Source organism: Oryzias latipes, chromosome 13, assembly GCF_002234675.1.
Source record: "Oryzias latipes chromosome 13, ASM223467v1".
NCBI classification, from domain to species: Eukaryota; Metazoa; Chordata; class Actinopteri; order Beloniformes; family Adrianichthyidae; genus Oryzias; species Oryzias latipes.
This window is the reverse complement of record NC_019871.2, coordinates 1,294,342-1,438,520: the sequence shown is the minus strand read 5'-3', so window position 1 is coordinate 1,438,520 and position 144,179 is coordinate 1,294,342. Positions and strand designations below refer to the sequence as shown.

Here is a 144,179-nt window from a genome sequence, read left to right as displayed (position 1 = left end):
TTGCACCGGACCCTTTTGAGGTCTCTTACGGGTGGTGGGCCCATGGGAGAGTGGTCCCACGTCGCTCCTTCGGACTGTGCCCGACCGGGGCCCGTGGGAAGAGCCCCGGCCACCAGGCGCTCGCCTGCGAGCCCCGACACTGGGCCTGGCTCCAGAGCGGGGCCCCGGTGACGCCAATCCGGGCGACGTAATCGGGTCCTTGTTATTTCTCATCATAAGGGGGTTATGAACCGCTCTTTGTCTGGCTCGTCACCCGGGACCTGTCTGCCATGGGAGACCCTACCAGGGGCTTAAGCTCCAGACAGCTTAGCTCCTGGGATCACCCGAGCTCTCAAACTCCCCCACCACGTTAAGGTGGCGGTTCACGGGGGAACCGGTTCTGAGGCCATGGTCCTTGACCGGAGAAAGGTAGTTTGCCATCTCTTGGTCGGTGTAGTGTCCCTGCCCCAGGTGGAGGAGTTTAAATACCTTGGGGTCTTGTTCACGAGTCAGGGAAGATCGGAGCGTGAGATTGACAGGCGGATCGGTGCGGCATCCGTAGTTATGCGGTCGCTCTATCGGTCCGTCGTGGTGAAGAGAGAGCTGAGCCGAAAAGCAAAGCTCTCAATTTACCGGTCGATCTTCGTTCCAATACTCACCTATGGTCATGAGCTATGGGTCATGACCGAAAGAACGAGGTCCCGAATACAAGCGGCTGAAATGAGCTTCCTCCGTAGGGTGGCTGGGCGCTCCCTTAGAGATAGGGTGAGAAGCTTGGTCACCCGTGGGGAGCTCGGAGTAGAACCGCTTCTCCTCCACATCGAAAGGAGGTAGACCGGGGAATACCCAGGACACGCTGGGGAGACTACGTCTCTCGGCTGGCCTGGGAACGCCTCGGGGTCTCCCCAGAGGAGCTGGAGGAAGTGGCTGGGGTGAGGGAAGTCTGGGCATCTCTGCTCAGTCTGCTGCCCCCGCAACCCGGTCCCGGATAAGCGGAGGAAGATGGATGGATGGATGGTTTTCATGTTGCTTTCTGTTCACATCCAAGCAGCTGGAAAAAGCTGTTAGGAGGTTCCTTTGTGTTGAAACCAGAGGAACATCTGCAGTTTCAGGGGGAGGCTGAAGCCCCCCCAGAGGCTCAGACGGCGTGTCCTTTACAGGAATCCTGGCTCCATGAAGATCTCTGCTGATGAGGAACTCATGAGCAAGGAAATGTCTTTCAGAAAGGCACAGATTCCACACAATTCTGAGAGAGTCCATCCAAAACTTTATTGACTTTAGAAATATACAGAAATACCCATCTACGCCTGGGGCTGGGATCGGCCCTTCCCTGGCTCTGGGGCGGGACGGGACAACCCTCTTGGGGCCCCCGGTCTCTCTGGGTGTCCTCCGCTTCGGCTGCGGGGTCTGGGGGGGGTGGGGTGGGGGGTCTTGTCGGCCCTGACCTGTGGGGGGGCATTCTGGGGGGGGGGGGGGGGGGGTCCACTATTGGTACGGGGCAGGGGGGGTTGACGGGTCGGGGTCTCCGCTGAGGCCATCGGCGGTTTCCCCGGCCGGTTGGCTGCCCCGGTCCCGTCGAGGCCTGACCAGAGCTCTTCTAGGGCCGGCGTTTGGGGGTGGGGGCCTGGGCTTGCTCCGGGGGGGGCCGGCGCTTTCTGGCTCCTCTCTCTCTGTGTGGGGGGGTGGTGCTGGGCCTGGGGTGTCGGCGCCTCCGGGGGTGGGGCCCCTGGGCTGGGTGGGCCTGGCCCCCTTGCTGGGGGGGGGCGGGGGACAGCTGTTTGACCACCGGGGGACAGTCTATCAGCTGTCCCCAACTTACCCCCTTCCTCATATAACCTCATAATAGGGTGAGGGGGTGGGGGGCTTAGCCTGCGATGAGCCTTGGGGGGGGGGGGGGTTTCTAGGCAGTGGCCCCCCTCTTATGGTTGCCGTATGGAGTGGGCCCCCCCTCTTTCGGTTTTATTTGCACCTTAGACATGTAGGGCCCTTGGTAGGGGGGGTGCTTGGACATCACTGCCAGCAAGCAGCGGATGTCCTCCTAGCACCCTACCCGCCAATTTTAACCGCACCTTAGACATTTAGGGCCCCTTGGTGGGGAGGGTGAGGGGACGTCACTGTGAGTAATCAGGAGATGTCCCCTTAGTGCCCTACCCGCCAATTTTAACTGCACCCCCCTTAGTACACACACCCCTCCCCCCTCAATATATACATCCCAACATAAACACACACACATGCACACACACACCATCTCAAACACACATACACGCACACACATTTTGCAAGGAAGGTGGGACCTGGGTCCATCTGTCCCCTGCCTCTTCCCTGGTGGGGGGTGCGGGCCCCTTTGCAACGGCGGCCGTGTCCCCGGGGTGCCGGCTTCCTGGGCCCGGCGGTGCTCTCTCCGCGCGGTGGGGGAGTTCACATTACATCTGAGCCGGGGGTGTCTGGTCCCTGGGGGGTGGGTTCTGGTCCTTGCTCCTGAGTGCTGGGCCCCGCCAAATTTCCAACTGTGGCCGAGCCTGGTCGGGCCATATTTATAACACCCCTTGTGGGCCCTCTTTTTTTCCCCGGGGTTCCCCCCTCCTGGACGGGGGCGGCGGGCCCCCTGCCTCGCTCCTCCCTGGACCAACCGTGGGCCGGGCCGATGGCTGACTGGAGTGCGGAGCGGGTCTCCCTTGGGGGGTCCTGGCTCGTACCTAGGGTTGGGGCGGGGGGATGCCCGGAACTCCTGGGTGGTGGTGGGGTGCTCGTTTGGGGCTGTGGGCGTCCTTCTCCGGTGGGGCTCTGCGTTGGGTTCTCCCGGCGCGGGGGGGGGGGCTGCTCTCCTGGTTGGGCTGGGGCGGCGCTCTCTTTCCCTCCGTGCTTCCCTGGCCTCTGGCTCTGGGGGCCTTGCGGCGGCCCTGCTGGCCCTGGCCTGGGTGGCGGGCTTGGTCGCCCGGGCGGCGGTTGTTCCCTGCCGGTTCCCGTGTGGCGTTGGGGGGATTCCGGCTGCCGCTGCTGCTTCGGTGGGGGTCTTGGGGTGGGGATGGCTGGGCACTCTCCCTCCTTCTTTTCACGTTCCACCATCCATTTTAGAAGAACATAAAACCTCACCTGAGCACTGGTGTTAGCTCACCTTTGCACTAATAGCTTGCATGACTGAATGACTGAAATATTTCACACTAGTTGGTTTTAAGGCATAAGTATGCGTGTGAACACTATCTGTTTTGTGTACATGTTGACAGGTGGACATTTTTGCAGCTAGCAGGTGTGTTTATAACATTTGAGTGTGTGTGTGGACGGGCCCCGCCCTTTTTGTACTGCATTTGAACCTTACCATAATGATTAACAACCAGTAAACTTGCTGCTGTATGCTGCTTCATGGTCTTATCCCCCTTCCCCTCCTATTATCACCCCCTACCCCCCCCTCTCTCTAGCGTCCCTCTCTCTTCTTCCCCTCTTTCCTTTTCCGTCCGGTCCAACACCAAAGATTTTCAGACATGATTGAAATTAATAAAGTTTGGCCTCAATTACAAAAGGGGTTTATTCAGTCACACCTTTGGTTTGTCAGAAGATTAATAACCCCTCTTGTTAAAGCAAAATATGTCCAACACAAGAGGCCCTCAGCTCTCGTCTGTCTGCCCAGCTGTTGGACAGGACAAGTTAAAAAAAAAAAAAAAAAAAAAAAAAAAAGAAATATACAGAAACACAGAAATGTGTTATCACTTGAACTGAAATGCAAGAAAATGAAAAGAAAAACAAAGGATCACGCAGGAACTGTAAATAAACTTTAATTTTTACATAAAAAAAAGAATTTAATCTACAGCTTCCTCCTCTGCAAAATGATTTATAACCTGATGAACCAGATTAAATTAATCTGTTCAGAAGGGATATACACATTTATTTTCTAGCTGTTAGATTTTATGAAAACAAAAAAACAAAAGTAAAGAAATGTGTCAACATAAGGTGAAAATACAAACACTTTTCTTCCCGGTAGGATTGTCATAAATACTGTTTTCAGATTAAGACTGTAAATAAATTCATGAATGTTTCAGGATTGAATGTTTGACATTGGAGCCTGAGAAGCAGACTGAATTTTCTGAATAACAAGCTTGTAATTATCTGATGAACTGATCGAATCGCCTCCAGCAGAAGTGAAGGAGTCAACGTTTAAAACCCCAACAGACAGGAAGGACTGTCAACGTCTGTGATCAGGTGTTTGCTTTGAATCTCAGATCAATAATCTTTGTTTTAATGCTGCTCAGCTTTGAGCCTGAACTGACATTTAAGGTGTCAGCGCACTGATGACATCATCAACACGTCATGGGCCAAAGCTGAGCTCCTGATTGTTTGATGTGGTGCCAAACTTTGCCAGAGTTTAGACGTTAGGCCTTGTCAAGGTTATTTCTGAAAACTAAAGACCGGATCAAAAAACAGACACCAAGAGCTCAGAACGATTTCCCACCAGGAGATCTGGAAACAGACAACCAACAGCTCTAAGGACGTCTGTCCGACCTCACATCTTTATTCAGAATTGGGTTTCCCTGTGACCACGCAAACTCCTAATGTTGGTAATAACATGTGAAAAACATGTCAGGAGGAAGAAAACATATAAACACAGTCCGACACAGCTACAGGTTAGTAACGTTGGCGCATTCACAATAAGACTAAACCAAACGGTGTCCCTCTCAAAATCACTTCAACATCATAGAACAACCAGAAATAATCCATATTTAAGGCACTTTTTAAAAGAAAACTGAAGGCCTTAATGTGAGTGTTGTCCAGAGGACAACCCTCACTTGGAAACAGGACGCCCCTGACGCGTGAATCGAGTTCGGTGTCTTACTGTTTCGACTGTTCCTGTCCTCTTCATCATCCTCACCACCAGAGTCAACCCCACAGCAACATTCTGTGCCGTCTGGCTACGTTCTCTCCATCCACGGCTGTGCTGTCACTCATCTTTTTCCTCCTCCAAGTCCTTCACTCCTGCCTTTCCTTCTGTCTACTAACAATTCTTCCTCCTCTCCTTCTTCCACCATCAGTCGTCCAATTTCTACCCTGCAGGTCAACGGCACGGTGGTGGTTGTTGTTGAACCAGACCAGGACACATCTGGTGTGATTGGCATGATTGATTGGTCCTAATGTTTGCCAGATCTGTATTTCAGTTTGCTGAGTCCTGCATTTCCTTGGTAACGTCTGCAAACATTCAGTGGAAGTAAATCCTAAATATTCCATAAAAGCTAGTTGATTAAGTGATGGCGGGGTCAATAAAGGTCATCTTAGGCCGGATTGTGTCTCTACTCTCTACCACTAAAAACTATATAGTGCAGGAAAAACCAGTGGGCTGGATTGTAACACAACATGGACCCACAACTCACTACTTCTATTCTATTCAATAGCAAAAATATGAACTTCTACAAAGACTATTAATAAATCCACTGTTATGATGATGAAAACTTAGATGAAATAAAGTTTCTTTTTTTAATGACAAATAGTTAAAACGCAGTGCATTGTGGTCTATATTAGCCAATCCAGTGAGCATCTGTTCACACTGGTTCTTTTAGGACATTGTATTTGGAATCAAGGATTCAGACACCCCAAAACAATGATGAACGCCCATTGACTGTACAGGAAAAACTGGACTGAGTCAGTGTGATGTCACCCACAGAAAGCAGCTTACTACCGCCTCCAATGAAATGAAGCCGCCATTTTCACCAATTCAGACGCTGCCATCAGTAAACAGTTATTGGTCCAAGTCAACGTTTCTATGGCAACCACTCTCACCAAGCTTGTTGGAAGTCTACACCTCTGCCTCTGAAAACGGACTCAAGAGAATCTGTCAAAGGTTTCAAACAGACTGTTTTGAAGCGGGCACCACATGATTTTTTGAGGCATCAAAAAAAAAGTCAATGCAAACATCTGATATGGTGCACCAAGTAGTGGTTAGTGAAAGAATTCAGACGTGATGCTAGTTTCCAACCAGTTGACCTTTAACTTGCATTTTAGCTTAATTATAACTTAAATACCTTCTAGTGCGTATAAAACATCAAATGTATTCATCTTACACCTTTGTGTTTGACTTTCTATTTCTCCTTTTTCTTTCTAGGATTTATGAACGTGACCCATTAAACCTGGAGTGAGTTCATCAACAATAAAGCAGGTATCATTCCAAAATAATTTGCTCCAACTTTTAAAGCATGAATCTGGTGGATGAAAGCGCTTTTTACTTCACAGATTTTGTACTTTTAGAAAGCCTTTAGTACCTCAAAGTAATTTTCTGTTTTATTTTGGTAAAACTACTCTCATGGTTACTGATACCTATAAATATCTTGGTTTTGTTTTTCATAAAAATATGATGTTCTCAGAAGGGAAGCAGCTATTATCAGATTCTGCTGGGAGGGCGCTTGGTGCAGTGATAAATCAGATGAAGGTCTGTCCTGAGTTGAGTTTTGACACGTTTAGTAAATTGTACGATGCCATGGTGGGATCTGTGTTATTTTATTCTGCAGGAGTCTGGGGTTATAAAGACGCTCCTGAGTGTGATAAGGTTCAATACAGGGCAATGAGATATTTTCTGGGGGTACACAGGGTTCACCACTAAAGCCGCCATTGAAGGGGACATGGAGGGGGGGGGTGTGTGATCAAACAAAGAGCAGAAGTTCTCAGATTATGGAACCGGCTGGTGACTTTACCTGCAGAGAGACTTGCACGTAAAGTATTTGATTGGGATAGAGCTCATATTTATCCCTGGTATAATGATGTATTTAACATTCTGTCCTCTGTGAACCTACAATCATTATTTTTTAATTGTTTGAAATGTAAGATAGATAATGTTAAGGAAACTTTAGTTGGTTATTATGAAAAAGACTGGAAAATGAAACTGCTTCAAAAACCAAAATTACGAACTTATTTGCAAATTAAGGACACATTTTCTGCTGAGCCATATGTTATATATAACTTAAAAAGAGGACAGAGATCCTTATGTGCTCCACTTAGAGCAGGAATGCTCCCCCTACAGGTGGAAGTTGGGCGCTTTAAAGGCATTCCTGAGGAGGAAAGACTCTGTGAGGTCTGTGAGCTGCGAGTGGTGGAAGATGAATTTCATTTTTTGTTTTATTGTCCTTTGTATGAAAAACAGAGACTTTGTATGTATGAGGTAATAGAAAAGAAATGTCCTGATTTGTTTTGGTTATCTGAATACAAAATTTTACGTTGGCTTTTTGAAAATGAAATCTTTTGTTTGGCAAATTTTGTGTCAAAGACATGGACAGTAAGAATGGACACTTTGTATTCTGTTAGACTCTGATTATGGGGATTATTGTATTTTTGTGATGGGGATGTATCTTTATGTATTGTGTATTTTGTCTTTCAGTGTCATATAAGCCCGTGTGGGCTGGGCACATTAGTGCATGACACTTAAATAAATCAAATCAATCAATGTACAACATCTGCATCCAACGCTCACCTCATTCTCTTTGTGGAAAATTAGGATTACATGAGCAAGAATGACAATGACATTTTCTATAAATGAGCTACTTTACTCATTAGTTTCATCTTTAATATTGTTTGGGGTAGGGCTGCACGATATGAGGAAAACTTGCGATATGCGATATTAGTGATCAATATTGCGATAACGATAAATTTGCGGTAAATAAACAAATAGAAAAATAAACAAAAACATCATTCCCATTTCATTGCAACAGTTTAAAAATTATACTCCAAATGACCCTCATCGACATGGGGGACAAACGTCAGGGTGGCTAACCATGGTCCTCAAGAGCCTCAACCCTGTATGTTTTCCAATTCTCCCTAGACTGCTCCATAATGATAACCAAAATCAGGTGTGTTCAGTCAATCAGGATGTGAAATCACTTGAGTCAGCCAATCAACAGCAAGCTGGTTAAGGAGAGCTGGAAAACAGGCAGGGTTGAGGCTCTTCAGGACCAGGGTTAACATAATAGGCCTCCATCTGATTGGTCAACAATGGGAAGGCATCCATCTGATTGGTCAAAGCATAATGGGATTTATTTGATTCGTTAAATGCTGCAAGCTGCTAGAAGATTGTTTTAACACATTTTGGGTTTGCGATTTATTGCGATATTCGCCGTCTTTTGCGATATGCATATTGCAGAGCTGGATATTGCGATAACGATAAATTTGCGGTATATTGTGCAGGCCTAGTTTGGGGTCAAATGTTAATATTGCTGCTTATTGAAACTATTGGTAATGTAATGCAGAGTTCTACAGCTGCAGCCTGGACTGTTCATTCTTTCCTTCACACTGCAGTCCTCTCCTCTGTACAGCCTCCAGAACCAGAACCATCAGGAACGTCTCGGTTCCTCTCGTGTTCTCCGTCTGGTTTTCTAAAAGACAACAATTCACCATCACTATAAAATACTTCAGGTCCTGTATTTGCCGTGCAGGTTGTGTGTTCAGTACCGTGGCGTAGAAGCAGGTGACGAGGATCATCAAGGTCAAACCCACCGAGACGACAACCCAACGGATCATCAAACCGACCACAGAGACTGAAACAGAGGATTTCTGCTGAGTCATATTGGACATTTGATTCTTCAGGAATTGGAACTTTTTCTTGGAAAAATAATCCTAATGTTTTTATTAATCTCCCAATGGCCTGTGTGCATCTATGGGGACCAAACGTTTCTTATATCAAACAAAACCTGGGTGTCTGCAGTGATCATAGTGTTTGTTAAACGTAATGAAAAAAGGAGAATTTGTTGGTACCTGAACCCACAACTTCCTGTTCATTATCAAAATAATGTTCTTAGGCCCAGTCAATCTATTTTCTGAAGGTCTACCTGGCTGGTTTTCATCTTTCCTGACACACTTGGTGCTGATCTGGATCAGTAAATTCTAGAATTACAGAGTGTTGCAGCAAAATGGGACATGATCAGTAAAATAATGACGTTGGTGTTTGGTTTTACCTGAACAGATTATTTCAAGAGTAGATTGGCTTTGATCATCCCAACGCATAATATTACAGTCTTCCAGGTATGGGCCACACGGAGGCTGGATCCACCACACTGATCTGTTCAGGAAGTTGTCTTTGCTTCTAGTAGACAGAGCAGAACCACAACCCAGCTGAGCGCACACTGCAGAGGCGGAGTCCCGGCTCCAGTTAGAAGCAGCTACTGGTCCCCATTCTCCACCGTAAAACATCTCCAGTGTTCCAGCACAGTGACTGACGTCTCCCTCCAGGCGGATGATTCCTTCATGAAGACACAAACAGATACGTTATTGATAAATGATTACACCTGATACCAGTTTAAAGCTGTGGCTCCTCCTCCACCTGAACAGGTGAGGTCAACAACTTTGTCCGATGAGGAGCTTCTCTCTAGTCTGGCGTGGTTGCAGTCCAGGAGAGAAGACTCATGACCTTTACAGAGAAACTCTTTGTTCCACTTTGGAGCCTCTGATTCTCCATAGAGCGCCCCCTGGAGGACTGAAGGAGCCCCACAGCCCAGCTCCCTACAGACCACCTCTGCATCCAGCAGGTCAAAGTCATCTTCACACACGGAGGACCACGAGTTGTTGGACTTCACCTCCAGCCTGCCTGAACACCGACTGGATCCGTCCTCCAGCCTGACAGAGTCTGTGGATCCAGAAGAGAAGACCAAGTTTAGAACGGTTCACAATGAGGAAGATTTCAATTCTCTGGACTCAAACATCTCAGGTTATTAAAAAAACGACTTAAGATCGACTCAATGACGCATCACAAACTGACTGTGAGACGTACATACAGTCGGCATCAGAAGGTTTGTTACCTAAGCAGGTGATTTCCAACGTTTTGCTGCTCATTGTTTCGTAATACAAACATTCCTCAATATTTAGTGGAAATTTATCAAAGCAGGGAGACATAAGAATGAAAACTGGCTTTTCTCTCTGAAGTTGTTTAAATGTCGATGAAACGTGGGATCCACACTTCAGGTTCTTGCACACAAATGCTAATGATGTCTCTGTTCTTAGATATTCCTGGGCATCAACAGCTCTCAATTCTCTTCCGATTTTCAGCTGGAGTTCACCAGAACAACGACTCGATCCCATCAGTCTGACAGTATCAGGATCTGAAAGAAGCCAAGAAATCAAAGATTGTTTGAGAAACATGGAAACAAAACCAGGTCAAGATCTGACCTTCAATCTGTAGCAAATGATGTCTTGCTAGCACACAAGGAAGTGCAAAAACTGCTGCTTTGTCAAAGTGGGAGGAGCTTCCCTCCACCCGTCCACTTCCCTAAAGCTCCGTTCACATCGGCCTCAGTAACGCGTTTAAGCAGCCACTTCCAATGAAAAGTCAATGTAAACGTGCATTTAGGGCTTCTGGTTCAAAACTCTCACATTCATGCTTAGCTATGCAAGTTTCTGTGACCGTTTTTAGGCTCCAAGAACAAAACACACGACCTTTGAACTCATGTAGAAACCAGCTGAAACTTTGACCAATCAGAGACTTGGATTTGGTAATGACCAGTGAGTGAATATGGGTCACATGCCCGGTGCAAACAGAGCTTGAGATGACTGTCAATCAAACTTTTACTGATTGATGTACCTGCACAGGTGTTCTAGACATTTCTATAGTGGCGTAAATGTCACAAAAAGTTCCGTCTGTGCTTATTGATCCATCAGCTCCCAGTGAGATTGAACATGTTACAGAAACACGCCTACATTCACTAACTGGCAGCTGTACCTGAGCAGGTGAGTCCAACAGCTTTGTCAGGTGGACAGGCTTTTGTTTTCCTCCATGAGCTTCCACAGTCCAGAAGAACAGACTCATGACCTTCACAGAGAAACTCTCTGCTCAATATGGGAGCTTCTGCTTCTCCATAGAGCGCCCCCTGGAGGACTGAAGGAGCCCCACAGCCCAGCTCCCTACAGACCACCTCTGCATCCAGCAGGTCAAAGTCATCTTCACACACGGAGGACCACGAGTTGTTGGACTTCACCTCCAGCCTGCCTGAACACCGACTGGATCCGTTCTCCAGCCTGACAGAGTCTGTGGATCCAGAAGAGAAGACCAAGTTTAGAACGGTTCACAATGAGGAATATTTCAATTCTCTGGACTCAAACATCTCAGATTACTAAAAAAACGACTTAAAATCGACTCAATGATGCATCACAAACTGACAGTGAGACGTACATACAGTCGGCATCAGAAGGTTTGTTACCTAAGCAGGTGATTTCCACCGTCTGGCTGCTCATTGTATCATAGTACAAACATTCCTCAGTATTTAGCGGAAATTTATTAAAGCAGGTAGAAACAATCTGGAAAACTGGCTTTTCTCTTGGAAGTTGTTTAGTTGTAGATGAAACGTAAGATCCACACTTCAGGTTCTTGCACACAAATGCTAATGTTGTCTCTGTTCTTAGAAATCCCCAGTGATCAACAGCTCTCCATTCTTTTCCACTTTTCAGCTGGAGTTCACCAGAACAACGACTCGATCCCATCAGTCTCACATTATCAGGATCTGAAAGAACCCAAGAAAATCAAAGATTGTTTAAGAAACATGGAAACAAAACCAGGTCAAGATCTGACCTTCAATCTGTAGCAAATGCTGTCTTGCTAGCACACAAGGAAGTGCAAAAACTGCTGCTTTGTCAAAGTGGGAGGAGCTTCCCTCCACCCGTCCACTTCCCTAAAGCTCCGTTCACATCGGCCTCAGTAACGCGTTTAAGCAGCCACTTCCAATGAAAAGTCAATGTTAACGTGCATTCAGGGCTTCTGGTTCAAAACTCTCACATTCACGCTTAGCTATGCAAGTTTCTGTGACCGTTTTTAGGCTCCATGAACAAAACACGTGACCATTGAACTCACTTTGAAACCAGCTCGAACTTTGTCCAATCAGAGACTTGGATTTGGTAATGACCAGTGAGTGAATATGGGTCACATGCCCGGTGCAAACAGAGCTTGAGATGAATTTCAATCAAACTTTTACTGATTGATGTACCTGCACAGGTGTTGTAGACATTTCTACAGTGGCATAAATGTCACTAAAAGTTCCGTCTGTGCTTATTGATCCATCAGCTCCCAGTGAGATTGAACATGTTACAGAAACACGCCTACATTCACTAACTGGCAGCTGTACCTGAGCAGGTGAGTCCAACAGCTTTGTCAGGTGGACAGGCTTTTGTTTTCCTCCATGAGCTTCCACAGTCCAGAAGAACAGACTCATGACCTTCACAGAGAAACTCTCTGCTCAATATGGGAGCTTCTGCTTCTCCATAGAGCGCCCCCTGGAGGACTGAAGGAGCCCCACAGCCCAGCTCCCTACAGACCACCTCTGCATCCAGCAGGTCAAAGTCATCTTCACACACGGAGGACCACGAGTTGTTGGACTTCACCTCCAGCCTGCCTGAACACCGACTGGATCCGTTCTCCAGCCTGACAGAGTCTGTGGATCCAGAAGAGAAGACCAAGTTTAGAACGGTTCACAATGAGGAATATTTCAATTCTCTGGACTCAAACATCTCAGGTTACAAAAAAACGACTTAAGATCGACTCAATGACGCATCACAAACTGACAGTGAGACGTACATACAGTCAGCATCAGAAGGTTTGTTACCTGAGCAGGTGATTTCCACCGTCTGGCTGCTCATTGTATCGTAGTACAAACATTCCTCAATATTAAGTGGAAATTTATGAAAGCAGGTAGAAACAATCTGGAAAACTGGCTTTTCTCTTGGAAGTTGTTTAGTTGTCGATGAAATGTAGGATCCACACTTCAGGTTGTTGCACACAAATGCTGATGTCTCTGTTCTTAGAAACATCCAGGCATCAACAGCTCTCCATTCTCTTCCGATTTTCACCTGAAATTCACCAGAACAACGACTCGATCCCATCAGTCTCATAGTATCAGGATCTGAAAGAACCCAAAAAATCAAAGATTGTTTGAGAAACATGGAAACAAAACCAGGTCAAGATCTGACCTTCAATCTGTAGCAAATGCTGTCTTGCTCGCACACAAGGAAGTGCAAAAACTGCTGCTTTGTCAAAGTGGGAGGAGCTTCCCTCCACCCGTCCACTTCCCTGAAGCTCCGTTCACATCGGCCTCAGTAACGCGTTTAAGCAGCCACAGTGTGTGTGTGTGTGTAGGTGTGCGTGCATGTGTGTGTGCGTGTGTGCGTGCATGCGTGCGTCTGTGCCACAGGGACACGGACACCCCCCGGCTCACATGGGATGTGGTCCCCAGCTCTTGGTCAAAATGCTCAGGGATCCCCCTCCTGCGTGGAGAGAAGACTGCCGGGCCCAGGAAACCTTCACCCAGGCGACACGACCGTTCCCAAGGACCTGGTACGCCCAACCAGGGATGGGGTAGGGGACAGATGGTCCTAGGTCCCACCTTCCTTGTGAAATGCATGTGTGTGTGTTTGTGTGTGTGTTTATGATGGAATGTAGCTTTGAAGAATAAAGGGTGTGTGTGCAGTTAAAATTTGGCGGGTAGGGTGCTAGGAGGACATCTGCTGCTTGCTGGCAGTGATGTCCAAGCACCCCCCCTACCAAGGGCACTACATGTCTAAGATGCAAATAAAACCGAGAGAGGGGGGGCCTATTCCATATGGCAACCATGGGAGGGGGACCACTGCATAGTAGCTCCTTCCCCCAAGGTGCATCATAGGCTGAACCCCCCCACCCCCTCACCCTAATATAAGATTAACTGATGAAGGGGGTAAATCAGGGACAGCTGGTAGACTGTCCCCTGGTGGTCCAACAGCCGTCCCTCAGCATAGGGCCCTGGGGCCTCATTTCTAAAACTTTGCGTAGGATTTGCATCAGAAGTGGCGTACGGATGAAACATAGGACGTGCGTACGCCAGGAATCCTAGTGTTGTTAGGACTTGAAGTGGGACTGGCACGGCGTGGTTCCTCCGAGTGCTCCTCTGTAACGCCGGGGCCAAAAGCCGCAGAGGTCCAACAGGACGGCTGGAGGAAGTCGGAACCGGCTCATGAGCCACTCGTCCTCGTTTGCCAGCAAGTCTTCTTGCTGTCTAAAGATGTGTTCACTCCGAATTCTCCCATTTGCCACATCTTCTAAGAGCTCAAGATCAGCCATTGTGCGTCATTACGCATTGTGATGGGGCATTTTATTTCCATCCATTTAATTACATCTGACAAGCTACAGATGTCGGTAATAATCCACGTGGAAATGGGAAATTGTTCAGCGCAAATGTAATTTCTTCTTGCTTTCTGAATGGTTGAGACATACGCCCAGTGGCGGTTTTTGATATGGGCGATGTGGGCGGTCGCCCAGGGCGGCAATACATAGGGGGCGGCATTTGCCGTGCCTGAGGCGTTACACATAATGTGCTACATACTATATTCAAAGAGGAAGCTTAGAGCTTTTAATTTGAAAATGCTTCAGCAACCGACGCTTAATGCTGTTAGTTTGACACATCAGACTCTTAAGAATGTCTTCCTCCTATTTGCTCTTCACACTTATGGTTCAAAAAAAAAAAAAAATAAAAAAAAAAAAGAATACCTCAGAGTGAAACAACGTAAAACAGGCACGTGAAAAGGAATTAGGCAGAACAAACACCCGTGCTCAACCCAATTTCGAAGAAAGCAGGCAATGGAGATTATTTCCCACAATTCTTTGCTCCGACACAGCAGACCCGATGCGCACGTGACCACCGCCCTCTGCTGCAAGACGCTTGCGGCCACACCTCTTTGCGGTAGTCTTTGGAACATAAGTCAAAAAACTCGAGAGGGGAGCGCAACTCGCCGGTGGCTGGCTGAATCACACTAACAGGTGATTGTCAGATAGAAAAGGACTCCCAATCAACTCTGAGCCGCAGCTGCGCCTCCCGTCATAGAGACGGAGCCGCGTGTGTCAGAGGGAAGGGGAGGGGGAGGGGGATGAGCGCAGACCATTTTTTTAGGATTCAGTTTTTTTGGAGGATTTCTACTGTTGGTGTTGCACAAATTTAGGGAAATGCCAAATATTTTTGGAGTAATCCCACTGATGAGTTCTAAGATTTAGTCTTTAATGTTTTATAAGACCTAAACATATTAATCACAATAAGGTTTATTTTTTAGATCTAATCCCTCTGATATGTTTCACAAAGACACACACAGGACGTCACACATTAAGAAATTATTGCTAAAAATGAAGCAGGAGTCCAGCTCTAAAAAAAAATGCTCAAAAAATGATGAAAGAGCAACAAAAATGGAATTATTTGATATGTAATTTCTTATTAATATTTCCAGGCTTTCTTTGTTTTGTCGTGCAGCATGTTCATATTCGTATAATTTTGACAGAATATATTTCTATGGAGAACAAAATATTACAAGTTATTTAAGGTTTAACTTCAGTTATTATGGATTAATGTTCCTGTTCTTATTCATATTTATGTTCAAAAAGTTCAGTTTAAAAGGTTTAAAAGTTTAGCTTTAGTGTGTTCAGTAAATGTTTATCTTCTTCGGCCCAAAACCTTAAGCGTGTTTTTAACTTAGGCCCCCTGTGTGACTGAGTTTGACCCCCCTGTAATACGAGTCTAGAAAATTCATGCATTTTTTGAGTAAAATGGCTAAATAGAAGATAGGGAACACAACAGGATGTTGTCAAATTTTGTATGTGTGCGGGGGGGGGGGGGGGGGGGGCTGGTGGGGTTACTCGCCCAGGGAGTAAGTTAGTGTAGAACCGCCACTGCATACGCCATACATTGTTTTATCAAAAATAAAAGAAACTAAAGGCATATGCATGAATACCATAATTCCATAGCTTATGAAGAAATGTTTTACTGTGAAAACAACTTTCCCCAGTGGACAATTAGTACATCCATCTATCTATTCATCCGTCCGCACGCCCGCACCTATTTCTGCTCCGCCAGACGGACACATTGAGGAGAATATCAGTTTTGTACATTATTTCGTTCTGTTAACTATATTATTTATGAGGATGAATTGCACAACATGCCAATATTGCAGAACATATTTCACTTTTCTTTTTGCAAATATGTGTTCATTTGAATTTCTGTTGTGATTTTCGTTTGATCTTTTTTGTTTGTTTCACTGCTGATCGGTCCAACGGGTGTTGGTGTAGCTGTTAATTGTTAGACTTGCTTTGTGAAGTCTTCATGTTATTTCTGAGAGGCAGTATTGTCATTTTCACTTTGACGTGTTTCTTCCATCTGCCGACGGTGTCGCCGTTTCTCATTTCACCCGTTTTTGTGCGTACGCCTGCGTCAGAGCTTGCGTGAAGGACCGCACATTTTTCCGTCAAGTTTGCTTTTTATAAATATCAATTATTGCGTAGAGAGTGGCGTACGCCTTCTTTTGTGCGTACGCAACGTTTATAAATGAGGCCCCTGGTCCCCTCAGTCCAGGGGCAAACCCCCCAGGCCCCACACCACCCACCCCACACACAGAGAGAGGAGCCAGAAAGCGCCGCCCCCCCAAGAGCAAGTCCAGGCCTCCGCCCCCAGGCGCCACCCCTGGGAGAGATCTGGTCTGGTCTGGTCTGGCCTGAACGGGACTGAGGCAGCCAACCTGCTGGGGCGACCGCTGATTGCCTCAGCGGAGACCCCAACCCGTCAAACCTCCAAGGTCCCGTACCGATGGTGGGCCCTCCCCCAGACAGCCCCCCCAAAGGACAGGGCCAATAAGCCACCTCCCACCCCCCAGACCCCGCAGCCCTGGTGGATGTCACGCAGAGCGACCCAGGGCCCCAAGACGGTTGCCCCGCCCCGTCCCAGGTGCAGATGGGCAGCCCATTCAGCGCAGCTGTAGCAACCCCCCACCCCCCCGAGCAGGGCCTTCCACCAACCCCCCACCCACGGTCTGTAACATCAGTATTCATATCCCCAACAACATATATACTAGTAGTGGGACTGTCTTGTATAAATGAATCAATTAAATCAAGCTTACTTAAAAACTCATCCTCATTCTGAGCATATTCATATGGTGTGTAAATATTCATAAGGATGAATTCTTTGTTGATGTGAGTGAAGTGTATTGCAATGCACCAGTCTTCACAAAGTCTGATCACTTCAATCAGTGGATCAAGCTGTTTTCTCCACAGAATAGCCACACCCCCTGGTATCCTCCCCCTAACTATTGATGTGCTGAGGTCAGTGGTAGACTCCCCAGCGCCATAGAAGTCAGAGTTCAGGGTGTTCAATTTTTCCAGGTCCTGTTTCCAGGTCCTGTTTAATATTTACGGAGACGACCATTTGGTGTTTTGTTATAAATTTGAAATGTGCAAAAACTGGGACTTTTATACACCAAAAAGGAGCTTCCCTCCACCCGTCCACTTCCCTAAAGCTCCGTTCACATCGGCCTCAGTAACGCGTTTAAGCAGCCAGTTCCAATGAAAAGTCAATGTAAACGTGCATTTAGGGCTTCAGGTTCAAAATTCTCACATTCACGCTTAGCTATGCAAGTTTCTATGACTGTTTTAGACTCAATGAACAAAACACACGACCTTTGAACTCATGTTGAAACCAGCTGAAACTTTGACCCATCAGAGACTTGGATTTGGTAATGACCAGTGAGTGAATATGGGTCACATGCCCGGTGCAAACAGAGCTTGAGATGAATTTCAATCAAACTTTTACTGATTGATGTACCTGCACAGGTGTTCTAGACCAGTGTTTTTCAACCAGTGTGCCGTGGGAGATGGTCAAGTGTGCCGTGAGAAATTGCCCTCATTAACTGATCTAAAAGCAATTACCATCTCCAGGAAATCAGCTCTTTGTTCATCCAAACAGGCCCTGATAAAACACTGAGAAGTTAAGAATATGAAATATCATAAAATTATTTTTTCTTTGTGTTTATAAGATTCTATTAAAGACATTTTGATAAGAATAACGGGATACCGCGATTTAGTTGCAGCTATAACTGTGTAAGGAAAAGTCCCGCCCCTTTAACTGTCTCCACCAATCATTCTTGAAGGCTTAATCACATGTCATCAGTCTGACCAATCACTTCCTTGTTTCGATTTAGCGCAAAAAAGTCTCTCTGTTCTAACAAAAATACCAGCTAAAGCTCGTCTTTAGCGGTGTAGCTTTCCACAGAATCTGGTATCAGACTGGAACAAAACCATGAAGCTCAAAGACGCTGGTCTTTCTGCGGTCGGCGGATTACGGGCACTACATCTCCCATGATGCAGTAAAGTGACTGTCTTAGCGCACAATGAGTCTCTCCTCTTAACTTTTTAAAACAACTAACACACATCAAACAGTTTTTGAATCTTTTGACTTAATTTTTAATACATCTTTTAGAAAAAACAGCTGCAGCTTCCAGCTTTTTCTGCAACAATTATCACAAAAATGCATGTGAGATTGCAGAGCGGCTGTAGATCAATACAGACTGAGGTTTTTCTTTTTTTTTTTATTTATCTATTTTTTTGGATGCTGGTGTGCCGCGGGATTTTTGTCAAGGTTAAAGTGTGCCGTGGCTCAAAAAAGGAAAACATCTGACAAAAACACTGTTCTAGACATTTCTATAGTGGCATAAATGTCACTAAAAGTTCCGTCTGTGCTTATTGATCCATCAGCTCCCAGTGAGATTGAACATGTCACAGAAACACGCCTACATTCACTAACTGGCAGCTGTACCTGAGCAGGTGAGTCCAACAGCTTTGTCAGGTGGACAGGCTTTTGTTTTCCTCCATGAGCTTCCACAGTCCAGAAGAACAGACTCATGACCTTCACAGAGAAACTCTCTGCTCAATATGGGAGCTTCTGCTTCTCCATAGAGCGCCCCCTGGAGGACTGAAGGAGCCCCACAGCCCAGCTCCCTACAGACCACCTCTGCATCCAGCAGGTCAAAGTCATCTTCACACACGGAGGACCACCAGTTGTTGGACTTCACCTCCAGCCCGCCTGAACACCGACTGGAGCTGTTCTCCAGCCTGACAGAGTCTGGAAAGAGATGAAGAGAAGATCAGACATTGATCAGATGATGGTATCTCTCATGTGGGGTCTGTGGGAACTTTCATTCCATTGACTGAAGTTTTTCAGTGCTTTATTGTTTTCTTTACATTTTCTTATCTTTCTTAAAGTCACAGAGAGACGCACTAATAAACTCACCTGAACAAGTTATTTTCATATTGTCTGTTGTTTCTCGGACTGACACCAAAGAACCACAATCCAGTCTTCTGCAAACATCGGCTAGATTCTTCATGTTTATAATCCATACTTTACTCCACTCAGATCCCTGGATCCTCCTCTGCAGTCCACCAGCACAGCGACTGTCTGTTCCTACCAACCTGAATTCTTCTGGACCTACTGAGCACAGACACAGTAATGCCATGAAGCAGTGGGACTTCAGCACAACCTACAGCAGATTGTGTTGTTGTGGGTTTGTCTCATTGACCTGGGGCCTGTTTCAGAAAGGAGGTTAAGTGTAAACTCTGAGTGCGTTAACCCTGAAATCAGGGAAACCCTGGGTTTTCCGTTTCAGAATGGGAGGTTTGTTAAACCAGAGTAAACAGAGTAAGTCAAACCCGTTTTTGAAAGAGAGGTAACTTCTACTCGGAGTCAGTGTCCATGGTTACTTACGCTGTGAACCTAACCTGGTCGGGAGCAGGTTTTATTCTCTAAACTCAAGGTTTCTGCCGGTCCCCTCCCCTTTTTAAAGACAAAGCGGTATTTTTTGCTTTAACCTTCATTGCCCACATTTCCGTCACACAGAGACAAGTGACAAGAATGGCTTGTCCTTTTCTGGAGGACCCAATAGACGAGGAGGCTGCATTAATTCATAGAGAATTACATTTACGTCGTGCGAGGATTTTGAGACCTAGACTCGATTTTTTTGTCATTTCCCCATACGTTTTTGTTTGAGCGTTACAGTTTTTCGTTGCAGTCAATTACATATATACAATGAAAACAACATTAGATATGTATTGCTATGTAGATGTTTCATATGTCAAATATTGTCAACATAGCCTACATCCATGACATGCTCACATTTGACCTGATTGAATTATGTTTTTATACTTCATTTTTAGCTGCTGCCATGTTCTTTTAATTCCTGCAGGATTGCATCTACATGAAAATGAAATCAGGGACATTGAATTAGATTAATGTAACAATTACGCTTTGGAAACACAATTTGCTAGTACTGCTTACTTTCTTAATCCCATATAAACCTATACCACTTGATCAATACAAGGATAGACAAGAGTTCACTTTTACAAACACAATTGCATGTATCAATATTAAACTGACCAACGTTTGCAAGAGGGGAAGGTTAACAAAAAAGTCCTCTAAACATTACTGACGTTAAATGCATTTTCCCCCAGATTGGTTCTGTACACTATGCAGCATTTCATGCAATTACACCAGGAATAACACTTCAAAAGTACACCTAAATATCACCATTTTTATTTCACACCTTACGCTATTTAAAAAGTTATTACAGTCAATATTTTATAACAAAGATTTAAATACAAACTTGCGCATTAACTTGAGCAGCTATGTTTTTCTCACGCTAACTGTCTCTGTTTTGCAGATGCAGCGGTGTTGCTTTTCTTCTGGAATATGTGCTCATATTCACTGTAACTCTGCAGCAGCACGTCAAGTTCAGCTGGCGAAAAATACACAGACCTCTTTTTTTCACGGTTGCCATGGTGACTCGTGATATCTGCGCTCCATTGATAATGGCTTCTTATAGTTGCGGTGCGGACGCTTTCCTCCGAATCAGTACACTCAGAGTTGATTGACCTAACTCGGATCAGCTTCTCTGAAACAGAAAACTCAGAGTTGTTAATCTCTCGATAGACCAACTCAGAGTTCAAGTTTAACCTCAGAGTTGGTTGAACCTCCTTTCTGAAACAGGCCCCTCTTGTGTGTTCAGCCCACAGTCCTGTGGAGAAACCAGAGAGGGAGCGTGAAGAAGATTAGTCAACTTTCTACAACATGTCACGTGTCCACACTGAAATCTACAGCTATCACTGGATGAAGGTGAGAATCTCATGAAGCCTTAGTCACAGATGCTCTAAAGCTGTGTTCACATCACCCTCAGAAACACGTGTTTCAGTGTCCACTTCTAATAAATAGTCTATGTCAGGGGTCCCCATATCCAGGCCTGGAGGGCCGGTGTCCCACATGTTTTCCAACCAACCTGCCATTGAAGCTGCTTATTGGCTAAACACACCTGATCCACGTAACCAGCAGCAAATAAGGCAGGATTTCTGGAAAAGAAGGAGGACACTGGCCCTCCAGACCTGGATTTGGAGACCCCTGGTCTATGTCAATGCAGGTTTCAGGCATCTGAACTCAAAACTCCTTGTCAGAAGTCAGAACTCTGTCTCCCCCTCTGGTCACCGGCTGGAACAGTCTTCAGAGAACTGCAAGCACTTCATCTCCCAGCACCTCCAGCGTGAACTTCCTGGATGCCACACACCTGACTCTCATTCACTCAATCAACCAAAGTCCACTTCAGCAAGTGCAAAACACGACACGATACAGGAATAATAAATGTTTGTGTTTATTTGTGTGTATGCATGGACATATGCATGTGTACAAGAGTGTATTGTGTACGTGTTGACATGTATGTGTGCTTACGTGTTTGTAATACTTGAATATGTGTGGATAAGTGACAGGCCCCCCCTTTAGGAAAACATTGAATTGTTATAGTTATAGGGGGTTTGTATAAATATACTCCTCATGGATCTGAGGCTCCTGATTGTAACAGTAGCATCTGTCCAACACACACACTCACTCTCACACACACACACACCCACTCTCACACACACACACACACACACACACTCATGTTCACACTCAGAGTCATGAACTGAGGATGTCAGAGTTCCTGCAGAAACGCATGTGAACCACCAGAGGGCAGAAAAGTCTGAGTGTCGACTCCTGCTGAGTGGATCTTAGAGATCCTGCCGTCACTTTTACTGGAAACTTAAAGTTATCATTTACAGCTTTTGAGTCACTTTAATTCAATCCTCAATTAAAGTGTCTATTGATTTACATGGGGGTTGCATTGTGGTGTAGTGGGAAGCACTCTAACCTCCCAAACGGTTCAAATCCCAGGGGGGGGGTTTGCATGTTCTACTTGTGCATGTGTGGGTTTTCTCCCGTTTCCTCCCCCAGTCCAAAAACACACTTCATGGGTTCATTGATCATAGCTTGTCCATTGGGTGTGAATGTGTGGTTGTGTGGCGCTGTAACAGACTGGTGACCTGACCCTGCACTCAGCAGCTGGAATAGGCTCCAGGATAGGCTCCAGCAACCCCGGTAACCCAAATAAGATTCAGCAGCTTTAGAGGACGGATGGTTTCACTTGTAAATATTTTCATCCCACTTTTCTACCTCACTCTAAGGCCCAGTGCTCTTTCCAGTCACATTCACTCACTGATGGCGGCTCAGCGGACAAACACTGGCGCCAATCTGTGACCACAAGACGACGCTGAAGAGGGGGGGGGGGGTTGAGGTGCAACGCAAGACACGTTTACCGCCGACCGGTGCCAAGTGTCCGGTGGTTGGGTACCACTGATCTAAGATAGCACAGCGGTTATAGGAACATTCTGCTGCATTTTTCATACTAAGATGACCTAAAACTGGGTCCTGTTAAGAAACTACAGGACCTCAACTGCTCAAACCTGGATTAAACCTGGATTATGATTTAGATATTAAAGAACACATTAACACAGTTTCTGATTTGTGAAAATGTAAAATAGAAGGATTTTTATCACATTTTACGCACTGAGTCCACCTTAGACCAGGGGCCTCATTTATAAACGTTGCGTACGCACAAAAGAAGACATACGCCACTCTCTACGCAATAATGGATTTTTATAAAAAGCAAACTTGACGAAAAAATGTGCGGTCCTTCACGCAAGCTCTGACCCAGGCGTACGCACAAAAACGGGTGAAATGAGAAACGGCGACACCGTCGGCAGATGGAAGAAACACGTGAAAGTGAAAATGACAATACTGCCTCTCAGAAATAACATGAAGACTTCACAAAGCAAGTCTAACAATTAACAGCTACACCAACACCCGTTTGATCGATCAGCAGTGAAACAAAGAAATCAAACGAAAATTACAACAGAAATTCAAATGAACACTTATTTGCAGAAAGAAAAGTGAAAAATGTGCTGCAATATTGGCATGTTGTTAATATAGTTAACAGAACGAAATAATGTACAAAACTGATATTCCCGTCAATGTGTCCGTCTGGCGGAGCAGATATAGGTGCAGTTAGACAAACAGATGGATAGATAGAGAGAGATGCATTAATTGTCCACTGGGGAAAGTTGTTTTCATATTAAAACATTTCTTCATAAGCCACGGAATTATGGTATTCATGCATATGCCTTTAGTTTGTTTTATTTTTGATAAAACAATGTATGGCGTATGTCTCAACCATTCAGAAAGCAACAAGAAATTACATTTGCGCTGAACAATTTCCCATTTCCACGTGGATTATTACCGACATCTGTAGCTTGTCAGATGTAAATAAATGGAGGGAAATAAAATGCCCCATCACAATGCGTAATGACGCACAATGGCTGATCTTGCGCTCTTAGAAGAAGTGGCAAATGGAAGAATTCGGAGTGAACGCATCTTTAGACAGCAAGGAGACGTGCTGGCAAACGAGGACGAGTGGCTTATGAGCCGGTTCTGACTTCCTCCAGCCGTCCTGTTGGAGCTTTTGGGGGGGGTGTCACCCGGTGCATCTGGCGCGTCGGCGTCCCCCAGCGCCTCAGTCACCACTCCACTAAGGGATTCCCCAATAATTGTCGCCAGTCTCTCATCAAGAGGGGTCAGCTCCGGTGCCAGTCCACCCCCCCTCATGGAGCGCTAGACGTTTTTTTGCCTCGACTTTGATGTCCGACCATTTCTTTTTTATTTCGGCCACGGTCTGAGGTTGTGAGGCTACAGCATTTACGGCGTCTGCCACCGTTTGCCGCTCACGTGCCTTTTTGGCATTAGTAATGCCCACACTGTGCCCTCCAAACAACACTTTTCTCCTCTTTTCCACCTCGCCAACGATAACTTCTACTTCACATTGAGTGAAGTTACGTTTTTTTCATTTCCTCTCTGTGTGTGCCATGGTTTCGCAATCAATGAATATTCATTTGTGGGCGTTTCACGGACTATTTATGGGCAACTATGGGCGTGTCATGAAGCCGCAAAAGCTGCGCTGCATTTAGAATTGGTTGTGATTTATTAAGGGAAAGATGCGTAGGATGTGCGTGCGCACGGTTTTATAAATCCCAATATTTCTGTGCGTACGCACATCCTATGTTTCATCCGTACGCCACTTCTGACGCAAATCCTACGCAAAGTTTCAGAAATGAGGCCCCTGGTCCTGTTCCTGAAATTTTGGGGAAATTTATTTTTTAATTCCTTCACATTTTTCTATCTTTATTTTTTATACTGGATTGTACTATTGTATTTGTTTCCACAGGTACGAGCCGGTGGCCATAACATCACCTGGGTGCACAAAATAACTTTGTTGCATTCCACAGACTGGGCACAGACTAAAGCTGGCACTTTTACGATGGACTACAGGAATCCAAGAAGGCTGGACGAGGCCACATCACAATCTCAGACATCAACATCCAAAAGAAACTGGGAAACAGATGTCAGATTGGACACATAGTTATGGTCAGGTTAGCATGAGCCCCTGACTTAAGTTTGAGTGTTTTGTTCCATTTTTTCTTGGTTTGTTTCCTGATTTACTTTAAAGTTCCCGTTTTGGTGTTTTGCTTTAAGTTGTCCTTCCTTTGTCCCTATTATCCTTAAATTACATCAAATGTGATAAAATTATTCTATTTCACACAGCAGTTTTTGATCAGGACCTGGTCTGAGGTGGACTCAGTGCGTAAAATACGATAAAAATCCTTCTATTTCACATTTTCACAAATCAGAAACTGTGTTTAATGTGTTCTTTAGTATATAAATCATAATTTAATCCAGGTTAGAGCAGTCCAGGTCCAGTGGTTTTTGATCAGGACCTGGTTTTAGGTGATCTAGTGTGAAAAATGCAGCAGAATGTTCCTTTAGTGCCTCACGAATCAGAAGCTGTGAATCAGAAGCCAACTTCAGCGTCATAACCACAAGCAGTGTCCAAACTCCAAAGACACTTCCACACATGTCTGGACAAGGCGAGAACTGAACCTGCAGTTCTCCAGTCGGAGGTCTACCGCTCTTCCACTGCACCACAGCCGTCCCATATGATTTATGGAAGACAACTTTTTTTAAATATTCATCTCTATTCAAACTTTGGTGCCATCAAGCAGAATTTACCTGCAGCCGTTTTCAATTGATGCTCCTCTTAATTTTCTCAGGGTCCCTACCTACTGAAACAAGAATTGTCTCCATGGAAACAACCCCATCCTCAACATGAGGCCCCTCATGAGGAGAACAGCGCGTCATGTGTGACATTCTCCAAATCCAATGCACGGATTCTTCTGCAGTCAGCAGGAATGCAAACAGCCGCCACTGCTTTCTCCCAGATCTAAAAGTCAAAGCCAGTCAGGATGGAAGCAGAGTTTTACCTGAGCTGCAGAGACCCACAAACAGCAGCAGAGCTGGACGCTCCATGTCCTCTCCGTCTGTCCTCCCCTCCCGTGCTCCTCTACTTATCACGCCAGTGCTCTGGCCCCGCCCTCCCAGCCTTTCTGCTCTCACTGTTTTTTCAAACTCTGACAGCCTGTTCTTCACAACATCCCTCAAAGACACTAGTTTGATGATTTTCTGGGTGTTTGTTGCTGCTGAGCATCTATAAGGGTTTGAAGTTCCTGACACTTGGGGCTCAGAACTTTACAATCAAGATCTATCTTTTAGCAGAAGAAACTTCAGGAGTAGAACCAAGATGTGATCAAACATCAAAACAAGAGTTTCCTCTGAGGAAGACTCTGGTCACCTTAGAAAGGTGGAGGAAGCTCAGGAGTCTGGAAGGAGCTTGGAGTTGAAAAACGGCCTTCATCTGCTCTGGATTTGTTCATTATGGGATGGCAAGCAGATAAAATAATAAGAATCATTGAAGTTTTAAAGAATATTGTAACCCTTGTGCTGTCCTAGGCACTTTAACATTGGGAGTTGGGTCATCTAGACCCACTAGACAGTGCTCTGAACCTTTTTTCTTCAATGATTTGTGATCTTCACTGGTGTCCATGGATTACATGAAATCTTTCCACCTTTATCCACCTTTGTCATGGTAGGAAGAACACCTCAATGGAAGGGGGGGTCATAGAATAGCACAAGGGTTAAAAAGGTGGAAAAACTTCCTCATTCTGACTCTTTTCCATGAGGTTCAGAATTTAAACTAAAAGAAAAGTCAAGCTGCAGAGCAGCTCAGCTGCTGCAGCACAAATGTCAGACGATCATATCTAGTCAGAAGAGTTTCCTGTTGAACCGTTTTGCAGATCTGTTATCAAGGATCCTGTTTCCTGATGAAGATTCAGAGAAGATTACACGATTATGAAGCTCAGTTTAAACTGCAGCCATCAGCTACGTGGAGGAACACGTGAATCCAGCAGCTGCAGTTCGGTCCCTTGGCAGCTGTCTCGCTGCATGTCTGCATGTCTGTATGTCTGCGTGTCTGCATGTCTGCATGTCTGCGTATCTGCGTGTCTGCATGTCTGTATGTCTGCATTCACAGCTTGAAGAGAACAATTCTGATTAAAAGGCAAAAAACTATCTTGTTTCTATAGAAATGCATTTGTGGTTCACTATCTGTGCAGCTAAAAAAATGACTGAGATACTTGCTGACTCATTTGAACGTTTATCAGAAGTTATTGAGGCCGGAAGTCTGAATCTGTGAAGATCTTTCTAACTTAACTGAACCTCAGCTGTCAGAGAATTTAAAATAATGAATCCATGGTTCACAAGTGAGGAAGCTGGAAACAAACTCCAACAAGACGAGAAGACGCAGCAGCAGCAGAGTTTCTGCAGAAACAAGGTGAGGTTGCCTGTTGGAAGATCAACTCGAGGCTGAGAGCAGCAACTTCCAGCAGATGACAGTGAACAGCTGTCCATCCTCCCCCCTTTTACTGGGAGGCAGCGCCGGGCGAGTTAGGCCTGACTTTATGACTGTAGGACTAAAGCTGGGACTGAGGCGTCTGCCTGCACTGATCTTTGGAGCCGCACGGCAACCAGACGGACTCTGAGGATGAGGAAAGGGAAGCTGTTTGATAGAAATGTAGCCCAGCTGTTCATTTCAGATGCAGAAGATGAAGACTTTGATGGATGTTTGGATGCTGATGGATGACTGAAAAATAAACAATAAATCAATAAACTGAAAATGCACCGTTTAATCCAGAGCTGCTGTATTGTAAGGAGAGGAGTGTGTTATGGGAAATAATATGACTTTAATTGTATGTGTGTGCCTGTGTGTGTGTGTCTCTTTGACTCTCTCAGTTAAAAATTTCTTCTCTTTGTGTCAAACTTGTTCCCCCCCCAGTTTGTGTTAGAGGCTTTAATAGAAAAACGTTGGATGTAACGTGGATTCAAACGTTAACCAACGACCCAAAACTAAGGTCAGAAAGAGCAGCAGGTTTTTCTGTATGTAAGTTTTTCTCTTGTGAAAATCACTACATTTGTTACCGTTTTCATCCACGTTACAGCCGCCGTTTCTTTCTATTAAAGCCCCAAAAAGAAAGTCCCGCCCCGCTGCTTCTCTGGATAAGACATGCAGGTTGCAGCCAATCAGATCAACCAGAAAGGTTTCCATCCCCAAGTGACAAACACACCTCTGAACACTGAACACAAACCCAGGTCAGAGCGCAAAAAGGAAATGACGGAGCCAGATCATCGCTCAGTTAGGATTGCTCCTGTGCGGTCTTAAGGTTCCTCACTCAGTTGGCACACTTTATGGCAGCCATGAAACGCCATAGTGGTGAACCCCACCTAGTTCTGAAGATGGATGTAAAAATGTTGTATTTCTGTTTTCCTGAAAGTTGGTTAGAGGCAGACAAAGGTTCACTGCAGCAGAGGAGAAGGCGACGTGTCCGAGTTTCCCGGCTAAGGATGAAGGAGACGGGGATAAGGACTCTATGAGAGGGGACCTGGAGCGGTCTCAGGACACACACTGGCAAAGATGGTTGGATTTCTCTGCTTTTTCACAATCAGACACAGACAGACACGTCCTTCACATGACCTGACCTCAGGGTCAAATCTGTCCCTTGCTCTGGAGTTGTGACCAGCTTACGGGTGTCGACCAAAGAAATGACTGATGTGAACGTCCACTTTTTCTTAGTTCCTTTCATTTCTGCAGCTGGTTTGTTTGTTGGGCTTTAGTTCTTTCCAATCTTATCTTTTGGTTGCTTCTTTGATCAGATCTAAACTGAAGCTTCCAGCTGCGTTTGACACGACCTCCACTTCCACTGTTTGAATGCTCCTTCATCTCATGTTGCCTCTTTGCCACAAAAACTCTGCTGTCTTTGCTTCCAAATTCCACTTATTACAGCTGGCCCTGACCATTTAGGCGCTAGTTTGACTGAGAAGTGTTCAGATGCTTTGGAGAGTGGATGAGTCCGTACCCAGACCAAGTCTCCCGGCTGGAACTGCGCACTTCTCCCCTGGGTATTGTAGTACTTGGCTTGCCTGGTCTGACACTGCTCCACTCTGTTTTTAACTTGTTCTATCAGTCTTTGCTGTCTTTCCATGAGTGTATACAGTGGTTGATGCGGTGATAGTGTTGCTGCAATTAGCCACTCCAAAGGACCTTTCAAGGCTCTTCCCAGGAAGAGCTCTGCTGGAGACTTTCCCGTGGTTTCATGGTATGCAGCATTTATTGCAAAGCGAAACTCTCTGATCCATTGATCCCAGTTTTGATGTTGGGTTCCTACATAGGATGCGATCATGGTTTTGATGGTGCGGTTGGATCGCTCTGTGAGGTTTGATTGTGGGTGGAAACTTGTGGTGAATGTCTGGGTCACCCCCCAGGTCTTGCAGAGGTGAGCCATTTCATATCTTGTGAATTGGGCTCCTCGGTCAGAGACAATTACTCGAGGAACACCAAATCGCGTGAAGATCTCATCCCTGAAGACTGCAGTGATGCGATGGGCTTTGCTATCTTTTAAGGGAAACATCTCCACCCATTTAGAAAAATAGTCTATAATGACCAGCAGAAACAGGTTTCCTTTTTTACTTCTAGGAAACGGGCCCATCAGGTCAACACCAAGTTTCTCCCAGAGATCTTCCACCGGAGTTGTCTGGAGAAGACCAGCTGGTTTTTTATTTTCAGGTTTGTAGGCCTGACATGTTTGACAACTTTTCACATGGTCCCATACATCCTTGCGGACGGTCGGCCACCAGGCCACTTCCAGGATTCTCAACATAGTCTTTAGGCGACCTAGGTGTCCACTCAGAGGATAGTTGTGGAAATAACCCAGAAACACCTGGACAAGATCTTTTGGGACCACCAACTGGTATTTGTTGCCACCATCCCTAACTGGTGACCGCCGGTACAGGATACCATGTAAGATGCAAAAACCTATCCTGTCTGGTCTACCATCAGTCTCCGTCTCTTTGATAAGACAACTCAACTCTGGGTCTTTTTCCTGAGCGTCTTTGATTTCATCAAGAGATGATGGTAAGTCAGCAGAACAACTGGAGGTAAGGACAGCTGCATGTGCAGGTGGTGAGGCTGTACGTGGTACCGCCCTAGACAGTGCATCAGGCACGATTTTGTGCATTGCTTTTCTATACTGGACCTTAAAGTCAAACTGTTGAAGCCTTAGAATCCACCGGTTAAGTCTGGATGAAGTTTTGGGACAATTAAATGCCCATGACAAAGCAGCGTGGTCAGTAAAAACAGTGAACTGCACTCCTTCGAGGTAGTGTCTCCATCTTTCAACAGCCCAAACCACTGACAGACATTCCTTTTCATAGGTAGAGTAATGACACTCAGCTCCTTTTAGGCCTCGGGAGGCATATGCAATCACTTGTTCACCCTTGCTGGTGGGTTGAACTAACACTGCTCCCAGACCGACTTCACTCGCATCTGTGGGGACTTCAAAAGGTAGAGCATAGTCAGGCTGCACAAGAACTGGAGCATTGATCAGAGCTGTTTTTAATTGTTGGAAGGACTGTTGGCACTCTTCAGTCCAGTCCCACTTCACGTCTTTTCTCTTAAGTCTGTTCAGGGGAGCTGCCAAGTCTTCAAAATGTTGAATAAACTTATGGTACCATCCAACCAGACCCAGGAACCGTTGCAGAGACTTGACATTGGTGGGTGTTGGATATGAAGTCACTACATCTGTCTTCTCGGGATCGACGTGCACCCCTTCACCCGACACCACATGTTCCAGGAATTTGAGTTCCTTTTGAAAGAAGATGCACTTCTTTAGGTTGAGGGTGAGGTGAGCCTGATGAAGCTTCTCAAAGACAGTGTTGAGGTCTCTTAAATGCTGCTCTGGTGTTGGGGAGAATACAATGACATCATCAATGTAGACACAGCAGATCTTGCCTCTTAGGTTCCCCAACACCTTCTCCATCAAGCGCTGGAATGTTGCACCTGCGTTTTTGAGTCCAAAAGGCATTACCTTGAATTGATAAAGTCCGTCTGGTGTGATGACGGCAGTTTTGGGCTTACTATCTTCAGCCATGGACACTTGCCAATATCCTGACTTCAAGTCAAGGGTGCTAAAGATGGCGGCTCCATGAAGGGATTCGAGCAGCTCGTGTACCAAAGGCATGGGATATGCATCTTGATGTGTTTTTGCATTGAGCCTTCGATAGTCCACACAGAACCTCATAGATCCATCCGGTTTCCCCACAAGCACCACAGGGGCGCCCCAGGAGGACTGTGATGGCTCTATGATCCCCTCTTTCAGCATTTGGTCCACATGGTCTGCTATGATCTTCCGTTTGTGAGGGGAGACCCGATATGACTTACAACGAATGGGAAGGTCATCAGCGGTGAAAATGTGATGTTTTTCCACTGTGGCTTTTCCTAGTCGGCTTGAACACAGTCGTGTCCAGGATCTGAGCAGGCTATTGACCTCAGGTGGGACCTCAGAACAGGAGGGTTGTTCTAAGTCTGACGTTAAAGAGGGAACCAGAGTGTGTGTTATTGGAAGAGCCACATACAGGTTGGTTTTGGGACCAACACCATCAGAAGGGTATTTTTCTTCAGGCAACAAAAACGGATGGAAAGTGCTGCTTTTAGACCCACGAGTTCCATATGTGTGGTTGCTAAGGTCAATGATGGTAGAGGTTTTACGGAGGAAATCAAGACCTAATATAAGCAAGAAAGCAAGGTTGTCATCTGCCATGATGTAAGTGTCTAAGGGGTAGGTGACATCATGCCAGCAGTACATCAGACAAATTTTACCCAGGGCATAGTGTGTTTTGCCATCAGCCAAAACAAAGCTTTGATCATTGCATGGGTTCAGGGTTTCATCACTCCGAGCTATCTCCAACCACAGCCTGTGATTCATAAGGGTAAATGTACAACCAGTGTCGAACACAGCCCTGCATTGTTTTCCCCTAATAGTCACTGGGACGTGTAGCAAAGATAACCTAGGCATCTTTCCCTGTTTAACCATGGTTACTACGTCTGCTGTCTTCTTAGACGAACTTTTGTCAAGAGTTTTTTTATAAGGTTTTTCTTTAGCTTTCTGCTGATCAACTTTCCCCCAGTAGTCTTTTGATGAACTACAGTCCCTTTCCACTAGTGTGCCTATCCTCACCATCTGGTCTACGGTGGTTACAGTCCCTCTTAAACATCCAGCAATTCGCGGGTTACAATTATTTAAAATCTTTCTCACCAGCTCTGTTTCACTGATGTCTGGTTTCCATTTTAAACATAGAGCCCGGTAATCATAGGCAAAGTCCCTAAGACATTGCCCTGGTAACTGCACCATGTCTCGTAGTTTTTCCTCCACTTCAGCCAGGTAGTCAGGCGGAAGAAAGGCAATTTGAAATGCCTCTCTAAACTCATGCCAGTTGTGTACTTGAGCTTTAGCCACACTCCACCAACTATGTGCGGGCCCTTTAAGAACACCAGACAATGTGCCTATTAGCTCAGCATCAGTTAGTGGCCTTACAGCCAAGAAGGTTTCACATAGCTCAATGAAGTTTAATATTTCTGCGACTTCTCTGGACCCACTGAAAGATGGGAAATCCATACGGATTGCTGGTTTCGCATACATCATTGGAGCATTTGCCACATGGCTAGCAGTGGTATTCAGTGACATGTTTACTGGTAGTGGTACTGGAGAGCTTTTGCTGGTGCTTGGCAAAGCTAGTGTTGGAGACAACATGTGCATTGACTGAGGACCTGAGGTAGAAGAAAGGTGTACTTCACCTAGCGCAGATGCAGAACCGGAAGGAAAACTGGGTGTCTGAGACACTGAATCAAAAATAGTTTGGGTTTGTGAAGTTCTCATTCGTAATGGCTCCGCCGCAGGAGGAAAGGAGTGTTGGTGACGGAGCCGCGCTCAATCAGTGAAGAGAGACGTGGAGATAGTAGCTGGACTGGCGCGCTTCAGTCTTTGGATTTCAGCCTTCCACTTCCTTCCACTTCTTCTTCCACTTCAACCAATTTCTGCTCAAACTGTTGCATCATTGACGCCATGAGTTGTTCAAGGACTTCTAAAGAGTTGTCTACATGACATCGGACACTAATCTCCCTGTTAAAAGCACTTTCCACAGAGTCTCTAAAATCATTTTCTAATGATGTTACTCTTTGCCCCAGAACATCTAAGATATTATATAGAGAAATTAAAGGAGGTGCATCCATATAAGAAGTGTTATTGTCTACAAGTGTGACATTTTCTTCCTGATCATCATCTGACAGGTAAAGAGAACTGATGAGTGAGGCGACTTCCTCCACAGGGTTCCTCCTGGTGACCCAAGCATCTCCTCCTCGCTGCTCATGTTCACTGATGTTATGGTCAAATGAGTCACCCTGCATCGTTTGACCATATTCTTCGCCATCCACTTCACTCGTGGGGTGATCACATAGCATGGACTGATCTGGATTTGTACCCACATTGTCAGGCCTATCATCAGCCATATTGCTCTGGATACAATTACAGTATATTTATACTTGACATAAATGAGAATATAAAATTTTACAGGTCTTTTCCTTTTTGGCTTTTTTTTTGTAACAATTTAAATGAAAGATTTAACAGACAAATTTAGTCCCCATACTGGCCACCACTGTAACAAACACTACTTAATTTTAAATAATGTCTGCTATCAAAAGTTCTTTTGGGTTCTTCAAACACTGTTTCAACAGAATCACATTATCATATCAAAACCAAAATACACCTGTAAGATTTTCCAAACATAAATTTAATTTTCTTTTCTACCAAGTTTCTTTTTCCTCTCTCTTTTTTCCACAGGTGCACGCTTATACAATCCATCCATCCATCCATCCATCTTCCTCCGCTTATCCGGGACCAGGTCGCGGGGGCAGCAGACTGAGCAGAGATGCCCAGACTTCCCTCACCCTAGCCACTTCCTCCAGCTCCTCTGGGGGGACCCCGAGGCGTTCCCAGGCCAGCCGAGAGACGTAGTCTCTCCAGCGTGTCCTGGGTCTTCCCCGGGGCCTCCGCCCAGTGGGACATGCCCGGAACACCTCTCCAGGGAGGCGTCCAGGGGGCATCCGGACTAGATGCCCGAGCCACCCCAGCTGGCTCCTTTCGATGTGGAGGAGAAGCGGTTCTACTCCGAGCTCCCCGCGAGTGGCCGAGCTTCTCACCCTATCTCTAAGGGAGCGCCCAGCCACCCTGCGGAGGAAGCTCATTTCAGCCGCTTGTATTCGGGACCTCGTTCTTTCGGTCATGACCCATAGCTCATGACCATAGGTGAGTACTGGAACGTAGATCGACCGGTAAATTGAGAGCTTTGCTTTTCGGCTCAGCTCTCTCTTCACCACGACGGACCGATAGAGCGACCGCATAACTACGGACGCCACTCCGATCCGCCCGTCAATCTCACGCTCCGATCTTCCCTCACTCGTGAACAAGACCCCGAGGTATTTAAACTCCTCCACCTGGGGCAAGGACACTCCACCCACCGAGAGATGGCAAGCTACCTTTCTCCGGTCAAGGACCATGGCCTCAGATTTAGCGGTACTGACCCTCATCCCAGCCGCTTCACACTCGGCCGCAAACCGCCCCAATGCACGCTGGAGGTCCCGGCTCGATGAAGCCAACAGGACAACATCATCTGCAAAAAGCAGAGAGGAAATCCTGTGGTCCCCAAACCAGATCCCTTCCGGCCCCTGGCTGCGCCTAGAAATTCTGTCCATAAAAACTATGAACAGAACCGGTGATAAAGGGCAGCCTTGCCGGAGTCCAACGTGGACCGGGAACAGGTCTGACTTACTGCCGGCTATGCGAACCAAGCTCCTACTCCGGTCGTACAGAGACCGGACAGCCCTCAGTAAGGCTCCCCGGACCCCATACTCCCAGAGCACCCCCCACAGGATGCCACGGGGGACGCGGTCGAACGCCTTCTCCAAATCCACAAAACACATATGGACTGGATGAGCGAACTCCCACAATCCCTCCAGCACTCTAGATAGGGTGTAGAGCTGGTCCACTGTTCCACGACCAGGACGGAAACCGCACTGTTGTTCCTGAATCCGAGGTTCGACTATCGGACGGCGCCCATACAAGAGTCAATGAAATGTCCACGCGAACGCGCATCGCGGCCTCTGTCAGTCCAATAAATCCAACCAAAAGAACCCCCCCCCCAAAAAATAAACTGGTATACCAGTAAAAAGTAAAAACTGTTCTTTTCCTGCGTACCCAAGAAGGAAAAAATGTGTCGATCTCACCAGCTGGTCTCTTTGATCAGTTTATCTGGAAATGCACCCACTCACGGGATCGCGCATGGCACTTTCTTCGGCCTTTCGAATAAATCTCCAGTTTCGGCTCCCCCGTCACTCATCTGGACTCCACAGAATGTTGGTGGGGTAAATCCAGCAGGCAAGGAACAGCGAATAACTCGGAAGTCTTTTGTCACGGGAGAAGAGCACGGCGGCAGCTGTCAGCGCGTCTTTCACCTTCCTTCTTCCATCCCCTTGCGCACCTGTTCCGACCCCATTTAATAACCTTGGGGCGGGGCCGCTGTGCGTCAGGTGAACCGTCCATAACATAAATAAACCCTGAACATATAACACAAAGACCACATCCAGAAATGACAGTGGATAATATGTTTTTCACAGAAAAGCATGTTAATCCCCTCATACACAAGCACAGGTAGAACTAATGTTTCTCTTTTTTCTTCTTCCTCTATAGTCACACATTTCTAAAGAATTTCTTTGACTTTCTTTCACCCTTTTACTTTTATTGGGCTTTGATAAGAAAACAATAAAAAGTGCATCTTTGTGTCGAGCTGCAATTCTTTTTAAAGAAGCGCTACAGCGTGGAGAACAAGGAACGAGTGGAGCAGGACTGTTTGTTTCCTGCAGCTGAACTCAGCAGCTCACGTTTACCAGAAGACCTGACTTCCTGTGCAACTTCCTGTTCTGACTAATGAAAGACTCACCGTCAGAGCAGCTTTTTGAAAATTTGTGTCTTAGAGTCTCAGTCACAGCACCTGTACGGGGTTAACCTGGGTCCATGGAGGGTCGTAGAGGAACGGCTGCATCTAAAGGGGAGCACATGTGTGTCTTGAGGCTCGTACAGCCGCCACAAGGAACGTCACTTAAATGGAACGTAGCGTTGTCGTGCATCTGGTTTACACGCACTTATGATGTACAGGTCATGATGTCGTACGGCGTCCTTATGCTGCACTCTAGTCGTTAATAGGTGTGAGTACTGGCCCTCTTACTGACCACACCCAGGAGGTACACGTGATACGCTAATGCCCCCAGGACGCCCACTATGATCGTCTAAAGGCTTATTTCCACTGGTCTGTAACGCTGGAGAGTAGCTTTACCCTACCCTCCAGCGTAACGCAGGAGTTCTATTTCCAGTCCGTTTATGCATAAATTCTTCCGGCAAAAAGTCGGGGAACCAGAAACGGGTCCGGATTTCAAAATAAAAACTCCCGTTGTACTTTCAAAATAAAACTTTAAAAGACTAAATTTCATATTTAAGGTGACGTGTTCACATGATAATGCACGTTAAAACCAAAAATAAGACCACCATGGCCGACGAATATTAGAGATTCAAAAACATAACATCATTTATGAAACAAATCCTATTTTACAAGGACTCAGTTAGGAAGCAAAAGGCATGGGGTCCTGCATCCAGCAGGACCAACTACTTGAGGGTGTGACAGGACAGACCACTCCTCCGGGATCCGGGGGGGGGGGGGGGGGTGTCTATGTAAATTAACTGATGATCATGAGACGGACGATCGCACTGGAGAGACACCGTGGACAGACTAGTGGAAATTCAGGTTAACGGTTAGGCAGCACGCAAGGAGCCGTCAAACTTTCTCCATACGGGTTCAATGAGGGTCCACGACCTCGACATTTCATGTTGGCCATCTGTGCGCCCTGTACAAGTTTGATCTTTTTCACCCACAGACAGCCGAATCCACCCAACGAAACGGAGGTGGAGCGTGCACGCTGCACAGCGCCAGTTTTGAGTTCAGATCAGTTCACATGACAGTGAAGAAAACTTAAAGAAATCTGTGCTAAAACCAGAAGAAAGGATGATGATCTGACAGCAGAAAGGAGAACCGAGCTTGGAGCCAACATGGACAATCTACAGAATATCAACTTTTCTTTAACTCCATATTTATCACGTCAAAAAGAATTATTCTAAGTCTGATCTATCTCTGTATCGATAGTTACTTCTGTGGTTTGTCTTCTCTAGTTCTTTTTTTTCTTTGATGGCCGGAAATAAACCATTTCCTCCAGCGTAGTCTTCTTCACCTCCTCTGCTTCATCTCTTTGCTCCTCCTGAACAGACGAGCTGCAACTTTGGTTGTCAGAACACACGACCCGATCAGTGCCAGTACTTCCATCTGCAATGAGAAGATGTCAACCAAAAGTGGCTTCAGGTGTGCTGGACGCTCTGCTGCTGTGATTGGCCGACTGCCTGCCTTTACCTGAGACGCTGCAGCTTTGCAGGAGCCTCAGAATCTGACCTTAAGGTGCGCAGGTTGCAGTCCGGAGTCTTCATCAGGTCCTGGAGCGGCCGAACATTTGAGTCCTGCAGGCTGTTCCCTCTCAGATCCAGTTCTGTCAGGTGGTTCCCAGCAGACCTCAGAGCTGAGACCAGAGCGTCGCAGCCGGCTTTAGACAAGCCGCAGTCGTCCAGCCTGCATCCAGAGGAGCAGCTCATCAGCAGATCAGGAAGCAACATGAAGGACGGTGCACGGTGGAGGACGGCTCCTGTTTTTTAAGCTAATTTTGAATCAAATCTGCCTCTCAGTGCAAGACCAGTCAAGGACACAGCCAGCAGAGCAAACAACCTGCTGGCGCCGGAAAATCTAATCTAATCGGACCCCCCCCCCCGAGCTGAGACTCCTTGGCTCCAACCAAAACATCATTCGCTCTCAGAGTGTGAAAACCGCTGCTGTGCTGAAGGCCGATGCTGCTGCTTCCCCCCCCTTGACCTCGACATTCCTCGGAACTCACCCCCCGCCCCCGAGTGAGCACTCCTGGAGACGCGAGCGCCCGTGAGGAGCAGCTGCGACCGGAGTGTAACACAGGGGGGGGGCCCGGGGGGGCCCACCCCCCTATCCAACCCTCCCAGTGATCCTTGTGTACTGCGTGGCTGTGAGAATATGTGCTTCTGTGTTCAGACGGTGTTTTTTTTCTTGTACCTACACATTGTATCACAGTGTTGAGATACCACTTTTTTTGTCACCAATCATCACCCTACCCACCTATTGTAACCATCTTTACCCATCCTAAGAAAAAGGTGCGCAGTCGCTGCAGCTGCCTCAGTAAAACTCGAACTGTATGTGTATTTGTTGTATGTCTGATCTTGTTTGGGTTGCACTGGAAGTAATTTCGTATGTCGGTGTAAAAGCTGTGCGTATGACAATAAAAGGATTCTGATTCTGATTCTGATCTGATTTCATCATTTTTAGAGGCTCCAGGTGAGAAGCAAGAACGCGAAATTTCACTTAGTATAAAAAAAAGAGGAAAAGTCCCACTCTGATCAACTTTTGATCAATTGTCAAATCGGTCCCAGTGGTCGTTTGATTATGATGATGCCGTATTTAACCAAAACCTTAAAACCTGTGTCGTCTTCTAGGACATAGTTTCTGCAGAGCGGCAGGAGTTCATTAGAAATTCACATCTGAGTTGTGGGCGGGACGGTTGGTGCAGACGAGGAAAAGAAAGACATTCATGGATCTGTTTGACTGACAGGGATGATCAGAATGAGGCAGAGTAGGGAGCTTGTGGCCCCGCCCAGAGTATTTTCTACGTCACAAATACCCTCGTTTTCAAGTATAAAGAAATATTCAGAGATGCAATGTTGAGCTTAATTTTCTCCATAAATGTCCTCCATCATCACAAAAATGAACAACATGTTAAAAACCCCTTTTTGATAAGAATGACTCTTTAAAATAAAAAAAATGAGCGTTGAAGGTTTTAACACGGCGTTCCAAAAACTAGCTTTCCTTTACATAGAGACTGACCTCAGAGACTTCAGTCTGCATTCTGGACTCTCCAGAAGACCACAGAAGTGTTTCACTCAGGAATCATACAGGTCTTTCTTCCCACTCAGGTCCAGTTCTGTCAGGTGGGACGGGTTGGATTTCAGAGCAGAGACCAGAGCATCACAGCTGATCTCTGACAAATTGCAGCTCTCCAACCTGGATGTAGAAGAAAAATGGATGCGATGACCTGTGTGCATGAATCAGACATGAACCACAGGTCCGGTGCACGGGGTCCTGTGGTTCTGCTCGGCCTCTTCTGAACACCACTGCACTCAAAGTCTATAGCGCAGCTCGGTTGGTAAGGTGGGAAGCTACCATGCAGAAAACCAGGGTTTAATTCCCGGAGGGGAATGAGCATTGGTACTGGGGGCAATAACCATGTCAATGGCGAGTAATTAACATCACCCAGTGAGGGTCCTTAGACAAGTCCCTTAACGCTACTGCCTCCCGATTCGGCTGCAGCTCACCGGTCCCCAAGGGGAATTTAGCCCATCTAGCGGCGTTTAGCAAAAGCCAAACTACTGATGGACGTTTGGACTAAATTTTTTCAGCTGCAAATGTGAATTCAAAACAACATCAGCAAAAGTGTTCTGACCTCAGAATCTGCAGTCTGGAGTTTGGACTTTCCAGTCCAGCACACAGAACCTTGACTGTTAAAACTGTCAGCTGGTTGTTACTCAGGTCCAGTTCGGTCAGATGAGACGGGTTGGAGTTCAGAGCTGAAACCACCACTTCACAACGTGTCGCCCCCGTCTCTCTTACTGGCACCGTGTCGCCCCCGTCTGTCTTTCTGGCGCCGTGTCGCCCCCGTCTGTCTTTCTGGTCCCGTGCCACCCCCATTTTTCCTTCTGGTGCCGTGTCACCCCCGTCCGTCCTTCTGGACGCCGTGTCGCCCCCGTCCGTACTTCTGGACGCCGTGTCGCCCCCGTCTGTACTTCTGGACGCCGTGTCGCCCCCGTCTGTACTTCTGGACGCCGTGTCGCCCCCATCTGTACTTCTGGATGCCGTAGCACCCCCGTCTGACCTCCTGGCGCCGTGTCACCCCGTCTGTCTTTCTGGCGCCGTGTCGCCCCCGTCTGTCTTTCTGGCGCCGTGTCGCCCCCATCTATCCTTCTGGCGCCGTGTCGCCCCCGTCTGTCCTTCTGGCGCCGTGTCGCCCCCATCTGTCCTTCTGGTGCCGTGTCACCCCCGTCCGTCCTTCTGGACGCCGTGTCGCCCCCGTCCGTACTTCTGGACGCCGTGTCGCCCCCGTCTGTACTTCTGGACGCCGTGTCACCCCCGTCCGTCCTTCTGGACGCCGTGTCGCCCCCGTCCGTACTTCTGGACGCCGTGTCGCCCCCGTCTGTACTTCTGGACGCCGTGTCGCCCCCGTCTGTACTTCTGGACGCCGTGTCGCCCCCATCTGTACTTCTGGATGCCGTAGCACCCCCGTCTGACCTCCTGGCGCCGTGTCACCCCGTCTGTCTTTCTGGCGCCGTGTCGCCCCCGTCTGTCTTTCTGGCGCCGTGTCGCCCCCATCTATCCTTCTGTCGCCGTGTCGCCCCCGTCTGTCCTTCTGGCGCCGTGTCGCCCCCATCTGTCCTTCTGGACCCCGTGTCGCCTCCGTCTGTCCTTCTGGACGCATTGTCGCCCCCGTCTGACTTTCTGGCGCAGTGTCGCCCCCGTCTGTCTAACTGGCGCTGTGTCGCCCCCGTCTGTCCTTCTGGCGCCGTGTCGCCCCCATCTGTCCTTCTGGACGCCATGTCACCCCCGTCTGACCTCCTGGCGCCGTGTGGCCCCCGTCTGTCTAACTGGCGCCGTGTCGCCCCCGTCAAACCTCCTGGTGCCGTGTCGCCCCCGTCTGTCTTTCTGGCGTCGTGTCGCCTCCGTCTGACCTTCTGGCACCGTCTCGCCCCTGTCTGTCCTTCTGGCCCAGTGTCGCCCCCGTCTGACCTCCTGGCGCCGTGTCGCCCCCGTCTGACCTCCTGGCGCCGTGTCGCCCCCGTCTGTCCTTCTGGACGCCGTGTCACCCCCGTCTGTCCTTCTGGACGCCGTGTCGCCCCCGTCTGACCTCCTGGCACCGTGTCGCCCCCGTCTTTCCTTCTGGACGCCGTGTCGCCCCCGTGTGTCCTTCTGGACGCCGTGTCGCCCCCGTCTGTACTTCTGGACGCTGTGCCGCGTCGCCCCCGTCTGTCCTTCCGGCCGCCGTGTCGCCCCCATCTGTCCTTCTGGCGCCGTGTCGCCCCCATCTGTCCTTCTGGACGCCGTGTCACCCCCGTCTGTCCTTCTGGATGCCGTGTCGCCCCCGTCTGACCTCCTGGCACCGTGTCGCCCCCGTCTTTCCTTCTGGACGCCGTGTCGCCCCCGTGTGTCCTTCTGGACGCCGTGTCGCCCCCGTCTTTACTTCTGGACGCCGTGCAATAAAAGGATTCTGATTCTGATCTGATTTCATCATTTTTAGAGGCTCCAGGTGAGAAGCAAGAACGCGAAATTTCACTTAGTATAAAAAAAAAGAGGAAAAGTCCCACTCTGATCAACTTTTGATCAATTGTCAGATCGGTCCCAGTGGTCGTTTGATTATGATGATGCCGTATTTAACCAAAACCTTAAAACCTGTGTCGTCTTCTAGGACATAGTTTCTGCAGAGCGGCAGGAGTTCATTAGAAATTCACATCTGAGTTGTGGGCGGGACGGTTGGTGCAGACGAGGAAAAGAAAGACATTCATGGATCTGTTTGACTGACAGGGATGATCAGAATGAGGCAGAGTAGGGAGCTTGTGGCCCCGCCCAGCGTATTTTCTACGTCACAAATACCCTCGTTTTCAAGTATAAAGAAATATTCAGAGATGCAATGTTGAGCTTAATTTTCTCCATAAATGTCCTCCATCATCACAAAAATGAACAACATGTTAAAAACCCCTTTTTGATAAGAATGACTCTTTAAAATAAAAAAAATGAGCGTTGAAGGTTTTAACACGGCGTTCCAAAAACTAGCTTTCCTTTACATAGAGACTGACCTCAGAGACTTCAGTCTGCATTCTGGACTCTCCAGAAGACCACAGAAGTGTTTCACTCAGGAATCATACAGGTCTTTCTTCCCACTCAGGTCCAGTTCTGTCAGGTGGGACGGGTTGGATTTCAGAGCAGAGACCAGAGCATCACAGCTGATCTCTGACAAATTGCAGCTCTCCAACCTGGATGTAGAAGAAAAATGGATGCGATGACCTGTGTGCATGAATCAGACATGAACCACAGGTCCGGTGCACGGGGTCCGGTGGTTCTGCACGGCTTCTTCTGAACACCACTGCACTCAAAGTCTATAGCGCAGCTCGGTTGGTAAGGTGGGAAGCTACCATGCAGAAAACCAGGGTTTAATTCCCGGAGGGGAATGAGCATTGGTACTGGGGGCAATAACCATGTCAATGGCGAGTAATTAACATCACCCAGTGAGGGTCCTTAGACAAGTCCCTTAACGCTACTGCCTCCCGATTCGGCTGCAGCTCACCGGTCCCCAAGGGGAATTTAGCCCATCTAGCGGCGTTTAGCAAAAGCCAAACTACTGATGGACGTTTGGACTAAATTTTTTCAGCTGCAAATGTGAATTCAAAACAACATCAGCAAAAGTGTTCTGACCTCAGAATCTGCAGTCTGGAGTTTGGACTTTCCAGTCCAGCACACAGAACCTTGACTGTTGAAACTGTCAGCTGGTTGTTACTCAGGTCCAGTTCGGTCAGATGAGACGGGTTGGAGTTCAGAGCTGAAACCACCACTTCACAACGTGTCGCCCCCGTCTCTCTTACTGGCACCGTGTCGCCCCCGTCTGTCTTTCTGGCGCCGTGTCGCCCCCGTCTGTCTTTCTGGTCCCGTGCCACCCCCATTTTTCCTTCTGGTGCCGTGTCACCCCCGTCCGTCCTTCTGGACGCCGTGTCGCCCCCGTCCGTACTTCTGGACGCCGTGTCGCCCCCGTCTGTCTTTCTGGTCCCGTGCCACCCCCATTTTTCCTTCTGGTGCCGTGTCACCACCGTCCGTCCTTCTGGACGCCGTGTCGCCCCCGTCCGTACTTCTGGACGCCGTGTCGCCCCCGTCTGTACTTCTGGACGCCGTGTCGCCCCCGTCTGTACTTCTGGACGCCGTGTCGCCCCCATCTGTACTTCTGGATGCCGTAGCACCCCCGTCTGACCTCGTGGCGCCGTGTCACCCCGTCTGTCTTTCTGGCGCCGTGTCGCCCCCGTCTGTCTTTCTGGCGCCGTGTCGCCCCCGTCTGTCCTTCTGGCGCCGTGTCGCCCCCATCTGTCCTTCTGGACCCCGTGTCGCCTCCGTCTGTCCATCTGGACGCCATATCGCCCCCGTCTGACTTTCTGGCGCAGTGTCGCCCCCGTCTGTCTAACTGGCGCTGTGTCGCCCCCGTCTGTCCTTCTGGCGCCGTGTCGCCCCCATCTGTCCTTCTGGACGCCATGTCGCCCCCGTCTGACCTCCTGGCGCCGTGTGGCCCCCGTCTGTCTAACTGGCGCCGTGTCGCCCCCGTCAAACCTCCTGGTGCCGTGTCGCCCCCGTCTGTCTTTCTGGCGCCGTGTCGCCCCCGTCTGTCTTTCTGGCGCCGTGTCGCCCCCGTCTGTCTTTCTGGCGCCGTGTCGCCCCCGTCTGTCTTTCTGGCGCCGTGTCGCCCCCATCTATCCTTCTGGCGCAGTGTCGCCCCCGTCTGGCCTTCTGACACCGTCTGACCTGCTGACACCGTGTCGCCCCCGTCTGACCACCCAGCGCCGTGTCGCCCCCGTCTGTCTTACTGGAGGCGTGTCGCCCCCTTCTGTCTCTCTGGCGCCGTGTCGCCCCCGTCTGTCCTTCTTGTGCCGTGTCGCCCCCGTCTGTCTTTCTGGCGTCGTGTCGCCTCCGTCTGACCTTCTGGCGCCGTGTCGCCCCTGTCTGTCCTTCTGGCCCAGTGTCAACCCCGTCTGACCTCCTGGCGCCGTGTCGCCCCCGTCTGACCTCCTGGCGCCGTGTCGCCCCCGTCTGTCCTTCTGGACGCCGTGTCACCCCCGTCTGTCCTTCTGGACGCCGTGTCGCCCCCGTCTGACCTCCTGGCACCGTGTCGCCCCCGTCTTTCCTTCTGGACGCCGTGTCGCCCCCGTGTGTCCTTCTGGACGCCGTGTCGCCCCCGTCTGTACTTCTGGACGCCGTGCCGCGTCGCCCCCGTCTGTCCTTCCGGCCGCCGTGTCGCCCCCATCTGTCCTTCTGGCGCCGTGTCGCCCCCATCTGTCCTTCTGGACGCCGTGTCACCCCCGTCTGTCCTTCTGGATGCCGTGTCGCCCCCGTCTGACCTCCTGGCACCGTGTCGCCCCCGTCTTTCCTTCTGGCTGCGTGTCGCCCCCGTGTGTCCTTCTGGACGCCGTGTCGCCCCCGTCTGTACTTCTGGACGCCATGCCGCGTCGCCCCCGTCTGTCCTTCCGGCCGCCGTGTCGCCCACATCTGTCCTTCTGGCGCCGTGTCGCCCCTGTCTGTCCTTCTGGCGCCGTGTCGCCCCCATCTGTCCTTCTGGACGCCGTGTCCCCCCCGTCCGTCTTTCTGGACGCCATGTCGCCCCCGTCTGACTTTCTGGCGCAGTGTCGCCCCCGTCTGACCTCCTGGCGCCGTGTCGCCCCCGTCAAACCTCCTGGCGCCGTGTCACCCCGTCTGTCTTTCTGCCGCCGTGTGGCCCCGTCTGTACTTCTGGACGCCATGTCGCCCCCGTCTGTACTTCTGGACGCCGTGTCGCCCCCGTCTGTACTTCTGGACGCCGTGTCGCCCCCGTCTGTACTTCTGGATGCCGTGTCGCCCCCATCTGTACTTCTGGATGCCGTAGCACCCCCGTCTGACCTCCTGGCGCCGTGTCACCCCGTCTGTCTTTCTGGCGCCGTGTCGCCCCCGTCTGTCTTTCTGGCGCCGTGTCGCCCCCATCTATCCTTCTGGCGCCGTGTCGCCCCCGTCTGTCCTTCTGGCGCCGTGTCGCCCCCATCTGTCCTTCTGGACCCCGTGTCGCCTCCGTCTGTCCTTCTGGACGCCATGTCGCCCCCTTCTGACTTTCTGGCGCAGTGTCGCCCCCGTCTGTCTAACTGGCGCTGTGTCGCCCCCGTCTGTCCTTCTGGCGCCGTGTCGCCCCCATCTGTCCTTCTGGACGCCATGTCGCCCCCGTCTGACCTCCTGGCGCCGTTTGGCCCCCGTCTGTCTAACTGGCGCCGTGTCGCCCCCGTCAAACCTCCTGGTGCCGTGTCGCCCCCGTCTGTCTTTCTGGCGCCGTGTCGCCCCCGTCTGTCTTTCTGGCGCCGTGTCGCCCCCATCTATCCTTCTGGCGCAGTGTGGTCCCCGTCTGTCTAACTGGCGCCGTGTCGCCCCCGTCTGTCCTTCTGGCGCCGTGTCGCCCCCATCTGTCCTTCTGGACGCCATGTCGCCCCCGTCTGACCTCCTGGCGCCGTGTGGCCCCCGTCTGTCTAACTGGCGCCGTGTCGCCCCCGTCAAACCTCCTGGTGCCATGTCGCCCCCGTCTGTCCTTCCGGCCGCCGTGTCGCCCCCGTCTGTCTTTCTGGCGTCGTGTCGCCTCCGTCTGACCTTCTGGCGCCGTGTCGCCCCCATCTATCCTTCTGGCGCAGTGTGGCCCCCGTCTGTCTAACTGGCGCCGTGTCGCCCCCGTCTGTCCTTCTGGCGCCGTGTCGCCCCCATCTGTCCTTCTGGACGCCATGTCGCCCCCGTCTGACCTCCTGGCGCCGTGTGGCCCTCGTCTGTCTAACTGGCGCCGTGTCGCCCCCGTCAAACCTCCTGGTGCCGTGTCGCCCCCGTCTGTCCTTCCGGCCGCCGTGTCGCCCCCGTCTGTCTTTCTGGCGTCGTGTCGCCTCCGTCTGACCTTCTGGCGCCGTGTCGCCCCTGTCTGTCCTTCTGGCCCAGTGTCGCCCCCGTCTGACCTCCTGGCGCCGTGTCGCCTCCGTCTGACCTTCTGGCGCCATGTCGCCCCCGTCTGACCTCCTGGCGCCGTGTCGCCCCCGTCTGACCTCCTGGCGCCGTGTCGCCCCCGTCTGTTCTTCTGGACGCCGTGTCACCCCCGTCTGTCCTTCTGGATGCCGTGTCGCCCCCGTCTGACCTCCTGGCACCGTGTCGCCCCAGTCTTTCCTTCTGGACGCCGTGTCGCCCCCGTGTGTCCTTCTGGACGCCGTGTCGCCCCCGTCTGTACTTCTGGACGCCGTGCCGCGTCGCCCCCGTCTGTCCTTCCGGCCGCCGTGTCGCCCCCATCTGTCCTTCTGGCGCCGTGTCGCCCCTGTCTGTCCTTCTGGCGCCGTGTCGCCCCCATCTGTCCTTCTGGACGCCGTGTCCCCCCCGTCCGTCCTTCTGGACGCCATGGCGCCGCCGTCTGACTTTCTGGCGCAGTGTCGCCCCCGTCTGACCTCCTGGCGCCGTGTCGCCCCCGTCAAACCTCCTGGCGCAGTGTCGCCCCCGTCTGACCTCCTGGCGCCGTGTCGCCTCCGTCTGACCTTCTGGCGCCGTGTCGCCCCCGTCTGACCTCCTGGCGCCGTGTCGCCCCCGTCTGACCTCCTGGCGCCGTGTCGCCCCCGTCTGTTCTTCTGGACGCCGTGTCACCCCCGTCTGTCCTTCTGGATGCCGTGTCGCCCCCGTCTGACCTCCTGGCACCGTGTCGCCCCAGTCTTTCCTTCTGGACGCCGTGTCGCCCCCGTGTGTCCTTCTGGACGCCGTGTCGCCCCCGTCTGTACTTCTGGACGCCGTGCCGCGTCGCCCCCGTCTGTCCTTCCGGCCGCCGTGTCGCCCCCATCTGTCCTTCTGGCGCCGTGTCGCCCCTGTCTGTCCTTCTGGCGCCGTGTCGCCCCCATCTGTCCTTCTGGACGCCGTGTCCCCCCCGTCCGTCCTTCTGGACGCCATGGCGCCGCCGTCTGACTTTCTGGCGCAGTGTCGCCCCCGTCTGACCTCCTGGCGCCGTGTCGCCCCCGTCAAACCTCCTGGCGCCGTGTCACCCCGTCTGTCTTTCTGCCGCCGTGTCGCCCCGTCTGTACTTCTGGACGCCGTGTCGCCCCCGTCTGTACTTATGGACGCCTTGTCGCCCCCGTCTGTACTTCTGGACGCCGTGTCGCCCCCGTCTGTACTTCTGGACGCCGTGTCGCCCCCGTCTGTACTTCTGGACGCCGTGTCGCCCCCATCTGTACTTCTGGATGCCGTAGCACCCCCGTCTGACCTCCTGGCGCCGTGTCACCCCGTCTGTCTTTCTGGCGCCGTGTCGCCCCCGTCTGTCTTTCTGGCGCCGTGTCGCCCCCATCTATCCTTCTGGCGCCGTGTCGCCCCCGTCTGTCCTTCTGGCGCCGTGTCGCCCCCATCTGTCCTTCTGGACCCCGTGTCGCCTCCGTCTGTCCTTCTGGACGCCATGTCGCCCCCGTCTGACTTTCTGGCGCAGTGTCGCCCCCGTCTGTCTAACTGGCGCTGTGTCGCCCCCGTCTTTCCTTCTGGCGCCGTGTCGCCCCCATCTGTCCTTCTGGACGCCATGTCGCCCCCGTCTGACCTCCTGGCGCCGTGTGGCCCCCGTCTGTCTAACTGGCGCCGTGTCGCCCCCGTCAAACCTCCTGGTGCCGTGTCGCCCCCGTCTGTCTTTCTGGCGCCGTGTCGCCCCCGTCTGTCTTTCTGGCGCCGTGTCGCCCCCGTCTGTCTTTCTGGCGCCGTGTCGCCCCCGTCTGTCTTTCTGGCGCCGTGTCGCCCCCATCTATCCTTCTGGCGCAGTGTCGCCCCCGTCTGGCCTTCTGACACCGTCTGTCCTTCTTGTGCCGTGTCGCCCCCGTCTGTCTTTCTGGCGTCGTGTCGCCTCCGTCTGACCTTCTGGCGCCGTGTCGCCCCTGTCTGTCCTTCTGGCCCAGTGTCGCCCCCGTCTGACCTCCTGGCGCCGTGTCGCCCCCGTCTGACCTCCTGGCGCCGTGTCGCCCCCATCTTTCCTTCTGGACGCCGTGTCACCCCCGTCTGTCCTTCTGGATGCCGTGTCGCCCCCGTCTGACCTCCTGGCACCGTGTCGCCCCCGTCTTTCCTTCTGGACGCCGTGTCGCCCCCGTGTGTCCTTCTGGACGCCGTGTCGCCCCCGTGTGTCCTTCTGGACGCCGTGTCGCCCCCGTCTGTACTTCTGGACGCCGTGCCGCGTCGCCCCCGTCTGTCCTTCCGGCCGCCGTGTCGCCCCCATCTGTCCTTCTGGCGCCGTGTCGCCCCTGTCTGTCCTTCTGGCGCCGTGTCGCCCCCATCTGTCCTTCTGGACGCCGTGTCCCCCCCGTCCGTCCTTCTGGACGCCATGTCGCCCCCGTCTGACTTTCTGGCGCAGTGTCGCCCCCGTCTGACCTCCTGGCGCCGTGTCGCCCCCGTCAAACCTCCTGGCGCCGTGTCACCCCCTCTGTCTTTCTGCCGCCGTGTCGCCCCGTCTATACTTCTGGACGCCGTGTCGCCCCCGTCTGTACTTCTGGATGCCGTGTCGCCCCCGTTTGTACTTCTGGACGCCGTGTCGCCCCCGTCTGTACTTCTGGACGCCATGCCGCCCCCGTGTGTCCTTCTGCCGCCGTTTCGCCCCGTGTGACCTTCTGGCACAGTGTTGCCCCCGTCTGTCCTTCCGGCCGCTGGTCGCCCCCATCTGACCACCTGGCGCCGTGTCGCCCCCGTCTGTCTTACTGGAGGCGTGCCGCCCCCTTCTGTCTTTCTGGCGCCGTGTCGCCCCCATCTGTCCTTCTGGACGCCATGTCGCCCCCGTCTGACCTCCTGGCGCCGTGTGGCCCCCGTCTGTCTAACTGGCGCCGTGTCGCCCCCGTCAAACCTCCTGGTGCCATGTCGCCCCCGTCTGTCCTTCCGGCCGCCGTGTCGCCCCCGTCTGTCTTTCTGGCGTCGTGTCGCCTCCGTCTGACCTTCTGGCGCCGTGTCGCCCCCATCTATCCTTCTGGCGCAGTGTGGCCCCCGTCTGTCTAACTGGCGCCGTGTCGCCCCCGTCTGTCCTTCTGGCGCCGTGTCGCCCCCATCTGTCCTTCTGGACGCCATGTCGCCCCCGTCTGACCTCCTGGCGCCGTGTGGCCCTCGTCTGTCTAACTGGCGCCGTGTCGCCCCCGTCAAACCTCCTGGTGCCGTGTCGCCCCCGTCTGTCCTTCCGGCCGCCGTGTCGCCCCCGTCTGTCTTTCTGGCGTCGTGTCGCCTCCGTCTGACCTTCTGGCGCCGTGTCGCCCCTGTCTGTCCTTCTGGCCCAGTGTCGCCCCCGTCTGACCTCCTGGCGCCGTGTCGCCTCCGTCTGACCTTCTGGCGCCGTGTCGCCCCCGTCTGACCTCCTGGCGCCGTGTCGCCCCCGTCTGACCTCCTGGCGCCGTGTCGCCCCCGTCTGTTCTTCTGGACGCCGTGTCACCCCCGTCTGTCCTTCTGGATGCCGTGTCGCCCCCGTCTGACCTCCTGGCACCGTGTCGCCCCAGTCTTTCCTTCTGGACGCCGTGTCGCCCCCGTGTGTCCTTCTGGACGCCGTGTCGCCCCCGTCTGTACCTCTGGACGCCGTGCCGCGTCGCCCCCGTCTGTCCTTCCGGCCGCCGTGTCGCCCCCATCTGTCCTTCTGGCGCCGTGTCGCCCCTGTCTGTCCTTCTGGCGCCGTGTCGCCCCCATCTGTCCTTCTGGACGCCGTGTCCCCCCCGTCCGTCCTTCTGGACGCCATGGCGCCGCCGTCTGACTTTCTGGCGCAGTGTCGCCCCCGTCTGACCTCCTGGCGCCGTGTCGCCCCCGTCAAACCTCCTGGCGCAGTGTCGCCCCCGTCTGACCTCCTGGCGCCGTGTCGCCTCCGTCTGACCTTCTGGCGCCGTGTCGCCCCCGTCTGACCTCCTGGCGCCGTGTCGCCCCCGTCTGACCTCCTGGCGCCGTGTCGCCCCCGTCTGTTCTTCTGGACGCCGTGTCACCCCCGTCTGTCCTTCTGGATGCCGTGTCGCCCCCGTCTGACCTCCTGGCACCGTGTCGCCCCAGTCTTTCCTTCTGGACGCCGTGTCGCCCCCGTGTGTCCTTCTGGACGCCGTGTCGCCCCCGTCTGTACTTCTGGACGCCGTGCCGCGTCGCCCCCGTCTGTCCTTCCGGCCGCCGTGTCGCCCCCATCTGTCCTTCTGGCGCCGTGTCGCCCCTGTCTGTCCTTCTGGCGCCGTGTCGCCCCCATCTGTCCTTCTGGACGCCGTGTCCCCCCCGTCCGTCCTTCTGGACGCCATGGCGCCGCCGTCTGACTTTCTGGCGCAGTGTCGCCCCCGTCTGACCTCCTGGCGCCGTGTCGCCCCCGTCAAACCTCCTGGCGCCGTGTCACCCCGTCTGTCTTTCTGCCGCCGTGTCGCCCCGTCTGTACTTCTGGACGCCGTGTCGCCCCCGTCTGTACTTATGGACGCCTTGTCGCCCCCGTCTGTACTTCTGGACGCCGTGTCGCCCCCGTCTGTACTTCTGGACGCCGTGTCGCCCCCGTCTGTACTTCTGGACGCCGTGTCGCCCCCATCTGTACTTCTGGATGCCGTAGCACCCCCGTCTGACCTCCTGGCGCCGTGTCACCCCGTCTGTCTTTCTGGCGCCGTGTCGCCCCCGTCTGTCTTTCTGGCGCCGTGTCGCCCCCATCTATCCTTCTGGCGCCGTGTCGCCCCCGTCTGTCCTTCTGGCGCCGTGTCGCCCCCATCTGTCCTTCTGGACCCCGTGTCGCCTCCGTCTGTCCTTCTGGACGCCATGTCGCCCCCGTCTGACTTTCTGGCGCAGTGTCGCCCCCGTCTGTCTAACTGGCGCTGTGTCGCCCCCGTCTTTCCTTCTGGCGCCGTGTCGCCCCCATCTGTCCTTCTGGACGCCATGTCGCCCCCGTCTGACCTCCTGGCGCCGTGTGGCCCCCGTCTGTCTAACTGGCGCCGTGTCGCCCCCGTCAAACCTCCTGGTGCCGTGTCGCCCCCGTCTGTCTTTCTGGCGCCGTGTCGCCCCCGTCTGTCTTTCTGGCGCCGTGTCGCCCCCGTCTGTCTTTCTGGCGCCGTGTCGCCCCCGTCTGTCTTTCTGGCGCCGTGTCGCCCCCATCTATCCTTCTGGCGCAGTGTCGCCCCCGTCTGGCCTTCTGACACCGTCTGTCCTTCTTGTGCCGTGTCGCCCCCGTCTGTCTTTCTGGCGTCGTGTCGCCTCCGTCTGACCTTCTGGCGCCGTGTCGCCCCTGTCTGTCCTTCTGGCCCAGTGTCGCCCCCGTCTGACCTCCTGGCGCCGTGTCGCCCCCGTCTGACCTCCTGGCGCCGTGTCGCCCCCATCTTTCCTTCTGGACGCCGTGTCACCCCCGTCTGTCCTTCTGGATGCCGTGTCGCCCCCGTCTGACCTCCTGGCACCGTGTCGCCCCCGTCTTTCCTTCTGGACGCCGTGTCGCCCCCGTGTGTCCTTCTGGACGCCGTGTCGCCCCCGTCTGTACTTCTGGACGCCGTGCCGCGTCGCCCCCGTCTGTCCTTCCGGCCGCCGTGTCGCCCCCATCTGTCCTTCTGGCGCCGTGTCGCCCCTGTCTGTCCTTCTGGCGCCGTGTCGCCCCCATCTGTCCTTCTGGACGCCGTGTCCCCCCCGTCCGTCCTTCTGGACGCCATGTCGCCCCCGTCTGACTTTCTGGCGCAGTGTCGCCCCCGTCTGACCTCCTGGCGCCGTGTCGCCCCCGTCAAACCTCCTGGCGCCGTGTCACCCCGTCTGTCTTTCTGCCGCCGTGTCGCCCCGTCTATACTTCTGGACGCCGTGTCGCCCCCGTCTGTACTTCTGGATGCCGTGTCGCCCCCGTTTGTACTTCTGGACGCCGTGTCGCCCCCGTCTGTACTTCTGGACGCCATGCCGCCCCCGTGTGTCCTTCTGCCGCCGTTTCGCCCCGTGTGACCTTCTGGCACAGTGTTGCCCCCGTCTGTCCTTCCGGCCGCTGGTCGCCCCCATCTGACCACCTGGCGCCGTGTCGCCCCCGTCTGTCTTACTGGAGGCGTGCCGCCCCCTTCTGTCTTTCTGGCGCCGTGTCGCCCCCGTCTGTATTTCTGGCGCCGTGTCGCCCCCGTCTGTCTTTCTTGCGCCGTGTCGCCCCCGTCTGTCTTTCTGGCGCTGTGTCGCCCCCGTCTGTCTTTCTGGCGCCGTGTCGCCCCCGTCTGTCTTTCTGGCGCCGTGTCGCCCCCGTCCGTCTCTCTGGCGCCGTGTCGCCCCGTCTGTCCTTCTGTTTCTGATGTTTGCTAAAATCAGCAGACCTCGTTTTAAAGTCAAGAATTTTCCAGAATGTTTATTCATCTTAATCCTAATCTGCAAAACAGAAGACAGAGAACAAAACAAAAAAACTAACAGCACAGAAAAAAAATGAAGAACCAAAATCCTTCAAGAAGTTAGAAAAAATATGAAAAAAATGTACATTTACATTCAAACAAAGGTGTTGTAGGGGTGTTTAGATAGCTTTAGGAGGGGTGGATGGGATGTTTTATTGTGTGCATAAATGTCTGTGTGTGTGTTTGTTGGGGAAATGTGGGACGCAGGTAGGGCCTCCAAGCCTGCTGGTGTTCGTCGCTGCTTCACCGGGCTTTTACAGAAGAATGTGTCACGCTGTGGGGTGGCTCGAAAGCCGGTAGGACCCAGATGCAGAGGGGGAGGCACACGGTTCAGGGACTAGAGGGTTTTAATAAACAAAAGGCGCTGCAGAGCAGGATTACAAAACAAACAAAAACTTACTTTGGCGTGGCGAGGGACATGGAAACATGAGCGTGGCAAAAAACATGGACCGAGGCATGAAGACAAGAAGACGAAAACACCATGACAAGGCTAATGGACCAGCACAGGAGGAAGGCAGAGACAAGACTTAAATACAGACAGGGCAGACAAGACACAGGTGAACACAATCAGGGCAGATGGGGACCAAAGGAAGTAAAACTTAAGAGACAAGACAGGAAACCTTTCAAAATAAAACAGGAAACAGAACCAAACAAGACAGAACAAGAACTAAGACGAAAAACAAGACACAACAAACTCAAACCATGACAAAATGGTCCGGTTCTAGAGGAGCTCTCAGTTCTGGAGGATTTCCCAGAGATCCAGTTCCTGAAACCTGACAGTTGGAATCTGCTCCTGGAATGTACTGATGGGTTTTCTGGAAGCTTTCAGGATGTTCTGCTGGACATTTGGTGGCGCCGCTCTCCTCTTTCCCCACTATAGTCATATGCCAAAGGGTCACAGTATTATGACAGCATTATTTCAATGACAGGGCGCACAGACATCCCTAATCAAAGCCTGTTTTTACTCTTAGCACTTCAAGAGAAGTTGGGCCTTCTACTGAGAAGAAAAACAACATAAACAGCTCACTGTCAGAGTCTTGTCTCAGAGCATCAGTAATAAAAGAGAAACTGTCAAACAGTGAACTCCTGCGGCACTTTAGTCATGAGTTTGTTCTCATTTCATCTCTCTTCATTTTCTCCAACAAATAATATATACTCCAGTATCTTGATGGAACCCTTCACTAGCGTGTTTTCATGTTGCTTTCTGTTCACATCCAAGCAGCTGGAAAAAGCTGTTTGGAGTTTCTTTTGCGTTGGAACCAGAGGAACATCTGCAGTTTCAGGGGGAGGCTGAAGCCCCCCCAGGGGCTCAGACGGCGTCTCCTGGATCCATGAAGATCTCTGCTGACGAGGAACTCATGAGCAAGGAAATGTCTTTCACAAAGGCACAGATTCCACACAATTCTGAGAGAGTCCATCCAAAACTTTATTGACTTTAGAAATATACAGAAATACAGAAATGTGTTATCACTTGAACTGAAATGCAAGAAAAGGAAAAGAAAAACAAAGGATCACCCAGGAACTGTAAATAAACTTTATTTTTACATAAAAATATTAGATGTATCATTTAATCTACAGCTTCCTCCTCTGCAAAATGATTTATAACCTGATGAACCAGATTAAATTAATCAGTTCAGGAAGGGATATACAAATGACTTTCTTTTTCTCCTTTTTCTTTCTAGGATTTATGAACGTGACCCATTAAACCTGGAGTGAGTTCATCAACAATAAAGCAGGTATCATTCCACAATAATTTGCTCCAACCTTTAAAGCATGAATCTGGTGGATGAAAGCGCTTTTTACTTCACAGCTTTTGTACAACATCTGCATCCAACGCTCACCTCATTCTCTTTGTAGAAAATTAGGATTACATGAGCAAGAATGACAATGACATTTTCTATAAATGAGCTACTTTACTCATTAGTTTCATCTTTAATATTGTTTGGGGTCAAATGTTAATATTGCTGCTTATTGAAACTATTGGTAATGTAATGCAGAGTTCTACAGCTGCAGCCTGGACTGTTCATTCTTTCCTTCACACTGCAGTCCTCTCCTCTGTACAGCCTCCAGAACCAGAACCATCAGGAACGTCTCGGTTCCTCTCGTGTTCTCCGTCTGCTTTTCTAAAAGACAACAATTCACCATCACTATAAAATACTTCAGGTCCTGTATTTGCCGTGCAGGTTGTGTGTTCAGTACCGTGGCGTAGAAGCAGGTGACGAGGATCATCGCCATCAAACCCACCGAGACGACAACCCAACGGATCATCAAACCCACCACAGAGACTGAAACAGAGGATTTCTGCTGAGTCATGTTGGACATTTGATTCTTCAGGAATTGGAACTTTTTCCTGACACACTTGGTGCTGATCTGGATCAGTAAATTCTAGAATTACAGAGTGTTGCAGCAAAATGGGACATGATCAGTAAAATAATGACGTTGGTGTTTGGTTTTACCTGAACAGATTATTTCAAGAGTAGATTGGCTTTGATCATCCCAACGCATAATATCACAGTCTTCCAGTGATGGGCCACACGGAGGCTGGATCCACCACACTGATCTGTTCAGGAAGTTGTCTTTGCTTCTAGTAGACAGAGCAGAACCACAACCCAGCTGAGCGCACACTGCAGAGGCGGAGTCCCGGCTCCAGTTAGAAGCAGCTACTGGTCCCCAGTCTCCACCGTAAAACATCTCCAGTGTTCCAGCACAGTGACTGACGTCTCCCTCCAGGCGGATGATTCCTTCATGTAGACACAAACAGATATGTTATTGATAAATGATTACACCTGATACCAGTTTAAAGCTGTGGCTCCTCCTCCACCTGAACAGGTGAGGTCAACAACTTTGTCTGATGAGGAGCTTCTCTCTAGTCTGGCGTGGTTGCAGTCCAGGAGAGAAGACTCATGACCTTTACAGAGAAACTCTTTGTTCCACTTTGGAGCTTCTGCTTCTCCATAGAGCGCCCCCTGGAGGACTGAAGGAGCCCCACAGCCCAGCTCCCTACAGACCACCTCTGCATCCAGCAGGTCAAAGTCATCTTCACACACGGAGGACCACCAGTTGTTGGACTTCACCTCCAGCCTGCCTGAACACCGACTGGATCCGTTCTCCAGCCTGACAGAGTCTGTGGATCCAGAAGAGAAGACCAAGTTTAGAACGGTTCACAATGAGGAATATTTCAATTCTCTGGACTCAAACATCTCAGGTTACTAAAAAAACGACTAAAGATCGACTCAATGACGCATCACAAACTGACAGTGAGACGTACATACAGTCGGCATCAGAAGGTTTGTTACCTGAGCAGGTGATTTCCACCGTGTAGCTGCTCATTCGAATGTGATACGAACATAGCTCCATATTTAGTGGAAATTCATAAAAGCAGTTAGACCAAATCCAGAAAACTGGCTTTTTTCTTGGAAGTTGTTTAGTTGTCGATGAAACGTAGGATCCACACTTCAGGTTCTTGCACACAGAAGCTAATGTTCTCTCTGTTCTTTTAAATCCCCATCCATCAACAGCCCTCCATTCTCTTCCGATTTTCACCTGGAGTTCACCAGAACAACGACTCGATCCCATCAATCTCACAGGATCAGGATCTGAAAGAAGCCAAGAAATCAAAGATTATTTGAGAAACATGGAAACAAAACCAGGTCAAGATCTGACCTTCAATCTGTAGCAAATGCTGTCTTGCTAGCACACAAGGAAGTGCAAAAACTGCTGCTTTGTCAAAGTGGGAGGAGCTTCCCTCCACCCGTCCACTTCCCTAAAGCTCCGTTCACATTGGCCTCAGTAACGCGTTTAAGCAGCCACTTCCAATGAAAAGTCAATGTAAACGTGCATTTAGGGCTTCTGGTTCAAAACTCTCACATTCACGCTTAGCTATGCAAGTTTCTATGACCGTTTTTAGGCTCCAAGAACAAAACACGCGACCTTTGAACTCACGTTGAAACCAGCTGAAACTTTGACCAATCAGAGACTTGGATTTGGTAATGACCAGTGAGTGAATATGGGTCACATGCCCGGTGCAAACAGAGCTTGAGATGACTTTCAATCAAACTTTTACTGATTGATGTACCTGCACAGGTGTTCTAGACATTTCTATAGTGGCGTAAATGTCACTAAAAGTTCCATCTGTGCTTATTGATCCATCAGCTCCCACTGAGATTGAACATGTTACAGAAACACGCCTACATTCACTAACTGGCAGCTGTACCTGAGCAGGTGAGTCCAACAGCTTTGTCAGGTGGACAGGCTTTTGTTTTCCTCCATGAGCTTCCACAGTCCAGAAGAACAGACTCATGACCTTCACAGAGAAACTCTCTGCTCAATATGGGAGCTTCTGCTTCTCCATAGAGCGCCCCCTGGAGGACTGAAGGAGCCCCACAGCCCAGCTCCCTACAGACCACCTCTGCATCCAGCAGGTCAAAGTCATCTTCACACACGGAGGACCACCAGTTGTTGGACTTCACCTCCAGCCTGCCTGAACACCGACTGGATCCGTTCTCCAGCCTGACAGAGTCTGTGGATCCAGAAGAGAAGACTAAGTTTAGAACGGTTCACAATGAGGAATATTTCAATTCTCTGGACTCAAACATCTCAGGTTACTAAAAAAACGACTTAAGATCGACTCAATGACGCATCACAAACTGACAGTGAGACGTACATACAGTCGGCATCAGAAGGTTTGTTACCTAAGCAGGTGATTTCCATCGTTTTGCTGGTCATTGCATCATAATAGAAACATTCCTCAATATTTAGTGGAATTATATGAAAGCAGGGAAAATTAATCCAGAAAACTGTCTTTTCTCTTGGAAGTTGTTTAATGGTCGATGAAACGTGGGATCCACACTTCATCTTCTTGCACATAGATGCTAATATTGTCTCTTTTCTTTCATATATCCAAGCATCAACAGCTCTCCATTCTCTTCCGATTTTCACCTGGAGTTCACCAGAACAACGACTCGATCCCATCAGTCTCATAGTAACAGGATCTGAAAGAAGCCAAGAAATCAAAGATTTTTTGAGAAACATGGGAACCAAACCAGGTCAAGATCTGACCTCCAATCTTTAGCAAATGCTGTCTTGCTAGCACACAAGGAAGTGCAAAAACTGCACTTTGTCAAAGTGGGAGGAGCTTCCCTCCACCCGTCCACTTCCCTAAAGCTCCGTTCACATCGGCCTCAGTAACGCGTTTAAGCAGCCACTTCCAATGAAAAGTCAATGTAAACGTGGATTTAGGGCTTCTGGTTCAAAACTCTCACATTCACACTTAGCTATGCAAGTTTCTATGACCGTTTTTAGGCTCCATGAACAAAACACGCGACCTTTGAACTCATGTAGAAACCAGCTGAAACTTTGACAAATCAGAGACTTGGATTTGGTAATGACCAGTGAGTGAATATGGGTCACATGCCCGGTGTAAACAGAGCTTGAGATGACTTTCAATCAAACTTTTACTGATTGATGTACCTGCACAGGTGTTCTAGACATTTCTATAGTGGCGTAAATGTCACAAAAAGTTCTGTCTGTGCTTATTGATCCATCAGCTCCAAGTGAGATTGAACATGTTACAGAAACACGCCTACATTCACTAACTGGCAGCTGTACCTGAGCAGGTGAGTCCAACAGCTTTGTCAGGTGGACAGACTTTTGTTTTCCTCCATGAGCTTCCACAGTCCAGAAGAACAGACTCATGACCTTCACAGAGAAACTCTCTGCTCAATATGGGAGCTTCTGCTTCTCCATAGAGCGCCCCCTGGAGGACTGAAGGAGCCCCACAGCCCAGCTCCCTACAGACCACCTCTGCATCCAGCAGGTCAAAGTCATCTTCACACACGGAGGACCACCAGTTGTTGGACTTCACCTCCAGCCTGCCTGAACACCGACTGGATCCGTCCTCCAGCCTGACAGAGTCTGTGGATCCAGAAGAGAAGACCAAGTTTAGAACGGTTCACAATGAGGAATATTTCAATTCTCTGGACTCAAACATCTCAGGTTACTAAAAAAACGACTTAAGATCGACTCAATGACGCATCACAAACTGACAGTGAGACGTACATACAGTCGGCATAAGAAGGTTTGTTACCTAAGCAGGTGATTTCCAATGTGCGGTTGCCCATTGTGTTTTCATACAAACATTCCTCCATATTTAGTGGAAATATATGAAAGCAGGAAGACCTAATCCTGAAAACTGTTTTTTCTCTTGGAAGTTGTTTAGTTGTCGATGAAACGTGGGATCCACATTTCAGGTTCTTGCACACAGATGCTGATGTTGTCTCTGTTCTTAGAAATCTTTCAGCATCAACAGCTCTCCATTCTCCTCCGATTTTCACCTGGAGTTCACCAGAACAACGACTCGATCCCATCAGTCTCATAGTAACAGGATCTGAAAGAAGCCAAGAAATCAAAGATTTTTTGAGAAACATGGAAACAAAACCAGGTCAAGATCTGACCTTCAATCTGTAGCAAATGCTGTCTTGCTAGCACACGAGGAAATGCAAAAACTGCTGCTTTGTCAAAGTGGGAGGAGCTTCCCTCCATGTTACGGCTGTGGTTATATATATTTGGGGTTTTTTTTCTGTTTAGTCTGTGTTTCTGTGAAATTTTTTCAATCAGAGTGAGACATTATTGTTTTTTGTGGATCTTTGTTTCTGTGTCTGATTATATTCAGGTGTTGTACTGAAATGGGTGTTGCTTCCATTTGGACCCAAGCTGATGGAGTTATCCTTTAAAAGCACCACTTGGACCTCCAGCCTGGGAGAAGGGAGCTCGGCTGTAATCAGTCTCCACTGCAGCTTGACCCTCTTCTCCATTTGTTTAGTTTTTCTGTTTTGCACTTTGTAATTCTTTGTGGTTTTGTGTTTAGGCCCACTCTGTAGTTTTGTCTGGTCTAGTTTTGTTTAAGTGAAGCTGTAGGGGTGAACTGACATTTTCTTTAGTACTCCTTTTCTCCTGGGGGGTATTCCAGAAAGCAGGTTATGCTAGCTCCCACGGTAAGTTTGGGGCTAAGGAAGTTGATAACCTCAGCTTTCAGTTCCATAAATGAAGGTATGTTTCAGGATATGTCAAGTTGCCATAGCAACTCATGCTCTGAACATAACCTGGTCGGGAGCAGGTTTACTTGAAGGTTAGTTTGTTTACAGAGGTGAAGCAGCATGGCGTGTCCATTTGAAGATGATTCAGTGGATGAAGAAGCTCAGATAATACTTTTTCCGCCGTGAGAGGGTGATAAGATCACATATGGATGTTGAGAATATAAACTTTACACTTTGAGTTCTAACTTAATTATTTGCTTCAGTTAAGAAAAAACATTTTTTAGTGAAGTCAGTAGTTATCAGACAGTTATTTTACTTTTATTTAAATTAATTCAATTAAGTAGGTGTAACTTTGGTGCTGCTGTAAGATCAGCACCGCAAGGAATTGTGGGATACAATTCCCTTTGCCTGTCTGGATGGATTTGGATTTATTTTGGGTTTTTTGAAAAAATGTGTTCACTTGTTTAGCTGTTTTACTGTATTTTCCCCAGGTATTTGTTCTGTTATCTTTAATTCTTTCTGCACCATGAGTGAGAGGAAGGAAGAAGATGATGAGGTTATTTAGCATCAATAGTTCTATGGTATCGCATAAGAATAGGAGTTACAGGTGGAGTCTTGGTAATTAAATGAATGGTATATATTATAAATCCACAACATATTATTTATTTGAATTTTATGAAAATAAGAAATTCTGCAGCCTCTAACTTAGACATATGAGAGTTCAAGAAGTACGATAAATTCAGATGGACAGCTCTCCATCCTCATTCTCCTGGACCTCACTGCAGCATTTGAGACCATCAGTCACTCCATCCTGCTCTCCCGTCTCAAGAACGGTCTCAACATCACCGGCTCTGCTCTATCCTGGCTTCAGTCCTACCTCACAAACCTTCAACAGTTTATCAAGGGAAACAATTGCTCATCCTCCACAGCTCCTCTGTTGCAAGGTGTTCCCCAAGGTTCGGTGCTTGCCCCACTCCTGTTCATCCTTTACCTCATTCCCCTTGGTGACATCATCTGACAACATGGTTTAAATTTTCACTGTTATGCTGATGACATACAACTATACATCTCCACCAAATCCATCAGCTCCACCACTTATTTCACACTCACCCGCTGTCTAACAGACATCAAAACATGGCTTGAGCAAAATTTTCTCAAACTCAACTGTGATAAGACCGACATAATCATAATTGGCCCCAAAGCCATCACAAAATCCATACAAAATTTTCAGTTAAATTTCAATAACACCACGCTTTCTTCATCACCAGTCATCGGCAACCTTGGGTTTCTCTTTGACACTAATCTATCACTTGAGCAACATGTTAATCAAATCACTCGGCCTGCCTGTTTCCACCTGAAAAACATTGCCCGCCTCTGTTCATCCCTCTCCTTTGCTGCTGCTAAAACCCTCATTCATGCTTTTATTACCTCCCGGTTAGATTATTGCAATAGCATACTCCTTGGTACACCCTCCAGAATAATAAATAAGATGCAATACATTCAGAACTCTGCTGCCCGTCTGCTCACACACACCCGCTCCCGTGAACACATCACCCCCGTCCTTCAAGACCTTCACTGGCTCCCCATCCATCAGCGTATCAAATTCAAAGTTCTCCTCATCACTTTCAAAGCCCTTTATAACCCGGCCCCACCATACCTCACCGATCTCCTCGAGCGTCACACCCCTTCCCGCTCCCTGCGCTCGTCCGATGCTAACCTTCTGTCTCTCCCCTGTCGGACCAAGCGCCGAAACTGTGGAGACAGAGCCCTTTCCATTGCTGCTCCAACCCTATGGAACACTCTGCCCCAACATCTCAGAGACTGCACTGACCTCCCAGTTTTTAAAAAATCACTTAAAACTCATCTTTTTAAAATAGCTTTTAATCGTTAATGTCTTCTATGTTTTTATTAATATTTTTATTGTATTAGCTCTGTTCTTATGAACTGTTTTTGCTCATGTGTTGTAAAGCATCTTTGTGTGCCATTTAAAGCGCTATACAAATAAAAAAAATTATTATTATTATTATTATTAAAAACATTTAATTGAATTGGAGTAATATGACATTTAGTTAGATATGTATGCAAATTTGAGTTGTAAAAACAATTATTCAGTTGGATATTAAGAAATTATGTTGAATACATTTAACTTAATTAGTTGTTACCAATAAAAATAATTCCTTTACGTTTTATAAGTTGTGTATATATACATCACAGAGTAATTGAGTAATCGTTCTTTTTCTCCAAGCAGAAACTCTTTCTTTTGCTGATGATGCAGCAATGTTACTTTTTTGATAGACGTATAATCTTCATACGGCGTCAATAAAAGCTCAGACTCACTAAATTATAGCACCCTCTTTTGTTCTCCATGCGTATCCATGGTAACTCTGGAAATTGGCGATCTATTGAGAATGTCTTTATGTACCTGCTGTGCACGTGCATTAACCCAGGGTTACCATGTAATTAAGCTAACTCATATCTAGGGATGGGTATCATTTAGGTTTTAACGGTACCACTACTCTTATTGATACTGCTTATCGATCTAGTATTTCAACAATACAAAACATTTTACTTTATGCCCCTTTTCCGGTGTAGGGGTACCTAGAGGGGCATAACATAAAAGTGACAGTTTTTGCCCATTTTAAATTAATTAATAAACACCAAAGATTGTCTCTGTACAAACATTCATCTTCAGTTTTGTCCCTTTTGGGGTCACAGGGCTGCTGGAGCCTAACCCGACCACTTACGGGTTAAGGCAGGGGAATGCCTGGACAGGTCACCAGTCTGGTTGCCGTACAAATATAACAAATTTAATTACAAATGAATAACAACCAACAAGAACTTCAAGTAAAGCAAAAAGACTTCAGGGTGAACCAAAACCAAAATGACAAATAAAACCCCACCCAACTGAAATCTGTTTTCTTGCCTGTACTAAAAGAAAAGGGGAAAACAAAGACAAACACCAACCTCTCTGGACTAACACGAACAGGGGGGTATTCAAAAAAACATGTTTAAACTACCCTGACTTTAACCCTGAACTCTGGCTGAAATCTGCCTGAACTTGCTTACTCTGGGTATGTTGGTTACAAAAGACCGGATATAACTAGGGATGGGTACCGAGCCCCGGGGCAACATTCTCAAAGACCGCACCCACCTCCACGGGGCGCGGGGCTGTTGTTCACACAGTACTCGGCACGTGCGTAAAACTAATTAAATCAGTGCCAGAGCGCCCCGACTATCTTGTCAATCTGCTGCTATGATGACCGTTATTTGCGCTCTCTGTATAGAAAACACTGGAGGAGCGCGGGAAAAAACAACTCTCTCATGGGCTGTGATGCTGTAGTATCGCGAGACCCGATGAGAGGAGGGTGGTGAGTTAACTTGGCGGCGCGCCACAAAGTTAACAAAATTTGAAAGTTTGTCAAGCATTTGTCAGCCAGGAGGACTTGGAAGACCTGGAGAATTACATCGACGATGATTGGAAGACCCGGAGACCACTGTGAAGTCCTTCATGGAGGCCCACCTGAAGCTCCCCAAGGAAGAGGTCCAGAAGATCAGTTTCCACACGGTTCACCGGCTCGGAGGAAAGAGGCCAGACAACAAGCACCCGCGTCCAATTGTTGCCAAATTTGAGCATTATAAACAAAAGGAGCTGCTGAAGGGCCGAGGCTGGGAGCTGAAGGGAACACACCTCAGTGTTAACTACCAGTTTCCAGTCGAGATCCTTCGCCGTTGGAAAATCCTCTTCCTGCTGAGGAGGAAGCATCTCACTGCTGGATCACGAGCGGTGGTGGCCGTTGACAAATTGAACGTGGACGGCCGGCTGTTCCGGGACCCAGAGCTAACACCCTGCCCGTGCTGAAGGCTTTCAGAGGTGCACTGACATCTGCGCTGCCCAGAAGAAACCCGCAAACGTATTTTAGTCAGACAACTCTTGCAGTAAGAAATATTTATTTGACATACTTAATTTTCCACATTCTTTAAGTTGGCATTCACATCTTTTCGTTTGGCATAAGGCTCCGTTCAATTCCATGAGAAATTTCCAAAAAAACTTTCGGGTAACAAAACCCCCCTTTACGGAGCCAACAGGTGGAAGCCAGGGAGAAGGGGGGGGGGGGGGCGAAGAATGAGCGCTGAAGGTAAGAAGGAAAATGAACAACTGCGCACCTGGGCTTAAATAGGATGCTGAGCAGGTGAGTTAATTGACTGAACCGCCATAGGGTAGTTACCTGTAAAACACTGCAGCGAGTATCTGCCTGAAATACGACAAGACGTCATTTCAGTCAGACAACTCTTGCAGTAAGAAATATTTATTTGACATACTTAATTTTCCACATTCTTTAAGTTGGCATTCACATCTTTTTGTTTGGCATAAGGCTCCGTTCAATTCCATGAGAAATTTCCATAAAACTTTCGGGTAACAAAACCCCCAACACCAAAATCATCCAGAAGAAGAAAAATGTGAATGTATAATCAGTGTGTAATAAAATGGGCTGTGTTTTCGGCGGCATTCCATTTTTATTTCATTTCCCAGTATGACTGCTATGTGTGACCCGGCACCATTGACCGTTGGGCCGCCCCCGTTCGAGTACAGCGCCACGAAGGGAACATGCTAACTAGTGGATCTGCTATGTGTGACCCGGCACCATTGACCGTTGGGCCGCCCCCGTTCGAGTACAGCGCCACGAAGGGAACATGCTATCTAGTGGATCTGCTATGTGTGACCCAGCACCATTGACCGTTGGGCCGCCCCCGTTCGTGGAAACCACTAGAGGAACATACTATCTGAAAGAGAGAGGGAAAGAAATAAAAGGGGAGCCATCATAAGAATTACTCATACCTGATCTTAGAACGTAAGCTCACGTCCGCAAAACGCTGTGCGGAACTTTAATTTAAACTGCCAAACAACCCGTATGAGACATTAACTTAACATCCAATCCAAGCTTCCAATGGCGTATTATGACATGCTTAAGTAACAGCCATTATTCAAACTTCCATTAAACTAAGAACAAGCTTGATGGCCATAAACTTCTTCCATTTTGGCAACTATATATACATGGGCTTAAGTAACATCCATTATTTCGAAGCTCCCAACGACAGTATAACGAACGAGCTTAATAGCCATAATTTTCTCCATTTGGCATTCCAATTATGAGCGCTCAAGGAACATCCATTTAATTGAGGTTCCATCCATATATTAAGAACGAGTTCAACGCCCATAATTACTATGCTTCATTGGCATACTACAAACAAATGAGCTTAAGAACCAAATTCGAGCTCCAGCGCATACTATGATAAAACTTTGAATATCCTAAATTTTGAGGCTTCCACCTGGCAATAATTTTCATTTAACATCTATAATCGAAGAATTTACATTCATTCTGCGGTTGACATTGATTTATTAATTCAGTCAGAAGTGTCATTGGAATGCAGAGGAGGTCCAACGCCCCGTCACTTTCAGTGCAGCAATAGGTACGTCGAGCAGTCATCGTTGCAGCACCAGATCAAGGAATGCATGGGTGACATCATTTCCTGGAAACGGAGAAGCTGATCGGGGCGTAGGGGTTCGCAGGTTCAGGATGTGATGCATAGATAAAAACAAAGCAGTATTAGTCTTGACAAGAATATATAAATAACCCAGAAACTGATCAGTTTCAAAATGCTTGAGATAAATGAAATAACAGTGCTTTTAAAGAACAAATCTGAGAAAGTGAAATTTAGTAAATAGTCAAGGTAAAGACCCATTGTGGATTTATCACACCCTAGAAACCACCATAATTACAAATTCCAACAGTGAAATGATAGTGAAATATATAACCTGTGCGAAATCTTAACACCAATTTCTTATATACTCCAATGATAAGAAAAGTAACCTTTGACAGTTTCAGAGGGACGCACCTTTAGGAGGCCATCGAGGAGTAGGTGATGGGAAGAGTAGCCAAGGAGATTTGTAGATGAGGAAGGTCAACATCCCACGTAGCAAAGGATTACATCTCGGCTGGATTTGATGCTTTGTATTTGATATTAGTGGTTCTCAAATTGGTGGACAACAAAGTACAGACTACTGAAATTTTAATTAGCCAAGGGCGTCTGGATACTGCAAAAGAGAACTTGGGAGCCATGAGGGATCATAGGTTTTGATAGTATTTTTTCTAGACTGACCTTAAGCATTTAGAGGCGGAGTATAACAAGCCTCTAAATGGGAATGCATCTAGCAGAGTGCCATCTGCTTAAGAAAGGCAGATAGAAGACTGACTTGTGGACACAAGATGTAACTCTTGAACTAAGCTTGAGAGCGTAAGTGATATATTTCCTATGGCCAGGGTAGAAATTGCTCAAGGTGTTATTTAAACATTAACCAAGTCAACCGATGACACAATACTATCATTCACTATTGAAACAGCCTTAATATAATCTCCAAGGATTAAATAACCGGTCAACCCCTTAAAACCATCAGAGCTGTGGATTCTGGCGGCCGGACAAACACAAACCACTCTTCTTAAATCCTTTTCCCCAAAACCAGAAGGCGCAGACTCAGAAGAACAAGTGGAGGGAGCCTGAAGACACGACAGTCATCATAACAAAACCACTCCAGGCATAGAGAGGGAAAGATCAAACGCAAAACACGAAAATCCAGAACAGGAACACTGGGCCCAGGACCGAACTACCCAGAACAAGAACACAAGATGAACGGATGACCATAGGACCAAAGCTACAGCAATGTCAGGTGGCCCAATTATTGACAAATCATATTCAACCAAAAATTGAATAAACGACATGCTGCACAAAAGGTAGAGATGACATATTGGGGAGAGACAAGCATCAATGAACCACCCAAATCCATAGAAGAAAAATAAATCCGGACGGGTGGAGGACCATACATTATAGACAACGTGGAAACCCAGATTTGAAAATAAAGTTTTTCTCTTTCTTATTTTTTTATTTTTTGACACAGAGATTCAAAATACCAGGGATACAGAGGAAATTTGGCCACCAAGAAATCATCAATAACTCGCAAAATGAAGGGGAACCCATCGCCTACAAATATCCAGTACAGGGCTTCTGATAATAAAGTCGATATTATGAGGACTGCCACGACAGCTGAACAGAACAGAACAGTGAGACCATCAGTGACAGAAGACATCCTCAGCCTTATATCGCGTTCGGAGGAAATCGTGGAGACAGCATGGGCAGCTGAAGAAAATATATACTAATCCTGAAGGAGCATGGGGAACCAGACCAGTGATGCCCAGAAGATGAACTGCGAGGCGGTAACAGGTCCAGATCAAGTCACGTCAACCTGAACACTTCCTAGGGGCCACCCTCAGTGGAGGCTTTGAAAACGATGCCCCGGAAGAATCCATCACATAGCACCCACAAACCTCCAAACCAAACCAGAGAGAAAACAACAAATTAACTGTCCATCCGAGAAAACAAGGCCGCGACGAGACTAACACACTCACTAATGCGGCCGACACAAGTCCCTGAAGCCAGGGCAGGACCCACTGGGGTACACAGAGCGGGAAAAACAGGCGGAGCAGAACCAGATGCAGAACTTGCCGAGAGAATAAAATGAGCCATAGACGCTGCATAAGAGAGACCAATCATAGGGAAAATGTCCAAAGAGGAGAACCGGGTCCAAGAGACACTGATTCACATTCTGACTAACCAGCAGCTACAACAATGAAGAAAATAAACAGAAGAACCGCCATAATAATAAAGCCAGCATCGAATTAAAGATAGTCAAGATTCACACTCAGCTCCCAAAGAACAAAACAGCAACAGAAAAAAATGCTAAAAGCCACAACAAATTCAGCCAGCATGAGAAACCAGTCCAGACGAGGACCGCTAGCCTTCACAACCACAGAAAAGACCCCACAACCCCTGAAACAATAACCGGACGACGCAGAACTACGCAGCAGAAAAGGAATCAGAAGTGCATCATGAAGTGGACCATAAGTCCAAAACTACAATTCCCAGGGTCATTAGGTGCGTGACGTCCCCGAAGTAAACAGGAAGCAAGAGCGTAGCCCTAGAAAAACAACACGGGAAAGAACCACATGCCGCTCACCGTAGAAATTCGGCTGACCACGGCAGACGAGAAGACCCGGACTGCTCCTCCTGCTACTCTTAGGAAAACTTTTTATTTCTCTTCCCCTCTTACATTCATGTTTCTGTTGTTGTTTCGTTGTTTTTGTTCTTTCTCTTTTCTTCTTCACAGAATTTACTACACTGGACAGAGGATGTTCAAGATGGGTCTCAGTAACTCAGACATTTGCGAGCACTGTAACAGTAATCTACCCGACAGTTACATGCACGTACTGTGGTTCTGCACGCCTGTCCAGGCTCTCTGGCAGCAGGTATGTGCCGATCTATCAGTCTGGCTTAAGGTTTCAATCACGGCTTTACCGTCACTTTGTGTGCTTGGTGACATGAGTGCCATCGATGAAGAAGGAGGATTAGTATCTATCATTTTCATAACTCTTTGTATTGCTAAAAAAACTATTTTAATAAATTGGAAAAACAAGAAAAATATTAATGTAAGTCCCTCTTGGGACCCCCAGTCGCTCTGGGTGTCATCCGCTTCGGCTGCGGGGTCTGGAGTGGGGTGGGGCTTGTCGGCCCTGTCCTGTGGGGGGTCCCACCATACAGCCACTTCAGGCGTGATCCCAGCCCCAGGTGTAGATGGGCAGCCCATCCAGTGCCGCTGGACCTCCCCCCCGAGCAAGGCCCCCCACCGACCCCCCCAGTGCAGGCAAGGAGACCACCCCCCAAGCCAAGCCAGACCACCAATGCACCACCACCACCACCACCACGCACCCCCACACCCAAGCCCAGAAGACCACGCAGCACCCCAGCCCGCCCCACCCAGGTACCGGACCCGACCCCCTGACCAACGGAGCCCCCATCGCCCCCCATCAGGCACCCCCACCCCGAACCATGGCAAGGAGCAGCAACGACCAGGCCCCCCCGCCCCCTAAGTCCTGGAGTTACCTATGGGAGACCGAAGAGACTGAATTCTTTCAAAGTTACCCCGGGGCCCTGACCCCCGGGGCGTGATTGAATTAAATATTTCACACTAGTTTGAATGCATAAGTGTGCGTGTGTGAACACTATCTGTTTTGTGTACATGTTGACATGTGGACATTTTTGCAGCTAACAGGTGTGTTGATGACATTTGTGTGTGTGTGTGCAGACAGCCCCCCCCCCTTTGAGATTTGTATTACATCTGAACCTCACCGCAATGATAAGCATACAGTAACTTGTGGCTTTATGCTGCTTCATGGTTTTACCCCCCTCCTATAATCACCATCCTACCCCCCACCCCCCCTCTCTAGCATCCCTCTCTTCATCCCTCTTTTCCTTTTCCCTCTGGTCCAACACAAAAGATTAATAACCCCTTTTGTTAAAGTAAAATATTTCCAACACAAGAGGCCCTTAGTTCTCATCTGTTTGCCAGGCTGTTTGACAGGACAAGTAAAAAATAAAAATTAAAAATACAGCTCTCATCTGCAGAAGATGTGAACAGGTAAAGAGAAAAAGCAGGTAGAGAGGAGGGTGGGTGCTTTGGCTTTAAACTGTCAGAGAGATGGAAACACGGGCGTCAAATTTAGACGCAGCTTTCACTGAGGGAGTTGAAGCAGAGACTCTCTCTGGAATGATTATATGAACTCAAATATTTATTTAATTTTTTTATATTTAAATCATGACAGCAATATGTCAAAAGATTGCTTTTCTTTAAATAACCTCTTTTTTCGTGTATTTTACTTTTCAAGTTGGAAAAATGTACTAAGTGAAATGTTTTGTACACAAGAAGCCAGACAGACCTCTCGCTATTCAGTGAGAATAGCGACATTAATATCATCATTAATTAACGGAAAATTGACTGACTTGGTGGGTTAAATATGGCAGATTACGTTTATAGCTTGTGGGATGTAAAAATAGGCGACAGTACCGATAGCAGAGCCGTGGAGGTCAGAACTTAACGAAACTGTGGTCTTGGAAAATGTTTTGGAACCGACGTCCCCAGAGATAGCAAGTTAAGGAAAATTTCAGCCAGAGTTCAGGGTTAAAGTTAGGTTAGTTTAAACATGCTTCCTGGAATAACCCCCTGTTCATGTTAGTCCAGAGAGGTTGGTGATTGTCTTCGTTTTTACTTTTCTTTTTACCTTTGTGCTATCGTATGGGGTCCAGATGACCCCCCCCTTACATTGATGTGTTCTCCCTACCATGACAAAGGTGGATAAAGGTGGAAAGATTTCATGTAATCCATGGACACCAGTGAAGATCACAAATCATTGAAGAAAAAAGGTTCAGAGCTCTGTCTAGTGGGTCTAGATGACCCAACTCCCAATGTTAAAATACCTTGGAGGCACGTTAACGTTGGGAATGGGGTCATCTGGACCCCACAAGATAGCACAAGGGTTAGTACAGGTAAGAAAACAGATTTCAGTTGGGGGGGGGGTTGTTTGTCATTTTGGTCTTGGTTCACCCTGAAGTCTTTTTGCTTTACTTTAAGTTCCTGTTGGTTCTTATTCATTTATAAATAGTTTGTTATATTCGTAAGGAGACGATGATTTGGTGCTTTGTTATGAACTACGAACGGGCAAAAACTGTGAGTTTAATGTGATGCCACTCTAGGTACCTCTACACCAGAAAAGGGGCGTAGCATTCCACCCGTCCACTTCCCTAAAGCTACGTTCACATCAGCCTCAGTAACGCGTTTAAGCAGCCACTTCCAATGAAAAGTCAATGTAAACGTGCATTTAGGGCTTCTGGTTCAAAACTCTCACATTCATGCTTAGCTATGCAAGTTTCTATGACCGTTTTTAGGCTCCAAGAACAAAACACATGACCTTTGAACTCACGTTGAAACCAGCTGAAACTTTGACCTACCAGAGACTTGGATTTGGTAATGACCAGTGAGTGAATATGGGTCACATGCCCGGTGCAAACTGTAATGTTAGAAGTGACCAGTAGAGGGCACTGGTGAGTTAAGCATGAAGGGACTGAGGTGGAAAGAACACGAGGAAGTGGTTGATGAATGTCTGGAACTGGAATGTATGTTAGAGAGCAACGGAGGAATAAAAGTCTCAAGAGTTGAACCTACAGAGTGTCCTGCAGTCTATTTTATGTCTGTAAGACAAGAACAGACATTACACAAACAGAGCTTGAGATGACTTTCAATCAAACTTTTACTGATTGATGTACCTGCACAGGTGTTCTAGACATTTCTATAGTGGCGTAAATGTCACAAAAAGTTCCGTCTGTGCTTATTGATCCATCAGCTCCCAGTGAGATTGAACATGTTACAGAAACACGCCTACATTCACTAACTGGCAGCTGTACCTGAGCAGGTGAGTCCAACAGCTTTGTCAGGTGGACAGGCTTTTGTTTTCCTCCATGAGCTTCCACAGTCCAGAAGAACAGACTCATGACCTTCACAGAGAAACTCTCTTCTCAATGTGGGAGCTTCTGCTTCTCCATAGAGCGCCCCCTGGAGGACTGAAGGAGCCCCACAGCCCAGCTCCCTACAGACCACCTCTGCATCCAGCAGGTCAAAGTCATCTTCACACACGGAGGACCACGAGTTGTTGGACTTCACCTCCAGCCTGCCTGAACACCGACTGGATCCGTTCTCCAGCCTGACAGAGTCTGTGGATCCAGAAGAGAAGACCAAGTTTAGAACAGTTCACAATGAGGAATATTTCAATTCTCTGGACTCAAACATCTCAGGTTACTAAAAAAACGACTTAAGATCGACTCAATGACGCATCACAAACTGACAGTGAGACGTACATACAGTCAGCATCAGAAGGTTTGTTACCTGAGCAGGTGATTCCCAACGTGTCCCTGCTCATTGTATCGTCATACAAACATTCCTCAATATGTAGGGGAAATTTATACAAACAGCCAGAACTAGTCAAGAAAACCGGCTTTTCTCTTTGAAGTTGTTTAATTGTCGATGAAACGTGGGATCCACACTTCAGGTTCTTGCACACAGATGCTAATGTTGTCTCTGGTGTTAGAAATACCCAGGCACCAACAGCTCTCCATTCTCTTCCACTTTTCACCTGGAGTTCACCAGAACAATGACTCGATCCCATCAGTCTCACAGAAGCAGGATCTGAAAGAACCCAAGAAATCAAAGATTGTTTGAGAAATATGGAAACCAAACCAGGTCAAGATCTGACCTTCAATCTGTAGCAAATGCTGTGTTGCTAGCACACAAGGAAGATCAAAAACTGCAACTTTGTCAAAGTGGGAGGAGCTTCCCTCCACCCGTTCTGTCAGTTCTTCACTCACTCGTTTGAAGCGCTCCAGCATATCTGCATGCAGGGACTTGTGGCTTTGATGCCAATTGTTGTCTCTGATGCAAGTGGAAACCCCTTGAAACACAGTATCCTTCAGTGTTTCAGTCTTTATCTCCCTGAGGGTCATAGCTGTACGTGTCAAATGAGTTGCAGCAAAATTCACATACTCCTCAGCAACCTCAGTAGCACGTGTGCTCTCACATGATGGAGACGCAGACGCAAGATAGGGCCTGAGGCTTCAGGCAGGTGGTTTTGACTTTATTGACTTGATTGTTCCATATGGCTTCCAAAGCTTTATGATCAGTGACAAGTGTGAATGGATGACCAATAGGTACAGGTGAAAATGCTTACTGCTCCAGACAATAGCCAGTGCTTCCTTCTCTGTCTGAGAATTTCTGCTCTCAACGTCACTGAGAGCTCTACTTGCATAGGCTATGACATGTCTTTCTGCTGTTTCATCTCGCTGACAGAGGATGGCACCCAGGCCAACCAGGATAACATTCACCAGTAATTTTGTCTCTCTGCCTGGATAGAAGTAGGACAAAACCATGTCACTCATAAGACCGTTTCAGTTTTTGCAGTGCAATCTGCTGGTCTGGGCCCCACACCCAAGTTGCATCTTTTCTTCTTGTGAGTTTGCGTAGTGGCTCTGTGATGGACGTGAAGTCCTTGATGAACCTGGAACAGTAATTGGCCATGCCAAGGAGACTTTTGATGTCACTGGGAGTCTTGGGGTCAGAGGCCTGGTGAACAGCAGCGACTTTTTTTGGGTCTGTGGACGCACCATCAGCGGAGCAAATGAAACCAAAGAACTCCAGTTTGGATTTGTTAAATTCACATTTGTCATTGTGAGTGAGGCCACTTTCCTTTAGCCTATGGAACAGAGCTCTAAGGTTGTCATCATGTTCCGCCTGTGAGGCACCAAAAACTATGATGTCATCATTGAAATTCTTCACACCCGCCAGACCTTGGAGAGTTTGACAGATGGCGTTCTGAAATACCTCAGCAGCAGATGATATTCCAAAACTGAGTTGTTTGTAGCGCTTGAGTCCTCGGTGGGTGGTGAATGTGGTGATGTATCGGCTGTGAGGGTGTAGCTCCAACTGATGATATCCAGTTGACGTGGGACCACTCTCCCATGGGCCCACCACCCGTAGGAGACCTCAAAAGGGGCCGGTGCAATGTGGTTTGGGTGGCAGTCGAGGGCGGGTGCCTCGGCGGCCCAAACCCCGATCATGGAACCTGGCTTTTGGGACATGGAATGTCACCTCTCTGGGAGGGAAGGAGCCTGAGCTGGTGCGACAGGTTGAGAGATACCGTCTAGATATAGTCGGGCTCACCTCCACACATAGCCTGGGCTCTGAAACTCAGTCCTTAGAGAGGGGTTGGACTCTCTACCACTCTGGAGTTGCCCAAGGTGAGAGGCGGCGGGCTGGCGTGGGCTTACTTGTGAGCCCCCAGCTCAGCCGCCAAGTGTTGGAGTTCACCCCGGTGGACGAGAGGGTCATGTCCCTCCGCCTCCGGGTGGGGGACAGGTCTCTAACTGTGGTTTCGGCTTACGGGCCGAACAGCAGTTCGGAGTACCAGGCCTTCTTGGTGTCTCTCGAAGGGGTACTGGAAAGTGCCCCAACGGGGGACTCCATTGTCTTCCTGGGGGACTTCAATGCCCACGTGGGCAATGACAGTGGCACCTGGAGGGGTGTGATCGGAAGGAACGCCCCCCCTGATCTGAACCCGAGTGGTGTTTTGTTATTGGACTTCTGTGCTCGTCATAGTTTGTCCATAACGAACACCATGTTCGAGCACAAGGGTGTCCATCAATACACCTGGCATCAGGACACCCTAGGCAGGAGGTCGATGATCGACTTTGTAGTTGTTTCAGGCGACCTTCGGCCCTGTGTCTTGGACACTCGGGTGAAGAGAGGGGCGGAGCTGTCCACCGATCACTACCTGGTGGTGAGTTGGATTCGCTGGCGGGGAAGGAGGCCGGAAAGACTTGGAAGACCCAAACGTACTGTGAGGGTCTGCTGGGAACGTCTGGCTGAGCCCTCCGTCAGGGAAGTCTTTAACCCCCACATCCGGGAGAACTTCAAACAAGTACCGAGGGAGGTTGGGGACATTGAGTCCGAGTGGACCATGTTTTCCACCTCCATTGTCTCTGCTGCTGCTCGGAGCTGTGGTCACAAGGTCTCTGGTGCCTGTCGCGGCGGTAACCCCCGAACCCGGTGGTGGACACCGGAAGTAAGGGATGCCGTCAAGCTGAAGAAGGAGTCCTACCAGGCCTGGCTGGCCTGCGGGACTCCAGAGGCAGCTGACAGATACCGGCAGTCTAAGCGAGCTGCGGCCCGGACTGTTGCGGAGGTGAAAACTCGGTCCTGGGAGGAGTTCGGTGAGGCCATGGAGAAGGACTATCGGTTGGCCTCGAAAAATTCTGGCAAACCATCTGGCGACTCAGGAGGGGAAAGCAGTTCTCCACAGGCACCGTTTTCGGTGCAGGTGGGGAGCTGTTGACTTCGACTGGGGACATTGTCGGGCGGTGGAAAGAGTACTTCGAGGATCTCCTCAATCCCACTGACACGCCTTCTTTTGAAGAAGCGGAGAGTGAGGACTTTGGGGTGGGGCTGTCTATTACCCGGGCTGAAGTCACTGAGGTAGTCAACGAGCTCCTCGGTGGCAAGGCCCCGGGGGTGGATGAAGTCCTGAGCATCTCAAGTCTCTGGATGCTGTGGGAGTGTCTTGGCTGACACGTCTCTGCAGGGTCGCGTGGTATTCAGGAACTGTACCACTGGACTGGCAGACAGGGGTGGTGGTTCCCCTCTTTAAGAAGGGGGACCGGAGGGTGTGTTCCAACCATAGGGGAATTACACTCCTCAGCCTCCCTGGGAAAGTCTATGCCAGGGTACTGGAGAGGAGAGTCCGTCCGATAGTCGAACCTCGGATTCAGGAACAACAGTGCGGTTTCCGTCCTGGTCGTGGAACAGTGGACCAGCTCTACACCCTATCTAGGGTGCTGGAGGGATTGTGGGAGTTCGCTCATCCAGTCCATATGTGTTTTGTGGATTTGGAGAAGGAGTTCGACCGCGTCCCCCGTGGCATCCTGTGGGGGGTGCTCTGGGAGTATGGGGTCCGGGGAGCCTTACTGAGGGCTGTCCGGTCTCTGTATGACAGGAGTAGGAGCTTGGTTCGCATAGCCGGCAGTAAGTCAGACCTGTTCCCGGTCCACGTTGGACTCCGGCAGGGCTGCCCTTTATCACTGGTTCTGTTCATAGTTTTTATGGACAGAATTTCTAGGCGCAGCCAGGGGCCGGAAGGGATCTGGTTTGGGGACCACAGGATTTCCTCTCTGCTTTTTGCAGATGATGTTGTCCTGTTGGCTTCATCGAACCGGGACCTCCAGCGTGCATTGGGGTGGTTTGCGGCCGAGTGTGAAGCGGCTGGGATGAGGGTCAGCACCGCTAAATCTGAGGCCATGGTCCTTGACCGGAGAAAGGTAGCTTGCCATCTCTCGGTGGGTGGAGTGTCCTTGCCCCAGGTGGAGGAGTTTAAATACCTCGGGGTCTTGTTCACGAGTGAGGGAAGATCGGTGCGTGAGATTGACAGGCGGATCGGAGCGGCGTCCGTAGTTATGCGGTCGCTCTATCGGTCCGTCGTGGTGAAGAGAGAGCTGAGCCGAAAAGCAAAGCTCTCAATTTACCGGTCGATCTACGTTCCAGTACTCACCTATGGTCATGAGCTATGGGTCATGACCGAAAGAACGAGGTCCCGAATACAAGCGGCTGAAATGAGCTTTCTCCGTAGGGTGGCTGGGCGCTCCCTTAGAGATAGGGTGAGAAGCTCGGTCACCCGCGGGGAACTCTGAGTAGAACCGCTTCTCCTCCACATCGAAAGGAGCCAGCTGAGGTGGCTCGGGCATCTAGTCCGGATGCCCCCTGGACGCCTCCCTGGAAAGGTGTTCCGGGCATGTCCCACTGGGCGGAGGCCCCGGGGAAGACCCAGGACACGCTGGAGAGACTACGTCTCTCGGCTGGCCTGGGAACGCCTCGGGGTCCCCCCAGAGGAGCTGGAGGAAGTGGCTGGGGTGAGGGAAGTCTGGGCATCTCTGCTCAGTCTGCTGCCCCCGCGACCCGGTCCCGGATAAGCGGAGGAAGATGGATGGATGGATGGATGGATGGTGTTATCTTTTTGTTGTTTTTTCAATTTGTATGCTAATAGTTTCATTGCTTTACTTCCTGCTTCGTAATATCCATGTTTTAGAAAAAACAATTTATTTTTAACTTCTTATGAGTATATCTCATCTGTCTCATTGTGTAGTTTTTTTTGTGTGTATGTATTTATGTATGTTTATTTTTTATTTTTTCCAAAATATTATTTATGAACCTTGAGAAAGTTATAAAGCAGTACATTTAAATTCACTTAGGGTCAGTTTTGAACCCATGTCATATCTCCATTCTCAACAATTCTTTTTCTTTTTTTTTCTAATAACAAAACTTAGTATCTAACAAGACACAAAACAGGGAACAGCGGATGCATTATTAGAGAGGAAGGGAAGTCTAAAATTAAATAAATAAATAATAATAATGTAAAAATAAAACATTAATCTTGATTTTTAATACAAGTAAGACATATCCAATTACCTCCATTTGTTGTAAATTATTAACATAAAATATCCATTGTGACCATATCTTCAAAAATTTGGGCATCTCTATCCCAAGTGAGTAGGTTAGTCTTTCCATCTGACAGATTTAATTTACAATGTCTATCCAATTGTCCAAGCTGGGTACAGTGGGGAGGAGCCAGTGTCTTGTCACTGCTTTTTTACCAGCAGTTATTACTATTTTGAATAAATTTTCATTGGTAGGTGGGAGTTGTGTCTTACCTAAAATCAGATTAGTAAAATCACAGGGTATTGTCTTATTTAATATAGATTCAATGTGTTTATGTATTTCCTTCCAAAAGTGTTTTATAATGGCACGTTCCCAAAATATGTGTTAATGGTTGGCTTCTACTTCTCCACACTGCCTCCAGCACTTGTTTTTATCTCCATTGCCATGTTACTTTTGTTTGGGTGTAATAAAAATCCTCATCAAACATTTCCATCTAAATTCTCTCCATGCATGTGAATTTGTACATTTCCACACTGATAAACAGCAATCTTTCCATTCTTCGTCTGTCATAGTTGGGTTGCTTTCTTTCTCCCATTTACTTTTTATATATTGAGTTGAGGTCAATTTTTTACTCATAAATCCCTTGTAAAGTCTAGATATCATACCTTTTTTACATTTTCCTTTGTATGCTGTTAATATTTCACCAAACACTGGTTCCTGTGTATCCATGGTGTGGAGGATCTCTTTGTTAATGTAGTTGCGTGATTGTAAATATCTGTAAAAATCATTTTTTCCTAAGTTATAATTATCCTTAAGTGTTTGGAAATCTTTCATTATTCCCTTGTCCATTAAAGAGTGATATATGTTTAACCCTTGCATTGTCCAGTGACGAAATATGGTGACTAACTGGTTAGGTTTGAAATCATGGTCGTATGCACATCATCTTACAATTTTTAAGTTATTGTGTAGTCTGTATTCGTCCTTTATTTGGGACCAGATTTTTAATTGTGTCATTATCCATGGGTCTTCAACTTTTCCCAGGTTTTCCCCTATGTTTTTGTTTCCCATGAGCGCCTGTAATGGAGGGTCTAAGACTAAAAGTAATTCAATGTCTTTCCAACGAGCATAATAATTTGGATTACAATGAGTTATTAGGGGTTTGAGTTGTGCGGAATAAAAGTAATCTTTTAGGTTAGGGACCGTTATCCCTCCACTTTCTTTGGGGAGCTGTAGGGTTTTAAATCTAATATGTGGCTTTTTCCGCAGCCAGATGAATCTTGATAAAATTTTGTCCCATTGTAAAAACTGTTGTTTAGTAAGTTCAGCAGGATAGGCTTGGAAGAGAAACAGGAATCTCGGTAGTAGGTTTGTTTTCACTGATTCAATTCGTTTGGTCAGGCTGATGTAAGGGACGGCGGACCATCTGTTGATGTCAGATTTTATCTTTGTAATCAATTCTTCATAATTATATTTTGTTGTGTTAGTAATATATTTGGGAATTATAATTCCCAAGTATTTTAGTAAGGACAGGTCCCATTTCAGATTTAATTTGGTACGTAATGGGGTTGGTGGATTATAGTTTAATGTCAGTATTTGGGTTTTCCCCATGTTTAACTTATATCATGCGTAGTATCCAAATGTAATTAAACATTCAAATAATCTGGGCAATTATTCATTAGGTTCACTTGTGTAAATTATTACGTCATCAGCATATAGGGCAACCTTATGCTCGTCCCCCTGCAATAGATATTCCTTTTACATCCTTAGATGAGCGAGGGGTTCAATGTAGAGTGCAAAAAGGAGGGGTGAAAGTCCACATCCTTGTCTTGTTCCGTGTTCCAGTTCAAAGGTGTTTGACAATTGACCATGGATTTTTATACAGGCGGTTGGTTTTGTGTATAGTGATTTTATTACTTTTATGAACTTATAATGAAACCCAAATCTCTCCAATACTTTATATAAAAACCACCAGCTGACAGAATCAAAAGCTTTTTCAGCATCAAGGCTGACCATTGCTGCTCCTATTTTGTTTTTCTGAATATGACTCAATATGTGTAAGGTTCGTCTTATGTTATCATGCGCTTGCCTTTGTGAAATAAAGCCTGTTTGATGAGACATGGCAGAACAGATTCTAATGTCTTTGCCATGATCGCTGTAAACAGTTTATAATCCACATTGAGGACAGAGATGGGTCTAAATGAACTACAGTTAAGTGGGTCTTTTCCTTCTTTCGGGATTACTGATGTATTTGCTTGTTTCCATGTAGGTGGTATTTTGTTCTCTTTTAATACTTTATTTAAAATTTGGGTTAGAAAAGGTAATAATTCCATTTTGAATTTTGTACCATTCTGAAGGAAAACCGTCTGGCCCGGGTGCGTTATTTGCCTTGAGATCTGTTATGGCTCTTGACAGTTCTCCTTCGGTTATTTCAGCTGTTAGTAACTCATCTTGATCCTCTTTTATGAATGGTAAATTAAGCGTTTTTAATAAATTCTGTATTTGGTGGGGGTATTTTAAGTTTGGTTGTGTGTACTGAAGGAATTTATATTTTTGGTAATTTCATTAGGGTTGTCAGTCTTAAATTTTATTACATTGAAGATAAGTCATTTGCTGAAGTGTGTGTTTTAACATCCTATGTGCTTTGAAGAAGCTTCCTTAAGTTGCATATGTGAGAGGTTTCAGGAATGCAGCTCCAATCTCATCCATGGCCGGCCCTCCCTATACGCGAATTACGCAGCCGCGTAGGGCCCCCGTCATCACCAGGGCCCCGAAGTGGCGAAAAAAATGAAATAAAGAAAGACCCAAATCTGGCAACCCATTTGATAGAATTTCCGTACCAACGTGCGCTCTGAATGTTGTGCAAAAGAAACTTGCCTGCACTTTTGTGATCCCCCCTTCAACACACCTGAACCAATCTGGCAACCCAAATAAGGACGTCACGCCCCTCTTAGCAACGATTGGTCAACATCATTCCATCTGAGCCATACACAGCGTGCATTTACGAGCGCATTTTTGTTTCAATAAAGTTGCGAAAAGGAAAAAAAACGAGCACATTTTATCACACTGATCAAAACGACAAGACAACTTCATGCCAAAGAGATTTTATCCATCATTAGGAGCTGAAAAAAGATGAACTTCAACATCAATCACAAGGTAAATTTGGAGGATGTTGGAGCCGTATTTTTATTTATTTTTTATTTATTTTATTTATTTTATTTATTTGTTCCTTTCATGAAAATTGATGTTCAAATGTTTACATGTTTGTCTTACATATTGAACATTTTCATGATTGGAAGGGAGCAGAATTGAAGAATACAATTCTTATAATTATCTGCTCCCTTTTAAACATTACATTTACATTTCTCACACCATCACCTGTGCTCAGATTTCACAATGTACAGTTCCACTACACAGTAAATACATTCCATTCATTTAATACATACATTCCAAAAATTGCATTCAACAGTCAAGTTTGTACAAACTAATTTGTTTAGCTTTATACATGCGTTTAAATTTAATAATATTTTGACAACTTTTTAACTGATTCTCCTGGGAATTCCACATTTTTACCCCTGCTATAGACAAACACTTTTGCTTTAATGTTGTTCGAGCAATCTGTTGTTTGAAATCATATTTTCTCCTATGATTTTCATCTCCTGTGGTAAAAATAAAAAGCTTTTGTAGGTCTTCTGGTAAATCTCTGTTTCTGGCTTTAAACATAACTAATAAGGTCTGCAATTCAATTAAATTTTTAAGTTTTAATAAGCCTGACTTAATAAAAAGATCATTTGTCTGATCTCTAAAATTAGCTTTGTGAATAATTCGAATAGCTCTCTTCTGTAGTAGAATTAAGGGCATTATATTAGTTTCATATGTATTTCCCCACACTTCAATACAATATGTCAAATAAGGTAAAACCAAAGAGCAATATAACATGTGCATAATATGACATGGTAAAACATATTTAGATTTGTTCAGAACAAAAAGGCTCTTGGCTACTTTATTTTTTACATAAAATATATGAGATTTCCATGTTAATTTGTCGTCCAACATAACCCCTAAAAATGTAAATTCAGACAGCTGTTCTATTTTTATATTGTCAATGGACAAAGTCACTTCTGTTTTTTCTTTATTACCAAACACCATAAACTTTGTTTTTGTTAGATTCAAAGATAGTTTATTGTAGTCAAACCACATTTTGAGTTTTATCATTTCCATTTCAATACTTTTAGCTAAGGTTTTCAGATTATCCCCAGAACAGAAAAAGTTAGTATCATCAGCAAATAAAACAAACTGTAACAACTTAGAAATATCACAGATATAATTTATATATAAAATAAAAAGTTTAGGTCCTACAATTGAGCCTTGTGGGAGTCCATAAATAATATTCATAAGATCAGACTTCTTACCTCCAAACTGTACATATTGTTGTCTGTTTTGTGAATAACTGGTGATCCAGTTCAGGGCGATTCCTCTAACCCCAGATGCATATAATTTAGAAATCAAGATAGAATGATCTATGGTGTCAAAAGCCTTTTTTAAATCCATGAAAACTCCTATTGTGTATTTCTTTTTGTCGATTGCTGTTGAAATTTCTTCAACTATTTTCATTATAGCCAAATCTGTAGACCTATTAGAACGAAACCCAAACTGATTCTCACTTAACAATTTATTTTTTTCAATAAAGCTGTCTAGTTTGTTAACAAACAACTTTTCTAAAACTTTAGAAAATTGAGAAAGTAATGATACTGGTCTGTAATTATTAAAAGTATGTCTGTCTCCATTTTTAAAAAAAGGAATAACTTTAGCTATTTTCATCTTCTCAGGAAAAATTCCTAATTTAAGTGAAAGATTAAAGATATGATGTAGTGGTTTTACAACACAATCTATGGTCATTTTTATTAATTTCATGTCAATCCCGTCACTGTCCTTTGAGGTCTTGTTTTTTAGTTTGTTTACTGTAGTCAAAATGTCATTTTCAGTCACATCAGATAAATACATAGAATGGGAAATCCAATTTTTATTTTCAATAATATCTTTTGATTGTAAATTGCATGTAATATTTTCTGCTAAATTGGGTCCTATATTTACAAAAAATGAATTGAATTCATTTGTCATGTCTTCTTGCTTTTTAATGACCACATTGTCTTTAAGGAAGAAGTGAGGTAGTTCTATTGATCCTGACTTATTTCCTATGACCTTATTCAGAATATTCCACGTAGCCTTTAAGTTATGTTTATTTTCATACAGAATCCTATGATAATATTTCTTTTCAGCTTGTCTCAATACATTTGTTAACTTGTTTTTGTAAACCTTATAACGTTTTTCAGCTGCTGCTGTTCTTAAGTTTAAAAAGTCCTTATAGAGTTTGTTCTTCTTTTTACAAGCATTCTGTAGGCCCTTTGTTATCCAGGGTTTTCTGTTATTTTTAGATTTAGGTCTACTTAGAACTTCTGGACAGTGTCTATTGTAAAGATCTAAATAACATTTCAGAAAAGCCTCATATGCACCGTTTACATCACTTGTATAAATTTCATTCCAGTCTTGATTTATGAGATCACTTCTGAAAGCGTTCAGAGTTTCATCATTCCTTATTCTTTTGTATATTTGGTGGATTTCTGCTGACTTTTTTTGCAACCTGAAGTCAAATATAGCAAATACAGGCAAGTGATCGCTTATGTCATTAATTAATAACCCACAATTTCTTTGAGTTTCCAAAATATTGGTAAAAATGTTGTCTATTAAAGTTGCACTACTTGTTGTTATTCTGCTAGGCTTTGTAATCAAAGGATACAGTCCTTTACTATATAATGAATCGAAAAAATCAGATGTTTGTAAATGTGAATCTAGCTTTATGAGATCTATATTGAAGTCTCCACAAATTATTAATTGTTTATGGTGATTTAGATTACTTAACATATCTTCTAAATTTTCCTTAAAAGTTTCAATTTTTGATCCTGGTTTCCTATATACACATCCAACAGTCATATTTTTGTTTTTTTGTAACTCTATTTCCACAGCAACACTTTCCATTAAATCATCAATAGTAGATGTCATGCATTTTACCGGTTTCCATTTTAAACCGTTGTCAATATAAAGGGCAACTCCCCCTCCAATCCTATTTGTTCTGCTATTGAAATACAAATCATAACCTTCAACTTTCAAATTATTTTCCTTCCCTTTAATTATCCATGTCTCTGACAGAGCAATTACTTTAAATTTTCCTTTAAATGTGTCCAAAAAAGATTTAATTTTATCAAAATTTCTTGGTAGACTTCTACAATTAAAATGAATAACAGAAAATTTTCCCTCAGTTTTAACTTCACTGAGTTGTTCCTCGCAGTAATATCTGCAGGTATCCTTGAACTTATTAAACACATGAGTGTCTGGATCCACATCATTATCAAAATCATAAAGTCCATGCTCTGTATAATCAAACTTAGAAGTGTTTTCACTCACCACTGAGTCAGTCATTTGTGCTGAAAATAAAGTCCTTCTCTCTACATAATAGTCCACAGTCTGATTCTGTCAGTAGAGTCTAAACAAAATAGAACTTAAGAGTTTTTCATTTGTACTGATCCAGGTCTTTCAGTTGTCTCACTGCTACCACTTTAGCTTGCTCTGGTGATCCATTCAGTTTTATGAACACTTTTCCATTCCTGGTCCAGGTGGCTTGTATTTTATGTTGCTTTTTCAGGATACGACATGTCCAAGCAATTTCTGAGTTTTTCTTGGTCAGGTGCTCATTTAAATAAACTCCAGTGCCCTTCAGTTTCTTTGCCTCCTTTAGGATTTCCACTTTGTGCTTTCTGCTTACAAATCTTATAATGATCGCAGGCTTCTTTTTTTTATCCTTACTTGGCAGAGTGTGGCATGCTGAGATGTGTCGACTATCCAGATGAATGTCTTTACTTCTCATATAGTGGATCACTTGTTGCTCCAGGGTGTGCTGCTCCACAGATGGTGCATCTTCACCTTCTTGATCACTTTTTGGGTCAGCAGCCCGGGCATAACTTTGATGTCTAGTCTCTAGCCCTGTGAGCAGAAGGTCATCTGCTCTGGAATTCTGCTCCAAGTCATCCACCTTTTGCTCCAGGATTTCAATCCTTAGATCCTTTTGTTTGATGACAGCCTTTAACTCCTGGATCTGTTTTTCCATGAGACCTGTCAGTGTTTTCTGATTTTTTACCACTTCACTGATGTCCCTTGACACGAAGTTCAGAGATTCCTTCATTTCTGCAATTTCAGCAGCTAACTTGGTATTACTGGACATCTTGCTCCGAGTCCCAATAGAGGATGACATGCGCTGCACGGTAGTTCTCTTCTTTCTGGATACAATAACTACTAATTGTCGAAATTATCAAGTAGAATAAAGTGGATACATAAAGCAGAAATACCAATGTCTTGACTTTTGATAGATGTCATCATATTTTAGCGATTTTTGATGGATTGAATCAGGCCTTTAGGCTGAGAAAAGCATTGGCAGCCATCTTCAAGCAGCCATCTTTGTGCAGGATAATTTATACATTATCCTGCCTTTCGGTGCAGCTGCGCAATTTACGTCAAATACTAATCGATCCGAGGTGAAGATTGCACATAAACAACCCCGTTTGTCGTCATTTCCAATGGAAAACTCGAAAATAATTCTGTTATCTAAGTTTCCAAGATCATGAGGTCGGACATGACCTTCCAAAACGGCTAATAGCGGAGAAAAGTAAATAATGATGATGGTACGGTGGCTGAAAAATGTTTTAACTCATGTCATAATCGTATTGGTTAATTGTTTTGCTAACACATATTTAGTGCGTTCTGCATTTTCCGGTTTATGTCATTAAAAAACTGCTGTTTATTATAGCCGGTCAGGTAGTCTGACTTTTTCAACATTGAATGTGTCTTAAAATCTTGCATTGGCATGAAATATGGAGAATCAAAACTGCCAAATACATAGGAAATAAATGTTCTCATTTATAAATGATAAACAAAATAAATGTACTAATTTTAAAATCATGAACGTAAAATAATAGATAAAGACGTGTATAAATGCTTATATTTCCATTTATACTCAAATTAGTGTTCACATTTATTATTATTAAATGGGTACATTTTTTTTCTTATTTGTATTTTGCAGTTTTGATTCTACATAATGATGATGTTTTGCACAGTTCCGTCTCAGCCGACAGTTTCTTCTGCTCTCATAACGTATTGGAAGTGGTGCAGCGTCCACATCCCAAGATGTTCTTGTCATCACTAAGGATGTAATCTCAGGTAATTTTATAGCATGTAAAGTAATAAAAAAAACAGTGTCTGCATAACCCCTTATATTTATAAACAGCAGCTGAAGAGAATGGAGTCCCAAGTTCTTCATAATTAAATTAATAAATATCACCTCATGCAAATAATCACACAATAAATCTCATAAATGTATAAAAAGATCATGAAATTGTGAAAAACCTGCACACAGATTTTAAACGAGCCAATATTAATATTCTGCTATAGATATTTTATTGGCTTTATCATTGATTATTCTATAATAATAATTCTTGTTTTTTAGCTGCAGAAGAAACTGCTGTCCCCACATCTACTGTTGAAAGGGAAACATTTGACTCTTTGACTTTTCCCTGTTTGCTTTTATTGAAGTTATGTATCTCATGTTCCAGAGGCTCCAAGAGAGGTGTGAATGGAAGAGGAGCTGACTGGATCCACAACTCCACCTACCGGTACCTCAAATCCAGTTGGTCCAGCTGAATGACCAACCACACTCTCTGATCCAGAAAGAATGGATTTGGTGCAAAGAGGTCCTTTTCAGACCGATAAAGACTCTGACTTTCTAAAATCCCTTCATTGAGCTGTTGTGTTCTTTATGTTGGATTGTTTTATTCATATTTGATTTGCTATTAAGTTGCTGTTTTTAATGAGTTGGAGTTTTGTAAATGTCATTTGTTGAGTGCCTAATGTTACATTAAAAATATATATCTATATACATTTGTCATTCATTTTTTTTCTTTGCATTTAAAATTTGTTTGGGACCACTTAATGTGCATCCAACATGCAGGCAATATACTGTATTCAATTCTTCGGCAGCAACAATAATTCACAAATGTATTAATAGAGATATCTCATTTATATTACAACAACAGTTGTGTTTTTTTGGTGCTGCTCATCAGTTAGAGGGCCCACAAATAAAATTTTGCTTAGGGCCCCCAGAAGACCAGGGCCGGCCCTGATCTCATCCCCCCCTTCAGGAGAAACCGTCTTTGATATTCTAAAGCCATTTGGTTGTAGGTCTGACATGGGCCATAAATCAACTATCTCTGGTACTGTAGCTGTGGGACCGACTCCAGGTGTCCGCTCACGTGTGGAGAACAAAAGCTTTATGATCTACTGAATGCATGCTGGGAAGTTCCGGCCGCCTGTGGAGGACCACGAGAAGCAGAGACCAGATGCTGTGATTTCAAGGATGGACTGAAAGAAGTAGGCGGGCTTCTCTGTCAGCCAATATCTAGCGACCAGAGGCGGAGATTCAGCGGCCATCTTGCTTCCGGGAGAGGAGGTTCTGACCACATGTTTAAAAGTCTGCACTCAAGTTAGATACATTGCAATTATTTTGTTTCAATTTTTAATTTTACTTCAGTTTTTTTTTCCTGGACATTTTTTTATGTTCTTTCTCAAGTTGTTTCAGTTCTTTACTCAAGTTTGATAGTTTAGTTTCTCTCTCCTTCTTTTTATGCGTGCAAAACGATATAATTTTTCCTCTCATCACTGCTTTTAGTGTGTCCCAAACAATTTCCGAGCTGACCTCCCCGTTAAGATTATCCTCCAAAAAAGTTTTGATGTCTGATTTGGTTAGTTTGATAAATTGTTGGTCGTTAAGAATATTTGTGTTTAGTTTCCATTGTAGGTTTTTGCATGTTGCACCAATTTTTACATGAAGTAGTACTGCTGCATGATCTGAGATGTCAATACTTCCAATTTCAACGTTTTGGATCCTTTCACGATCTTTTTTAAAAATAATGAAAAATCTATCCTTGAATATATTGTGTGGGCGTGAGAATAATGGGTGTAGTCTTTTCTTGTTGGGTAGATATCTCTCCAAATATCTATAATACCGTGTTGTGACGTCAAAATTTTCAATTTTTTCTGCCATGCGCTCTGGGAGGCTAGTCTTGATGAATTCAACCTTGGGTCTAGTCTAATGTTCCAGTCCCCTCCACATATAATTATACCATCTGCCTGTGTCATCAATGCTATAAGTTTTTGATAAAATGAAAATTCACTACCAAGGGGGGCATAAACATTTAAAAAACTTATTTTAACTCCATCTATTTTCCCTGTTACCAGTATGTATCGCCCTTCTTTATCTTTTTTTTCAGAAATGAATTCAAATGGTATCTTTTGGGATATTAAAGTTGCAACATCTCTTCTGTGTCCAGTTTTATGAGATGAGAAATAGACTTTTGAGAACCCCATTGTGTAGATTTTTTATCTTTGTTCCGTTATCGTGTTTCGCTCCAATTTTATGTTGTTTCTGCAAATCTTTAAGTTGACATGTTAATTGATTAAGCTTCTCTTGTTTACGCTTCTTTAACGATGAGGAGAGCGAAATTATTTTTCCTCTTGGTACCGCTTTATACGCATCCCACAGTGTAGTTGGGGAAACTTCCCCATTATCATTATCTTCAAAATACATTTCTATCTCTTTACCCAATTCTTCTTTTATTTTTGCATTATTAAGTACACTTAGGGTTAATTTCCACATTGTAGATTTGGGCTTGTCATTGATATTTATTAGCATTTTTACTGGTGCGTGGTCAGATATATCTATTGTTCCTATGTCGCATGACTGGATTCGGTGTCGATCTTTTCCGAACATAAAGAAATAGTCTATTCTGGAGTAAGTTGATTGTGGTGCTGAGTAATAAGTGTAGTCCCGGCTAGTTGAGTTCAGTTCCCTCCAAACATCTATTATATCAATTTCTTTGATTGAGTTTATTTTGTTAACTAGAGGTTTTTTGTAGCATAAACTGGAGCCAGATGAGTCCATCTTTGTTTCTTTTGTTCATATCTCCTCCACTTATAAGTATCCCGCGAGATTCTGTGGACATAATATTGAATACTTTTTATAAAATTGCCAATCACTTCCTGGGGGGGCATATATACTAAGTAATGTTACCAAAGACCCTTCAGTCCTTCGTATGATCTTTACATATCGACCCTCTTTATCTTTGGTCTCTGAAATGTGTTAATATTGGACCTGATTTGATATTAGAATAGCTGATCCCAATCTGTGTCCTGACTTATAGGATGTGTAAAAAATGTGTTTAAAGCCCCCTCTCCTCAGTTTTCATGTTCAGCCTCTGTTAGTGGGTTTCGTGTAGGAAAACCACTTGTCCCCGTTCCCTTTTTAGCTTTGAAAATATTTTACTTCTCTTAATAGGATTCATTATACCATTTACATTATAGGAAATTATTCTTATAGTTTTATCTACCATCATTTTTGTGATGTGTCTGGATTTTAGTGGATGAGGGAAAGACAGCTTTCAGGCTGCTCTGAACTGCAGCCAACAAATGATAAACAAGATAACTAGTTAGAAAAACACCAATTTTCTTCAGAAGTTCCAAAGGTGGGGTTCCTCTGAGAACCCTGTTGTTGTTGTAAAGCAGCCATCCAGAGGGAAAATCTCTCTTTTAAGAAAGGGCCCTCTGACAAAGTTATTTGTCTTTGATGGTGAGTATACAGCTCAAAGTTCAGCCCTCCGGCTAATCATTACCTTCATTTCGGCTTTTTATAAGAATGAAAATAAACATTCAAATAAAAATCATTACTCAGAAGTAAACCAAAGAGTTTCTGTCTCACTTTTAGTAAATAGAATTCAAGAAAGGATGCATTTGCCCAGAGAGAAAAATTTGAGACTGCTCTGCTCAAGATCACCAATGATCTTCTCATTGCAGCTGATTCTGGCCTCCTCACCATCCTCATCCTCCTTGACCTGAGTGCAGCCTTTGATACCATTTCTCATTCCATCCTCCTCCAAAGGCTCTCCTCCCTTGGTATCACGTCCATCCCCCTCCGTTGGTTTCAATCCTACCTCTCTGACCGCACCCAATTCATTCATCTTAAATCATTTAAATCTCAGCCTTCCTCTGTCTCTTCTGGTGTCCCCCAAGGTTCTGTCCTCGGTCCTCTTCTTTTCATTACTTATCTTCTTCCCCTTGGCAATATCTTCCGTAAATTTAATGTTAATTTTCACTGTTTTGCGGATGACACCCAGCTCTATGTATCCAGTAAACCTGACTCATCTCTTCCACCCTCCTCTCTCCACTCCTGTCTATCTGAAATAAAAAACTGGTTCACCTTAAACCTTCTCAAACTCAATAGCGATAAAACTGAGCTACTTCTAGTAGGTTCCAAATCCACCCTCTCCAAAGCCACAAGTCTAACTCTTTCCATTGATTCATCCTCTGTCTCCCCCTCCCCTCAGGTAAAGAGTCTGGGTGTCATCCTAGATAGCACCTTATCTTTTCAGTCCCACATCAATAACATTACTCGGTCAGCCCATTTCCATCTACGCAACATTAATCGTCTACGCCCCTCCCTCACTGTCCCCTCTGCTTCTATCCTGGTTCACAGTCTGGTCACTTCCCGTTTAGATTATTGTAATTCTCTCCTCTTTGGTCTCCCACAAAAAACCCTCAATAAGCTTCAACTGGTCCAGAACTCAGCTGCCCGCATCATCTCCAGAACCCCCTCCTTCAGTCACATCACTCCAATTCTCCACCAGCTGCACTGGCTCCCCATAACCTCCAGGATCCAATTCAAACTCCTCCTGTTCACCTTTAAGGCCCTCCATAACCTGGCTCCTCCTTATCTCTCCGACCTCCTTCATCTCAAAACCCCCTCTCGTTATCTTCGATCCTCCTCCTCTGTTCAGCTCTCTGTCCCTCCCGCCCGACTCGTCACAATGGGAAGCAGAGCCTTCAGCTGCTCTGCTCCCAAACTCTGGAATTCCCTCCCTCCTGACCTCCGTAACATAGACTCTCTGCCTACTTTCAGATCTAAACTCAAAACCTATCTGTTCATTTCTGCCTTCCCATCCTGATTCACTTTTTATTTTTTCTACTATTTTTATTGTGCTTTTAATGTCTATTTTTAACCTCTGTTTTGTAAAGTGTCCTTGGGTTTCTTGAAAGGCGCTTTAAATAAAATGGATTATTATTATTATTATTATTAAATAAAAAAATAAAAAAATCAGCTTGTATTTACCCATCATGGCCAAATCTGCAGCATATGTGTACTCATCTGGGCTGCTGTTGTCACTGTTTTTTAGTTTTTATTCATGTCTTCCTGCTGCGGGCCCCGTCTGAACTTTTCAAGCTTGTCCTTGTATGATGATCCTCCTTGTCGCCGTCTCTGTCCTCGTCCCCCGCTGACAGTCCAGGTCAGCCTCCTGATCTGCTCCAACAGCATCTCTGCTGGTTTCAGTACGGTGACCGGTAATCCTTTTTCTGCCATCTCTCTCGTCGCTTCTGCAGGTGAATTGTATACACGAGTTCCGTCCGGGTAAAAAACTCGAAGTTTGGCAGGGAAGGGGGTCTGAAATCGGATCCCTTTTTCTTTCAGAACCTTCTTTACTTCTGCATATTCTTTTCTTTTGTTAAGCACGCTCGGTGCATAGTTGTCAAAATTTACTTGTCCGCCCTTCCAGATGAATCCTTTCTTCTGCCACGCCGTTCGTAGAATCTCCTCTTTTATTCTGTAACTTTGGAACGTTACTACAATGGATCTCGGCGGCCCCCCTTCTCGTGGTGCTGGACCCAGGGCTCGGTGTGCTCGTTCGATCTGGAGGTTTCTGTCTTCCGCTAATGACAGATTTTGTTTAAGCAGCTCTTTGACAAATTGTATCATTGATGGGGATTTATTTTCGGAGCCCTCCGCCACAGAGTAGATCCTGATGTTGTTTCGTCTGGCCCTTCCTTCCTGGTCAGATTGTTGAGTTTACAGCTGTGACTGAAGTTTCACCAGCTCCTCCATGACTTCTTCCATTGATTGCATTCTCTCTTCAGCGTTCACAATCCGCTCTTCCGCCTCGTCAAGCCTTATCTTTGACTTGCTAATCTCTTCCTTAATTTCTCTCAATTGTTGTTTGTTGTCTTGGCGGAAACTCTTTATTTCTGTCAGTATTGTTGTTAGGTTGATTTCTTCATCTGGCTCGTCTTGGTTAGCATTAGCCTGGTGATGCGCTGCTAACACTAGTGTAACCAACTTCCTGGATCTTTTATTTTGGGAGAGGTGTGTCCCTCCCGGGTTACCCTAGAGACCAGGGGGCGTGGCAAGTTCAGAGAGTTTTGTAAATTTGGGGAGTAGAAGAAGAATAAAGAAGTGGTGAGCGGATCCACTAAATGGCGGACCTGTTGTCCCGTGTCGTTTATGACCACAGAGTGAATGATTATTGAACTTCCCCCATCGCTCGGTTACACTGGTGGCAGCGGTTTCGGCAAGTTACTTAAAGTTTTCTGAACTCCGCTGGTGGCGTCATTCATTCATTCAGCTCCCATCTCCTGCTAACCTAGCTAGTGCAGCTCGAAAAGTTCCCGCCAGTAACATGTGGAGTGGAGACGAGGATCCCTTCAAGCCCAGCATGCACCGATTCGCCGATTCTCCCTTCCGTGATTTCAAAGTGGATCTGCCCGCCCCATTCACCGGTGACGGGAGCCAGGGGTTCCTTGGCTGGGTGAGACAACTGGAGGTTGCAGTCAGAGCCATGGTGGGCGACGGCGGTCGCGGCGACGAGGAGCTGGCCCGAATCCTCCCGACGCGTCTGAGCAAGTCTGCTTTCCTTTTGTGGGACAGCCTTCCCGATGTGATTAAATCTGATTACAATGCCGCCAAAGAGAGACTTGGCGCGGCGTTCGGACAGAGACAATTTATGGATCGCTTCAGACCCAGCCTGTCTGCTCGGACCCGGGCTCCCGGTGAAACCTTGGAGGTTTACGCGGCTGATGTGCGCCGGCTGGTTGCAGAGGCGTTCCCGGAGTACGAGTCAGCGGCGCAGAGAGTGGAAATATTCAGACGCTTCCTCGCGGGTCTGGATCCCGCTCTGAAAGCCAAGTGCCTGGAGCAGGGGGCCACGGACGTGGAAGAAGCCCTGATCATCGCTGAAAGATGCGAGAACGCCAGAGAAGCTCTACAGAGGGACTGTGTGAGTACTCACGGCGGCGCGCACGCGAAGGAGACAGGATTACCTGTGCAATCCGTGTCAGTCACAGACGGTCTTCAGAAAGTTTTGGACAGATTGACGGATGAGATGTGCAACATGAGAATGGAAATGAAGGGATTGCACAGTGAGAATAAAAGACTGAGGGAATATGTTTCGGAGAAAAGAGAACAGCGGCCCCGTTTTTCCCCGCGCGGCCGTTGTGCCTGCACTTGTGGAGAAAGGGGGTGTCAAGTGAGAGCACCCTGGGACGGATATCGGTGTCGCTCTCCGGACCGTGAGACTGCGCATTATCAAGGGGACTCCCACCCCGCCGGCCGGAAGCAAGGTTCAAGGGCGGCGTTCAGCCGCAGGCAGTGTGGAGATCGAAGCCCCAGCCCCGGATGGCGTGCTCCACGGGAAGGGGAGCACAGGAACCGCAGTGCGCGTTTCCTACCACCAGGCGGAGGAGCTGACAGCACCCAGCAGGGAAACTACCAGTAGCTGGTGTTGAGGCCCAGACGCCAGCTCCATCTGTCAGGGGCCCCTCCGATCAGGACTTTAACACACATGGGCTTGACTCTGAGTCAAATGAGGATCAACCCACATCTTACATTAGAGGGGTGGTTGAGAATACAGAGGTCTCTATTTTAGTTGACTCAGGTGCCTCTGTGTCATTGATTAGCGCCGACTTTCGAATGTCTGTTCCTGCCCTACGGAGCCGACCCCTCAGGAAGAACTATGTTGAATCACGCGCAGTAAATGGACAGATGCTGGACACCTTAAGCACCATCACAATGAGTTTTCGCTTAGGCCCCACCTGTTGGCAGCACACCTTCTTTGTACTGCGCGAGTCTGGGTCTGGATTTCTTGACTAAAAACCATGCATTGCTAGATCTGGGCCGTGGGGTGCTCCAATTATGGGATGTCAGCGTTCCCCTGCTGCGAGGGGGAGAATTAGCTCCTATATGTTGCAATGTGTCAGTGGCAGAAAGCAGGTCAATTCCACCCCTGAGTGAGGCTTTGGTTCCTGTGACTGTGTCTTTGGTGGCAGGTGCAGACCTGTTGAATCGGGATTTTGAGGGCTATCTTGAGCCTAATGTGCCTGACACAACCGGACTGGTGGTGGCTCATGCGGTGACAACAGTTAGAGACAGAGTCACTGTGGCCCGGGTCCTTAATCCTAAGGGGACAGCAATGGAACTGAAACAGGGACTACATTTGGGTGAGCTATACCTACTAGATGTAGTTGACGTTACACCATCTCTCTCCTCCCCTGATGTGAACACTATCCAGGTCCGACCCCCAGCCCTGCCTGTCACCCTAGAGGAGTCCCCTATTAGTGAGCAGCAGAAAAGAGAATTATCTGCGCTACTAGAGAGGTTTTGTACTGTTTTCAGTGCACCTGATAAACCTACAGGCAGGTGCACACTGGTTAAACATCGCATCCAGACAGGCAACCACCCCCCTGTTAAACAACGAGCATACAGGGCTTCTCCAGGTAAACAGCTGGAGATAGAACGTCAGGTGGCTGGGTTTCTGGCAGATGGGCTGGTGGAGGAGAGTTGCAGCCCATGGGCATCTCCAGTGGTACTCGTTAGAAAAAAAGGAGGGCAGTGGAGATTTTGTGTTGATTATCGCCGCCTCAATTCGGTGACAATCAAAGACTCGCACCCTCTACCTCGAGTTGAGGATAGCCTTGACGCTCTGGCTGGTTCGTCCTGGTTTACTACACTGGACTTTTCAAACGGCTACTGGCAGGTTGAGGTGGCCAAGGAGGACAGGGAAAAGACGGCCTTCACGACAGGCAGGGGCCTCTATCAGTGGAGAGCCATGCCCATGGGCCTGACCAATTCACCGGCCACCTTTCAGCGCATGATGGAACTGGTGCTAAGGGGTCTGCCCTGGCACATCTGCATGGTATATCTAGATGACATATTGATTTACAGCCGTACGTTTGAAGACCACCTGCAACACCTGAACGAGGTTCTATCTAGAATACAGGGGGCAGGTCTGAGACTGAACCCCAAGAAATGTCACTTTGCCAGAAACCACGTGGTTTTCCTGGGCCATCTTGTCTCTCAAAATGGCTTCCAGCCGGATCCTCGCAACACAGACAAGGTAAAGAACTGGCCGACGCCTCGCACTCCCTCAGAGGTGAGAGCTTTTGTCGGTTTGTGTTCTTATTACAGGCGGTTTGTCCGAAACTTTTCTGAGTATGTGGCTCCACTGAATAGATTGGCTGGCAAGAATGTTGCATTTGACTGGACGCCTGAGTGTGAGGCTGCTTTCACGTATTTGAAACAGGTGCTTACATCTCTACCTGTAGTGACATTACCCAACTTTACATTGCCATTCAAAATCTACACGGATGCATCTAAGAACTCCGTGGGTTCGGTGCTGGCACAGGTAGTGGATGGACTTGAACGAGTGGTAGCCTATGCCAGCCAGGCCCTCACAGCTGCCCAGAAAAGGTGGTCCGACTTTGATAGGGAGCTCTGGGCTGTTGTGTGGGCAGTCCGAGAGTTCAAACATTATGTTGGTCTCTCAGAATTTACTATCGTCACGGACCACCGCCCCCTACTGGGCCTCAGGAAAATGGCACTGGATCATGACCCTTCAGGAAAAAGAGGCAGATGGGTTTTGGAACTAGATCCCTTCAACTGGACCATGGTTCACAAAGATGGTCTCAGTCACAGGAATGCAGACGCATTGTCCCGTCGACCAGTGACTGTGGATCCTGTCATCCATGCACCGGCTCCTACAGGAGTGTTCGCTGCCTGTTTGCAGCAGTCCACTTATTCACTATGTCATAGTAACGCTGAGATGCAGTCACATCAAAAAGAGGATGCAGACATTTGCGCTGTTCTAGCCTGGCTGGAGCGGGGAAAATCCAGACCTCGCCGAGTTATGAGGGGCTCCTCTCTCAGCCTACGAAAATTGTGGGCTGAGTTTAACCGCCTATCAGTGGTGGACGGATTGCTGTGTCGGACTGTAACATCTTTTCCCTCGGGTTCCAAACAGGTGCAGGTGGTGGTTCCTTCAGCGCTGGTGCCTGACATTTTGGGTCAACTCCATGGGGGCCCGGTTGCAGCTCACTTCTCTGCTGAGAGGGTCTGGGAACAGGCCAGACAGAGTTATTACTGGCCTGGCATGCTTAAAGACATCAGACAGTGGTGTGAGCAGTGTAGGGCCTGCCAGACACGCAGATCCCCGGTTCCAAAAGCCAAGGCGCCCATGGGAGGGTCTCCAGTCTGTCGTCCATTACAGCCGGTGGCAGCAGATATCCTGGAGCTGCCTCTAACGTCTCGGGGCCACCGGTATGTTTTGGTAGTAGAGGATTACTTCACAAAATTTGTGAATGTGTATGCTCTGCCCAACCAGACTGCAGAGACAGTTGCCCGCTGTCTTTTTGAGGACTATGTGCTGGTGCACGGGGTCCCTGAGGTGCTGCACAGCGACCAGGGTCGGCAGTTTGAAGCAAAGGTGATTCAGAACCTCTGCCGGTTGCTGGGCATTGCTAAGACGCGTACTGCGGCCTACAACCCGAAATCAGATGGCATGTTAGAGCGACATAACCGGACCCTAATTGACCTGCTGGCCAAGAGGTTGTTGTCCCATGGGGGGGAATGGGATGACCATTTGAAATCTGTTGCTTTTGCTTACAACACCTCCAAGCACACCAGCACACGGTTTACTCCCTTTTATCTTATGCACGGGCGCGAAGCCCGGATCCCGGCAGAGGCTCTCATTCCTAGTGGGGTTGGTGGCATTGGGAGTGGAGCCACGCTGCCTTTATACGCGTCGTCTCTTGTGGAGCGGCTGGAGATTGCTTTCAGTGCAGCGAGGGTTAATGCAGCAGAGGCGCAGGAGAAACAGAAACTGTACCATGATGAGAACTCTCACCACAAGGGCTTTACAGAGGGTGCTCTGGTCTGGCTTAATAACCCAACAGAGGGCCGCACAAAACTAGCACCGCACTGGAAAGGTCCCTATCGTGTGGATCAGGTTCTGGCTTCAGGTGCAGAGGCCGCTTTGACATATCGCATTGTCAACCCCCTGGATATGTCTGAGCGGGCCCAGGTTGTTTATCATGACAGGTTAAAACGTTACACTCTTCCCCTGCCTGCTGGTTCCCCAAACGACAGTATGTCCACCCCGCCATCATCCTCTCCTTCGGCGGGTACTTCATTGGACCCCCCAGATAATGGTGATCCAGCCCAACAGGGTCAGAGGGATGCGGTTGGGACAGCCCCTGCACACTCCCGCAGTGGCAGAATGGTGCGTGCTCCAACACGTTATCAGGACTTAATAGGATGTAACAATACAGGGTTATGTCACAGTGAAATTTTTGTTGGTGTTGTGAGGAGAGTGTCATATGTTGTTGTGTTTTCCTTCCTTGAAAGATTCTGTTGAATAATATGCTGTTGGTTGGCAGGCAATGTTGTATTATTATTCAGACTTTTTTTTTTTCCCTCTCCCTCCTGTGGTGGGAAATTTGCCGATGGGTTCTGTAAACTCATGTTGTTCCTGTTTGGATGACTTTTGTTGACGCCATATTGGGTCTCGAATGTTTATTTCTTAATTCATTTATTTTATTTATTTTTTGCACTCCCCGGCCTGTTGCATTTCCTGTAGAAATTGTAGAAATGAGGACATTTCTTTTGAAAGGGTGGACGTATGTAACCAACTTCCTGGATCTTTTATTTTGGGAGAGGTGTGTCCCTCCCGGGTTACCCTAGAGACCAGGGGGCGTGGCAAGTTCAGAGAGTTTTGTAAATTTGGGGAGTAGAAGAAGAAGAATAAAGAAGTGGTGAGCGGATCCACTAAATGGCGGACCTGTTGTCCCGTGTCGTTTATGACCACAGAGTGAATGATTATTGAACCTCCCCCATCGCTCGGTTACACTAGCATGTGGGCACTCCGGGCTGTTGCTTCCATGAAAATCAGCAGTTTGCGTGGTTTTCTTTGGCTTAAGTTTTGCCTGCTTGTCTCGCGTCCACATCTTGCCCTTTTCCATCTCTTAGAATCACTTTGGATATCGTTTGTCGAGTTTGACGGGCAAATTAATTCCTAATGTCGGAGGAGAGAAGACTCTAAGCTGCCATCTTTGCGGCTGCGCACTGGAAGCCTCACTGGCCACTTTTGGACAAGATTCCTTCGGGAATACCTCCCCACCCTGCAGACCAAGGTTATAATAGTTTCGGATTTTTTATTAGTTTTAGTTTTTATTTAGTTTTGAATTTTTTTTTAAAATTTATTTAGTTTTAATTAGTTTTTAGAGGCTGCTTTACTAGTTTTTATTAGTTTTTATTTTTTGAAATTGCTTCGTTTTAGTTTAGTTTTTATTAGTTTTAGTGTTAGTTTTAGTTTTTTCCTTTGTTTTTTATAAATTAGGATATTTGTCGGGTGCATGATTCAAAATCACCAGAATAAGTATTGTATAATAAAAACTCAATCAAAGATCCATTTTGAAACACTTATTATTCAGAGGACACAAGGACAACCATCCTTAAATTAAAATACAACAGCCGACAACAGCATTACGTTATCTGCTCTCGCCTCTTTTTTGGGGAGGGCGGGCGACAGGCTAGCTTGTCTAGGTCCTGTTGATTTGCGTTGTTGTGTGCGCTTTTTAAATGTACTTTTCGTAGGGTTTTTCCCTTTGAGGAGCGTTCCACAAATGTTGTCTCCTGCTTCGACTACAAGGCACTTACTTTAGTTTTCGACGCTGTTATATTCAAAAAAGTCCCAAATAGGACTCTCCCGCTTTCTCCCAACTTTTACTGCAGCCATCACGCTCATGTAAATGTCTATGACCACGCTAGCCGGCAGTGTCCGACAGACATCATGTGACGTCACAGACTACGTGATGCCGTAAAGTTCAGATTAAAGCCCTGCGCGGGACTATTTTCTTCATCCCGCGCCCGCTGAATTTCTGACCAATCCCGCCCGCTCCCGCAACGTATGCGTTACACTCCCGCCCACACCCGCAAAACTCATAGAATTTATTCCCGCACAGTAATAGAGATGCATTGATTTTGTATTGTCTCCCGTCCCGCAGGAAAAAAACACGTATTTGTATTGATATTATTAAAGAGATTCATGTCCCTCCTCCAGCCTCATCTTTTCATGCATTCCTCTTGTGTAATTTGCAACTTAATTATTAAATATATTTTCACAAATCCCGTTCGGTTAAAAGTGTGCGTGTGTGCGCGCGCAGACAGACGGCCTGAAGCGCGCTCTTAGTAAGAGGCGGGGCGGGGCGCACCCCCAACAACAGGTTAGAAGACAGAAGCCATTGGGCGTCTCTACCTGGTGCCTTCACGGAGCTTCAGTACATAAGAATCCAACAGCCGCTCAGCCTAACGTAGTCCGCTAATATAAATTCATGAGATATTCATGGCAGCACTGATCCCGCGGGGTTTTTTTCTGCCGCCCGCTCCCGCCCGTAGCACAATTCAAACCGCCCAATCCCGCGAGATTTGGGTTGGGTCCCGCGGGACCCGGCGGGACCCAATCCCAATGCAGCCCTCCAGTTCAGATACACAGTAAAACTAGCAGGGTGAAGTAAATAGACTTTATTTCAACCCAAAAGACTTATGTATTAACAAAGACGAAAACGAAGTATTTTTTGGGGTTAATATTATTTAGTTTCAGTTAGTTTTATACACACAACAAACAGTTTTAGTTAGTTTTCGTTTTTTTAAAAACTCTCCTTTTTATTTTTATTTCAGTTAACGAAAATGTTTTTTCAGTTCTAGTTTTAGTTTTTTCGTTCGTTTTCGTTAACTATAATAACCTTGCTGCAGACCAGGCAGAAATGGCATTCAGCCACTCCAGAACTCTATATGGGTGCAGTGATCATGTTAGTTGATCCTCAGCTGCCCCGAGCTTCCTGGCCCATAGGAAGAGTTGTCAAGATTCATCGGAGTGATGATGGACACATCCGGTCGGCTGACGTTGAGATAAACGGACATGTGAACACCCGACCAGTAACTCATTTAGTTATGTTACCTGCATTGCCATCTGGGCAAGAATATTTTGAATGAGCACTTTATGTTTCTTTGAAGCAAATGTGCCTTGCACACTTGAGGGCGGCTGTTGTGAAGGGTCAGCCCATTGTTAATGACATCACAGGAGTGATGCCAAGTTCCTTTCTTCTTCGGTGGTTTTCTGGTTTTGTTGAGCTAGTTCCTGTTTCCATGTGCTCTGGGCCAGCAGCAGAGAGAGACTTTAGTTGCCAAAAAACCCTGTCTAACACCACAATTCATTCCAGTTGCTGTATTTTCAATATTAAGCAACGGAGAAAACGTAAGTGTTTGAATCCTTTGTTTTATATCACATATGTCAAACTCAAGGCCCGGGGGCCAAATGTGGCCCTCCATGCCATTTTATGTGGCCCCCGAGAGCATAAAAGTTTTTGATTTCTTAAAATAAAAAATAAAAATTGGTGTGTATTTATTCATATCTAAGGGGGAATCTGCCTTGAAATATCCGATTGGGCAACTATACATTAGGACTTAAAGACTGTCCATATAATCTAACCTGACAGAATCTAATTTAAAAGGATTTATGCTAGAGTAACAACCAAACATGTTTTCTATGCAACTGTAATTGTCACATTAAAAAGTTATAATAAATAAATAATGAGTTCTTTAACATTACAAAGTAGGTACATTTATTTTTCATTACATTTAGCTACATGTATAAGTTATATCTGGCCCTTTGAGGACAGCCGCTATACTGATGTGGCCCTCGGTGGAAATGAGTTTGACGAGTATCGAGTGTGATGCTGTAGTATCGCGAGACCCAGCGAGACGAGTGTGGTGAGTGGACTTGGCGGCGCGTAAGCATTTGAACAAACATTTTCGATCTTGTTTCATTTTTCCGCCATATTAAAATATTTCCTGCTAACTAACATAACCTGTTAAGAGTATTAAGCTTCTGTCAGCCTGGAGGACCTGGAGAATTTCATTGACGAGTGTTTTAATACCTGCAACATGGTGAAGCCCAGAACCGCCACCACCACCCCCTCCGCCAAGCGTGAACGGCCTGAGGACTCTCCCGGGGCTGTGTCCTCTCCAGGCAGCGGAATGAGCGATATCCTGGATTCGATTGATAAAAAGCTCTCCAGCTTTGATGGCCGCCTCAATCTGCTGGAGATCCTCCATAGAGAATTTCAAGGTCTGCGGGAGTCTCTGGAATTCAGCCAGCAGCAGGTGCGGGAGCTCGCAGCGGAGAACCAGGCCCTCAGAGAGACCGTCAAGATCCTGGGCAATGACACCGCCCGTCTCTCCGAGGAGAACCGATCCATCAAGGAAACCCTCCTGGATCTTCAGTCGAGGAGCATGAGGGACAATCTAGTGGTCGCGGGGGTTCCAGAGGAGGCAGGAGAAGACCCCGAGGCCACCGTGAGATCCTTTTTAGAGGTCCACCTGAAGCTCCCCAAGGAGGAGGTGCAGAAGATCTCTTTCCACAGGGTTCACCGCCTCGGAGGAAGAAGGTCCGACCACCAGCGCCCGCGTCCTATTGTGGCTAAATTCGAACATTTCAAACAGAAGGAGTTGGTGAAGGGCCGCGGACGGGAACTGAAAGGCACGCATTACAGCGTTAATGACCAGTTCCCGGCAGAAATCCTCCGTAGAAGGAAGATCCTGTTCCCGCTGAGGAGGAAACATCTTGCTGCTGGTTCGAGAGCGATTGTAGCCGTTGACAAACTTTACGTGGACGGCCGGCTGTTCCGGGACCCTGAGATCACCCCCTGGCTGTGCTGAAGGCTTTCAGACCCGCGCTGAGAACATCTGCACTGCCCAGAAGAAACCCGCTAAACTTACTTCAATGAATGGAAAACCGGATCATCAATAATCCACACCTCGATCGCAGGAAAACAGTCTTTTTTTTTTCTTCTTCACCTCAGTCCCACTGATGTTTCTATTGTTGTTTTGTTGTTGTTTTCGTTTTCCCTTCTATCTCTTTTTTTCTTTCCTTTACTCTCCCCCCCCTCTCCCCCCTCATCATATGTAAATCACCTGGAAGCAACTCATCCTCGGTAAGTATTTATTTATGCACGGAACGGGCGCGCGCGCACACAAGCGCACACAGGGGCGTGCACATGCGATCCCGCACACACACGCCGACATACTGCAAACACCTCACACAGGCTCTCATAGGACGCACGCGACACGCAGCTCACATAGCCAGAAAACGTTCACGCGCACAGCGCTTCTCAATGCGGGCACGCGCACACGGAACGGTACACAAGCACTACTTAGCTTTACACCTTTTCAGTCAGAGCAGTTATGAACAGTCTTAACATCGTTAGCTGGAATGTGCGTGGACTTGGCTCTGAGCCAAAGAGACTGAAAGTGTTAAATCACCTGGATGGTCTAAAAGCAGATATAGCTCTACTGCAGGAGACCCATTTATCGAATTCTTTGAATCACCTTATGTGCTGCTTACAATTTCCAGTTATATACTCTGCCAGTTACAACTCCAAACAACGAGGAGTTGCTGTTTTAATTAATAAAAATGTTACATTTACTCATAAGGATACAGTTACTGACCCAGAAGGCAGATTTGTAATCATTAATATATCCATTCAGAATAAGGACTTTTGTATAGTGAGTGTATATGGCCCTAATGTTGATGACTCTTCCTTCTTTCACAGATTCTTCACCTCACTCTCAGTTCACTCTGACTCCACAATCTTTATAGGAGGAGACTTCAACCTTGTTTTGGACCCTGAACTTGACAGACTCAGCACAGCAGCAAACCAGCGTACATGGCAGTCTGCAAGTATTCTAAAGCAGTACATGAATGATCTGGGTCTCTGCGATGCGTGGCGCTCATGTCACCCAAGCACTAAAGGGTTCACCTTTTTTTCTCCAGTTCACTATTCACACTCCCGTTTAGACTATTTATTAATCAGTAACTCTCTTTTAAAAAATATTCAAAGCTCCAATATCCATCCAATTATTATCAGTGATCATGCACCAGTCTCTGTAAACATTTCTAGGGAAAAATCCACACCCTCTGGTACAACCTGGAGGTTTAATACGTCTCTGTTAAAGGACCAGGAATTTCTTGAATTCTTTAAAAAAGAGTGGGCAACCTTCTTAGACTTCAACAATACTCCAGACATCCCACTGTGCGTTCTTTGGGAAACAGCAAAGGCAGTCATGAGAGGGAAAATCATTTCTTATTCAACGCACAAAAAACGCAAAGAGAAAGCAGATTTATTAGAATTAGAAAATAAAATCAAAACCCTGGAGACTGCTTATGCTGCTTCTGCACAGGAACGCATTCTGGGAGATCTGAAAAATTTAAAGCTGCAGTTAAATGACATCATTAATAAACGAACACAATTTCAAATACAAAGGCTACGACTTGAAAGATTTGAAAACTCTAATAAATCTGGCAAATTTCTGGCTAATCAGCTTAAAATTAATAGAGAAAAATCATCAATCACCTCTATTATGGACCAAACAGGAAATGTCACCCATGACCCGGTCAAAATTAATAACGCATTTGAAAACTTTTATAAAAACCTGTACACACCGCAGATCAATCCGTCAGAGCAAAGTATTGACTCATTTCTTAATAATGTAAACCTACCCAGGCTAAATGAGGATCAAATCACAAACTTAGATTCTCCGCTCTCGCCGTCTGAACTTCATGAAGCTCTGTTACTTATGCCCAATGGTAAAGCACCAGGGCCTGATGGCTTTCCTGCTGAGTTTTATAAAGAATTCTGGGAACAACTGGCACCAACATTTTATAAAACTGTCACATCTATTAATGAGAGCCAATCAATGCCACCTAACATGAACTCAGCCAACATAATTCTTCTTCTAAAACCAGACAAAGATCCCACTAGTCCTTCAAGCTATCGCCCTATTTCTCTAATCAATGCAGATGTAAAAATGATCTGCAAAGCACTAGCACAGAGAATAGAAAAAATCCCTCCTCACATAATTTACTTCGACCAGACTGGATTCATCAAAGGCAGACACTCGGATGATAATGTCCGTAGACTAGATAATATAATAGACTTTGCCACCATTGAAAACCAGGAAATGACGGTACTATCGCTGGATGCTGAAAAAGCCTTTGACAGAGTTAATTGGAAGTTCCTTATTGCTGCCCTCCATAAGTTTGGTTTTGGAGAAGCATTCATCAATTGGATCAAAATATTATATCACAACCCCAATGCATCAGTTAGAACTAATAAACAGACTTCAAACAGGTTTTTTCTTGGAAGAGGAACCAGACAGGGCTGCCCACTCTCTCTTTCTCTTTTTGCTATATTCATTGAGCCTTTAGCTGCAGCAATAAAACAGAATGAGAGCATTATAGGAATAAAAACCAAACACAGCCATCATAAAATTAGTCTTTATGCGGATGACATATTACTGTTTTTAAGGAATTTACATTCTGTAAATGAAACAGCAATGATCATAAATGAATTCTCCTCCATATCAGACTATTCCATTAATTGGAATAAGTCTGTTTTATTACCACTCAACAGGAATATGGAACAAAGACTCACAATTCCAGTTAAAACAGGAAATATCAAATATCTGGGTATCTACTTTTCCCCCAAACTATCAGAACTGGTGCAGCTAAACCACACCCCATTACTGAAAAGCATACAGGACGATCTAACACGCTGGACCAACCTGCCTCTGTCCCTTATGGGCAAGGTAGCCACGGTTAAAATGAAAATCTTACCCAAAGTTAATTATCTCTTCTCAATGATTCCCACACAACCGCCATTAAAATGGTTCAAAACATTAGACTCATCCATATCAAGATTTCTATGGAACAACAAACCTGCAAGAATTAGTCTAAAAACTTTAAAATCTGCAAAAAGCTGTGGAGGATTAGAACTACCTAATTTCCACAAATACTTTCTTGCAAATAGATTACAATATATCTTAAAATGGTTAAAAAATAATCCAGAAACCAACTCATGGTTAGACTTGGAACAGGCGTTATGTGGAAAGATCAACCTGTCACAGCCACCATTTATTAGCCAAACAGTTAAAAAACAGGATTGTTTCAAAAGCATTAATATAAATGCCACCTTAACAGCCTGGTGGGAATTTCTCAAAATATCAAAATCATCAATTCAACCGTGCAAAATGACACCCATCTGGAACAACCCGGACATCCTTATTAACAAAAAAATGATTCACTTCCCAGCTTGGCAAGCAGGGGGCATAAAACAACTAGAGCACGTAATTATTGATAGAAGATTCATAACTCCCCAGGAACTTCAAGACAATCATGGAATAAATAACTTCTTGGAATATCAGCAACTTAAATCAAGTATTACTAAAAAGTATAAAATTAAAGACGACGATTTAAAGCTACCAGATGTAGTTACCACTCTGATTAATTTTTCAATGAATAGAACTCTCTCCAAAATATACAAACTTTTATGTAATTTAGATAACAATATTGCCCTTCCAACAAAAAAATGGGATGCAGATTTGAGCATCAGCACAGATGAAAGCTTCTGGTCAGAACTCTGTCTAAACACCTTTAAACTGACAAAAAGTCCAAATCTGCAGCTAATCCATCTCAAAACTCTTCACAGAATTTACTACACTGGACAGAGGATGTTCAAGATGGGTCTCAGTAACTCAGACATTTGCGAGCACTGTGATAATAATCTACCCGACAGCTACATGCACGCACTGTGGTTCTGCACTCCTGTCCAGGCTCTCTGGCAGCAGGTATGTGCCGATTTATCAGTCTGGCTTAAGGTTTCAATCACTGCCTCACCGTCACTTTGTGTGCTTGGTGACATGAGTGCCATCGATATAGAAGAAGGATTAGCATCTATCATTTTCATAACTCTTTGTATTGCCAAAAAAACTATTTTAATAAATTGGAAAAACAAGAAAAATATAAACATAAGTCAACACAGGAATCTGCTGTTTGATCATATCAGCTTGGAAAAAATGTCAGCCCAAATCTCAAGTAACTTTGAAAGAATTCAGTCTCTCTGGTCTCCTGTGGTTGACTCCATGACTTAGGGGTTGGGGGGCTTGGTCGTCGCTGCTCCTTGCCCTTCTGCCGTGGTTTGGGGTGGGGGTCGGGGCTTCCGGTGCCTGGCGGGGGCGGTGGGGGGCTCCGTTGGTCGGGGGGTCGGGTCCGGTGCCTGGGTGGGGCGGGCTGGGGCGCTGCGTGGTCCTCTGGGCTTGGGTGTGGGGGTGTGTGGTGGGGGGGTGGGGTGGTGGTCTGGCTTGGCTTGGGGGGGTGGCCCCTTTGCATGTGCTGGGGGGGGTTGGCGGGGGGCCCTGCTCGGGTGGGGGGGGCCCAGCGGCGCCGGATGGGCTGCCCACCTGCACCTGGGGCTGGGATCGGCCCTTCCCTGGCTCTGGGACGGGACGGGACAACCCTCTCGGGGCCCCCGGTCGCTCTGGGTGTCACCCGCTTCGGCTGCGGGGTCTGGGGTGGGGTGGGGTGGGGGGCTTGTCGGCCCTGTCCTGTGGGGGGGCGTTCTGGGGGGGAAGGGGGGCCCATTATTAGTACGGGTCGGGGGGGCTAACGGGTCGGGGTCTCCGCTGAGGCAATCAGTGGTTGCCTCGGCCGGTTGGCCTCCTCGGTCCCGTCGAGGCCTGACCAGAGCTCTTCTAGGGCCGGCGTCTGGGGGTGGGGGCCTGGGCTTGCTCCGGGGGGGGTGACGCTTTCTGGCTCCTCTCTCTCTGTGTGGGGTGGGTGGTGCCGGGCCTGGGGTGTCGGCGCCTCCGGGGGTGGGGCCCCTGGGCTGGGTGGCCCTGGCCCCTTTGCTGGGGGTGGGCTGGGGGACGGCTGTTTGACCACCGGGGGACAGTCTACCAGCTGTCCCCAACTTACCCCCTTCCTTATATAACCTCATATTAGGGTGAGGGGGTGGGGGGTCTAGCCTGCGATGCGCCTTGGGGGGGGGCTACTTGGGAGTGGCCCCCCTCCTATGGTTGCCGTATGGAGTGGGCCCCCCCTCTTTCGGTTTTATTTGCACCTTAGACATGTAGGGTCCTTGGTAGGGGGGGTGCTTGGACATCACTGCAAGCAAGCAGCAGATGTCCTCCTGGCACCCTACCCGCCAATTTTAACCGCACCTTAGACATTTAGGGCCCCTTGGTGTGGAGGGTGAGGGGACATCACTGTGAGTAATCAGGAGATGTCCCCTTAGTGCCCTACCCGCCAATTTTAACTGCACCCCCCTTAGTACACACACCCCTCCCCCTTGAATATATACATTCAAACATAAACACACACACATGCACACAAACACCCTCTCAAACACCCATACACGCACACACATTTTACAAGGAAGGTGGGACCTGGGTCCATCTGTCCCCTACCCCTTCCCTGGTGGGGGGTGCGGGCCCCTTGGCGATGGCGGCCGTGTCCCTTGGGTGCCGGCTCCCTGGGCCCGGCGGTGCTCTCTCCGCACGGTGGGGGGGGTTCATATTACACTTGAGCCGGGGGTGTTCGTGTCCCTGGGGGGTGGGTCCTGGTCCTTGCCCCTGGGCGCTGGGCCCCGCCAAACTTCCAACATGGCCAAGCCTGGTCGGGCCATATTTATAACACCCCTTGTGGGCCGCCCTTTTTTCCCGGGGTTCCCCCCTCCTGGGCGGGGGCGGCGGGCCCCTGCCTTGCTCCTACCTGGACCAACCGTTGGCCGGGTGGGTGGCTGCCTGGAGTGCGGAGCGGGTCTCCCTTGGGGGGTCCTGGCTCGTACCTGGGGTCGGGGCGGGGGGATGCCCGGAACTCCTGGGTGGTGGTGGGGTGCTCGTCTGGGGCTGTGGGCGTCCCTCTCCGGTGGGGCCCTGCGTTGGGCTCTTCCGGCGCGGCGGGGGGCTGCTTTCCTGGCTGGGCTGGGGCGGCGCTCTCTTTCCCTCTGCGCCTCCCTGCTCTCTGGCTCTGGGGGCCTCGCGGCGGTCCTGCTGGCCCTGGCCTGGGTGGCGGTCTTGGTCGCCCGGGGGGCGGTTGTTCCCTGCCGGTTCCCGTGTGGCGTTGGGGGAATTCCGGCTGCCGCTGCTGCTGCGGCGGGGGTCTGGGTGTGGGGGTGGCTGGGCGCTCCTCCTCCTTCTTTTCACATTCCACCATCCATTTTAGAAGAACATAAACACTCACTTGAGCACAGGTGTTAGCTCACCTTTGCACTAATAGTTTGCATGATTGAATGAATGAAAGATTTCACACTAGTTGGTTTAAAGGCATAGGTATGCGTTCGTGAACACTATCTGTTTTGTGTGCATGTTGACATGTGGACATTTTTGCGGCTAGCAGGTGTGTTGATAATATTTGAGTGTGTGTGAACAGGCCCCGCCCTTTCTGTACTACATTTGAACCGTACCGTAACGATAAACAACCAGTAAACCTGTCTGCTCTATGCTGCTTCATGGTCTTACCCCCCTTCCCCTCCTATTATCACCCTCCTACCCCCCCCCTCTCTCTAACGTCCCTCTCTCTTCTTCCCCTCTTTCCTTTTCCGTCCGGTCCAACACCAAAGATTTTCAAACATGATTGAAATTAATAAAGTTTGGCCTCAATTACAAAAGGGGTTTATTCAGACATACCTTTGGTTTGTCTGAAGATGAATAACCCCTCTTGTTAAAATAAAATATGTCCAACACAAGAGGCCCTCAGCTCTCATCTGTTTGCCTAGCTGTTGGACAGGACAAGTTAAAAAAAAAAAAAAAAAAAAAAAAAAAAAGGAAATGAGTTTGACACACCTGTTTTATATGCTTCACTCGTTTTATTTGTGCAGTTATTTTTCTCGGCCGCTAGGTGTCACTGTTGTAAGTGTTTCTATGAGGTTTGAAGAAGATCTGATTATATTTAGCCTATTCTGGAGGTTGCCAATTTACCTATCATTTTGCCTATTTGGAGTTTATTTCATAATGACATACTGAGTCAGTTTTCTTTGTTTTATGTAACTAATTTTATTTACAGCAGGGCTATTTGTGTTATTTATTTAGTGATGAGAGGATAGTTGTTGTTTACAGACTAAATTGGAATATTCAGCAAAGGAATAAATGCAGAACGTCTGACAAGTGGAGTCACCTCTCCTTTTTCCTCCTCCCTGTGTCCTGACCGACATCCCATCTTGTTTACGGTTAAACTCCTAACCCAAATCAGCAATACAGTCCTTCATCCTCACAGTCCTCCCCAACACAGGTTCCCTTAGGCGCAACCTCGATGATGTGCAGCTTTGTATAATTTGTGTTTTAATCTCTGCTGTTAAGTTCGTAAATTCACAATTTTTTGCCAGTATTCTCAGTCTTGTATGATAGCTGTCCAGATTTTCTCCTTGTTCTTGTGTGGCTTTTCGGAACATGAAAACTTGATATTGAATAATTTTCTTTGGAGAAAAATAAGTTGTCAACTTTTGTTTTATGTCTTTCTTCTTCTTTTTATTAATGCTGCAGTTCTTGCATTCTTGTGAGAGAGAAAAAAATATATTCAGAGTTTACTCCTCGTCGCCAATATAATGTCCGTAATGCTTCAAAAAAGAACCGGACAAAGGACTGCAACCAAGCTTTATTTCTGAACACGCCGCGTTACATCTTTTTAGAACCCTGTCACGGTGTTCAACACCTGTTAGTGTATATATTGTAGAAAATGTATGTTTTTAGATCTTATTCTTTATTATATTGCAGTTTTGTCTTTAGTGTAAAGTGAACTCAACAGGACTTATTCTCCAGTGACCTTCACTTGTGCTTTGTAGTTGCAGAAGAAACTAGGACTTCTTTGTGCAAATCTAGGAGTTTCCAGGGACGCAATAAATATGTCATGGACTACATTTCTACTATCTGGGTTGAACATTTCATCCTTGGGAAAGTGTTCAGATTCGTGTTCTCATGTGGAGGATGAAGCTGACCTCTGGTCTCGTGCCGGTGATGGAGTATTCGTTTGGCTGGTCTGATTTATTTTGGACCAGATGAGGACTCTTTTGATCGTTGGATTGTGTGCACCGGTGAAATGCCCCCATCCCTGGAAAGGCGGAGCGGATCTGGAGTTGACAACCTTCAGCTATTTGCCGGTGGAAGCACGAGGGATACCGGCTGACGAATCAGAGTGTTCCGGGGCGGAGATCCAGCGGCCATGATGTTTTCAGACGGAGGAGTGTCAACACATGTTTAAAAAACTGTTTTGGACGGACTTTACTGTTCTTGGGAAAATCTACGAGTAATTCGCATGTAACTTGTGCGTCAGTAGGTCTTTACTTGAGAATCCAGATATATCTGCATTAATGTTTAATCTGTGCTCTAGAACTATTGTCAGGGAAATAAACTTTGTGTATTTTTAATCCGGTTGAATCCTTGTTTCCTTTACCACTCTCGACTACTGAACACGCATGTATGGAAAGGACTGAAAAGCGAAGATTTCTTTCCAACAATTTGTGTGACACCGATTTGGAGTCGGGAGGGACAGACTGAACCGTATTTTAGTAGAGTATTTTGCGAAGTTTCCTGAGACACAGTGCAGAAAGAAACGGGGACGCCTCCTCTCACATGGTCAACTTTCCCAGAGGCCTCAGAGTATGGTAAGCAGGAGCCTTTTATGAATTTCTGCATATTGAATAACTCAAATCAAGGGGAAGTTGAGTGAGTGAGCGGCGAGTTGTACCCAGGTTTGTGTAATTCCCCCGGTAGGAAAAGAAAGTTAAAATGCGGAGGGTTTATTGATGTGACTGTTTAACCTGGGACACTTCGGTGTGCGAAAAACAGGAGAAATTTAGATTAAGAATGAAGTAAACCCGTTGGCATACGGAGGGTTTGCGTCTGTTTGGGCCTGGGACGCCAAAGGCGTACAAAAAACAGTGTTATATAGGAACTAATTCTGCGCGATAGGACAATTTGAAAAAACTAATGAGGCGTTGACCTCTACAAATTTTTTTTTATACGCGGAGAGAAACCAAAGAAGGATTCAAAATAAACATGGACGGTGAATTTGACAGAAAAAAGGAGGAAAATTGTGAATTTGACAGAACAACAACAACGACAACAACATGACTTGACGACTGACTGACGACAATACAGACGTGATCGCTGATGAACGGACTGAATGTATGAGATTTTGGAGGCTAGACAGCTTATGAATGAAATGTACGCATGAGATTTTGGAAAGTATCGGATGAGAAACTGTTTGAAATCGGCGAATTTTGGCTTTATTTTCCATGTTTCTGTGTGAATTGTTTTCTCTATGGACGTGGCCATCTTGTTTCGAATTAGCCAATAAACGTTTTAGTTTCTTTCGAATGCGTCGACTGCTCTGATTGGCTTTGTTTGTACCATGTGGTCGGCGTGACTGCGTCCATGGAGACCGAAATGTTGGACCTGCGCTAAACTTTCACGGAACAAAGCTGAAGAGTTTGGGATCTAATTTGTGGTAAAATAACGACTGACATCGTAGTTATTGAGCGTGGTCATGACCTCGGTTGTAAGACATCGATAAAAACAACTTTCAGTGGTCTTGGTTCGACGAAAAAGATTTTTAAGTAGGAAGGCGCCCATGCGCAGCGCTTCCGACGGAAGTTTATGCCACAACAGCAGCTTGACTACACATGCAGCTGCAGCCTGCAGCAACAGTCTCTGTTCTGCCTCTGCTGGAACGAAAATAACTTTCTCAGGAGTTTGCCATAAGTTGGGAAAATCTTTCTAAAACACAGTAAGGTAATATCGGTCCAATATATTTTGTGTAAAACGATTTTGCAATTATTTCGGTTTTCTTATTTTGAATAAATGTCTCTACTTTATTTGTATTTCCTAATTACCATGATTTAGTTAAGTTTTGCTAAAAAGTAATGTTATTGACACTAATTGTAAGTATTTGTTGGTTTAGATCCGGACTCCCTTAAAAAGAATGTTTGCAATGTTTAATTTAGTTTGTATGTTTGTTTTTATATTTCCCAGATTACTTAGTGTTGGTGTTAAAGGATTTATTGGTGTTTAAAGATAGTTTGAAGCAGATCCCATGTTTTGATGTAATTATAGTTTGAATACAGTGTAAGTGGATGTTGTACAGAATGGGAAAAGGACAAAGCAGTGAAGTAAAGGAGAAATGAAAGGCATGGGAAGTGATAGAGGGTCTGTGGACACGGAAAGGTATGTACGGTAACTGGAGGTGCAGGTTCTGGTAGAACAGAAGAAGGGGGAACATGAATGTTAATGCTAGTGATAAACGATTCATTTCAGTGAAATGGTTTATTTTGTTTATGTGTAAGGTACCTAATTTGTTGTGTTATGTCTTTTGGTGTGGTTTTGAGAAAACGGTTAAAAGTTATTGTCTGCGTATTGCTGGTCTGTGTTTTAACAAACCTGTTGTGGTTTAGAGTGTGAATTGTGTTTTTGGTTAAATTAGGAAAGGCCTAAATTGTGGAATTTTGTTCCTTTTAGCACTTCTCCAAATTCTTTTTGTAGGACAGCAAGTCCTTAATGGTAAGTCAAAACAATTTGTCTTTGTTTCTGGATTAAAAATGAATGATTAGCTACCAGTATGCACCAGAATGCATCTAAGACAATGTATTTTTCATATAGTTCAGAGAAAAGTTTAGGGATTTTTTTTCCTTTGCTGATTTTCATCACTGATTAGCTGACTTTTGCTCCACGTTGGCGACGGTGAAAAGAAAGCATGACAGTAATAAATCTGCTTTAACAACATCTGCAGTAACAACATGTTTTTTCCAAGCAGCACATAGCTTTAATGGTGCAGGAAAGGCGCAGAGCAGAGCCGTCCTGAGGCCTTACACAGAAAACTCCCTCTAATTCATTGGGTGAGTGGCAAAAAGAGCATTTCTCAGTTCTCTGGCTTCACAGGAAGGAGCTGTGTTAGGAGTGACTGACCCTCAGGTCAGCTCCGCTAATCAAATGAAGCCATGACTGCATGCATGGAGAATGCATTGGAGCGTCTGCGAGGTGATAGGAGTCGATTTAAAATACATCTGATTCATCACTGCAGAGCACATTTGAAGAAAAAGGGCAGAGGGAGAAGTTGAACAACTGAAAAACAGTCATTTATACTGCAGGAAAAATCCACACATAAACACATAATGAAGGTGTTTTTTTAAAAAAGCAAATAACATGATGAGTTTAAATACCCTCAGGACCTGCAGCAATGTTCAGGTATCGGAGGCCGGGACAGGAGGATAGGTATCCACCTCCTTGAAGGCGTGGGCCACCCAGGGACCCCCCAGCAGCAGCTGGAAATGGCATCTGTGGCGCTCAGGACAAATGGCAACGACTGCCCACAACAAGGTACCCAACAGCAGAATGCACAGACCAGGAGCAGAGGACATGAACAACACCCACAACCGCTCCCAGCTCCTCCACCGTGGCAAGGACCACAGGTGGCAAGTTGGACAATACCACTTGGTGATGCAGGAGCCATGGTCCCTTTCAAGCTCAGAGGTAACCCATGATGAGTCTAGTGGACACCCCATCTGCTCTGACAAATGAACATATGACTCCACAAAACCTGCAAAAGACCATCCAACTGACTTTTGACCAGATGGTGGAACACACATTTGTGCATTCACCACACATGCCTGTGAATCTGTTGGGATGGAACATTTTTGTCAAAACAGGAGCCACCATTCTTTCAGACTGGATGCCATGCCACACACCACAGCCAACCCTCACTGCAGACACCTGCTGGATACAGAGGGCCCTGAAACGCCAGGTGTGTCCATGTATTTCAGGTGTGGATGCCATGAGTCCTGTCCTAGAAGCCATATTTTTCCGCCTCCGATGACCTGAACTGCACACTCTATTATGACAAAGAGGATGATCAACTGTACCAGAAAGCATTTCATCAGGTAGAAGGCTATACGTGGCATTTAAACTACACTGACATATATATTGGTCCTGTGGGTCTATCAGTTTATTTTAGATAGATAGATAGATAGATAGATAGATAGATAGATAGATAGACTTTAATAATCCCGAAGGAAATTTTAAGTGGCCAGCTGCCCATACTTAAAAACACAATCATTCCTAAAACAGATAAAAACACAATAAATATATTAAAATATAAAAGGATAAAAAGAATAAAAGCAATACTGGTAATGACCAGTTAGTGAATATGGGTCACATGCCCGGTGCAAACAGAGCTTGAGATGACTTTCAATCAAACTTTTACTGATTGATGTACCTGCACAGGTGTTCTAGACATTTCTATAGTGGCATAAATGTCACTAAAAGTTCCGTCTGTGCTTATTGATCCATCAGCTCCCAGTGAAATTGAACATGATACAGAAACACGCCTACATTCACTAACTGGCAGCTGTACCTGAGCAGGTGAGTCCAACAGCTTTGTCAGGTGGACAGGCTTTTGTTTTCCTCCATGAGCTTCCACAGTCCAGAAGAACAGACTCATGACCTTCACAGAGAAACTCTCTGCTCAATATGGGAGCTTCTGCTTCTCCATAGAGCGCCCCCTGGAGGACTGAAGGAGCCCCACAGCCCAGCTCCCCACAGACCACCTCTGCATCCAGCAGGTCAAAGTCATCTTCACACACGGAGGACCACGAGTTGTTGGACTTCACCTCCAGCCTGCCTGAACACCGACTGGATCCGTTCTCCAGCCTGACAGAGTCTGGAAAGAGATGAAGAGCAGATCAGACATTGATCAGATGATGGTCTCTCTCATGTGGGGTCTGTGGGAACTTTCATTCCATTGACTTTCCTGGATGGAACTGAAGTGTTTCAGTGCTTTATTGTCTTCTTTACATTTTTTGTTCTTCCTTAAAGTCACTGAGAGACACACTAACAAACTCACCTGAACAAGTTATGTTGAAATGACCTATTGTTGTTCTGGCTGACACCAGAGAACCACAATCCAGTCTTCTGCAAACATTGGCTAGAATCTTCATGTTTATTTCCCATACTTCACTCCACTCAGATCGCTGGATCCACCTCGGCAGTGCACCAGCACAGCGACTGTCTGTTCCTACCAACCTGAATTCTTCTGGACCTACTGAGCACAGACACAGTAATGAAGCAGTGGGACTTCAGCACAACCTACAGCAGATTGTGTTATTGTGGATTTGTCTCATTGACCTGTTGTGTGTTCAGCCCACAGTCCTGTGGAGAAACCAGAGAGGGAGCGTGAAGAAGATTAGTCAACTTTCTACAACATGTCACGTGTCCACACTGAAATCTACAGCTATCACTGGATGAAGGTGAGAATCTCATGAAGCCTTAGTCACAGATGCTCTAAAGCTGTGTTCACATTACCATTAGAAACGCACGTTTAAGTGTCCACTTCTAGTAAATCCAGGCCTGGAGGTCCTACATGTTTTCCAACCAACCTGCCATTGAAGCTCCTTATTGGCTAAATACACCTGATCCAGGTAATCAGCAGCAAATAAGGCAGGATTTCTGGAAAAGAAGCAGGACACCGGCCCTCCAGACCTGGATTTGGAGATCCCTGGTCTATGTCAATGCAGGTCTCAGGCATCTGAACTCAAAACTCTTTGTCAGAAGTCAGAACTCTGTCTCCTCCTCTGGTCACCGGCTGGAGCAGTCTCCAGAGAACTGCAAGCACTTCATCTCCCAGCACCCCCAGCGTGAACTTCGTGGATGCCACACACCTGACTCTCATTCACTCAATCAACCAAAGTCCACTTCAGCAAGTGCAAAACACGACACGATACAGGAATAATAAATGTTTGTGTTTATTTGTATGTAGGCATGGACATGTGCATACGTACAAGAGTGTATTGTGTACGTGTTGACATGTATGTGTGCTAACAAGTATGTAATACTTGAATGTGTGTGGATGAGTGACAGGCCCCGCCCTTTAGGAAAACATTCAATTGTAATTGTTAGTTATAGGGGTTTATATAAATATGTAAGTAAATCTACTGCGCTCGATTTTCAGAGTGAAACCATTAAAGTCTAGGTTCTGTGCTGCTTCATTGACTGGAAAGAGCTCACTCTTACTAATATTCACCTTATAGCCTGAAAAACTACCAAAATAACTGAGCAATGCCAGGGCAGAGGGAAGGGACTGAGCTGGATTGGAGACATAGAGCAACAGGTCATCTGCATATAAGGAGACTCTATGCTCCACACCTCTTCTCCTTATACAGGATAGGTCTTTATAGCTGCGAAATGCAATAGCAAGTGGTTCTATCGCTAAGTTGATGAGTATAGGGCTCAAAGGGCAGCCCTGACTGGTCCCACGGTACAGGTTAAAGGGGCTTGATATTTGGGAGTTAGTGCAAATCCATGCAGTGGGCTCAGAATAAAGTAACTTGATCCATAGATTAAAGGCAGGCCCAAAACCAAATTTTTTCCAGTACAGCCAGCAGATAAGGCCACTCGACCCGATCGAATGCCTTTTCTGCATCAATAGTAATCACACATTCAGGTACGTCTTCAGGGGCAGAAAAAATTATATCAAACTCAGCAAGAAAGTCACAAACCAGACTGGCCGATCTAGTAGCCCTACTGGGGTTACTAGAAGAGCGATCCATACTGGGGTCTAGCCAACCATTAAGGTCCCTGCCCAAAATAAGATGGTATGTAATTAAATGACGATTTATCGTATTTCGGGCAGATACTCGCAGCAGTGTTTTTCAGGTAAATACCCTAGGGCGGTTCAGTTAATTAACTCACCTGCTCAGCGTCCTATTTAAGCCCAGGTGCACAGTTGTTCATTCTTTCTTACTTTCAGCGCTCATTCTTCGCCGGTCTCCAAGCCCGCGGGTCTCCTGCTCTTTCGGCGTCTTGCTGTGTTCCCCCGTCCTTCGGATGGATGAGCCCCATCTTTCTGATGTGGGGTTTTCGTTTCGCCGCGTCTGCTCTCCTTAATTTCTCCTCCGATCCGCGGGCGGCTGACGGCGCACAGCGCGTTCGTTTCGCCGCGGTCGCGTGCATCTGCAGGGGGTGTGCTTTCCGCGATGTTCGGGATGCCCGTGCCCCCCGATCAGGAGTAGTCCGGGTCTTCTGGTCTGCCGTGGTCACCCCAATTATCCACGGTGAGCTTCATGCGGTACTTTTCCCGTGTAGTTTTCTATGGCTGCGTCTCACTTCCTGTTTACTTCGGTGACGTCACGCCCCTAAGGACCCTGGGAATTGTAGTTTTGTCTCCGGGTCCTTCATGATGCACTTCTGATTCCTTTTCTGCTGCGTAGTTCTGCGTCGTCCGGTTGTTGTTGTTGTTTTTTTTTTCAGGGGTTGTGGGGTCCTTTCTATGGTTGTGAAGGCTGGCAGTCCTCGTTTGGACAGGTTTCTCATGCTGGCTGAATTTTCGTGGCTTCTAGCATTGTTTTCTGTTGCTGTTTTGTTCTTTGGGAGCTGTGTGTAAATCTTGGTTTTCTTTAATTTGATGCTGGCTTTATTATTATGGCGGTTCTTCTGTTTGTTTTCTTCGTTGTTGTAGCTGCTGGTTAGTCAGAATGTGAATCAGTGTCTCTTGGACCCGTCTCTGCTCTGTGGACATTTTCCCCTATGATTGGTCTCTCTTATGCAGCGTCTATGGCTCATTTATTCACTCAGCGATCTTCGTTCATTGCTCCCGCACATTCTGCATCTGGTTCTGCTCCTCCTGTTTTTCCCCGCTCTGTGTACCCCAGTGGGTCATGCCCTGGCTTCAGGGACTTGCGTCGGCCGCATTAGTGAGTGTGTCAGTCTCGTCGCGGCCTTGTTTTCTCGGTTGGACAGTTCATTTGTTATTCTCTCTCTAGTTTGGTTGGAGGTTTGTGGGGGCTATGTGATGGATTCTTCCGGGGCATCGTTTTCAAAGCCGCCACTGAGGGTGGCCCCTAGGAAGTGTTCAGGTTGACGTGACTTGATCTGGACCTGTTGGCGCCTCGCAGTTCATCTTCTGGGCATCCGTGGCCTGGTTTCCCATGCGCCTTCAAGATTAGTATATATTTTCTTCAGCTCCCCATGCTGTCTCCACGATTTTCCTCCGAACGCGATATAAGGCTGAGGATGACTGTCACTGATGGTCTCACTGTTCCGCCTCTATGCCTCTCAGTGGCGTCTCTTGGCCTTCAGTTGGCGCTCGAGGTGTTTGTCGGTTTACCTTTCGTTGTCGTGGCAGTCCTCATAAAATCGACTTTATCGCCCTGTACTGGATATTTGTAGGCGATGGGTGCCCTTCATTTTGCATGTTATTGATGATTTCTTGGTGGCCAACTTTCCTCTGTATCCCTGGTCTTTTGAATCTCTGTGGAAAAACTTTATTTTCAAAATTGGGTTTCCACGTTATCTATAATGTATGGTTCTCCACCCGTCCGGATTTATTTTTCTTCTATGGATTTGGGTGGTTCATTGATGCTTGTCTCTCCCCATTATGTCATCTCTACCTTTTGTGCAGCATGTCGTTTGTTCAAATTTTGGTTGGATATGATTCGTCAATGATTGGGCCACCTGACATTGCTGTAGCTTTGGTCCTATGGTCATCCATTCATCTTGTCTTCTTGTTCTGGGTAGTTCGATCCTGGGCCTCGTGTTCCTGTTCTGGATTTTCGTGTTTTGCGTTTGATCTTTCCCTCTCTATGCCTGGAGTGGTTTTGTTATGACTGTTGTGTCTTCAGGCTCCCTCCACTTGTTCTCCTGAGTCTGCGCCTTCTGGTTTGGGGGAAAAAGGATTTAAGAAGAGTGGTTTGTGTTTGTCCGGCCGCCAGAATCTACAGCTCTGATGGTTTTTAAGGGGTCGTCCGGTTATTTCATCCTTGGAGATTATATTAAGGCTGTTTCAATATTGAATGATAGTATTGTGTCATCGGTTGACTTGGTTAATGTTTAAATAACACCTTGAGCAACTTCTACCCTGACCGTAGGAAATATATCACTTGCGCTCTCAAGCTTAGTTCAAGAGTTAAATCTTGTGTCCACAAGTCAGTCTTCTATCTGCCTTGTTTAAGCAGATGACACTCTGCTAGATGCATCCCCATTTAGAGGCTTGTTATACTCCGCCTCTAAATGCTTAAGGTTCAGTCTAGCAAAAATACTATCAAAACCTATGATCCCTCATGGCTCTCAAGTTCTCTTTGCAGTATCCAGTCGCCCTTGGCTAATTAAAAAATTTGAGAACCACTAATATCAAATACAAGGCATCAAATCCAGCTGAGCTGTAATCCTTTGCTACGTGGGATGTTGACCTTCCTCATCTACAAATCTCCTTGGCTACTCTTCCCATCTACTACTCCTACTCCTCGATGGCCTCCTGAAAGTGCGTCCCTCTGAAACTGTCAAAGGTTACTTTTCTCATCATTGGAGTATATAAAAAATTGGTGTTAAGATTTCGTGCAGGTCATATATTTCACTATAATTTCACTGTTGGAATTTTTAATTATGGTGGTTTCTAGGGTGCGATAAATCCACAATGGGTCTTTACCTTAACTATCTACTAAATTTCACTTTCTCAGATTTGTTTTTTTAAAAGCACTGTTATTTAATTTATCTCAATCATTTTGAAACTGATCAGTTTCTGGGTTATTTATATATTCTTGTCAAGACTAATACTGCTTTGTTTTTATCTATGCATCGCATCCTGAGCCTGCGAACCCCTACGCCCCGATCAGCTTCTCCGTTTCCAGGAAATGATGTCACCCATGCATTCCTTGATCTGGTGCTGCAACGATGACTGCTCGACGTACCTATTGCTGCACTGAAAGTGACGGGGCGTTGGAGCTCCTCTGCATTCCAATGACACTTCTGACTGAATTAATTAATCAATGTCAACCGCAGAATGAATGTAAATTCTTTGATTATAGATGTTAAGAGAAAATTATAGCCAGGTGGAAGCCTAAAAATTTAGGTTGCTCTAAGTTGTATCATAGTATGCGCGGAGCTCGAATCTGGTTCTTGAGCTCATTTGTTTGTAGTATGCCAATGAAGCATAGTAAATATGGGCGTTGAACTCGTTCTTAATATTGGGATGGAACCTCAATTATATGGATGTTCCTTGAGCGCTTATAATTGGCATGCCAAATGGAGAAAATTATGGCTATTAAGCTTGTTCGTGGTACTGTCTTTGGGAGCTTCGAAATAATGGATGTACTTAAGCTCGTGTATTTATAGTTGCCAAAATGGAAGAGTTTATGGCCATCAAACTTGTTCTTAGTTTAATAGAAGTTTGAATAATGGCTGTTAAGCATGTCATACGCCATCGGAAGCTTTGGATTGGATGTTAAGTTAGTGTATCATACGGGTTGTTTGGCGGTTTAAATTATAGTTCTGCACAGCGTTTTGCGGAAGTGAGCTTACGTTCTAAGATCAGGTATAAGTAATTTTATGTTGGCTCCCCTTTTATTTCTTTCCCTCTCTCTTTCAGATAGTATGTTCCTCTAGTGGTTTCCACGAACGGGAGCGACCCTACGGTCAATGGTGCCGGGTCACACATAGCAGATCCACTAGATAGCATGTCCCCTTCGTGGCGCTGTACTCGACCGGGGCGGCCCAACGGTCAATGGTGCCGGGTCACACATAGCAGATCCACTAGATAGCGTGTTCCCTTCGTGGCGCTGTACTTCAACGGGGGCGACCCAACGGTCAATGGTGCCGGGTCACATATAGTAGATCCACTAGTTAGCATGTTCCCTTCGTGGCGCTGTACTCGAACGGGAGCGGCCCAAACGGTCAATGGTGCCGGGTCACACATAGCAGATCCACTAGATAGCATGTTCCCTTCGTGGCGCTGTACTCGAACGGGGGCGGCCCAAACGGTCAATGGTGCCGGGTCACACATAGCAGATCCACTAGATAGCATGTTCCCTTCGTGGCGCTGTACTCGAACGGGGGCGGCCCAAACGGTCAATGGTGCCGGGTCACACATAGCAGTCATACTGGGAAATGAAATGAAAATGGAATGCTGCCGAAAACACACCCCATTTTATTACACACTGATTATACATTCACATTTTCTCTTCTTCTGGATGATTTTAGTGTTGGGGATTTTGTTACCCGAAAGTTTTATGGAAATTTTATGGAATTTTATGGAAGTTTTATGGAATTGAACGGAGCCTTATGCCAAACGAAAATATGTGAATGCCAACTTAAAGAATGTGGAAAAATGTCAAATAAATATTTCTTACTGCAAGAGTTGTCTGACTGAAATGACGATTTATCGTATTTCGGGCAGATACTCGCAGCAGTGTTTATCAGGTAAATACCCTAGGGCGGTTCAGTTAATTAACTCACCTGCTCAGCGTCCTATTTAAGCCAGGTGCGCAGTTGTTCATTCTTTCTTACTTTCAGCGCTCATTCTTTGCCCCACCCTCCTCCCCGGCTTCCACCTGTGGGCTCCGTAAAGGGGGGTTTTGTTACCCGAAAGTTTTATGGAAATTTTATGGAATTTTATGGAAGTTTTATGGAATTGAACGGAGCCTTATGCCAAACGAAAATATGTGAATGCCAACTTAAAGAATGTGGAAAAATGTCAAATAAATATTTCTTACTGCAAGAGTTGTCTGACTGAAATCAGGCAGTATAGAAAATATTATTTTAAAAAATTCTGCATCCTCTATGTTTGGAGCATAAACATTGACTAAAACAAACAGTGTTTTGTGTAATCTGTATGGAGAGAAATTAGACTCAGTCGGATTTGTGCGTGCGTAATTCTTGATTTGTGCGTAAATTAGGATTTGTGTATGCATATTCTTGCTTTGTGCGTAAATTAGGATTTGTGCATAAATTTGGATTTGTGCGTGATTTGTTACTCACATAATACATTTTGTGTATAAGTTAAAAAAATATAAAATGAAAAAAAATACAAAATGCAATTTACGTATGCACAAATTAAGATTACAACAGCTTGAAACTACTTACACACACACATCTTTAAAAATCACGCACAAACCCCTTGTTACGCACACACGAAGCCCAAGTTACGCACAGATCTACCGTCAGACTGTTTTCACGTCTCACAGATTCGTCCATAAGTGCTGTGTTTAAATACCAGTGGAATGCTAGGTCATTAGAATTTTCCTATCAGCCTTCCCTTCTAAACGTATCCAGACAATGACTCAATCAAAACATGAAGACAGTAAATGTTAGTGTTGAACATAGAGGCTACTTACTTCGGGGCGCTGACCACCGAGATGGGCCGCCATTCTTCCCGTGACTCTCTCAGTCTGACTGCCTTTGATTTTTCCGGAAGAAAAAAAACAGTGCCCCTTAATGGTCGTTCCTGTTACGCATTTTGTATCAATTCGGTGTCTCGGAGAATAATAATATAATATAATAATGTTTATTTTCCTTTAAAGTTTTTTTAAGCCCTGCTACACCCACTGAAGGAAATACGTTTAGAAGGGAAGGCTCATAGGAAAATTATGATGTCTCCTCTAGTGATATAACTCATTGGAAGGACCCCCGAAGGACCCCGAGAACATCCGGCAACCCGAGAACATCCGGCAACCCGAGAACATCCGGTACCCACACCGGCCTCAGCAGCGTGTCTGCGTTTCTCCCAGGAAAACAAAAAAATATTCAAACTTCTGCAAAGACGGATGTGCAGTGCATATTGTGCATTTAAAAATAAAGCGCTTTTGACAAACATTCTTGCTCTGCAGAGAAAGTGGGTGTGTGTCTGTGGGCGGTGCCGGCAGCGCAGACTCTTCATGAACGGGACCGTTCTCAATGTGTCCGTCACGTCAGCTCATGAAAACCCGCTCAATTTTAGAGGAATACTCAAATGCTTGAATGGATCGAAATACCACTTGGGTGTCTTTTTGTGAGGAACCAACATTATAATACACTAAAAAGCTAAAACAAAAACAAAAAAGATTTAGCATTTTATGGATCTAAACTCGCCTCTGGACTGATTAGTATTCATTCATTTTTACCGAGAAATTTCGGTCATTTTTCAAAATAAGATCATTCAGACTCATAATAAAACGAAATAAAAAACATTTCACACAAAACCTGGCCAAATTATATCTGACCAAAACAAGTTATGCCCGTAAGATCCCAATCAAAACCACTAAATTGGACGGAAACCCGCCGAATCTGGCAACTCTGTTACTAGGATGCGCTTCCTAGTTTGATGCCTCGGTGAAACGCCGACTCACACTGGCTGGATGATCGTTGACGCAACCCACCACTATTTGTCATCATGTCTGCAAATAAACCTGCTGCACGTGGAAACTAGTCGTCTGCCCGTTTGTGACACCGGCTTCTTTTGATTGATTTGATTTATTGATTTATTTCAAGCATTGTAGTCAAAGCAATAAAAAAAATTACACATATTTATCAAACTCATTACAGAAATGATGAAATGCATAGATTAAAAAGACAGAAAACAAAAAAAAATGTCACTTAAATCACATTTGCTTAATTAAATACAGTGATCATTAACTGAAGTATAAGTAGAGTTTGATTTATTGCTTGAAAAGGAGTGGGAAGAAGCAAGCTTATATAATCCCACCCCTACTGAGTTCATTCATTTGATAGTTTTACAGAGTTTTAAATCCGGTTCTGATCGATAGATTCTCTTCAAGTAAAGAAATCCAGTGCCTAGAAATGGTTGATGATCTTCAGAAAACATTCATTCATGATTTCAGTAAACAGTAACGATACCGATATGTAATAATAATTGATTATCATTAGAACACATGATAAGATTAAACCATAAATTATTGCTACACATTGCAGATCAAGTAAATAAAATCAATAGCTTATTGATTGTAATTTAAACATTTCAGTAATCATTATTGCACATTACAATGTAACACTCATTGGTTGTAATTAAAAGAGCTTTGATTATTTCACCACAATCAAGTTCACACATGGATTTGGAATTATTCAAACACCTGTTGATCCTTGAATCCTCTTATCTTCATATCCTGAAATAAGAGTATCTTTATACATTTTCTTGAATATTTGAATATTTGAACATTGTTTGAGCTCATTACTTAACCTGTTTCAAAGTTTAGTGCCACACACCGACACACAGAAACTTTTCTTTGTGGTTCTTATCAATTTGATCTTGAAGTTCCTACATCCCCTCAGTCTGTAGCCTCCTTCATTTTCTTTTTTTTTTTTTTTTTTTTTTTTTTTTTTTTAAACTTGTCCTGTCCAACAGCTAGGCAGACAGATGAGAGCTGAGGGCCTCTTGGGTTGGACATATTTTACTTTAACAAGAGGGGTTATTAATCTTCAGACAAACCAAAGGTATGTCTGAATAAACCCCTTTTGTAATTGAGGCCAAACTTTATTAATTTCAAACATGTCTGAAAATCTTTGGTGTTGGACCGGACGGAAAAGGAAAGAGGGGAAGAAGAGAGAGGGACGTTAGAGAGAGGGGGGGTAGGGGGTGATAATAGGAGGGGAAGGGGGGTAAGACCATGAAGCAGCATAAAGCAGCAAGTTTACTGGTTGTTAATCATTATGGTAAGGTTCAAATGTAAAAAAAAACAACAACAAACAAAAAAAAAAAAAAAAAAAAAGGGCGGAGCCTGTCCACACACACACTCAAATGTTATAAACACACCTGTTAGTTGCAAAAATGTCCACCTGTCGACATGTACACAAAACAGATAGTGTTCACACGCATACTTATGCCTTTAAACCAACTAGTGTGAAATATTTCAGTCATTCAGTCTGTTGAGCTAACACCTGTGCTCAGGTGAGTGTTTATGTTCTTCTAAAATGGATGGTGGAACGTGAAAAGAAGGAGGGAGAGTGCCCAGCCATCCCCACCCCAAGACCCCCACCACACCAGCAGCGGCAGCCGGAATCCCCCCAACGCCACACGGGAACCGGCAGGGAACAACCGCCGCCCGGGCGACCAAGCCCGCCACCCAGGCCAGGGCCAGCAGGGCCGCCGCAAGGCCCCCAGAGCCAGAGAGCAGGGAGGCACGGAGGGAAAGAGGGCGCCGCCCCAGCCCAACCAGGAGAGCAGCCCCCCCGCCGCGCCGGGAGAACCCAACGCAGGGCCCCACCGGAGAAGGGCGCCCACAGCCCCAGACGAGCACCCCACCACCACCCAGGAGTTCCGGGCATCCCCCCGCCCCAACCCCAGGTACGAGCCAGGACCCCCCAAGGCAGACCCACTCCGCACTCCAGGCAGCCATCCGCCCGGCCCACGGTTGGTCCAGGGAGGAGCGAGGCAGGGGCCCGCCGCCCCCGCCCAGAAGGGGGGAACCCCGGGGAAAAAAGAGGGCCCACAAGGGGTGTTGTAAATATGGCCCGACCAGGCTCGGCCACAGTTGGAAATTTGGCGGGGCCCAGCACTCAGGAGCAAGGACCAGAACCCACCCCCCAGGGACACGAACACCCCCGGCTCAGATGTAATGTGAACCCCCCCACCGCGCGGAGAGAGCACCGCCGGGCCCAGGAAGCCGGCACCCCGGGGACACAGCCGCCGTTGCAAAGGGGCCCGTACCCCCCACCAGGGAAGAGGCAGGGGACAGATGGTCCTAGGTCCCACCTTCCTTGCAAAATGTGTGTGCGTGTATGTGTGTTTGAGAGAGTGTGTGTGTGCATGTGTGTGTGTTTATGTTGGGATGTATATATTGAGGGGGGAGGGGTGTGTGTACTAAGGGGGGTGCGGTTAAAATTGGCGGGTAGGGCACTAAGGGGACGTCTCCTGATTACTCACAGTGACGTCCCCTCACCCTCCCCACCAAGGGGCCCTAAATGTCTAAGGTGCGGTTAAAATTGGCGGGTAGGGTGCTAGGAGGACATCCGCTGCTTGCTGGCAGTGATGTCCAAGCACCCCCCCTACCAAGGGCCCTACATGTCTAAGGTGCAAATAAAACCGAAAGAGGGGGGGCCCACTCCATACGGCAACCACAGGAGGGGGGTCACTGCCTAGTAAACCCCCCCCCCCAAGGCTCATCGCAGGCTAAGCCCCCCACCCCCTCACCCTATTATGAGGTTATATGAGGAAGGGGGTAAGTTGGGGACAGATGATAGACTGTCCCCCGGTGGTCAAACAGCCGTCCCCCGCCCCCCCCCCAGCAAGGGGGCCGGCCCACCCAGCCCCGGGGCCCCACCCCCGGAGGCGCAGACACCCCAGGCCCAGCACCACCACCCCCACACAGAGAGAGGGGAGCCAGGAAGCGCCGGCCCCCCCCGGAGCAAGCCCAGGCCCCCACCCCCAAACGCCGGCCCTAGAAGAGCTCTAGTCAGGCCTCGACGGGACCGAGGCAGCCAACCGGCCGGGGAAACCGCCGATGGCCTCAGCCGAGACCCCGACCCGTCAACCCCCCCTGCCCCGTACCAATAGTGCCCCCCCCCTCCCCCAGAATGCCCCCCACAGGACAGGGCCGACAAGACCCCCACCCCACCCCCCGACCCCGCAGCCGAAGCGGATGACACCCAGAGCGACCGGGGGCCCCAAGAGGGTTGTCCCGTCCCGCCCCAGAGCCAGGGAAGGGCCGATCCCAGTCCCAGGTGTAGACGGGAAGCCCATCCAGCGCCGCTGGGCCCCCCCCCCGAGCAGCGCCCCCCGCCAACCCCCCCCAGCACAGGCAAAGGGACCACCCCCCAAGCCAAGCCAGACCACCACCCCACCCCCCCACCACGCACCCCCACACCCAAGCCCAGAGGACCACGCAGCGCCCCAGGCCGCCCCACCCAGGCGCCGGACCCGACCCCCCGACCAACGGAGCCCCCACCACCCCCGGCCAGGCACCGGAGGCCCCGACCCCCACCCCGGCCCACGGCAGAAGGGCAAGGAGCAGCGACGACCATGCCCCCCCCACCCCCTAAGTCACGGAGTTAGCTATGGGAGACCAGAGAGACCGAATTCTTTCAAAGTTACTTGAACTTTGGGCTGACATTTTTTCCAAGCTGATATGATCAAGCAGCAGATTTCTGTGTTGACTTATATTTATATTTTTTTTGCTTTTCCAATTTATTAAAATAGTTTTTTTTAGCAATGCAAAGAGTTATGAAAATGATAGATGCTAATCCTCCTTCTACATCGATGGCACTCATGTCACCAAGCACACAAAGTGACGGTGAAGCTGTGATTGAAACCTTAAGCCAGACTGATAGATCGGCACATACCTGCTGCCAGAGAGCCTGGACAGGAGTGCAGAACCACAGTGCATGCATGTAATTGTCGGGTAGATTACTGTCACAGTGCTGACAAATGTCTGAGTTACTGAGACCCATCTTGAACATCCTCTGTCCAGTGTAGTAAATTCTGTGAAGAGTTTTAAAATGGATTAGCTGCAGATTTGGATTTTTTGTCATTTTAAAGGTGTTTAGACAAAGTTCTGACCAAAAACTTTCATCTGTGCTGATGCTCAAATCCGCATCCCATTTTGTTGTCGGAAGTGAAATATTGTTATCTAAATTACATAAAAGTTTGTATATTTTGGAGAGAGTTTTATTCATTGAGAAATTGATCAGAGTGGTAACTACATCTGGTAGCTTTAAATCGTTGTCTCTGTATTTAAACTTTTTAGTAATAATTGATTTAAGTTGCTGATATTCCAAGAAGTTATATATTCCATGTTTGTCTTGAAGTTCCTGGGGAGTTATGAATCTTCTATTAATAATTATGTGCTCTAGTTGTTTTATGCCCCCTGCTTGCCAAGCTGGGAAGTGGATAATTTTTTTGTTTATGAGGATGTCTGGGTTGTTCCAGATGGGTGTCATTTTGCACGGTTGAATTGATGATTTTGATATTTTGAGAAATTCCCACCAGGCTGTTAAAGTGGCATTTATATTAATACTTTTGAAACAATCCTGTCTTTTAACTATTTGACTAATAAATGGAAGATCTGACAGGTTGATCTTTCCACATAACGCCTGTTCCAAGTCTAACCATGAGTTGGTTTCTGGATTATTTTTTAACCATTTTAAGATATATTGTAATCTATTTGCAAGAAAGTAATTGTGGAAGTTAGGTAATTCTAATCCTCCACAGCTTTTTGCAGATTTTAAAGTTTTTAGACTAATTCTTGCAGGTTTATTGTTCCATAGAAAGCTTGATATGGATGAGTCTAATGTTTTGAACCATTTTAATGGCGGTTGTGTGGGAATCATTGAGAAGAGATAATTAACTTTGGGTAAGATTTTCATTTTAACCGTGGCTACCTTGCCCATAAGGGACAAAGGCAGGTTGGTCCAGCGTGTTAGATCGTCCTGTATGTTTTTCAGTAATGGGGTGTAGTTTAGCAGCACCAGTTCTGATATTTTGGGGGAAAAATAAATACCTAGATATTTTATATTGCCTGATTTAACTGGTATTGTGAGTCCTTGCTCCGCATTATTGTTCAGTGGTAATAAAACAGATTTATTCCAATTAATGGAATAGTCTGATATAGAAGAGAATTCATTAATGATTGTTGCCGTTTCATTTACAGAATGTATATTACTTAAAAACAGTAATATGTCATCTGCATAGAGACTAATTTTATGATGGCTGTGTTGTGTTTTAATTCCTTTAATACTCTCATTCTGTCTTATTGCTGCAGCTAGAGGCTCGATAAATATTGCAAAAAGAGAGGGGGAGAGTGGGCAACCCTGTCTAGTTCCTCTTCCAAGAAAAAACCTGTTGGAAGTCTGTTTATTAGTTCTAACTGATGCATTGGGGTTGTGATATAATATTTTGATCCAATTGATGAATGATTCTCCAAACCCAAACTTATGGAGGGCAGCAATGAGGAACTTCCAATTTACTCTATCAAAGGCTTTTTCAGCATCCAGTGATAGTATAGTCATTTCCTGGTTTTTGATGGTGGCAAAGTCTATTATGTTAACGAGTCTGCGGACATTGTCATCCGAGTGTCTGCCTTTGATGAATCCAGTTTGATCAAAGTCAATTATGTGAGGCGTGACTTTTTCTATTCTCTGTGCTAGTGCTTTGCAGATAATTTTTACATCTGCATTAATTAAAGAAATGGGGCGATAGCTTGAAGGACTCGTGGGGTCTTTGTCTGGTTTTAGAAGAAGGATAATGTTGGCAGAGTTCATGTTAGGTGGTAGAGATTGGCTTTCATTGATAAATTTTACCGTTTTATAAAACGTTGGTGCCAGTTGTTCCCAGAATTCCTTATAAAACTCTGCAGGAAAGCCATCAGGCCCTGGTGCTTTGCTGTTAGGAATAAGTAACAGAGCTTCATGAAGCTCAGACAACGAGAGCGGAGAGTCTAAATTTGTGATTTGATCTTCGTTTAACTTGGGCAGGTTTATATTGTTGAGAAATGAGTTGATGCTTTGTTCCGATGGATTGATCTGTGGAGTGTATAAGTTTTGATAAAAGTCTTTAAACGCATTATTAATTTTTGCCGGGTCATGGGTGACATTCCCTGTTTGGTCCATAATCGAAGTGATTGTTGATTTTTCTTTATTAATTTTAAGCTGATTAGCTAGAAATTTGCCAGATTTATTTGAGTTTTCATATCTTTCCAGTCGAAGCCTTTGTATTTGAAATTGTGTTTGTTTATTGATGATGTCATTTAACTGCAGCTTTAAATTTTTCAGGTCCCCCAGTATGTGTTCCTGTGCAGAAGCAGCATAAGCAGTCTCCAGAGTTTTTATTTTATTTCCTAATTCTAATAAATCTGCTTTCTCCTTGCGTTTTTTATGCGTTGAATAAGAAATGATTTTCCCTCTCATGACTGCTTTTGCTGCTTCCCAAAGAATACTTGGTGATATTTCAGAAGTATCGTTGAATTCTAAGAAGGTTGCCCACTCTTTTTTAAAGAATTCAATAAATTCCTGGTCTTTTAACAGAGACGTATTAAACCTCCAGGTTGAACCCGAGGGTCTGGGTACTTCCCTTGAAATAGTAACAGAAACTGGTGCATGGTCACTGATAATAATTGGATGAATGTTGGAACTTTTAATTTCTTTCAAAAGGGAGTTACTGACTAATAAATAATCTAAACGAGATTGTGAATGGTGAACTGGAGAAAAAAAGGTGAACCCCTTAGTGCTTGGATGACATGAGCGCCAAGCGTCGCAGAGACCCAGATCATTCATGTACTGCTTTAGAATACTTGCAGACTGCCATGTACGCTGGTTTGCTGCCGTGCTGAGTCTGTCAAGTTCAGGGTCCAAAACAAGGTTGACGTCTCCTCCTATAATGATTGTGGAGTCAGAGTGAACTGAGAGTGAGGTGAAGAATCTGTGAAAGAAGGAAGAGTCGTCAAAATTAGGACCATAGATGCTGGCTATGCAAAAGTCCTTGTTCTGAATGGATATATTAATGATTACAAATCTGCCTTCTGGGTCAGTAACTGTATCCTTATGAGTAAATGTAACATTTTTATTAATCAAAACTGCAACCCCTCTTTGTTTGGAGTTGAAACTGGCAGAATACATAGCTGCACAGGAGATGACCAGCTGATAATGATAAATGGGTCTCCTGCAGCAAAGCTATATCTGCTTTAAGATCATTCAGGTGATTTAACACTTTCAATCTCTTTGGCCCAGAACCAAGTCCACGCACATTCCAGCTAACGATGTTAAGACTGTTCATAGCTGTTCTAACCGGGAGAGTGCAAGGCTAAATAGTGCGTGTGCCCGTCCGTGTGCGCGTGCCCGCTGTGCGTACCTGCTACACTGACAAGCGCTATGCGTTGTGGGTGAACGTGTCTTGGCTGTGAGCTGCATGTTGCGTGCGTCCTGTGTGAGCCTAAGTGAGGTTTTTGCAGTTTATCAACGTGTGTGTGCGGGATCGCGTGTGCATGCTCTTATGCGCGCTAGTATGCGCGCGCGCCCGTTCCGTGCATAAATAAATACTCACCGTGGTTGCGTTGACTTTACCTGATTCACATATGAGGACATGGGAAGGGGGGGGGACAAGAGAAAAGAGAGAGGGAAAGAGAAAGAACAAAAAACAAAAACAACGAAACAACAACAGAAACATGAATGTGAGAGAAAGAAAAAACACTTTTCCTGAGAGGTGTGGATTATTGATGATCCGATTATTTCCTATTCAATTAAATAAGTTTGCGGGTTTCTTCTGGGCAGCGCAGATGTCAGTGCGCCTCTGAAAGCCTTCAGCACAGCCAGGGTGTTACCTCTGGGTCCCGGAACAGCTTGCCATTCACAAAAAGTTTATCAACGGCAACCACCGCGCGTGCTCCAGCAGACAGGTGCTTCCTCCTCAGCGGGAAGAGGATTTTCCGCCGGCGGAGGATCTCGCCTGGAAACTGATCATTCACGCTGTAATGTGTGTCCTTCAGCTCTCGTCCTCTGCTTTTTACCTGCATCTTTTGTTTATAATGTTCAAATTTAGCAACAATAGGACGGGGACGCTGATTGTCCGGCCTCTTTCCTCCGAGCCGGTGAACCCTGTGGAAGGAGATCTTCTGGACTTCTTCCTTGGGGAGTTTCAGGTGGACCTCTATAAAGGACTTAACAATGTTCTCCGGGACTTCCCCTGCCTCTTCTGGAATCCCTGCGAACACTAGATTGTCCCTCATGCTCCTCGCCTGAAGATCCAGGAGGGTTTCCTTGATGGATCGGTTTTCCTCAGAGAGACGGGCGGTGTCGTGGCCCAAGGTCTTGACGGTCTCTCTGAGGGCCTGGTGGGCCTCCTTCATTTTCTAAGAACTGTTTTTGGATGTTGGATGGTAACAATTTCCAGCTGGCTCTGTATAAAAGTTGCGCAGTGTAAAAATCAACAAGGTCATACAGTTTTAAAAGTCTTGATTGATAAAATAGATTGTTCGTATGATCAAGATATCCGGCTTTATGTACAACTCTGACGGCTCGTTTTTGAAGTAAACAGAGAGGATGTAGTGAACTCTTGTAATTATTCCCCCAAAGTTCTATACAGTAGGTGAAATATGGTAATATTAAAGAACAGTACAACAAATATCTACTGTTGTATCCTAATATATGTTTAGATTTATTTACGATTGAAATACTTTTTTTTTTTTTTTTTTTTTTTTTTAACTTGTCCTGTCCAACAGCTAGGCAAACAGATGAGAGCTGAGGGCCTCTTGTGTTGGACATATTTTATTTTAACAAGAGGGGTTATTCATCTTCAGACAAACCAAAGGTATGTCTGAATAAACCCCTTTTGTAATTGAGGCCAAACTTTATTAATTTCAATCATGTTTGAAAATCTTTGGTGTTGGACCGGACGGAAAAGGAAAGAGGGGAAGAAGAGAGAGGGATGTTAGAGAGAGGGGGGGGTAGGAGGGTGATAATAGGAGGGGAAGGGGGGGTAAGACCATGAAGCAGCATAGAGCAGACAGGTTTACTGGTTGTTTATCGTTACGGTACGGTTCAAATGTAGTACAAAAAGGGCGGGGCCTGTTCACACACACTCAAATATTATCAACACACCTGCTAGCCGCAAAAATGTCCACATGTCAACATGCACACAAAACAGATAGTGTTCACGAACGCATACCTATGCCTTTAAACCAACTAGTGTGAAATCTTTCATTCATTCAATCATGCAAACTATTAGTGCAAAGGTGAGCTAACACCTGTGCTCAGGTGAGTGTTTATGTTCTTCTAAAATGGATGGTGGAATGTGAAAAGAAGGAGGAGGAGCGTCCAGCCACCCCCACACCCATACCCCCGCCGCAGCAGCAGCGGCAGCCGGAATTCCCCCAACGCCACACGGGAACAGGCAGGGAACAACCGCCCCCCGGGCGACCAAGACCGCCACCCAGGCCAGGGCCAGCAGGACCGCCGCGAGGCCCCCAGAGCCATAGAGCAGGGAGGCGCAGAGGGAAAGAGAGCGCCGCCCCAGCCCAGCCAGGAAAGCAGCCCCCCGCGGCGCCGGAAGAGCCCAACGCAGGGCCCCACCGGAGAGGGACGCCCACAGCCCCAGACGAGCACCCTACCACCACCCAGGAGTTCCGGGCATCCCCCCGCCGCGAACCCCAGGTACGAGCCAGGACCCCCCAAGGGAGACCCGCTCCGCACTCCAGGCAGCCACCCACCCGGCCCACGGTTGGTCCAGGTAGGAGCAAGGCAGGGGCCCGCCGCCCCCGCCCAGGAGGGGGGAACCCCGGGGAAAAAAGGGCGGCCCACAAGGGATGTTATAAATATGGCCCGACCAGGCTCTGCCATGTTGGAAGTTTGGCGGGGCCCAGCGCCCAGGGGCAAGGACCAGGACCCACCCCCCAGAGACACGAACACCCCCGGCTCAGGTGTAATATGAACCCCCCCACCGCGCGGAGAGAGCACCGCCGGGCCCAGGGAGCCGGCACCCAAGGGACACGGCCGCCATCGCCAAGGGGCCCGCACCCCCCACCAGGGAAGGGGTAGGGGACAGATGGGCCCAGGTCCCACCTTCCTTGTAAAATATGTGTGCGTGTATGGGTGTTTGAGAGGGTGTTTGTGTGCATGTGTGTGTGTTTATGTTTGAATGTATATATTGAAGGGGGAGGGGTGTGTGTACTAAGGGGGGTGCAGTTAAAATTGGCGAGTAGGGCACTAAGGGGACATCTCCTGATTACTCACAGTGATGTCCCCTCACCCTCCACACCAAGGGGCCCTAAATGTCTAAGGTGCGGTTAAAATTGGCGGGTAGGGTACCAGGAGGACATCTGCTGCTTGCTTGCAGTGATGTCCAAGCACCCCCCCTACCAAGGACCCTACATGTCTAAGGTGCAAATAAAACCGAAAGAGGGGGGGCCCACTCCATACGGCAACCATAGGAGGGGGGCCACTCCCAAGTAGCCCCCCCCCAAGGCGCATCGCAGGCTAGACCCCCCACCCCCTCACCCTAATATGAGGTTATATAAGGAAGGGGGTAAGTTGGGGACAGCTGGTAGACTGTCCCCCGGTGGTCAAACAGCCGTCCCCCAGCCCACCCCCAGCAAAGGGGCCAGGGCCACCCAGCCCAGGGGCCCACCCCCGGAGGCGCCGACACCCTAGGCCCGGCACCACCCACCCCACACAGAGAGAGAGGAGCCAGAAAGCGTCGCCCCCCCCCCCCCCCCGGAGCAAGCCCAGGCCCCCACCCCCAGACGCCGGCCCTAGAAGAGCTCTGGTCAGGCCTCGACGGGACCGAGGAGGCCAACCGGCCGAGGCAACCACTGATTGCCTCAGCGGAGACCCCGACCCGTTAGCCCCCCCGACCCGTACTAATAATGGGCCCCCCCTCCCCCCCAGAACGCCCCCCCACAGGACAGGGCCGACAAGCCCCCCACCCCACCCCACCCCAGACCCCGCAGCCGAAGGGGGTGACACCCAGAGCGACCGGGGGCCCCGAGAGGGTTGTCCCGTCCCGTCCCAGAGCCAGGGAAGGGTCGATCCCAGCCCCAGGTGCAGATGGGCAGCCCATCCGGCGCCGCTGGGCCCCCCCCACCCGAGCAGGACCCCCCGCCAACCCCCCCCAGCACAGGCAAAGGGACCACCCCCCCAAGCCAAGCCAGACCACCACCCCACCCCCCCACCACGCACCCCCACACCCAAGCCCAGAGGACCACGCAGCGCCCCAGCCCGCCCCACCCAGGCACCGGACCCGACCCCCCGACCAACGGAGCCCCCCACCGCCCCCGCCAGGCACCGGAAGCCCCGACCCCCACCCCAAACCACGGCAGAAGGGCAAGGAGCAGCGACGACCAAGCCCCCCACCCCCTAAGTCATGGAGTCAACCACAGGAGACCAGAGAGACTGAATTCTTTCAAAGTTACTTGAGCTTTGGGCTGACATTTTTTCCAAGCTGATATGATCAAACAGCAGATTTCTGTGTTGACTAATGTTTATATTTTTCTTGTTTTTCCAATTTATTAAAATAGTTTTTTTGGCAATACAAAGAGTTATGAAAATGATAGATGCTAATCCTTCTTCTATATCGATGGCACTCATGTCACCAAGCACACAAAGTGACGGTGAGGCAGTGATTGAAACATTAAGCCAGACTGATAATTCAGCACATACCTGCTGCCAGAGAGCCTGGACAGGAGTGCAGAACCACAGTGCGTGCATGTAGCTGTCGGGTAGATTATTATCACAGTGCTCGCAAATGTCTGAGTTACTGAGACCCATCTTGAACATCCTCTGTCCAGTGTAGTAAATTCTGTGAAGAGTTTTGAGATGGATTAGCTGCAGATTTGGACTTTTTGTCAGTTTAAAGGTGTTTAGACAGAGTTCTGACCAGAAGCTTTCATCTGTGCTGATGCTCAAATCTGCATCCCATTTTTTTGTTGGAAGGGCAATATTGTTATCTAAATTACATAAAAGTTTGTATATTTTGGAGAGAGTTCTATTCATTGAAAAATTAATCAGAGTGGTAACTACATCTGGTAGCTTTAAATCGTCGTCTTTAATTTTATACTTTTTAGTAATACTTGATTTAAGTTGCTGATATTCCAAGAAGTTATTTATTCCATGTTTGTCTTGAAGTTCCTGGGGAGTTATGAATCTTCTATCAATAATTACGTGCTCTAGTTGTTTTATGCCCCCTGCTTGCCAAGCTGGGAAGTGAATCATTTTTTTGTTAATAAGGATGTCCGGGTTGTTCCAGATGGGTGTCATTTTGCACGGTTGAATTGATGATTTTGATATTTTGAGAAATTCCCACCAGGCTGTTAAGGTGGCATTTATATTAATGCTTTTGAAACAATCCTGTTTTTTAACTGTTTGGCTAATAAATGGTAGCTTTGACAGGTTGATCTTTCCACATAACGCCTGTTCCAAGTCTAACCATGAGTTGGTTTCTGGATTATTTTTTAACCATTTTAAGATATATTGTAATCTATTTGCAAGAAAGTATTTGTGGAAATTAGGTAGTTCTAATCCTCCACGGCTTTTTGCAGATTTTAAAGTTTTTAGACTAATTCTTGCAGGTTTGTTGTTCCATAGAAAGCTTGATATGGATGAGTCTAATGTTTTGAACCATTTTAATGGCGGTTGTGTGGGAATCATTGAGAAGAGATAATTAACTTTGGGTAAGATTTTCATTTTAACCGTGGCTACCTTGCCCATAAGGGACAGAGGCAGGTTGGTCCAGCGTGTTAGATCGTCCTGTATGCTTTTCAGTAATGGGGTGTGGTTTAGCTGCACCAGTTCTGATAGTTTGGGGGAAAAGTAGATACCCAGATATTTGATATTTCCTGTTTTAACTGGAATTGTGAGTCTTTGTTCCATATTCCTGTTGAGTGGTAATAAAACAGACTTATTCCAATTAATGGAATAGTCTGATATGGAGGAGAATTCATTTATGATCATTGCTGTTTCATTTACAGAATGTAAATTCCTTAAAAACAGTAATATGTCATCTGCATAAAGACTAATTTTATGATGGCTGTGTTTGGTTTTTATTCCTATAATGCTCTCATTCTGTCTTATTGCTGCAGCTAAAGGCTCAATGAATATAGCAAAAAGAGAAGGAGAGAGTGGGCAGCCCTGTCTGGTTCCTCTTCCAAGAAAAAACCTGTTTGAAGTCTGTTTATTAGTTCTAACTGATGCATTGGGGTTGTGATATAATATTTTGATCCAATTGATGAATGCTTCTCCAAAACCAAACTTATGGAGGGCAGCAATAAGGAACTTCCAATTAACTCTGTCAAAGGCTTTTTCAGCATCCAGCGATAGTACCGTCATTTCCTGGTTTTCAATGGTGGCAAAGTCTATTATATTAACTAGTCTACGGACATCATCATCCGAGTGTCTGCCTTTGATGAATCCAGTCTGGTCGAAGTGAATTATGTGAGGAGTGATTTTTTCTATTCTCTGTGCTAATGCTTTGCAGATAATTTTTACATCTGCATTGATTAGAGAAATAGGGCGATAGCTTGAAGGACTAGTGGGATCTTTGTCTGGTTTTAGAAGAAGAATTATGTTGGCTGAGTTCATGTTAGGTGGCATTGATTGGCTCTCATTAATAGATGTGACAGTTTTATAAAATGTTGGTGCCAGTTGTTCCCAGAATTCTTTATAAAACTCAGCAGGAAAGCCGTCAGGCCCTGGTGCTTTACCATTGGGCATAAGTAACAGAGCTTCATGAAGTTCAGACGGCGAGAGCGGAGAATCTAAGTTTGTGATTTGATCCTCATTTAGCCTGGGTAGGTTTACATTATTAAAAAATGAGTCAATACTTTGCTCTGACGGATTGATCTGCGGTGTGTACAGGTTTTTATAAAAGTTTTCAAATGCGTTATTAATTTTGACCGGGTCATGGGTGACATTTCCTGTTTGGTCCATAATAGAGGTGATTGATGATTTTTCTCTGTTAATTTTAAGCTGATTAGCCAGAAATTTGCCAGATTTATTAGAGTTTTCAAATCTTTCAAGTCGTAGCCTTTGTATTTGAAATTGTGTTTGTTTATTAATGATGTCATTTAACTGCAGCTTTAAATTTTTCAGATCTCCCAGAATGCGTTCCTCGATTGAAATACTTTTTGAGACTTTAGTTTGTATGTGACTGATGTGTGGCTTCCAACTTAGTTTGTCATCGATAAAAAACCCTAAGAATTTGATTTCTGTAACACTTTCAATTAAGACATTATTTATTACAATTGAGGGCTCTTTATTTGCGTTGTAGTTTCCAAAAAACATCAGTTTTGAGCATATGAACACATATCTTCCAGCATATGAACACATTTTATTTCAGTAGTAATGTCAGGTAAGTTTGCATGACAGATGTTAAACTATTTTTTGTAAGCTAACACAAGTAAAAGAAAAAATAGCAAATTGCTCTTTATGCTCATTGTGATTAAATGGTAAATGGCGTATACTTATATAGCACTTTCTGCCTTCTTTCGAAGGCCCAAAGCGCTTTACAGTCACAGTCCCATTCACACATGTACACACACATTCACACACACTGATGCTGCCAAACACTGGCGCCAAACACTGGCGCCAACCTCCCACCAGAGGCAAGGTGGGGTTCAGTGTCTTGCCCAAGGACACTGCGACACATGGGCGTGAGAGGCAGGGATCGAACCTGCAATCTTACGATCATGGGTCGACCGCCCTACCGCTGCACCACGGCCGCCCCATATTAGTGCAAAGGTGTTACTACAAAGGGGAATATTCTGCTGTATTCCAACCAATTTCACATTTAAACACTTTCAACATAATTCCAAAAAAATTAATTAAAATTGCATGCACTAAATTAGATTAACTAAGGGAATTATTAGATATTCACCAGACCCAGCTCACTCTGTTACAGAAACACTGCAAAGCGTGAGACACAGCGCAGAGGACAGCATCATGACACATTCACCTTTTCCACAGCTAACCTGCCACAGTTAAACTAATGTCAAAAGTTAATAACTGAAATGCACCCAAAGACCACCATCCAAATAGATGTCTAATGTCTTGTAATCTGCAATCTAATTGCCTGCAATTCTTATTCCGCTGGCCTGAGCCCACTGATGGGTTGCAAGTGCCCTTCTGCAGGGCCCTGAGATTAAATCTGTGTTCTTTGTTGATTGCATGTTACAGGGAATAAAAGTGCAGGACTGCTTGTGGTTCCTAGAATTAGTAAAAGTACGGTTGGAGGTAGAGCGTTTAGCCACCAAGCCCCTGTTTTATGGAATAAGCTCCCAGCTCATGTAAGAAAGTCTAACATTGAAAGTTAGACTGAAAACATTCCTCTTTGGACAGGATTATTGTCAGACTAGTTAGTATTCAGAGATTATTTAACTTAATGTTAATTTGTTTAAATTAAACTTAATAACTATTTCTTTTAAAAGGCTGCTAGAAGTTGAAGCTGGGGTAACTATGGTGCTCTGGGGTTCTGTCCTCTTTTCTCTTCTACTTCTACCCTTCCTCTCTTCTCTATTTTTGATCATCATTTATCATTTAGTTCTCCATGCCTCTGTTTGGTGCAGTGCGATTCATGTATTGTCCCTCTTTCCCTCTCCCCTCCTGGGGAGTGGGAGTGCTTCCAGACTCCAATTGTTTCATCCGTGCTCCAGTTCCTGACCGTCTACCTCGCCTTTGCTCCCGCTCCTACACCTGGCTGTCTATTTGTGGTTCATCAATTTAGCCAGTGTTAACAGCTGGACTGATCAGAATTAGAAAAGCTGTGATTCATATTGAATTTGGAAAGAGTCTTCAAGGGTTCTGTCATTTTACTCATCATCTTCAATTTTAAGCATATGTCTAGTAACAGAATACAAAAATAACCTTTTAAAATACCTGCCTATATGGTTAACCCATTAGCACTGTTAATGTGGTACTCATTTGTAGCAAACCATGTGGGTCCTACATACAGTGGCCCAATTACAGACCAGGTCTTCTTCGCCCACCTAGACCCTTTATTGGGCCTATATGGTTAGCCCATGAGGGCTCCTCATGTGGGACCAATGTAAATTATACCACATGGGTCCTACATACACTGGCCCACTTATGGACCAGGGGCCTCATTTATAAACGTTGCGTACGCACAAAAGAATGCGTACGCCACTCTCTACGCAATAGTTGAGATTTATAAAAAGCAAACTTGACGGGAAAATGTGCGGTCCTTCACGCAAGCTCTGACCCAGGCGTACGCACAAAAACGGGTGAAATGAGAAACGGCGACACCGTCGGCAGATGGAAGAAACACGTGAAAGTGAAAATGACAATACTGCCTCTCATAAATAACATGAACACTTCACAAAGCAAAGTCTTACAATTAACAGCTACACAAACACCCGTTTGATCGATCAGCAGTGAAACAAATAAAAAAAATCAAACGAAAATTACAACAGAAATTCAAATGAACACTTATTTGCAAAAAGAAAAGTGAAAAATGTTCTGCAATATTGGCATTTTGTGCAATTCATCCTCATAAATAATATATTTAACAGAACGAAATAATGTACAAAACTGATATTCTCGTCAGTGTGTCCGTCTGGCGGAGCAGATATAGGTGCAATCAGACAGACAGATGGATAGATAGAGAGACATGCATTAATTGTCCACTGGGGAGAGTTGTTTTCATAGTAAAACATTTCTTCATAAGCCACGGAATTATGGTATTAATGCATATGCCTTTAGTTTGTTTTATTTTTGATGAAACAATGTATGGCGTATGTCTCAACCATTCAGAAAGCAACAAGAAATTACATTTGCTGATCAATTTCCCATTTCCACGTCGATTATTAACGACATCTGTAGCTTGTCAGATGTAACTAAATGGATGGAAATACAATGCTCCATCACAATGCGTAATGACGCACAATGGCTGATCTTGCACTCTTAGAAGATGTAGCAAATGGAAGAATTCGGAGTGAACGCATCTTTAGACAGCAAGAAGACGTGCTGGCAAACGAGGACGACTGGCTTGTGAGCCGGTTCCGACTTCCTCGAGCCGTCCTGTTGGACCTCTGTGGGCTTTTGGGGGTGTGTCACCCGGTGCATTTGGCGCGTCGGCGTCCCCCTGCGCCTCTGTCACCACTCCACTAAGGGATTCCCCAATTCTTGCCGCTTGTCTCTCATCAAGAGGGGTCAGCTCCGGTGTCCCCCCCCCCCCCGTGGCAGACACACTCTGCTGCGATGCAGCGCCAGACGTTTTTTTGCCTAGACTTTGATGTCCGACCATTTCTTTTTTATTTAACCACGGTCCGAGGTTGTGAGGCTACAGCATTAACGGCGTCTGCCACTCACGTGGCTTTTTGGCATTAGTAATGCCCACACTGTGCCCTCCAAACAACACTTTTCTCCTCTTTTCCACCTCGCCAACGATAAATTCTACTTCACATTGAGTGAAGTTACGTTTTTTTCATTTCCTCTCGGTGTGTGCCATGGTTTCGCAATCAATGAATATTCATTTGTGGGCGTTTCACGGACTATTTATGGGCAACTATGGGCGTGTCATAAAGCCGCAAAAGCTGCGCTGCATTTAGAATTGGTTGTGATTTATTAAGGGAAAGATGCGTAGGATATGCGTGCGCACGGTTTTATAAATCCGAATATTTCTGTGCGTACGCACATCCTATGTTTCATCCGTACGCCACTTCTGACGCAAATCCTACGCAAAGTTTTATAAATGAGGCCCCAGGTCTTCTTTGCCCACCTAGATCATTTAGCGGGCCTATACGGTTAGCCCATGAGGGCTCCTCGTGTGGGACCAATGTAAGTTATTCCACATGGGTCCTACATACAGTGGCCCAGTTACAGACCAGGGGCCTCATTTCTAAAGGTTGCGTACGCACAAAAGAAGGTGTACGCCACTCTCTACGCAATAGTTGAGATTTATAAAAAGCAAACTTGACGGGAAAATGTGCGGTCCTTCACGCAAGCTCTGACCCAGGCGTACGCACAAAAACGGGTGAAATGAGAAACGGCGACACCGTCGGCAGATGGAAGAAACACGTGAAAATGAAAATGACAATACTGCCTCTCAGAAATAACATGAAGACTTCACAAAGCAAGTCTTACAATTAACAGCTACACGAACACCCGTTTGATCGATCAGCAGTGAAACAAACAAAAAAATCAAACGAAAATTACAACAGAAATTCAAATGAACACTTATTTGCAGAAAGAAAAGTGAAATATGTTCTGCAATATTGGCATGTTGTGCAATTCATCCTCATAAATAATATAGTTAACAGAACGAAATAATGTACAAAACTGATATTCTTGTCTGTGTGTCCGTCTGGCGGAGCAGATATAGGTGCGGGCGTGCGGACGGACGGACAGATGTAATAATTGTCCACTGGGAAAAGTTGTTTTCATATTAAAACATTTCTTCATAAGCTATGGAATTATGGTATTAATGCATATATGCCTTTAGTTTGTTTTATTTTTGATAAAACAATGTATGGCGTATGTCTCAACCATTCAGAAAGCAACAAGAAATTACATTTGCGCTGATCAATTTCCCATTTCCACGTGGATTATTACCGACATCTGTAGCTTGTCAGATGTAATTAAATGGATGGAAATAAAATGCCCCATCACAATGCGTAATGACGCACAATGGCTGATCTTGCGCTCTTAGAAGATGTGGCAAATGGAAGAATTCGGAGTGAAGGCATCTTTAGAGAAGACTTGCTGACAAATGAGGACGAGTGGCTTATGAGCCGGTTCCGACTTCCTCGAGCCGTCCTTTTGGACCTCTGCGGGCTTTTGGGCCCGGCATTATAGAGGAGCACTCGGAGCAGTGTGATATGGGCGATGTGGGCGGTCGCCCAGGGCGGCACTTCATAGGGGGCGTGCGTCATTTGCCGTGCCCGATGTGTTGCACATAATGTGCTACAATATGCAAAGAGGAAGCTTGGAGCTTTTAATTTGAATTTGCTTCAGCTGCCGACACTTATCGCTTTTCCTTTGACACATTAGACTCTTAAGAATGTCTTCATCCTATTTCCTCTTCACACTTATGGTGCAAAAAAAAGAAAAAAAAAGGATGAAATAACTCAGAGTGAAACAACGTAAAACAGGCACATGAAAAGGAATTAGGCAGAACAAACACCCGTGCTCAACCCAATTTCAACAAAAGCAGGCAATGGGGATTATTTCCCACAATTCCTAACTCCGACGGGCACGTGACCACCGGCCTCTGCTGCAAGACGCTTGCGGCCACACCTATTTGCCGTAGTCTTTAGAACATAAGTCAAAAAACTCGAGAGGGGGGCGCGACTCGCTGGTGGCTGGCTGAATCACACTAACACAGGGGTCGGGAACCTATGGCTCGCGAGCAATACATGGCTCTTTTGATGGTCACATGTGGCTCGCAGACAAATCTTTAATTATACTTTTTTCTTTTCATTAGACCAGTCCTTGTCTGGCGCGATGCAATGCCAGAGGCGCGCAGTAGTATTGGTGCTTGGAGAACAAAATCTACGCCAGCACTATCAGTTACTATTATCTATTATTTCACAGAGTTTGTACCAGCCGGAAACCTGTGAATTGACGTGCCTAAAACTGCGCGCTCCCGTCTCTGAGGAAGAGCGCGCAGTTGCGGGGACGGGATGTGTGAGGAAGAAACCAGAGGGTGGTGGTGGGAAGAGGGGTGAAGTAAGGTGAACCGCGCAGGGATTGTAAAAACGTAACACCCGCTGCCCGTCACTCACTGCAGCGTGTCAGTGTGTGTTTGGTTCCATGTCTGTCTCAAATCTACACAACATTCAGACCTAAGATCCCGTTTAAAGTCTCAACGCCTGCATGAAGCAGAAACTCACCACGTATCAACCAGACTAGACCATCAGCAAAACTACCACGAGAAATACTCATCATTTATTAGCAACAGCATAACAATGTTATTAAAAAAGAATCCACAGACTTATTGTACTTTAAAAGTGTTGAAATTACATCAAATGCACACATTCACTTGTATATTTAGTTTTAAACATATTGTCGCGGACTGAGTTGGGTGGCTGTTGGGCCGTGTTTTAAGTTCTGGAGTTCATTAAACGCATCAAGCAGAGATCTGATTGGCTCTCAGTTCTGTCGCTCAGCCTGTTGTTAGGTAGTTTGGACCAACGGGGTTCAGCTATGGGCCGAATAAGGGAAATGGGAGGGCTGACGCGGCAGTGAGCGAATATAAAGTTGGGAGAAGCGCTCTCGTCTCGGCGAGAGAGATTCAGGAGTACAGTAACATTCAATTGACAGGTCTACAGTAACCAGAATAAAGAACCATAAGAGAGGTTAAGTCTCAGTGCTTCAGTGTGGGAAAGAGACACTACATTATTGTATGGCTCTTTCAAAATTACATTTAAAAATATGTGGCGTTTATGGCTCTCTTGGCCATAAAGGTTCCCGACCCCTGCACTAGACAGGTGATTGGGAATCTTTTACTATCTGACAATCAACTCTGGACCGCAGCTGCCCCTCCCGTCAGACGGAGCCGCGTGTGTCAGAGGGAAGGGGAGGGGTGGTGGGGGCAGACCATTTTTTATGGATTGAGGTTTTTGGAGGATTTCTACTGTTGGTGTTGCACAACTTTAGGGAAATGCCAAATATGTTTGGAGTAATCCCACTGATGAGTTCTATGATTTAGTCTTTAATGTTTTATAAGACCTAAACATATTAATCACAATAAGTTTTATTTTTTAGATCTAATCCCTCTGATATGTTTCACAAAAAAACACACGGGACATCACACATTAAGAAATTATTGCTAAAAATGAAGCAGGAGTCCAGCTCTAAAAAAAATGCTCTAAAAAATGATGAAAGAGCAAAACAAACTGAATTATTTGATTTGTAATTTCTTATTAATATTTCCAGGCTTTCCTTGGTTTGTTCTGCAGCATGTTCATATTTGTATAATTTTGACAGAATATTTTTCTATGGAGAGCAAAATATTACAAGTTATATAAGGTTTAACTTGAGTTCCTGTTTTTATTCATATTTATGAATTTATACGTGTTAGGATTAGGATGGCGGCGCGTACGGACGCAGCGGCTTCTCTCTCTCCAGTTAAAACGGCGTTTTCTTGTTTTTGTAAATCGGAATGTTATTGTTTTTGTAAATTTCCTTCGCTCCGTTTGGGAGCTATCCGGACATACAACCGTGAGTTTCTGCTCTTCATCAAGCAAACTACGAATTTGCAGCTAAACGTCGCGGACCTCAATGCACTGAGGGACGCGGGTCTGCTCCGGAGGCATGAACAATCACCGTCCCCCATGACTGCACCTCCCTCGCACTGGACGCGCCACAAGCGGCGGGCGAGGAAACAGAAGAGGGGTAAACGCGGCGGCATTCGAGCTAGGCTAGCGGCTAACCCGTTCAAGCCAGCCATCCCCTCCATCATTCTGGCAAATGTTCGCTCTCTGGACAACAAGCTGGACCACATTCGTCTACTGCGCTCCACTCGAAGGTGGGCTAAGGACTGCTGTGTTTTTGTTTTCACTGAAACTTGGCTGAATAACAGCATCACGGACAATGCTATTCAACTCGACCAGTTAACATGCTACCAAGCGGACAGGCTGCTCGCGGGGAAAAAGCGAGGCGGCGGTCTCTGTGTTTACATCAACAACTCTTATTGCCGCGACGCTGTTGTGGTCGCCACACAATGCTCAGATCTGCTGGAGTTTATGATCATAAAGTGTCGACCGTTCTACCTTCCGAGGGAATATACTACAATACTGCTTGTTGCAGTATATTTCACCCCCAGCGCCAACAACGACAGCAGGAAGGAGGCACTGCATGACCTGCACCTACAGATCAGCGAGCAGCAGACTGCACACCCAGACGCATTTCTCATCATGGCTGGGGATTTTAATCACGCAGACCCCAAAAGTGTGTTCCCAAAACTTTATCAACACATTAACTTTCCAACACGTGGAGACAATATACTGGACTGTGTTTACACCTCACAGAGAGGAGCCTACAAAGCCCTCCCCCTCCCCCACCTTGGATCTTCAGACCACATCACTGTGATGCTAATGCCTGCACACAGACCCCTAGGAAAAGTGGCCAGACCGGTTAGGAAAAGCATACGGGTGTGGCCAGAGGGGTCCTCAGAGGCTCTCCAGGACTGTTTCAGCTCCACAGACTGGAACATGTTCAAGCAGGCCGCAACAAACAACAACACCACAGACCTCCAGGAGTACTCAGAGACTGTTACTGCCTACATCGCCAAGTGTGTTGATGATGTCACAGTAACTAAGACCATCACAGTCCGGGCAAATCAGAAGCCGTGGCTAACAGGAGAGGTCTACAGACTCCTGAAGGTCCGTAATGCTGCCTTCAGAGCTGGAGACGAGGTGGCCTTGAGGACAGCTAGGGCCAACCTGACCCGCGGCATCAGAGAAGCCAAGAGACAATATTCCAGGAGGATCGCCCATCACTTCAGCGACAGCAGAGACACCCAGAGCCTGTGGCGTGGACTTCGGACCATCACAGACTACAAACCTCCTCCACAGACATGTGACAGCTCCATCTCCCTGCTGAACGATCTGAACTCCTTCTACGCTCGCTTTGAGGCAGCGAACAGCACAACGGCCCAGAAAACTCCACCCTCTCCTGGTGACCAGGAGTTGTCGCTGTCTTCGGACAGCGTGAGGAGATCCCTCAGCAGGATCAATCCACGGAAAGCCCCAGGACCAGACAACATCCCTGGTCGGGTGCTGAGAGACTGTGCGGGTGAGCTGGCTGATGTCTTCACAGACATCTTCAACATCTCTCTGAGTCAGGCTGTCATCCCCACATGTTTCAAAGCGACCACCATCATACCCGTCCCAAAAAAGCCATCTCCGTCCTGCCTTAATGACTACCGTCCGGTTGCTCTGACCTCCATCATCATGAAGAGCTTCGAACGGCTAGTCATGCGGCACATCAAGTCTGTCCTGCCCCCCTCCCTGGACCCATTTCAGTTTGCTTATCGGTCCAACCGCTCAACAGAGGACGCCATCTCAACTGCTCTGCACTCCGCACTCACCCACCTGGAGAATAAGGACTCATATGTCAGGATGCTGTTCATTGACTTCAGCTCAGCATTCAACACCATCATCCCCCAGCAGCTCACTCACAAACTTGCTCAGCTGGGGCTCAACACACCTCTGTGCAACTGGCTGCTAGACTTCC

The 144,179-nt window shown here is 46.7% G+C and overlaps 3 protein-coding genes across 3 annotated transcripts; all 3 read right to left on the bottom strand.

The window, feature by feature from the left end:
- Positions 1-8,134: 8,134 nt before the first annotated feature.
- On the bottom strand, positions 8,135-12,622 carry LOC110016172 (scavenger receptor cysteine-rich type 1 protein M130-like). The gene is made up of 6 exons (XM_023961323.1): positions 12,531-12,622; positions 12,054-12,359; positions 10,658-10,963; positions 8,901-9,185; positions 8,398-8,483; positions 8,135-8,321 (listed from the first exon to the last, which is right to left on the bottom strand). The coding sequence occupies exons 1-6, from the start codon at positions 12,562-12,564 to the stop codon at positions 8,280-8,282; spliced, it is 1,059 nt and encodes a 352-aa protein (XP_023817091.1). The 5' UTR covers positions 12,565-12,622; the 3' UTR covers positions 8,135-8,279.
- A 40,628-nt stretch (positions 12,623-53,250) lies between these two features.
- Positions 53,251-56,523, bottom strand: LOC105358203 (CD5 antigen-like). Its single transcript, XM_023961324.1, has 6 exons — positions 56,422-56,523; positions 55,944-56,249; positions 54,552-54,854; positions 54,187-54,471; positions 53,930-54,015; positions 53,251-53,853 (listed from the first exon to the last, which is right to left on the bottom strand). The coding sequence occupies exons 1-6, from the start codon at positions 56,453-56,455 to the stop codon at positions 53,812-53,814; spliced, it is 1,056 nt and encodes a 351-aa protein (XP_023817092.1). The 5' UTR covers positions 56,456-56,523; the 3' UTR covers positions 53,251-53,811.
- A 152-nt stretch (positions 56,524-56,675) lies between these two features.
- LOC110014792 (antigen WC1.1-like) lies at positions 56,676-112,747 on the bottom strand. The gene is made up of 6 exons (XM_023961810.1): positions 112,654-112,747; positions 112,165-112,470; positions 70,111-70,416; positions 57,816-58,115; positions 57,421-57,643; positions 56,676-56,721 (listed from the first exon to the last, which is right to left on the bottom strand). The coding sequence occupies exons 1-6, from the start codon at positions 112,745-112,747 to the stop codon at positions 56,676-56,678; spliced, it is 1,275 nt and encodes a 424-aa protein (XP_023817578.1).
- Positions 112,748-144,179: the final 31,432 nt, after the last annotated feature.

Bases quoted from the DNA above. Each gene is read 5' to 3' on its own strand.
- LOC110016172 (XM_023961323.1), bottom strand. From the start codon at position 12,564: ATGAGCAGCCAGACGGTGGAAATCACCTGCTCAG. The intron at 8,484-8,900 runs GTAAAACCAAAC...CCTCTGTTTCAG, and splicing joins TCTTGAAATAATCTGTTCAG to TCTCTGTGGTCGGTTTGATG. The intron at 8,322-8,397 runs GTACTGAACACA...GTTGTCTTTTAG, and splicing joins TCACCTGCTTCTACGCCACG to AAAACCAGACGGAGAACACG.
- LOC105358203 (XM_023961324.1), bottom strand. From the start codon at position 56,455: ATGACCAGCAAAACGATGGAAATCACCTGCTTAG. The intron at 56,250-56,421 runs GTAACAAACCTT...CTGGATCCACAG, and splicing joins GATGGAAATCACCTGCTTAG to ACTCTGTCAGGCTGGAGAAC. The intron at 54,855-55,943 runs GTACAGCTGCCA...CTGGATCCACAG, and splicing joins TGTTGGACTCACCTGCTCAG to ACTCTGTCAGGCTGGAGAAC.
- LOC110014792 (XM_023961810.1), bottom strand. From the start codon at position 112,747: ATGAAGATTCTAGCCAATGTTTGCAGAAGACTGGATTGTGGTTCTCTG. The intron at 57,644-57,815 runs GTAACAAACCTT...CTGGATCCACAG, and splicing joins ATTGGAAATCACCTGCTTAG to ACTCTGTCAGGCTGGAGGAC. The intron at 56,722-57,420 runs GTCTGTTCTTCT...GGCTTCTTTCAG, and splicing joins TTTCTCTGTGAAGGTCATGA to ATCCTGTTACTATGAGACTG.